Below are 144,179 nucleotides of genomic sequence, written 5' to 3'. Positions count from 1 at the left end.
GAACAAAAGGGAGCAGGGGAAACAGATTGGAAAAAGTGGGGAACCATGGGGAACACTGCAGAACAGTGGGGAACCAAAGGTAGCAGGGGAAACGGATTGAAAAAAGTGGGCAACAGAGTGGAAAAATGCAGACCAGTAGGTAAACAAAGGGAGCAGGGGAAATGGATTGTAAGAAGTGGGGAACCGTGTGGAAAAATGCAGAACAGAGGGGAACCAAAGGGAGCAGGGGGAATGGATTGGGGAAGTGGGGAACCGTGGGGAAAAATGCAGGACAGAGGGGAAGAAAGGGAGCAGGGGGCACGGATCTGAAAAAGTGGGGAACCGTGATGAAAAATGCAGGACAGAGGGGAACGAAAGGGAGCAGGGGGAACAGATTGGAAAAAGTGGGGAAACATGGGGAACACTGCAGGACAGAGGGGAACCAAATGGAGAAGAGGGAACAGATTGGTAAAAGTGGGGAAAAGTTGGGAACACTGCAGAACAGAGGGAAACCAAAGGAGCAGGCAGAACAGATTGGAAAAAGTGGGGTACCGTGGGAAATACTGCAGAACAGTGGGGAACCAAAAGGAGCAGGGGGAACAGATTGAAAAAAGTGGGGAACGGAGTGGAAAAATGCAGAACAGTGGGTTAACAAAGGGAGCAGGGTAAACGGATTGGAATATGTGGGGAACCGTGGGGAACACTGCAGTACAGAGGGGAACCAAAGGGAGCAGGGGGAACGGATTGAAAAAAGTGGGGAACCGTGGAGAACACTGCAGGACAGAGGGGAACCAAGGGAGCAGCAGGAACGGATTGTAAAAAGTGAGGCCCATGGGGAACACTGCAGGACAGAGGGGAACGAAAGGGAGCAGGGGGAACAGATTGGAAAAAATGTGGAGAACCATGGGGAAACTGCAGAACAGAGGTGAACCAAAGGGAGCATGGGAACAGATTAGAAAAAATGTGGAGAACCGTGGGGAACAATGCAGAACAGATCGGAACAAAATGGAGCAGGGGGAACAGCTCGGAAATGTGGGGAACCGTGGGGAACAATGCAGAACAGAGGGGAACCAAAGGGAGCCGGGGGAACGGGTTGGAAAAAGTGGGGAACCGTGGGGATCACTGCAGAACAGAGGGGAACCAAAGGGAGCAGGGGTAACGGATTGGAAAAAGAGGGGAACAATGGAGAACACTGCAGGACAGAGGGGAACCAAAGGGAGCAGGGGGAACAGATTGGAAAAAATGTGGAGAACCGTGGGGAAACTGCAGAACAGAGGGGAACCAAAGGCAGCAGGGGAAACAGATTGGAAAATGTGGGGAACCATGGGGAATACTGCAGAACAGTGGGGAACCAAAGGGAGCAGGGGAAATGGATTGGAATAATTGGGGAAGCGTGGGGAACACTCCAGAACAGAGTGGATCCAAAGGGAGCAGGGGGAACAGATTGGAAAAAGTGGGGAACCGTGGGAAACACTGCAGAACAGAGCTGAACCAAAGGAATAGGAGGAACGGATTGGAAAAAGTGGGGAACCATGGGGAACACTGCAGGAAAGAGGGGAACCAAAGGGAGCAGGGGGTAAAAGTTGGAAAAAGTGGGGGACCTTGGGGAACACTGCAGAACAGAGGGGAACCAAAGGGTGTAGGGGGAACAGCTCGGAAATGTGGGAAACCGTGGGGAACAATGCAGAACAGAGTGGAACAAAAGGGAGCAGGGGGAACGGATTGGAAAAAGTGGGGAACTGTGGGGAACACTGCAGAACAGTGGGGAACCAAAGGTAGCAGGGGGAACGGATTGAAAAAAGTGGGCAACAGAGTGGAAAAATGCAGACCAGTAGGTAAACAAAGGGAGCAGGGGAAACGGATTGTAAGAACTGGGGAACCGTGTGGAAAAATGCAGAACAGAGGGGAACCAAAGGGAGCAGGGGGAATGGATTGGTTAAGTGGGGAACCGTGGGGAAAAATGCAGGACAGAGGGGAAGAAAGGGAGCAGGGGGCACGGATCTGAAAAAGTGGGGAACCGTGATGAAAAATGCAGGACAGAGGGGAACGAAAGGGAGCAGGGGGAACAGATTGGAAAAAGTGGGGAAACATGGGGAACACTGCAGGACAGAGGGGAACCAAATGGAGAAGAGGGAACAGATTGGTAAAAGTGGGGAAAAGTTGGGAACACTGCAGAACAGAGGGAAACCAAAGGAGCAGGCAGAACAGATTGGAAAAAGTGGGGTACCGTGGGAAATACTGCAGAACAGTGGGGATCCAAAAGGAGCAGGGGGAACAGATTGAAAAAAGTGGGGAACGGAGTGGAAAAATGCAGAACAGTGGGTTAACAAAGGGAGCAGGGTAAACGGATTGGAATATGTGGGGAACTGTGGGGAACACTGCAGTACAGAGGGGAACCAAAGGGAGCAGGGGGAACGGATTGAAAAAAGTGGGGAACCGTGGAGAACACTGCAGGACAGAGGGGAACCAAGGGAGCAGCAGGAACAGATTGTAAAAAGTGAGGCCCATGGGGAACACTGCAGGACAGAGGGGAACGAAAGGGAGCAGGGGGAACAGATTGGAAAAAATGTGGAGAACCATGGGGAAACTGCAGAACAGAGGTGAACCAAAGGGAGCATGGGAACAGATTAGAAAAAATGTGGAGAACCGTGGGGAACAATGCAGAACAGATCGGAACCAAAGGGAGCAGGGGGAACAGCTCGGAAATGTGGGGAACCGTGGGGAACAATGCAGAACAGAGGGGAACCAAAGGGAGCCAGGGGAACGGGTTGGAAAAAGTGGGGAACCGTGGGGATCACTGCAGAACAGAGGGGAACCAAAGGGAGCAGGGGTAACGGATTGGAAAAAGAGGGGAACAATGGAGAACACTGCAGGACAGAGGGGAACCAAAGGGAGCAGGGGGAACAGATTGGAAAAAATGTGGAGAACCGTGGGGAAACTGCAGAACAGAGGGGAAGCAAAGGCAGCAGGGGAAACAGATTGGAAAATGTGGGGAACCATGGGGAATACTGCAGAACAGTGGGGATCCAAAGGGAGCAGGGGGAACGGATTGAAAAAAGTGGGGAACGGAGTGGAAAAATGCAGAACAGTGGGTAAACAAAGGGAGCAGGGGAAACGGATTGGAGAAGTGGGGAACCGTGTGGAAAAATGCAGAAGAGTGGGGAACCAAAGGGAGCAGGGGGAAAATATTGGAAAAAGTGGGGAACCATGGGGAACACTGCAGGACAGAGGGGAACCAAAGGGAGCATGGTGTACAGGTTGGAAAAAGTGGGGAATCGTGGGGAGCACTGCACAATAGAGTGGAACCAAAGGGAGCAGGGGATATGGATTGGAAAAAGTGGGAAGCGTGGGGAACACTGCAGAACAGAGGGGAGCCAAAGGAGCAGGGGGAACAGATTAGAAAAAAGTGGAGAATTGGGCAAAACTGCAGAACAGTGGGGAACATTGGGGAAGAATGAGTAACAGTGGGGAACAGAGAGTAACAGTGGAGACCAGTGGGGAACATTTGGCGAACATTGGAGAATGTGGGGAACAGTGGTAAAAAGTGTGTGACATGTGGGGAACAATGGGGAACAGTGGGGAACATGTAAAAAAGTTGGGGAACTGTACTATGGAGGGCAGAAGTGGGGAAAATTGAGGAATGGAAGGAAGGGATGGGGAACAGTGGAGATCTCTGCGGAATAGTGGGCAACAGAAGGGAATAGTGGGGAGCAGTGGGGAACAGATAGCGAACTGTGAAGAATGGGAGAACAGTGCAGAAAAGTGGGGAACAGATTGGGAAATGAGGGGAACAGTGGGGGACCATGGTGAACAGTGGTGAAAAGTGGGGAACTGGTGGGAAACAGCAGGCGGAACAGTGGAGAACAGGTGTGGAATAGGTGAAGAACAGTGGGAAACAGTTTAGAACAGATAGGGAACTGATGGGGAACTCTGGGGACTTGTGGGAACTGTTGGGAGGGCAGGAAGGTACATATATACAGATTTGAAATATGCATTTGGAGTGGTACACACATTTAGGAAAATTTGGAAAGAACGAGAGATGATAACAACAAGAGGAAAAGAACTGGCTCATGAGCAACTAACTGAAAAGACTTTGGAAACATTAATCAAACCAGAAAGAATTGCCACAGTACATGTACCAGGTCATCAGAAGGGGACCTCACCAAAAGCACGAGGAAATCGGATGGCTGATGAACTGACCCAACAAGCGGCACGATCAGGAAAAGTACATCCACCTGATGGCTCTGATACCTCTCAGAGAAGGGCTGAAGAAGGTCTTATCTTTTCCCTCCCTGAAGAAAAAAAAAATGGAAAAGATGGGAGCAAAGAAGACGGAAAATGGTGGCTCCCCAATGGAAGACAATTGTTAAATAAAGAAATCACCCAGCAGATACTAGGAGAACTACACTCAGGCTCCCACTGGGGAGTGCAAGCACTGTGTGATGCATTCTTACAAACATGCCTGCAGAGGAGTCTATATCCTAGCAAGACAGGCAGTGAACCGCTGTGTGATCTGTTTAAAGGTTAATAAGAAAGTTATGAAAGCTATGCCTGGAGGAGGACCACCTTTAGCAATCTGGCCATTTCAGCGGATACAAGTGGATTTCACCAAACTCCCTAAGGTCCAGCGATGGAAATTTCTACTAGCAGTAGTGGACCATTTCACGAGATGGGTTGAAGCGTTCCCCACCGTCAATGCCACTGAACAAGCATATAATTCTGGAAAAAATTGTACCCCGATATGGAATAGCCGAATCCATCAATTCAGATCGGGGAAAGCACTTCGCTTCTAAAATTTACAGCCTGGTCTGTGAAACCTTAGGGATAAAATGGAAGCTGCATACTCCAAGGCATCCAGAGTGGAACAAATGAATGCCACTTTAAAAATGCAAATTACATAACTAAAAGAAGAGACTAAATTACCCTGGACCAAGTGCTTACCAATAACTCTTCTCAGAATTCGGACAGCCCCATGACAAAACATTAAAATATCCCCTTACGAGATGTTATTTGGACTCCCATATTTGGGGCAGATAGAAGGAATACCTACAGTCAAAAATAATGATGTGTTTTTAAAGAATTATTTACTGGCAGTCTCTCGTTCTCTTGCAGATTTAAAAGCTAAGGTTCTGCTGGTGCAGAGCCCACCTCTGGATTTCCCTATCCACTCTGTGAATGCTGGTGACTGGGTCCTGATCAATTCATGGAAAGAAGAAAAGCTTCAGCCCCGGTGGAACAGACCATATCTAGTACTATTGACCACAGAAAAATCAGACTGAACAAAGGAAAAGGGGTGGACACATGCTGAAAGTTAAATTAATGGGCCCCAACAGTATCAGATAGATGTTTTCGCTGTAAGAAGGAAACGGGAACAACAGTAGATTTCAATTTGGGCATGTGAGAAAGTGGAAAAGTTTTGGGAAGATCTAAATCAGGTATTAAATAAAATCACAAAAAATAACATATCAAAAAATCCAGAGATCTTTCTTCTAAGTAATATAAGAAGTAAAGAACGTGGCCTCGATTTGGATGAAGCGCAAAAATGATTTATTATGATAGCCTTAGCTGTAGCAAGAAAATATACAATGTCAACCTGGAAATCAGAAGATCGCCTGAGAATACCGCAATGGTACATGGAAATGAATAAATGTATTCCATTGGAAAAATAACATATAATTTAAGAAATAACATCACAGTATTCGAACAAATTTGGGAACCGTACATGGAAAACAACAGAGAGGTCCTACCGCGGACCACCACCCCTTAAAATGACAGAATGAGAAGTAGACGAAATGAACTGACCCAGTGTGTAAAAGTAGATTACACAATTTTCTTGTCTATTTCATTGTGTGATGACATTGTTTAATGGGTTTATTGCATTGTATATGTTGAATGTTTAGTGGGTGGGGAGGGGGGTGGGAAGGAGGGAGGGAAGGGAGGGGGGAAAAGGGGAAAAAAATGACACTATATATTCTAGAGGGAAACGTTTGTGGGTATTTTGGTGAATATGACTCAAAGTGTGAAGAAAAAAAACTTTAAAAAAGTTCCACAGAAGGAAGGAAAGAGGAGTAAAAAGGAACAGAAAAGAAAACTACAATAATGAAACTTTTCCGCTTACTATTTCAATTTGACTTATACATATCATAACTTTGCGTGATGAACCTAAAAATTATTTTATCTCTCTATGTACTAACTATGCTAAGAACCAAAATCAAACAGATTGTTGGGTTTCTGCGAAAATACCACACCATGGCAAGTCAGGAGTCCCCTTAGTAGCAATCCCTCTCTCCCTACACAAATTATTTGATATATAGACCTTGCCCAGCAACAGTGATCCAACCACTGAAGATAAATACAAAGGGTGGTCGATACGACCAAAACCAACAAAGTCACCAACTCCTCAGTCTGGAGAGTTGCTTCCTTTTGAGAAACCAACTAGGAGTTTACAATTTCATGAAGAATTGGACCGTCACATGACTGTGAATCCCGCACCCGGTAAAGGGCACATATTGGGTGTGTGGACGTTAAATTTATTCATGGTTACCCGGAGAAAAGGAATGTTGGAATCAGACAAAAGGATTTATATTGACCTGTACACCTAAAGGTTGGAGTGGATGTTGTTACCTGGCTTACTTAATTCCCCATGTCCGTTAACTTAACCAGCTACCTGTGCTAGGCTTGTCCCATGGGAAAAGCAAAAGGGTGACTGAAGGAGATCGTCTCATGTGGAGGTTTTTCCCAACATATGGAGCTGCACAAAGTGCGGTTGAGATTCAAGAATAGCAGCCACCCTAGATGAACTAGTAAATAATATGAACCTGGTACTTGGGGAAGTCCAATCCCAAGTCCGGGCAATAAATACAGAAATGGCCACCATGCAACTCACAGTCCTCCAAAAATGCATGGCCCTTGGTAGAGAGAGGGGGGACTTGTGCTTTAATTGGTTCTGAATGTTACACATACATCCCGGATGAATCAGCTAATATCTCGGATTTGGAGGTCCATATTAAAAAGTGTAGAGAGGAGACTAGAGATAAATATGAAAAAGGAGGTGATTGGACATGGGGAGATTTGAAATTCGGAGGTTGGCGGCCATAGTTAATGAACTTTGCTATATCTGGTTGAATGATTCTAGTGGGCTTATTGATTGGATCAGCCATCCTACGATGTTTTATCACGAGATCCATTTGCTCAGTTATTGGAGCGAAGCAGGTGGTATTAAAAAATCCCATGGCAGATGAACAACGACAAATTCAACTCGTACAATTTGAGGAAACAAAAGGTGAACAATAATGTAGTTTAATCAGAAATACATGATAATGAGAAAAAAGGAGGAATTGTGAAAAACAGTTGAATATGATTAAACTCGCACCATTCTGTGAAAAATGATGGAATGCAAAGTATGTAGATAAGAGCTTGAGAGTAGACAGTACTAGCCAGTGGGCCCCTTCTTATCTCAAGCCCCAAGGATGCAAGGAACTGGTTCAGGTTGGTACAGTGACCTAAGGTAGTCTATAGCTCGTACTGCGATTGCCTAATAGAGACATGAACAGGCAATGTATGAAGAGGGAAGAACTGAGCGATACCTGGATTGATGGAAGGGAGAAGGAGAATGTTATAATGTATTGGGATTCTGATTGGAAGAAGGTAAATGAAGGTGGGGTGATGTTGAGCGCGGGACTGTACAAAAGAGTGATGATTCTGAACTTCCGGTATGTCCCCAGACCAGGGACACCCGACTCTACAGACTCGAAATAAATATGAACCTGTTCTTCAAAACTTTGTCTCCAGAGTAAGAATTGTGAACACTTTATATTTCATGGTGGGGAATGGATGGTGAACAGTGGAATACTGTGGGAAACAGTGTGGAAAAGTGGGGCACAGTTGGAAAACAGATGAGCTTCTGCTGGTCAACAATGAGGAACCATGGGGTACGTTGGGAACAGTGCAGAACATTGTTCCCCACTGTTCTCCTTTCCTCATTGATCCCCCCCCCCGCTCCCCACTATTCCCTTCCGATCCCCATTGTTCTACAGTGTTACCCACGGTTCCACACTGGTCTCCAGCTGTCCCCCCGGTTCCATTCTGTTCCCTACTTTTCCCCACTGTTCTGCATTATTCCCACTGTTCCCCACTTTTGCCCTCTGTTCCCCATTTAACCCACTGTTCCCCATCAACTGTTCTGCACTGTTGCCCATTTTTCCCAATGTTCTCCACTGTTCCCCATCTGTTCCCCATATATACCTCTGTTCCCCAGTGGTTCACACCTGTTCCTGACTATTCCCCACAGTTCCCCACTTTTCCCCTCTGTTCTCCACTCTGCCCCTCTGTTCCCCAGCTGTTTCTCAACAGGGGGAAGAATGAGGAGCAGTGGGGAACAGAGGGGCATAGTGGGGCACAGTGGAGAACAGGTGTCGAACAGTGGAGAACAAGCGAGTAACAGTGGACAAATGTTGGTAACAGATGGGGAACAGATGGGAACAGAAGGGAAAAGTCGGGATTAGTGGAGAATAGTTGGGGAATAGTGGGATAAATGTGGAATGGGGACAGCTGGAGAACAGTGGGGAGCAGGGTGGAACAGATGCAGAATAGTGGGGAAAAATAGGGAACAGTGTGGAGCAGGGGGTTCAAATGGAGAACAGGGGAACTGTGGGGAACAGTGGGAAGCAGATTAGGAAATGATGGGGAACACTATGGACCCATGGAGAACAATGGGGAACAATGTCAACACTATGGAACAGTGGGGAACAGTGAAGAACTATGGGGAAGAGGGGAAGAATGAGGAACAGAGAGGCACAGTGGGGAGCAGTGTAGAACTGTGGGGGGGAAGATTGGGGAAAATGGGCAACAGGGCAGAAACAGAAACATAGAAGATCGGAGCAGGAGTAGGTCATTAGGCCCTTCGAGCCATCTCCGCCATTCAATGAGATCATGACTGATTTTAAAGTTCAGTACCCCGTCACCGCCTTCTCTCCATAACCCCGAATTCCCTTATACTGAAGAAAAATATCCAATTCCCTCTTAAATATATTCAATGAACCTGCCTCTACTGCCCTCTGTGGCAATGAATTCCACAGATTCACCACCCTCTGGGTAAAGAAATTCCTCCTCATCTCGGTTCTAAATGGTTTGCCTATTATCCTCGAACCATGGCCCTGGGTTCTGGACTCCCCCACCATTGGAAATATCCCTTCCCATCCATTCTGTCCAGTCCTGCCAGAATTTTATATGTCTCTATGAGATCCCCTCTCAATCTTCTAAACTCCAGAGAGTACAATCGCAAATTGTGCAATCTTTCCTCAGAAGTTATTCCTGTCATTCCAGGTATCAGCCTGGTGAATTGCCTTTGCACTCCCTCCATTGCAAAAACATCCTTCCTCAGATAAGGCGACCAAACCTGCACACAATACTCAAGGAGTGGTCTCACCAGGGCTCTGTACAACTGCAGTAAGGTATCCTTATTCCTATACTCAAATCCTCTTGATATGAAGGCCAACATACCATTTGCCTTTTTAACCGCCTGCATGCTCGCCTTCAGTGACTGGTGCACAAGAACCCCTAGGTCTCTCTGCACTTCCCCATCTCCCAATCTATTGCCATTCAAAAGTAATCTGCCCTCTGGTTTGTATTACCAAAGTGGATAACCTCACATTTATCCACATTGTAGTACATTTGCCATGTATCTACCCAGTCCCCCAATTTATCCAAATCACACTGGAGCTTCCTGACCCCCTCTTCTGTGCACACAACCACTCCTAGCTTAGTGTCGCCTGCAAATTTGGAGATATTACATCCAATCCCCTCATCTAAATCATTAATGTAAATTGTGAACAGCTGGGGTCCCAGTACAGATCCCTGTGGCACCCCACTGGTCACCGCCTGCCACTCAGAAAATGTGCCGTTTATCCCAACCTTCTGTCTTCTATCTGCCAGCCAGTTCTCAATCCACATCAATACTTTGCCCCCAATCCCATGAGCCTTGATTTTGCATGCCAGTCATTTATGTGGAACTTATCGAGGCCTTTTGGAAATCCAGGTACACCACATCCACTGGCTCTCCTCCATCTATTTTACCTGTCACCATCTCAAAGAATTCCAATAGATTTGTCAAGCACGATTTACCTTTTGTAAATCCATGTTGACTCTGTCCGATTCCTTCTCTGCTAGTCATATGCTTCGCTATTACATCCTTAATAATGGATTCCATCATTTTGCCCACTACTGATGTAAGGCTCACTGGCCTATAATTCCCCACTTTTTCTCTACCCCACTTTATAAATAGTGGGGTAACATTAGCTACCCTCCAATCCATGATCTTGAGTCTATCGAGTTCTGGAAAATAATTTTAAAGCATCTACTATCTGAATGTCCACTTCTTTAAGTACCCAAGAATGTAGATTATCAGGCCCTTGGGATTTATTGGCCTTCAATCCCTTCAATTTTCCCAAGACCATGTCCTTAGAAATACTGATTTATTTCAGCTCCTCCCTTGTATGTTTCCCAACATCCTTCAGAGGTTATTTGTATCCTCTCTTGTTAAAACAGATCTAAAGTAAGAATTTAATTGGTCTGCCATTTCCTTATTCTCCATTATATATTCCCCTGATTCTGACTGAAAGGGACCTACTCTGGATTTCACCAATCTTTTCCTCTTGACATATCTATAAAAGCTTTTGCAGTTGGTTTTTATGTTTGCCGCAAGCTTACTTTCATAATTTTTTTTTCCCTCTTGATTAATCCCTTTCTCCTCCTTTGCTGCATCTTGAACTGTTCCCAGTCTTCGCATTTGGTACTTTTTTTGACCAATTGATATGCTCTCCCTTTGGACCTAATGCTGTCTCTAATTCCCCTTGTTATCAACGGTTGAGTCACCTTTCTTGGTTTACTTTTATGTATAAACGATTTCTGCAATTCTTCCTTTAGATCTTTGAATGCTTTCCATTGTCTATCCACCGTCAACACCTCCCCCCCCCACCCCATAAACCACCCAATCAATCTTACTCAACTCCCGTCTCATACCATCATAATTCACTTTATTTAAATTCAGGACCCTGGTCTCGGTTATTATTTCTTCACTCTCCATGTTGAGTGAGAATTCAATCATAGTGTGATCGCTCCTACCCAAAGGGCATCGTACAACAAGATTGCAGATTAGCCCCTTTTCATTGCATAATACCCAGTCTAAAATGGCCTGCTCCCGAGTTGGTTCCTCGACATATTGGTCTAGATAACCATCCCGTAAACATTCAAGGAAATCTTCCTCCTCAGTATTTTTACTAATTTGACTAGTCCAATCGATATGTAAATTAAAGTCTCCCATAATGACAGCTGTTCCCTTATTGCACGTTTCTCTAATTTCCCTTATTATGCCTTCCCTCACCTCTACATTACTATTTGGAGGCCTATAGACCATCTCCACCAACGTTTTCCACCCCTTGCTATTCCTCAGTTCTACCCATATAGATTCCGTATCTTCCGAGTTAATATCCTTCATGTCAATTGAGTCGGTTCCTTCTCTCATCATCAAAGCTACCCCATCCCCTTTCCTTTCTTGTCTACCCCTCCTAAATATTGTATACCCCGGGATGTTAAGTTCCCAGGCTTTCCCACCTTGCAGCCATGCTTTGTAATCCCAATCAAATCGTATTTATTTGTCTCAATTTCCACAGCTAATTCATCTTCCTTGTTCCTAATGCTTCTTGCATTAACATATAAAGCCTTCAGATTTGCTTTTTTCACCCTCCTTGCTCTTTCTGATTTTTACTTTCACTGCCTAACCCAACTTTTCCTATTTTATCTTTCCTGTCCTTTGCTTATCATACAGGTTCCCATCCCAGTGCCAAATTAGTTTAAACCGCATCCGATGGCTGCACCAAACCTAGCTGCCAATATAGTGACACCTTTTGGGTTTAGGTGTAACCCATCCTTTTTGTAAAAGTAATGTCTTCCCCAAAAGAAACCCCAATGGTCCAAGAAGCCAAAACCCTGTTTTTTACACCAACCCCTCAGCCACACATTAATTTGTCTTAACCTTCCATTTTTGTCCTCACTTGCACTTGGCAGAACAGATGCAGAACAGTGGGGAAATGTAGGGAAGAGTGTGGAACAGGGGGGGACAGCTGGGGAACAGATTGGACCCATGGGGAACAGTGGGTAATTCTGGGGAGCAGTGGGGAACAGATGGTGAACAGTGGAGAACTGTGAGAAACAATGTGGAAAAATGGGGCATAGATTGGAAACAGAGGAGCATCTGATGGGCAACAATGGGGAACCATGGGGTACAGTTGGTAACAGTTGGGATCTGTGGGGAACAGTGGGGAAGAGATGTGGAACAGTAAGGAAAAGTGGGAGAAATGGAGAACAATAGGGAACAGAGGGTAACAGTGGGGAACAGTTCAGGAACAGCTGGAGAAAAGTGGGGAACAGTGAAGAACTGTGGGGAACAGAGGGGAACACAGGGTAACAGGGGAGAGCAATGGGGAACAAAAGGCGAACATTGGAGAAAGTGTGGAACATTGGTCAAAAGTGTGTGACAGGTGGGGAACAGTGAGGAACAGAGGGGAACTGTTGGGGAACAATGGTGTATTGAGGGCAACAGTGGGAAAAAATTATGAATGGATGGAAGAGATGGGGAAAAGTGGGGATCACTGAGGAACAGTGGAGAACAGAGGTGAATAGTGGGGAGCAGTGGTGAACAGATAGCGAACTGTAGAGAATGGGGGAACAGTAGGGAACAGATTGGGAAATGAGTGGAACAGTGGGCAGCCATGGGGAAAAGTGGGGAACTGGTGGGAAACAGTGGGGAACCGTGGGAGACAGCTTTAACGTGATGTATGGCGCACTGAGACAGAAACTGTGACACCGGATTCAGATCAATGAGAAGGTTTATCAGTGATGAATGATAAACTGTGTCAGATACTGTGAAAACCAGGTTCACAGTGGGGAAAAGATTTATCAGTGATACAAAATAAACTCTGGCATATACTGTTATGCCGGGTTCACAGTGGGTAGAAGGTTTAATGGTGATGTATGGTAGATTGAGACGGATACTGTGAAACTGGGTTTACATTAGTGAGATAGTTTAACGTTGAGGTTCAATGAACTGTGACAGGTACTGTAACACCAGTTTCACAGTGTGGAAGAGGTTTAAAGGTGAAACGCAATACATTGTTGCAGATACCGTGACACAGAGTTAACAGTGGGGAGAAATTCTAATGGTGATTTTCGGGAGACTTAGGGAGATATTATTTCACCAGGTTCACAGTATGAAGAAGGTTTAACAGTGATGTAAGTTTGACTGAGGTAGATACTGTGACACCATTTTCATAGCGGGGAGAAGGCTTAATGCTGATATTTGGTAGACTGAGGCTTGTACTGTGACACCGGGTACACAGTGGGGAAAAGATTTCATGGTGTTTTATGGGAGTCTGAGGTAGATACTGTTACACCAGATTCATAGTGGGGAGGTTCATCAGTGACGCATGATAAACTGTCAGATACTGCTGTGACACCAGGTTCACAGTGGGAAGGAGGTTTAACGGTTTTATACGATACACTGTTGCAGATACAGTGATACTGGTTTTACAGTAGTGAGAAGGTTTAACAAGTTTAACGATAAACTGTACCAGGTTCTGTGACACCAGGTGCACAGTGGGGATAAGGTTTAACATTGATTTAATGTAGACTGAGACCGATACTGTTGTACCGGGTTCACAGTGGGTAGAAGGTTTAACAGTGATGTACAGTGATGGAGCCGAATACTGTGAAACTGGGTTCACATTAGTGAGATGGTTTAACGTTGAGGTTCGACGAACTGTGGTAGGTACTGTGACACCACGTTCACAGTGTGGACGAGGTTTAAACGTGAAACGCGATACATTGTTGCAGATACCGTGACACAGATTTAACAGTGGGGAGACATTTTAATTGTGATGTTCGGTAGACTGAGGCATATACTGAGACTCTGGGTACACAGTGAGTAGAAGGTTCAACGGTGATTTAGGGGAGTCTGAAACAGATACCGTGACACCGGGTTTACAATGGGAAAAAGAATATAGGGTGATGAAAAATAAGCTGTGGCAGATAAACTGACACCAGGTTCACAGTGGTGAGTGGTTTAATGGTGATGACAGAAGACAGAGGCAGATACTGTGACACCGGATTCACAATGAGGAGAAGGTTTTTCAGTGATGTATAATCAAGTGTGGAAGAGACTGTGACCCCAGGGTCACGGTTGGAAGAAGATTTAACTATGGTAGACTGAGGCAGATACTGTGACACTGGGTACACAGGGGGTTGAGGATAAACAATGATGTACGGTAAACTGTGGCAGATAAAGTGACACTGGTTTCACTGTTGGGAGAATGTTTAATGGTGGGATACAATAGACAGAGGCAGATACTCTGACACCAGCTTCACAGTGGGGAGATTGTTCAACGGAGATGTACGATAGACTGAGATAGATACTAAGACAATGGATTCACATTAGGAAAAAGGTTTAACAATAATGTACGATAACCTGTGTCAGATACTGTGACAGCAGGTTCACACTGGGGAGAATGTTTAACGTGGTATACGGTAGACTTTGGCAGATTTTGTGACACCGAGGTCACAGTAGTGAAAAGGTATTTTATCGGTGATGTACGCTAGACTAGGGCAGTACTGTGACACTAGGTTTACAGGGGGAAAAGCTTAAACGATGATGAATGGTTGACTGAGTCTGATACTATGACACAACGTTCACAGCACGAAAAGGTTTAACAATAATGTACAAGAAACTGTGTCAGATACTGTGACACCAGGTTCACAGTCTGAAGAAAGCTTACTGGTGATGAATGCTAATTTGAGATAGATACCGTGACACTAGGTCCACAGTGAGGAGAAGCTTTAATGATGATAAATGGTAGACTGAGTTTGATACTGTGACACAAGATTCACAGGATGAAAAGGTTAAACAGTAATGTATGATAAAGTGTCAGATACTGTGACACCAGGTTCACAGTGTGAAGAAGGTTTAGTGGTAATGTATGGTCATTTGAGATAGATACTGTGACACTAGGTCCACATTGGGGATAAGGTTTAACGGTGATGTATGGCGAACTGAGGCAGATACTGTGACACCGTGTTCATAGTGGCGAGAATGTTTAATGGGTGTACGATAAACTGTGGCAGATGCTGTAACACCAGGCTCACAGTGGGTAGAAGGTTTACTGGTGATGTAAGTTAGACTTTGGCAGATACTGTGACACCAAGTTCACAGTAGTGGAAAGCTTTAACAGTGATGTACTATAAACTGTGGAAGGTACATTGACACCAGTTTCACAGTGGGTAGATTGTTTAACGGTGGTGTACGGTAGAGTGAGATCGATACTAAGACAATGGGTTCACATCAGTGAAAACGTTTAACAATAATGTGCAAAAAACTGTATTAGATACTGTGACACCTGGTTCACAATGGGAAGAATGTTTAAAGGTGATGTATTGAGGCAGATACTGTGACACCAGTTTCACAGGGGAGAAGGTTTAACAAGGATGTATGGTACAATGAGACATATTCTGTGACACTGAGTTCACAGTGGTGAGAAAGTATAACAGTAATGTAAACTATAAAACAGTAATAAACGTTGTCAGATACTGTGACACCAGCTTCACAGTGGGGAGATTTAACGGTGATGTATGGTGCACTGAGACAGAAACTGTGACACCGGGTTCAGAGCAATGAGGAGGTTTAACAGTGATGTACGATTAACTGTGTCAGATACTGTGACACCAGATTCACAGTGGGAAGAAGGTTTAGTGGTGATGTGCATTAGAGTGAGGCAGATACTGTGACACCAGGCTCTTTGTATTGTTCATTTCTCTTATTTACAACATCTAATTTATATGCTCCATTTTTTTGTGGCAACTTCAAAACATTCCATAAACTTCTATTCTAATCAGATTTTGTTCATTTAAATAGGTCTCTTAAGTACGCCGCACAAAATTAAATTCTTTACTTGGATTTGGTTCAATGGCACTTCAGTCTGCTTCATTATTTTGTTAGACCCTCGTTTTGTGCTTTCTGCTTTGCCCAGCAGATTCACCAAATGGGCATCCAACACTGTCTTCTCAGCTTGATCCAACATCTCCTCTGTAAACTTCAGCAAACCAAGGAGACCAAAGTTAAAATTTTCATATTTGCATTTTCAAAAACAAAAATGGTGCTGTGACTTGTAGTTTCACATCTTAATCCCACTTGCTAAACTTGCAAGCAACTGCACTGCATCCTACAGCTGGAAAATTGCAATAGAACTGGTTGGTTAAAGCAAAGATTCCTCCCAGTAACCCCATTAAAGACCTCCAAGTTAACAACAGGTTGCAACCCGACAGTTAAATACAAAGATCTGTATCAGGAAGATTAACGGGCTTTTAAAAAAAATAATTTCCACTATTGAAAGAAAACTCATCAGGGAACACCAGGCTCTTGTTGAACAATTCCTGTTGTTTTTCTCAAAATGGTTTGAATCTTGATTTCAAGCAGAGTCATTTGGTGAGATTGTTGGTCCAGAACAAACCCTGCCCACACACACCCTTAAATACCTGCAAAGTCCTGGCTCAGCACTTCTCCACGCTAAAGCTATCAAAGCTTTCTGAAGAGATAACGGACTTCAGATGCTGGTACATTGAGTCAAAAACACCCTAATACTTCCCTGAAAAACACACCTCTCTCTGAAAACCAACATAAACCTTCCTGAACGGTAAACATTTACCTTTCGAGCACCATAGCCTGGTGAACTTTATATATGTTAAATTCTGGGCACAGTGTAAGAATGGCCTGCAACCAGTGAATTTGGAGGAATGAGACTGTGAACCAAAGAACTTTTCTGAACTTACACACACATTACACACATGTGCACTTAGAATTAGAAGGGGGTTAAGTTAGATAAAGTAAGTTCAAGTAGTAAAATAGTGATAAGTTAAAGTGTAATTCCATGTTCATGTTTAAAGATAATTAAAATCAACTTTTGTTTAAGTAACCATTTTTCTGGTGAATATCTATTGCTGCTGGGTTTTGAGATCCTCCGGTCTCGTAACACTGCACCAAGCTTCTGAACAACCCTAATTTTTTAGGTTATGATAATAGTCCATTAAACGGTCCTGGCATCTTTTGAAAGTTATTAATTTACTCTTCAATATTTTTTTTGTAAATATCATTTAACTGTTGTGTATGTGTCATTGGAGAATTCCTTTCCATTCAATCAGTATTAGAGTTTTGGATGCCGTATTTGAGAAAAGATGTGCTGGTGTTGGAGAAGGTTCAGAGATGATTTACTTGAATATCAGGAATGAAAGGGTTAGTGTATGAGGAACAATTGTTGACTCTTCGACTGTACTAGTTGGAGTACAGAAGGATAAGGGGGACCTAAGAGGCATTTCAAATGCTGGAAGATATGCCAAAGATGCTTCCCATGGTAGGTGATTCTACGACAAGAGAGCATAATTTCAGGATAAAAAGGTGATAAAACAGATGTGCAAAAATTGATTTTGTCAATGGGTTGTGAATCTGTGAAACTGAGGTCATTGGGTGTATTTAAGGCAGAGATTGACAGGTATTTGATTAATCAAGGAATCAAGTGTTATGGGGAGAAAGTTGGGCAGTGGGGCTGAGTGGAAGAATGGTGGAACAGACTCGATGGGCCTACTTCTGCTCCTATATCTTGTGATCTAAATCCTGTGGAAGACCTAGACAACCCTCCTCTTGTATTCTATTCGTAGAAAACAGTCTGCATAGTGGTTTTATGTCATGTGAACACATTTCCGATTGAATCCCATGTTACAAGTGACCCAATGCAAATTCTGCATTGACAGGACTACAGCTTCCTCATTGTAAAAATTGTTATCGAGCAGCTCAAATGAGATTTCCTGCTTCCTTTTTTGAAAGGGAAACATTGCCATCAAATAAAATAGGAGAGAGAAAAGCAGAAGATGTGATGTACAAGTGGGATTTGATATTAATGGTTGGTTATAAAGATACACTATTTTGAAACATTTGATTAATATCTGGAATAAAATAAATGATTAAATTGGTGTAAGTGAATGTTCATCACCTAGAATGGCTTTGATTCAAAATCATCGTATTTTTTTCAAAAGATCATCAATTTCTGGATAGCTGGTTTCGTAAGGGGATTATAAATGTGGAAGATTGTTATGAAAGGGGTCAATTAATGTCATCAGAGCAACTGAGAAATAAATATCATATAACTCATAGCAAACTTTTTTGCTATTTCTAACTAAGAACATATTTGAAGGATATGTTCGGACCAACCATGTTGTACTGAAATAAAAATTCCTCCTAGAGGAAATGTTAAAAAATTTACTTCGATGATGGCCTCTTCATTACAAGTAGGAACTTTTAAATGAGGAGTTCTTAAGTCGAGACAAAGGTGGGAAATGGATCTGAATATTGTAATTGATTGGCAAATATGGGTAGATCCATATAAGGATCTCAATGTAAGACATAAATTAGTTCAGTTTAATTCTTTTTACATCAGTAATGTAGCAGATGTCAGCAAGGATTTTATCTGAAGCTGCACTTGGAGTCAGGTGACTCAGGCAGTTGGATATGAAAAACTCTACAGGAAGATAATTTGGCCACAGAGATCACGTGATCCAAGGGAGTTGTATTAATTCACTTCAACTCAGCATTTTGGATCTATTGACCAGAGTTCCACACCGCAGCAGTGATGAAGGAATTCACAACTAGTTTTTTTTTCTTCTACAGTTACTTCTTACACCAGAGAAATTGAATAGAATAAACTCAGAATTATCAGATCAATGTTTTAGGGGTGGTGAAGATGTAGCAACTTCCTTGCATTCAACCTAGCTTTGTCCTTATGCAAGATCTTTTTGGGGAGAATTACAATTTTTTTGGAACAAGTTACAGGAGTTGTTTTTCTGCAAAATCCAACCTTACCCTTATTAGGAAATATTGAAGGAACAAGGATCAAATTTAAACTATTAAAGTATCAATTGAAATTTGTTAAATTAATGTTAGCGGTGATGAGGAAATGTATTTCACTTACTCGGAAATCAGATATATTTTTAGGGATGCCAAGATGACATGCAAAATTTCAAAGTTTTATTCCTTTGAAAAAAATGACATTAGTTTGAGAAATATATACTCTATATTTTTTGCAAATTTGGCACCTGAATATTCAAATATTAGGCTTCAATTTATAATAATACCCTTTCCATCCTTCTAGACATATGAGATTCTCCTCAAAGTTGTAAATTTTTTTATTTAGATGTGTTGGTTTTCGTCGCCACCGCGAACTCTGGGGAAGCGGAAAACTAACACAGGGCATCAGAAAACAGGAAGACCACACACCATCAACATCTGAGAAGCAGAGGATTGAATCCACAGGTCAGTGACTATGGAAGCAGGCCAGTGAGGGGTTCTGCTGCTGAACGACCCACATAGGTGATAGGCTATTGAAATTTGAGGAGAGGAACCCAAGCAGGCTGTGGGCATCTGGAGAAAGCAGTCAAGGAACTCACACCAGGCTGTGGATTGCTAGAGACTGGTTCAAAACTGGCTAAAAGAGTATCAGGTATCAGACTTGTGATATGAGTGGGTGGTAATTGGTTCCTAATTGTGTCAGAGGTTCAAAACAGGAGGTCACATTGCCAATGACTTGGATTGGTCTGTGAGCATTGAAAGAGAATCCACAGACCCTCAGTGACTTGGCCCAGAGTTCGGGATGGTGGGTGGAGAGCATGACTGTCTTTTTCTTCTTTCTCTGACAGGCTCCTTCAGCAGCAGAATCCCTCACTGGTCTGCTTCCATGGTCACTGACCTGTGGATTGAATCCTCTGCTTCTCAGATGTTGATGGTGTGTGGTCTTCCTGTTTTCTGGTGCCCTGTGTTAGTTCTCCCCTTCCCCAGAGTTCGCGGTGGCGAGGAAATCCAACACATCTAAATAAAAACATTTTCAACTTTGAGGAGAATCTCGTATGTCTAGAAGGATGGAAAGGGCATTATTATAAATTGAAGCCTAATATTTGAATATTCAGGTGCCAAATTTGCATTTCAGGCAATTTCTGCCAATGGCAAATCTATCTGCCTCACAGCAGGAAAAAAATAATTTTGTCTGATATGACATTTTTTAATTACCTGACAGTAAATTGTCTCCTGAAATAGAGAGAGACGTTCAAGTTTCAAACTATTACAAACTCAACTCGCCAGAGCTACCTGGATTATATCTCTCCCCACTTTTTCTTTGCAAGGACACCATTGATTTTATCACAACTCCTATGCTCCATCTGACCTGTGACAGATTATATATTTAAATATTGTATATTGACATGTTTTTGAAAGAGATGGATTGTAGGAGTTGTGTAGGTCACAAACACAAACACTTCACAAAACAGCTCATACTTAAAATGCAAGTTTTAATGGTTCTTGAGATACTGAGAACAATGGCGTGTTTGCTTTATGAAAAGCTGAAGAATTTGTGTAGTCAGGAAAGACTGATGGTCAAACCGAGAGACCATCTGTTGATTATCTGTGTTCTTAAAATTGAAATTGAAACTGAGTCAATAGAGTGCTGAGAGATGGCAGCGGTTCGAATAAGCAAGTTCTTGATTCAAGTTCCTGCACAGACAGGCTGGAGTCCGTTGGCTCACGATTCATCCTTTTGAAGAGACATAGTGGACTTCAAAGGCAGAAATGGTGGCACGTGTCATGTGATGAGACATTTTGGAGAAACATTACAAACGAAAGGCAGAAGTTGTCCATCCTGTAGGGAAGAGAGGGTTGGAGATACAGTTGTCAGAGAAGGTACAGTTACATAGTCTTCTCCTTTGACCAGGAGTAACAAGTGGATTTTAAGGAGGAAGACCACTTCTAACTGTCTCTTTGAGATCAAGAGGGCAGCTTCGTTGTGTCCATGGAAATGGCCACTTTTGATGAATAAAGTAAAAGTAATCTTGTATTTGCAACATTACCATTTTCAAATGGTGACTGAGTTCAGCCCTTGACTGGGTTTATGAAATAATTGAAGAAGAAAATAGCCACTCCACTGTCTCTTTGAAAAGAGAACAGATTCATCATGTGGAACAGATTCGGAAACCTCCCTGCAAGAGAGGAAAATAAATTCTCGCAGAGTAAGCTTCAGAGCAATGTTTCTTCAACCAAGAAATTCAGACGAGTTTGAAAGAGGACTGATGACGATGTTTCCAAATACTTCAGTTGCTTTTGAGCCACAATTTAAGAAATCGACGGGTGTCAAACGACTCAAATCCAGATACAAACCTTCACAAAGCTCAAGTCAACCAGGAGATACAAACTCCTGACTGCAATGTTGCTGTGCACATTTGCTACATTATTGAAGTCTCACATTGCTTACAACAGATATTCAAAGTTAAGCAATAACCGAATTAACAGAACATTACAGGACGGTACAAGCCCTTTGGCCCAAAATGTTGTGCTGATCTAGATATTTCTAACAAAAAAAATAATACCCTGTAGCGGCTACTGCGGTAGATGTTACTAAATAAAGGCAAACACACACAAAGGTAGTCAACTCAAGACTGGTTTATTGAAGACATACACAGATCTTTTATTCCTGCCTGTTAATGAGCTCGTTAGTGAATACCTTCTGGTCCACAGGACCAACAGGTTAAAGTTACGAGCCATTAGTGCCCCGCACCTTTAGGCAGGGGCTTCAACTGATCCACTTGCTGTACTTTGGCACCCAGCTCTGTTAGCCCGCGATGTGTCAATTAAGTCTATGAATTGACAGTGGCGGTTCACAATACCGCGCTGTGCACTCGCTATATCACACCCCCCAAAATCGTCACTATAACTTAAGATGCCAGATACGCTTGATTTAGGCAGACGTCCATGTCGCCTGGGTTGATGGCACTGAACTGGTGAAGTAGGGTCCGTATGGCGGGTTTAAGTCTGTCCACGCTCAATAGCTGCGGATGCCCTCCGATGTCCAATGTATATACCACTCCATATCTCTTAATCAAACAAAATGGTCCTTCATGTGGTTTTAGTAACAGTGCCCCTGGAACCTGTCTTCATACAAATACAAATTCAGTGTTTAGTAGTGATTGGGGCACTTGTTGCCGAGGTTTGCCATACCAGTTGGTGGAGGATGGTTTGCTGTTAGCAATACCCTTACGGAGTTGCTGAAGGAATTCCATGTCTGAATTGCTTCTGAAGTGAATATCTCCTTGAACTGTAAGGGCCAGACAAAACAACAATTCTGCAGATGATGTAGACAGATTTTCTTTTGGAGCTGTTCATACTCCTAATAGAACCCAAGGTAGTTCATTGACCCAGTTGGGGCCAGTGCTTCAGGCCTTCAGTGAAGATTTAAGTTGATGATGGAAACGTTCCACCAGGCCATTGGACTGCGGATGGTACGCAGTAGTGTGGTGCAACTGTGTACCGAAAAAATGAGCCAAGGAAGCCCATAATGCCAAAGTGAACTGTGCTCCACGGTTATGTATGTCGGCACTCCAAATCTAGCAATCCAATTTAAGATGAATGCTCTCGCATATGCCTCAGTATTACTGACTGGTAATGGAATGGCCTCTGGCCAGCGTGTGAAGTGGTCAACTACCATGAGAATATACCTCATGACCTGTGATACTGGTAATGGTCCAACCAGATCCACGTGCACATACACTAATCTTCTGCGTGTTGTCGGGAATGACTGCAGGGGTGCCTTGGTTTGGTGCGGAATTTTCAGATTGGCAGGATATACACGATCGGGCCCATTGAGTGACGTCTTTTTTCAGCCCATGTCACATGTACTTATTTGACATTACTTTGAGTGAAGTCCAGATGGATGAGTGTGATAGATTGTGAATGTCATGTTGTGGTGCCACCTGTTGAATGTCGAGTCCAGTGATAGCTATACTGTATGCCTGTATATCCGAATCCGCAGATTGTGCTGCAGCCAGTTCAGTAATGTTGACTCCACCTTGAATATGGCACACATTTGATCTAGAGAGCACATCTGCGACCAGATTGTCCCTTCCCGAAATATGACGTATGTCCGTAGTAAACTACGAAATGTAGGACAAATGTAGTTGTTGTCTTGCCAACCAAAGATCTGTGACTTTGCTAAAGGCGAAAATGAGCGGTTTATGGTCTGTGAATATGGTGAAATGTTGACCTTACAAGATATAACGAAAGTGCCTTATAGACAGATAAAGTGCTAATAGCTCTCGATCAAAGGCGCTGTATTTCATTTCCGCTGCTCTTAGATGACGACTCAAGATGGCAAGGGGCTGATAATGGCCATTGACGTATGTTCCAGAACTGCACACAGCTGTTCTTGAGGCATAAAAGCAGTTTCAGGATTTGGATGCGCAAGCATTGCTGCTTTGGCTAATACCTCTTTGGCGGATATAAATGCAGCCTCTGCTTCTGAGGTCTAGGTAATGTTTTTGTTTGGAGCAGAGATGATGCCAAACAGGGGTTGCAGGATGTCAGCAATCCCGGGAATAAATCTGTGATAAAAAAATTATCATTCCCAAAAACTTCTCCAGCCCTTTGACAGTGATAGGTCTGGAGATTTTATGGATGTCGTCTACCTTGCCTGATAACGGAGATATGCCATCTGCTTTAATTTGATGCCCTAAGAATTCTATGGTTCACCTGCCAAATTGACACTTCTCAAGGTTAATTGTCAGTCCAAAGTCTTGGAGCCATTGGAAAAGGCAGTGCAAATGGAGGTGGTGACCTTGCTCATTTTGACTGCTACAAGGAAGTTGTCCAAATAAATAAACGCAAAGTCTAAATCTCTGCCTACAGCGTCCATAAGCAACTGAAAAGTTTGCGCAGCATTCATACCAAATGGCATTCTGAGGAATTCATAAAGACCAAACGGCATAATAATTGCTGTCTTGGTAATATCATTCTCATGAATCGGTATCTGATGATATACCTTAACCAAATCAATCTTTGAAAGTATGCGGCAATGATTGCAGATGAGCGGCGAAATGCTGTATGTGTGGAATTGGTTATCTGTCAGGTGTTGTGACATCATTAAGCCTACAGTAGTCGCTGCAGTGTCTCCATCCGCCTGTCTCCTTGGCTACCATATGCAAAGGTGAGGCCCAAGGGCTCATTGAGCATCGGATGATACCCAATTCTTCCATTGCTTTAAATTCTGTCGCAATTTATCAGTCACCAGACACCGAGCCCTGGCATGGGCCAGTGGACCTGATGTGTCTGTGTAATGAAACCCACTATGGACTTTTCTTGAAGCATTGGAGTTCAGATGAGAATATGGGGAAATTCAGTGAGTAGAGCAATACATGCGTCGTTGTGTAACGTATGTACTCCGAGCTGTGAAACTCTCCCCTTGATGCACGCCAGTGGATATGTCCGAAAGATGGTGACGTAAACGAATTTTCTATGCTTTATGTCTACCAATAAGTTGTGGGAACATAAAAAATCCCCACCCAAAATACGTTGAGCGACAGAAGCGAGGACACAATTCCAATGGAACGTGGTTCCACCTATTCCGACTCATCTAGTGCCAAAACTTGGAATGGCAGTTTCATTCGCCGCTCTCAGGGTCAAGTGCTGTTTTTTGAGTCCTTTCAAAATACGTCGGCAAACTAAGTTCAGCACCTGTGTCTACAAGAAATTTGTGCTTACCCGCATCATCCTGAAGATACAATAGGCCTGTATATATGCCAGCTTACGGCTCTCTCGTTTCCTGACTTCTTTTTGGAGTAGGTACATGGCTGGATGCACTTATGGGCATAGTTTCCCCAGCGGCGATGTTCCTCTTTCTTGGTTTGGACTGCAGATACTGGAGTTTGGTAGGATGCGGGAGATGTTTCTGCAACAGAAACAGGATGTATTGGGGCAGACTCTTGTGTAGGAGTACGATAGAGCCTGTCAGCCTCTTGAGCCACGTCATGAAGATGGCGAAAATCCATGTTACCAATGTGTATCGCCACGTGAGCGGGACGTTTTGACAGAAATAAGGCTTCAAAAAGCAGACAATGGGAAGGACCATCTGACAATGCCAAATTCTCATTCATAAGGTCTGATGGATTCTTGTCAGTTTGGCCTCCCATGTTCAAATCCACATTCATCAAGTAAGTTCCAATGTGTCAAGAAGAAACTGTCGGAACCTGGTGCCCTGGTTTTCTGCTGGAGGATGAGCAATAAACTTGCTTACTCACAATGCAGTGGCTACGCCCAATGTAATCACGACATGCCAAAATTTTGTGTCTCCCGCCGTTTTAAACCAAAAATGAAACTGGGTTTCAGCTTGAAGAAACCAAATATGTGGCTGATGTGTCCAGAAAGGAGGCAAATGAAGCCCAACTGCATTAACTGTCAATGCAGCGGCAGTTGTTGCTGTGTTGAAATGTCCTCCTTTTCCATAATGATTCAAATTCGTTAAATCTTAACTTCAGGATCACCAATCTGTAGCGGCAAACACACACAAAGGAATAAGAGGAATGGAACTCTGTGGTAGCTTAAAGAAAGAAGTTACCATCTGGAAAACCCTGACGGGGCAAGTTTCATCAGCGAGACATTGAGGTGACTAATGGTGGTCCCTCAGTTGTGGAAATCCTGGATCAACAAATCACTCTCTGCAAACCCTACAAGAACCTTCCTGAGCGGTAAACATTTACCTTTCAAGCACCAAAACCTGGTGAAATGTATACATGTTCCATTCTGTGCACAGCCGAAGAATTGCCTGTATCCAGAGAACTTGGAAGAAGGAGAAGTGAGATTGAACTGTGAACCAAAGAACTTTTCATGAAATTTAAAAACATTACAAATATGTGCGCTTAGAATTTGAAGGGGGTTAATTTGGGTTAGTTAAGTATAGAGTTAAGTTAAAGTTTCATTCTATTTCCATGTTTAAAGTTGATTAAAAATAACTTCTGTTTTAAAAACCACCTGTCTTGGTGAATGTCTATTGCTGCTGGGTTTTGGGGTCCTTTGGGCTCGAAACAATATTTGCTTAGATAATCACATTGGGCCTGTTCAAAGCAGGAAATGGCTTCTACCAGCAGGAGTTTCTATTTGAGAAAAAATATTGATAGGTGGCTGGCCACATATGTTTCCTAAAAATTAATACCTTCTCTCTCCCTAAACCACATTCAGCCCTGTGACATCTTTCTCCATTGCATTACTGGGACCACCAAGGACCTGACCCATTTCCCATTTCTCCTTGCAATGCCAATATGGCAGCTGCCAATAAGAACAGACAAATCACATTTTAATTCAGCAAGCAAGATGAAAATCATCTGGACATCCTGCTTAAAAAGAAGGGGAAACAAACCTTTCTAAGTTTGTCACTTCATCTTTATTTCAATTCCCATGGGGCATTAGCAAAAAAGTATCCCATCCATTTCGTCACCAAATTATGAGTAGAATCATGATTGCTGTTCATGAAAACCCATAACCTTCAATGTTACACAGATAATCTAGGAAGAATTCTGTAACAAATGTAAATGAAATACTGAAAGAATTCCCCCGTTATAAACACTGAGATTGTAGCACGCCAAGCAACGGGGTGAGCAAAAAAAAGCGAAATCGCAGCAACACACAGACAGTCCAAGATGGCACGGACTCCACTTCATTGCCAAGAAGAAACCCGCGCCAAGCGCCATGTGCGGACTGAGGAGCCCTTCACTCCGCGCAGCGGCCAGCCGGCTGGAGAGTGACATCACGATGCAATGACGTCATTGCTGGATGTCAAGGGGTACGTCACCAGAAGTGGGCGGGCCAGGGAGCACACATGGGGAATTTAAACCAGTAAAGTCAGTCTTTGTTTTACACTATCTTGTGTGGACGTCTCTTTATTTGGTAGCGCTGCCGCCGCGAATGCTACTACGCGATAACTTCTTACTTGCTGCAACCAAACAGGTCTGCAAGATACACCAACCCAAATAGAAAACACAACCAGAAATCCCAGAGATCATACATTCAAAAGGATTGGTGAAATCTTTACTCTGTATTGTTAACACCAAAGTCCCTTGGTCTCAGCCCCTCAATGTGACTAAGGCATTCGAACAAGTAACTGAGAAACATTACATTTTAAACACGTCAGGATCAGAAGGGTTGGAGCATTATTGTTCAAGTGACACAACTTTTAAAAAATCATCTAACTTTATGAAGAATGTGATTCTACAACAGGAAAAACGGATGGAATCAGACACATTCTATGAGCATTTGGAAGCAAAGAAAATGGATTGGTTTTCCGTCCCTTGCGAAGCGACCCAATGACCCGACATGCCCTCCCCGACTTGCGACCGTAATGGAGCCCAAATGATCAGACAGATCCCACAATGGTCGCAAGTCGGAGTTTTGCCCCCATGTGAGGAGCCCTGAAGTCTAAGCGCCTATTTTTAAAATCAAATGATTTGACAAACGAGAACAGAGACACAGGGCACGTAAGACCCAAAATGTGCGAATTAACTTTGTGACTCAGTGTCCATCGGCTGGGGGCAGCCATCTTAATTTCCGTGCGCATGCGCGACTACTCAGATGGCGCTTGCGCAAAAGGTTCGCTTAGTGCCGTCAGTTCGCACATGCGCGAACCGAACGCCAAGTCGCGAACCCACCGCGCATGCTCCAATCAAGCACGTGCAAACCTCCTTCTTGCCCCTCCCCCTCCCGCTGCCAGTTACCCCGCGACCTCCGGCCTCGCCCTGTTGGCGCCACCAGGCCTCGCACCGACGCCTCGGCTCCACCAAATACCCCGCTGGTACCGGCCGATCCCAGATGTGGCCCGGCGGGCTGCGGGTCGCCCGCTTTCCTGGACCGCGCGGCTGAGGAATGTCCCGGCGCTGCCGCCAACTTCTTCCCGTTCGACGCGACGGACCCCGAGCAGACGACGCCGTCACCAAAGTCCCGCCTCCTCACAGCAAGAGCCAATCAGCCCGCGAACCCGCCCATCAATCTAACCCGACTTCAGCTTCCAATCCAATAGCAGCCTCACCGAATCAGCCCATTGGCTCGCGCAACTGAAGCAACCAATCAGCGAGCGAGGGAACACACAGCCGCACCGAATCAGCATCGCAAGACAGAAAAGAGAGGCAGTCGAAGGAGCAGAAGACCCTTCGGCCCATCCACTTTCTAATACCCCAACTATCAAATCATTGGGAAACACAGGATCACTTTGTGCTGGCTCCTGGATTCCTCTGATCTCAAGAAATACATTGTACCCCAACTACAAGGGAGACCATTTATTATCAAGCACTCCTACATATTTATAACCGCTTCCAATTTAATGGAGGACACAAGTGGTTGTGTCAGCCAGCTGGACCGCCTCGGGGAACCTCATGGAGCAGGCAATCATGGTGAGAAGATAACGCCCCGTGGGAGGCCAGTAATGACCCTACAATGTCAATGTAGACGTGGCTGAACCTACGTGGTGCTGAGTTGAATGTCTGGGGGTGATGCCTTCACGTATGTATGAGTTGAATGTCTGGGGGTGATGCCTTCACGTATGTCTGCATTTTGGTCATTTGGCCGAGTGTTCAGGTCTTGGCCCAGTGACAACCTGTTTCCGGAGGCTCTGCAAGACGAACCTACTGACAGCCATTTTGACAGGACTGATAGCTGGGTGCGTTAGGTTTTGCACCTCATCAAAAAACTGTCATCTCCATGCTGCCGGCATGATGAGGCGGGGTTTGGCATTGAAATGTTGCAGAGGAGCGTCTATTTATCAGGTTCGATGGCAACATCCTCCAGCCTGAGCCTTGAAACTGAGGTCCTGCATGCAAGGATCTCAGGGTCTTCCTGCCGTCACCTTCCTAGGGTGAAATAGTCTATTCCCTGGGACAGGGCCTGGACAGACTTGATTGCGAGGTGAGGTAGTGCGTCACCCACGATGTGTTGAATGTCTGTCGTGAACTCAGACTCATATGAGAGGAGTAGCTGCTGCCTGGCCGACCACGGGTCCAACACTTTATGGAAGGCAAAAGTTAATGTCTTCTGGTCCATGAAGACTCTGAATTGTCTACCTTCCAAAAAATACCTCAAGTGCCTGACTGCCAGGAACAGCACCAATTGCTCTCAACCAAAGGTGCTGTAGTTGAGTTTGGGTGGCCAGAGGTGTCTGTTAAAGAAGGCCAGGGGCTGCCATTGCCCTTCGATGAATTGTTCCAGTGTGCCTCGTACTGTTGTGCTGGAAGCATCTACTGTGAGAATTTGGGTGTTTCTGGCCTGGCGTGTACCTGAAGGGTGGTGTTGGCCAGTGCGTCCTTGGCCTTCTGGAACCCCTCCAAATCCTCATTGTCCCAGGTAATGTCTTTACCTTTCTCCACAAGATGCGGGCCACTACCGGTATGAATCGGTGATAAAAATTAATCGAACCGGTGAATTCCTACAGCCCCCTTCACTGTGGAGGGAGGTTTGTGGAAGCACTGAACAGCCTCTACCTTTTTAAGGAGGGGTTTAGTTATGTGCCTGTTGATTTGACGCCGAACGTTTCCAGCCTGAACTGGCACTAAGCAAGGTTTATAGTTAGTCCAAATTCCTGCAGACGGGTGCACAGTCTCCTTAGATGGTCTATGTTTAGCTTCATTGCCACCACTTTGACATCTTGTGGTTACTGCCACCCTCTGCTGTTGGAGAATATCCTCCTTGGTCTCAGCCCCTCAATGTGACTAAGAACCCCTTAAAAGCCCCTAATGTTTTGGCCTTCATCACCACTCCTGGCAAGGCATTCCTGGCACCCACAACTCTGGGTAGATACCCCTGATATCTCCCCTAAACCTTCCTCCCTTTGCTTTGGGCAGATGTCATAGTGTTTGCTACTCCCATCTGGATTTCAGGCAGACCAAAGGGCATCTTTCACCGAGTTTCTGGTCTTCCACAGCTCTGGATTTCTGTCTCTGGATGCTCTGCTCAGGGAACCACCCCTATGTATCCCATTGAGTCCTAGAGTCACTGTGTCAGCAATTCTCTGCTGACCACTGCCTGATGGCCTTGTGGTCAAAATTGTTTGTCGATGAAACCATTCCCAGGAAGGTGATGTGGCAAAGTCCTGGTGACTGGGACATTGTGTGGTACCAGGGCCAGACAAATCTTTCGCAACACCTGAACCAGGTAGAACCTCAGCACATAGCAGCTTTTGGTGCCCTTGCTCTTTGGTTCCACGCACAGCCACACACAATCATGGCCATGCCGGTTACACTCTTGCCCCCATTGATTGATGACGAACATGGTCCTTCTCCAGACTCTACCCATTTTGGACCCCCACATGAAGAGGAAGACTGTTTTGGGAATTGCCAGGGTGAAGGTGTGGGGATGGGCCACACCTGCCCCACGTGCAGCAGTACCGAGAGTTCCTTGCACCTTGCACCTTGCACCTGGTTATCAGGTTTTCGCCGATTGATAAGTGTTGGGCATCTCTGTGGTTCTCGCTGTCTCCTGGATCTGGGGGTCTCTGTACCGCTCCTGGTCTCCTGGAGCTGGGGGTCTCCAAAGTGCTCACCATCTCCTTGAGTTGGTGTATTTTTCTCCACCAGCCCCACATGACAACCAAGACCCCTGGATGGAGGGCAGAGGCACAGAGAGATCAGAGAGAACACGGTTAGTTTCAACAGGTTGGGGTCCATCCAGGTGCCTGATAACGGGAGGAAACAAAGGGGGAAGGAGGATGCAGGTCATTCGATAGCAGAACATTGCGAGAGAGTGGATTCCTTGGACTCTTGAGGAGAGAAGGTGCTGGTCGATCCATCGGTTTAGGTGGGGAAGGGTATAGACATGGCAGCTGACTGGAATTGTCAGCGGGGTACTGAGACCTGGTGGAGGAGGGGAAGAAGGATGCAGTTGTGTTCTGACAAGAGAGTGCTGAGGGAGAGGCAACATGGGTGGAACCTCAAGACAAGGGTCCCCTGATTGTTTGCAGGAATGGGATCTGTAAAGAGACTCATAGATATCCAGCACAGAGCATCTTTGACCCCCTGCCATCAGGAAGGAGATGTGGAGGAATAAAAGCAGAGCAGCCAGGCAGGGTAATAGCTTCTTCTCACAGGCCGTGAGATTGACAAGGCAACATGAGCTGGATGGGATCAAAGAATGAAAAAGGGGAGAGGAATATGGACTGATTACAACAGCCTGGCCAGCAGGAGAGAGGGGCCGAAGGGCTTGTTTGTATGTTGTCTATCTGGACCAGCCTTTTGCGTTCAAGCTTTAAAAAGCCAACCCATTTTTTAATTTAATAACAATGGTACAGAATGAATCAAGAGACAAGACGTCTGTCCAGCAAGAGCGTCGAAGTCACTTCCTGAAATGGAGGCTCTGGAACCACAGGGAGGTTCTGGCTGCAATGAGGCCTGGCTTCTTCTGCAAGGAGGAGAGGAGAGGCAGGGGAAATGCAGAGGAACGGGTGGTGAGGGGAGGGGGTAAGGATGCCTTCCTCCGTTCACCTCCCATTTCCTCTACCCCGTAGCCCTCCTCATTCCCCTGCCCATTCCCCTCCCCAACCCCTCAATGCCTGGACTGGTCCCAACTGCTGAAGCGAGGCAACGACCGCACATTTGTAGTAGGTTGTCGGGGCGCCGGTAGCAGGTTCTCCACCTCCCCCGACTGAGATGTTGGTTGGAGTCTAGAAGTTCTTCTTGCTGAGAGCTATTGTCACCCCTCAGAAAGTCCCAAACCTCAGCAGTGGGAACATGGCTTATATTACCCAAAAGTTGTTTACTCATAGCTTATCTCTTTGAATAACTGATTTCATTATCTTCAAGGTCTCCTGACAGTCTGCAACTAGCAAAATACAACTGCATCTCTGGGCCTCATGGTGGAATTTAGATCATGTCTTCTGATTCACATGTATACATTCTTGCATAATCTGGTCGAATTCTTCCATTACAGTTCCATAGAATGAACTTGTGATGTGATTTATAACCACTCTCTAACCTTGTCATGTGAGTGAGTCCCACATTCTGAACTTGTTATATCAGTGAGTTCGACATTGAAAATGTTATGAGAGTGAGTTCCACAGTGTAATCTTGTTTTCTTAGTGAATCCCACATTGTTAACATTATGTTAGTGAGTCCCACAGTGTAAACTTGTTATGTGAGTTATTTTCGCAGTGTGACCTGGTGATGTGAGTGTGTCCCACAGTTTGACATTGTTGTGTCAGTGAGTTCAATATTGAAAATGTAATGTTCGTGAGTTCCAGAGTGTAACCTGGTTATTACACTAAACTTGCTCTGTGAATCAGTTTAAAGTGTTACATTGTTATGGAAGTGAATTTCTCAGTGTCATCCTTGTTTAGTTAATGAGTCTCAGAGTGTAACATTGGGATGTGAGTGAGTTTCACAGTATGACCTTGTTATGTGAGGGATTCCTACAGGATAAACTTGTTATGTGAATGAATTCCACAATATAACCATGTTATGTGTTAGTCAAAAAATGTAAACTTGTTATGTCAATGAGTCCCACAGTGTAATCTTGTTATGTGAATAATTTTCACTGTGTGACCTGTTGATGTGAGTATTTCAAAGTGTGACGTTGTTATGGAAGTGAATTCCACAGTGTCAACCTGTCAAGTTAGTGAGTCTCAGAATGTAAAATTGCTATGTTATTGAGTTTGACAGTGTGGCCTTGGTATGTGAGTGAGTCCCACAGTTTGGCCTTGTTATGTCAACGGATTCGACGTTGAAAATGTAATGTGAGTGGTTTTCACAGTGTGACCTTGTGATATGAATGATTTTTGCAGTGTCGACTTGTTATGTAAGTGAGTTCCACATTCCAGCCATGTTATGTTAATGAGTCCCACAGTGTTTGTTAAGTAAATGTGTACCACAGTGTGAGATTGTTATGTTGGTGACTTCTACAGTGTGACCTTGTTATGTTGGTGACTTCTACAGTGTGACCTTATTAGTTCCACAGTGTGACATTGCTGTGCTAGTGAGTTCCACATTGTAAACTTATTATGTGATAAATTCCCATATTTTAACATTGAAGGAGTTTCCACAATGTAACTTTGTTATTTGAATGAGTTCCACAGAATGAACAGGTGATGTGATTTTTTACCCGCCGTCTAACCTTGTTATGTGAGTGAGTCCCACATTCTGAACTGATTGGATTTCGACATTGAAAATGTTTTGTTCGTGAGTCCCACAGTGTAAAATTGTTATGTGAGTGAATTTCAAAGTGTGACCTGGTGATGTCAGTGCATTTCAAAGTGTGACATTGTTATGTAAGTGAATTCCACAGTGTCAACCTATCAAATTAGTGAGTCTCAGAGTGTAAAATTGGTATGTTATTGAGTTCGACAGTGTGACCTTGTTATGTAAGGTATTCCCACAGTGTAAACTTGTTATGTGAGTGATTTCCTCAGTTGGACCTTGTTCTGTTAAGCGAGTTTGATGTTGAAAATTTTATGTGTGATTTTCACAGTGTGACCTGGTGATATGAATGATTTTCACAGTGTTGACTTGTTATGTGAGTGAGTTCCACAGTTTGACCTTGTTATGTCCATGAGTTTGACATCAAAAATGTAATGTGAGTTGTTTTCACAGTGTGACCTGGTGAGATGAATGATTTTCACAATGTGGACTTGTTATGTGAGTGAGTTCCACATTCCAGTCAGTGAGTCCCACAGTGTAACCTTGTGAAGTAAATGTGTAGCTTAGTGTGAGATGGTTCTGTTCGTGACTTCCACAGTGTGACCTTTTTATGTGAGTCGGTTCTGTAGTGAGATATTGCTGTGCGAGTGAGGTAAATTTATTATGTGAGATATTCCTTCAGTTTAACTTCATTTTTATTTTTTTTTTCACACTATGAACCAACCAAAATACACACAAACATTTCCCTCTTGAATATACACAGTGTAATTTTTCCCCTTTTCCCCCCTCCCTTCCCTCCTTCCTTCCCACCCCCCTCCAAACCCATTAAACATTCAACATATACAATAAACCCATTGAACAATGTCATCACCAATGAAAATAAACAAGAAAATTTTGTCATCTTCTTCTATTTCCATCATTTTAGGGGGTGGAGGTCCGCAGTAGGTCCTCTCTGTTGTGTTCCATGTACCATGAGATATGTTCCATGCACCATGAGTCGCAGGTCAGCCTGCGGCAGGGAGGGGGAATGGGCAACGGTCCTGGCGAGGTCAGGCCCCCCCCTGAGTTTCTGCCGGACCCCCTTTGACCTGCTGAGTTTCTCCCGGACCTCCCTTGACCTGCTGAGTTTCTCCCGGATCCCCCTTTGACCTACTGAGTTTCTCCCGGACCTCCCTTGACCTGCTGAGCTTCTCCCGGACCTCCCTTGACCTGCTGAGTTTCTCCCAGACCCCCCTTGACCTACTGAGTTACACCCGGACACCCTTGACCTGCTGAGTTTCTCCCGGACCCCCTTTCCTTTCCGTGCCGGTGTCCCAGGACCTTTCCAGGGCAGTCTCTGTACTCAGCACTGTGCTGGGATCCCGGTCAGTGGTAGAGGAGCAGGTGAGCGCGGCTAATCCCGATCCAGCCCACGCCACTCCTGAGATTGGCGGGGGGTTCCACCCTACCTGCCCGACCAGCCTCGCTCTCCACGTGTACTCCTGGCACCCGCCGCTGGTCTGGTGGGAAGGCGCACGGCGGCCGGCGCCCCCATCGCTCGGCGGGGAGCCCCACTCTTCCCTCCGGCGTCCCGACTCCATCTGCAGCTCCAAGAAACGCTGTGCCACTGGGTTTCCGGAAGCTGGGAAGCGGCCTTGGCTTCCCCTGACACCTGCCAGGCCGCGCTGCGGTGGGGGGATGGGCGGGGGGACATGACAGCGTGTTTATAAAACCACCCACCATTACTTTTCAAGAACCAGGATTTTTCTCTCTCTCTCTCACCCTGGGACACAGCGGTTACTGTGCATTCGCTATACTGGCGCGGCGGCCAGCTGGCCACCTCTAATACATTTTTGATATGATCTTGCAGGCCAAATATAATTATATCTTGGCCCGCGGGCCAGAGTTTGACATGTGTGCTTTAGTGGATAGAAGTAGTCATTGTACTTCAGGATGTCCAGTCAGGTACAGATTCTCCTTAAATAGCATTTGGCCCAGATGTCTATTCAGTACAAGAATACTTTCGATCTCAGGCAGATTTTGAACAATAACACCATTCATTCTGCAACAACTGCCACTTAATTTTGCCAGTTGTTCAATGGCAAGCGACATGGGGAAAACACCACTGTCAACTCTTCTACCTTAAAGGAGTAATTTTATTCAAATGGGCAGTAGATCAAGAGCTGGAAACAGTGAAATCAGACACAGGTGAGTGACTGCTTAAAATGAGAAACATTTGTGTTCATGCTATAGAGTTAAAGGCTGCCCAGGAGGAATATAATGTGTTTTCTTGAAGTTTGTGTGCCCTCCCCCTGGGGAAGGATGGGGACAACAGACAGGGTTAGAGAATTGATATGGTAGACCACAGGAAGCTCATGTTTAGATCCACAGAGCACAGGTATTTAGCAAAATGTATTTGGTCTTGGTGATATCAAGATCAACTGAGTCTACCAAATGTAGGAGGTCAGGTTGGATGGGGTGCATGTGAAACTCTGCCTCAACTGGAAGGTCTGATTTTGGCCTTGGATGTAAGTGAGTGGAGATGAATGGAAGTTTGGCAATTTCTGCGGTTCCAATGGGGAGTGTGTCAGGTAGTGGTGAGTGGAGAGGGAAGTGCCATTGAGGGAGTCACAGAAAGACGTGCCCATGTGAAAAGAGGATATTAGTGGAGTGGGTTAGATGTAGCAGTTTAGAGGATGGTGCTGAAGTTGGAAGTGTCCAAGGATAATGTGTCAGATGTGGCAGATGATGGGTGGTAACTGAGAAACCTGAGAGATTCTGTCCTTGTTCTGCTGGAGGGGAGGTGGAGTAAGGGCAGAAAGAGAATTGGAGATATGGGTGCAGACTTTATCAATTACAGTATGGGGGAATCTGCATTTGTTGAAGACATTTTGGCTGTTCTGGAGTAGAAAACCTCCTTGGGACTTTTACAGGCCCAGAGGACCCCAAAACTAAGCAGCAATAGAAAATCACCAAGACAAAGGATACTTAAACAAACATCATTTTTAATTTTCTTTAAACAAAAACAGGATCAAACATCACTATTAATGTAACAGCCTAACAGCTTCTAATTCTAAGCGCAGGTGTATTTAAAGTGTGTAAAGATCTTTGACACTCCTACAAGTTCACTGGTGTCTATCACCAAGCTCTGGTGCTTAAAAGTAAATGGTTGCCCCTCAGGAAGTCTCTTGTTGGTTTCAGAGAGGGTTCTTGCTCATTGGACACACAAAAACTGATTCCCTCTGATCAGCCACTTTGGTATCTTGCCAAAGAAACTTGCCCCATCAGGGTTTTCCAAATGATAACTACTTCTGCAGATCACCATTGAGTTCCTTTTATTTCCCTTATATCAGGTGAAACATAATTTCTAGCCAGCCATTTCCTCTTGAATGGACAACAAGGTTTTTCAACAGGCTGAACTGAGAACTCACAACCCGTTTTCAAAATGGGGTTTCAACAAGATGCCAGCTTGCCATCTCTCTGTCTCTCTGTCTCTCTCTCTCTCTCTCTCTCTCTCTCTCAAGCCTATTTGGTCTCTCCCCTTTGATTGCAAGACCACATGGCCTTCTTAGAACAGCAAACTGGAACCAGCCAGATTACTGCACCGCACCCAAACTTCTGAGTCCATTCATCTGTTGCTTTAAAAACAATAATTTCAAAAAACATCTGCTTTTGAAATTATTTTGCAAAACAGTCTCCTTGTTTTGCCTTTGCCAAGGGTCTTGGCGTCTGCATGACTCACTCTCAGCAATGCTCTTGCATTTTAATTAAAAGCTGTGTTGTGAAGTGTTTGTGTTTGTTTGTGACCGACACGACTCCTACAATCCATCTCTTTCAAAAACATATCAAAATACAATGTAAAATATATAGTCTGTCACAGGACAGATCGAGCAGAGGAGTTGTGATAAAATCAGTGGCGTCCTTGCAAAAATAAAGTGGGAAGAGATATAATCCAGGTAGGTCTGGTGAGTGGAGTTTGTAATAGTTTGAAACTTGAACCTCTCTCTCTATTTCAGGAGACAATTTACTGTCATGTAATGAAAAAGTGTCATTTCACACAAAATTGCTTTTTTCCTGCTGTGAGGCAGACAGATTCGCCATTGTAAGAAATTGCTTGAAATGCCTCTTGCACTCAGAGAAAGAAGCAAAAGAGAGTCGTGCTCTCCCCCCACCCACCCCCACCACCCTGAACCCTGGGCCAAGTCACTGAGGGTCTGTGGATTCTCTTTCAATGCTCACAGAACAATCCAAGTTATTGGCAATGCGAGCTCCAGTTTTGAACTTCTGACACAATTAGGAACTCTTTCGCACCCACTCGTATCCCAGGGCTGAAACCTGACACTCTTTTAGCCAGTTCAACCAATCTCTTGCAATCAACGGCCTGGTGTGAGTTCCTTGACTGCTTTCCCCAGAACCCCACAGCCTGCGTGTGTTACTCTCCTCAAGTCACGAACAGCTTGCCACCTATGTGGGTCCTTCAGCTGCAGAACGTCTCGCTGGTCTGCTTCCATGGTCACCGACCTGTGGATTGAATCCTCTGCTTCTCAGATGTTGGTGGGGTGTGGTCTTGTTTTCTGGTGCCCTGTGCCAGTCCTCCGCTTTCCCAGAGTTTGCGGTGGCGAGGAAATCTAACACATCTAAATAAAAATTTTACAACTTAGAGGAGAATCTCACATGACTAGAGGGATGGAAAAGACCTTATTACAAATTGAAGCCTAATATTTGAATATTCAGGTGACAAATTTGCAAAAGCATAGAGTATACATTTCTGAAGCTATATGTAATTTTTTTCTAAAGGAACAGAACTTTGAATTTTTGAATGTCATCTTGGCATCCCTAAAAATATATCTGATCTCCAAGTAAGTGCAATACGTCTCCTCATCACTACTAATATTAATTTAACAAATTTCAATTGATATATGAATAGTTTTAATTTGGGCCTTGTTCCTTCAATATTTCCTAATGAATAGAAAGTTGGATTTTTGCGGAAAAACAACTCCTGTAATTTGTTCTGTAATCTGTAATTCTCCTCAAAAAGATCTTGCATTAGGACAAAGCTAAGTTGAATGCAAGAAAGTTGCTACACCTTTACCACACCTAAAACATTGGTCTGATAATTCTGATTTTATTCTATTCATTTTCTCTTGTGTAAGAAGTAGCTGTAGAAGAAAAACTAGTTGTGAATTCCTTCCTCACTGCTGCAGTGTGGAACTCTGGTCAATAGTTCCAGACTTCTGAGTTGAAGTGAATGAATAAACTCCCCTGGATCACATGATCTCTATTGCCAAATCAGCTTCCTGTAGAGCTTTTCAAATCCAACTGCCTGAGTCACCTGACTCCAGGTGCTGCTTTCAGATAAAATCCTTGCTGACATCTGATATATGACTGATGTATAAAGAATTATACTGAACTAATTTATATCTTACATTGAGATCCTTATATGGATCTGCCCATATTAGCCTATCATATACAATATTCAGATCCATTTCCCACCTTTGTCTTGACTCATGAACTCCTCATTTAAAAGTTCCTAATTGTAATAAACAGGACATCATAGAAGTAATTTTTTTAACAATTCCTCAAGAAGGAATTTCTATTTCAGTACAACATGGTTGGTCCTAACTTATCCTTCAAATATGCTCTTTGTTGGAAATAGAAAAAAAGATTGCTATGAGTTATACAATATTTATTTCTCAGTTGCTCAAATGACATTAATTGACCCCTTTCATAACAATCTTCCACATTTCTAATCCCCTTACGAAACCATCTATCCAGAAATTGATGATCCTTTGAAAAAGATACGATGATTTTGAATCAAAGCTATTCTGAGTGATGTACATCCACTTACACCAATTTCATCATTTATTTTATTCCATATATTAATTAAATGTTTCAACAATGGTGTATCTTTATCACCAACCATTAATTTCGATTCCCACTTGTATATAAATTCTTCTGCTTTTCACTCTCCTATTTTATTTGATTCTATTTTAACCCTTTCAAAAAAGAACCAAGAAATATCATTTGAGCTGCTCGATACTAATTTTTAAAATGAGGTAGCTGTAGTCCTGTCAATGTAGAATTTGCATTGAGAGAAACGCAGCGGTCTTTAGCGATCTTATTGAATTGGCTAAAATGGCATAACATGAGAGCAAACATTCCGGAGGAGTGTGGGCCACTTGTAACATGGGATTCAATTGGAAATGGGTTCACATAACATAAAACCATGATGCAGAAGAGGTTGTCTTGGTCTTCCGCAGGTTATAGATCACAAGATATAGGAGCAGAAGTAGGCCCATTTAGTCTGTTCCACCATTCTTCCACTCAGCCCCACTGCCCAGCTTTCTCCCCTTAACCCTTGATTACTTGATTAATCAAATACCTGTCAATTTCTGCCTTAAATAAACCCAATGACCTCAGTTCCACAGATTCACAACTCACTGACAAAATTTGTTTTAAATCAACACCCTTTTATCCTGAAATTATGCTCTCTTTTTCTAGAATCCCCTACCATGGGAAACATCGTTGCCATATGTACTCTGCCCAGGCCATCCAGCATTTGAAATGCCTCTGAGGTCCCCCTTATCCTTCTGTACTCCAACCAGTACAGTCAAAGAGTCGACAAATGTTCCTCATACACTAACCCTTTCATTCCTGATATCATTCCAGTAAATCATCTCTGAACCGTCCCCAACAGGAGCACATCTTTTCTCAAATACGGCACTCAAAACTCTAAATCTGATTGAATGGAAAGGTAATTTTCCAACGACACATAAACAACAGTTAAATAATATTATGTCTGTTGAAATTTACAAAAAATTATTAAAGAGTCAAATAATAACTTTGCTTGAAGCAAGCAGTTCTATTGCAATTTTCCAGCTGTAGGATGAGGTGCAGTTGCTTGCAAGTTTAGCAAGTGGGGTTATGATGTGAAACTGCAAGTCACAGCGCCATTTTTGTTTTTGAAAATGCAAATATGAAAATTTTAACTTTGGTCTCCTTGGTTTGCTTAAGTTTACAGAGGAGACGTTGGGTCAAGCTGAGAAGAGAGAGTTGGATGCCCATTTGGTGAAGCTGAACAGGCAAAAAAGAAAACACAAAACGAGGGACTGAAAAAATAATGAAGCAAACTGAAGAGCTGTTGCAACCAAACCCAAGTAAAGAATTTAATTTTGTGAGGCGTACTTTAGAGACCAAATGATTTGGGCTTTTAATGGTGACCTATTTAAATGAACAAAATCTGATTGGAATTGAAGTTTATGGAATGTTTAGAAGTTGCCACAAAAAGAAATGAGCATATAAATTAGATATTGTAATTAAGATAAATGAACAATACAATGAGCATGGTGTCACAGTATCTTCCTCACTCTACCATACATTACCGTTAAAAGTACTCCCCAATATGAACCGATGTCAAAGTATATACCAGAATTTATCGTACATCACTGTTAAACCTTCTCCCCATTGTGAATCTGGTGTCACAGTATCTGCCTCAGTCTTCCGTACATCACCATTAAACCTCTCCCCAATGTGAACCTGATGTCACTTTATCTCCCACAGTTTATTTTACATCACCATTAAAACTTCTTCTTACTGTGAACCATGTGTCACAGTATCTCCCACAGCTTATCGTACATCACTGATAAACCTTCTCCCCATTGTGAACCCGGTGTCACAATATCTTCCTCAGTCTTCCATACATCAGCATTAAACCTCTACCCACTGTGAATCTAGTGTCACTTTATCTGCCAAAGTTCATTTTTTTAATCACCATTAAACCATATTCCCACAGTAAACCTGGTTTCACAGTGTCTGCCGCAGTTTATTGTATATCATTTTTAAACCATCTCATTACTGAAAATGCGGAGTAACAGAATCTGACTCAGTCTACCGTACATCAATGTTAAACCTTATACCCACTGTGCACCTAGTGTCACAGTATCTGACACAGTTTATAGTATATCACTGTTAAACCTTCTCACTACTGTAAACTCGGTGTCTAATGTACATGACCAATAAATTTTCTCCCCACTGTGAACCTGGTGTCACAGTTTCTGACACAGTTTATCGGACATTACTGTTCAACGTTCTCACTGCTGTGAACCCAGTGTCACAATAAGTGTCTCACTCTCCCGTACATCATCTTTGCACCTTCTCCAACTGTGAACATGGTGTCACTGTATCTGCCTCAGTCTTCCGTACATGACCATTAAATTTTCTCCCAACTGTGAACCTGGTGTCACTGTATCTGCCTCAGCCCTACCTTACATCACTGTTAAACCTTCTACCTACTGTACACCTGGTGTCACATTATCTACCTCAACATACCATACATCACCGGTAAACCTTCTCCCCACTGTACACCTGGTGTCACATTATCTACCTCAACATACCATACATCACCGTTAAACCTTCTCCCCACTGTACTCCTGGTGTCACATTATCTACCTCAACATACCATACATCACCGTTAAACCTTCTCCCCACTGTACTCCTGGTGTCACATTATCTACCTCAACATACCATACATCACCGTTAAACCTTCTCCCCACTGTACACCTGGTGTCACATTATCTACCTCAACATACCATACATCACCATTAAACATTCTCCCCACTGTACTCCTGGTGTCACATTATCTACCTCAACATACCATACATCACCGTTAAACCTTATTCCCATGTGAACCTGGTGTTACAGTATCTGACACATTTCATAGTATATCACTGTTAAACCTTCCCACGAATGTGAATCCTATTATAAAATAATGCTCCCCTTCTAAATCTCACAGTATTCTAATCCCCACCTATTTAAAAGATTCCAAAAAAAAGAGAAAAATCAATCCCCAAACGAGCTACTCAAAAGTAGTAGCTCCTTAAAAATCTGGGTGTGGTAAAGTCCACAAGTGGCAGGTGACTAAAGGACTCAGTGTCAGCCACTCCCCCTGTCAGACTTTCACAAAGTATTGAAACAAAAACATTCAACCCAGTGATTCCAGTCCCAATGATTGTTCCGGATCTTCAATATCGAGAAGACTTTGCGTCAATTCAACTTTTTTCCCATTCTTTCCATATTTTCCAATAGATCATTTTTAAACCTTCTCACTACTGTAAACCCGGAGTCACAGAATCTGCCTTATTCTACCGTACATCTCTGTTAAACCTTCTCAGTACTGTGAACACGGTGTCACACTATCTACCAATGTCTACCGTATATCACTGTTAAATATTCTCCCCATTGTGAACCTGGTGTCACAGAATCTGATACAGTTTATTGTACATTACTGTTAAACCCGCCGGATAAGCTCCAGATAGCGAAAGAGTAGTTCTCGCATCTGCAGGAACTGGGGATCATTCGACGCTCCGACAGTCCTTGGGCTTCACTGTTCCACCTGGTCACGAAAGCCTCCTGTGGCTGGCATCTCTGCAGAGATTATCAATGGCTTAATGACATGACAGTACCTGACCGTTACCCCATCCCTCACATTCAGGACTTTACAGCCAATCTGCATGACGCGAGGGTATTCATCAAGGTCGACCTGGTGCGCGTGTATCATCAAATCCCATTGCACCCAAGGACATCCCCAAAACGACCATCATCACCCCCTTCAGCTTGTTCAAATTCTATGCATCCCATTTGGGATCAAGAAAACCGCCCAGAGCTTCCAGCACCTCATGGATATGGTGCGCAGGGATTTTAATTTTGTGTTCATTTATCTGGATGACATTCTTGACGCCAGCAGAGACTGGGCACAACACAAGTCTCACCTGCACACCCTCTTCTCCCAACTGCCAAATTCGGCCTAATGATCAACCCAGCCAAATGCTAGTTCGGAAAAGAGTCCATGCAGTTCCCGGGCCATACCATCACGACCGAAAGAGCTACACCAGCTGCTATGGTCACTGTAATCAGAGAGTTTCCACGCCCAAACAACCTCAAGGAGCTACAAGAGTTTGCAGGTATGGTCAACTTCTATAACCGATTCATTCCAGCCGCTGCACACATCATGCAGCCACTCTTCGCTCTTATCGCGGCCAAGAACAAGATACGCCTGGACTCCAGAGGCCACGAAAGTTGCCCTCGTGAAGGCTACCCTACTCGTGTCCCCACACACCGACCTTCCTATGTTGCTCTCCGTCGATGCCTCTGCCACCTCCGTTGGTGCCACCCTGCAGCATCAGGTTAATGGACAGTGAAAACCACTGGAATTCTTTAGCCAACTTCATCGTCCGCCAGAACACGTATAGTGCTTTCAACCATGAGTTGCTGGGCATGTACCTTGCTGTGCCTCATTTGCACTATTTCTTGGAGAGGAGGCCTTTCACCATTTATACCCACCCCAAACCCCTCACTCAGGCTCTCGCTATGGCTAGAGATCCCTGGTCGGCCTGCCAACAGCATCACCTGTCCTTTGTGTTGGAGTTCACCATCAACATTTGGCACAAGGCGGAGAAAGACAATGTGGTCGCTGACACGCTGCCTAGACTATGACCAGCTTGCCCCGGATCAGTAGTCCGATGATGAGATGCAAGCCTTCAGGACGGCCATCACGGGCCAGCAGTTCCAGGTCCTCCCGATTCTTCTCGGTGATTATACCATCCTGTGCGATGTCTTCATGAGCACCCCATGACCAGTGGTTCCCCAGCAGTGGTGCAGGCATGTCTTCCACCATATCCACGACCTTTCCCACCGTTCCATCAGGTCCAAGGTTCATATGGTGGCAGAATGCTTCATTTGGCACGGGCTTCGAAAGCAGATTGCAGACTGGGCCAGAACCTGCATCCATTGCCAGCTTTCCAAGGTACACTGGAACACCAGAGTTCCCGTGCAGGATTTTGAACACGTCCGAGAATGGTTCAGCCACATACATGTGGACATTGTCAGCCCTTTACCCGTTTCCCGAAGTAACCGTTAACTTTTCACGGTGGTAGACTGCACCACTCATTGGCCTGAGGTTATCGAGAAGCCTCCACAGACTCCTGCTCCCGAGCACTTTTGACCGATTGTATTGCCTGGTTCGGCATGCTGACCCACCTCACCAGCAAACGTGGCACGCAGTTCACCTCTTCACTCTGGGCACAGCTCACCAACAGACTGGGACTGGTCGAGCGATTGCATTGCCACCTGAAGTCGGCACTTATGGCCCACCTCACCGGCCCCAACTGGGTGCATGACCTGCCTTGGGTACTCCTGGGCATCTACTCGACACCCAAAAAGGTCTGCAGGCGTTATCGGCTGAGCTGGTCTATGGTGCACCACTAGCCCTGCCTGGTGAGTTTATCAATGCACCTCACAACTTGCAACAGGCACCGCATGGTTTACTTCCCATCTCCGGGCCCAGTTGGAGTCATTCACACCCCCACCACCGCCCAGACATGGCACACGCGCCTCTTACCAGCCCAGTGAGCTGTATTCCGCAGAGTATGTTTTTATCAGATGAGACCCTTCACAGCACCCCTTCAAAGACTGTATGAAGGGCTGTACAGAGTCATCCAGCATTCAGGATCCACCTTCACACCAGACATTAATGTAAGAGGGAACTGTTTACTGTGGACAGATTAAAGCCAGCACACCTCAACCCCAATGAGCCAGTGGTCGCGGCTCAACCCAAGAAGCGAGGCTGCCCGACAAAAAAGGCCATTGGCACCGGTTCTGGGGGGGCTGTGTGGCAGCATGCCATTAGGCATGTGATCCAGCCCCTCATGTCATGCATGCGGTGGGGCAGCCGTCCAAAATGGCACCGTCGCGGGTTTCTCCCCTAACTCGGCACCAGGCTCAGAAGCCCGTGAACTGCGGCCCACGTGACCCCCCGGTACCCTTCTCAGCCAAGTCTGGGCTGGGAGCATAAGACCAGCCATGCAAACCTGAATAAAGGAATTTTTGCTCACTGAACTCAACCTGTCTGGTTGTAGCTGCCGCTACAGTAGTATCTTAGTTTCTTTTCCTTTCTTTTCTTTTTTATATATTATCAACATATATTTGTAAGCTCTGTAACATTGTGATTTGATTTTAATTGTTATAACTTTCATATATATGTTGATGTAAATAAAATATTCAATGAAAGAAAATTCTTCAAGAATTTTGCAGAAGAAAATTTGGATGGGATGAAACTATCCCAGAATCCATCGCACAAGATTGGAGAAATTGGATTGAGTGTCTTCAAATACTTGGACGTTTGAAGTCAACAGACTTTGGATTGGCCACGTTTGCTGTTACACCATTTTCCTGATGTAGTGAAGGTGATTTTGATCCTGTCAGTTACTGAGTCCTGTGAAAACCAAGTGTGAGTACATGGTGGATTTGTAATGGGAAAAGCCAGAGTTACTCCATTAAAGTCAGTCACCAGACCTTGAATGGAATTGACTGCTGCTACTACGGTGAGCAAAATGGACACTATGTTAAGAAGAGAATTACAGATGGAGTTAGCAGATTCTGAGTTTTGGCCTGATAGTACATCAGTGCTTAAATATATTAATAATGAAATCATGAGGGTTCATATCTTTGTGACTTACAGAGAGAATGAAAACCTGGACAACAACAAATGTCAGATTTACCACAGGCCAGAGTTTCACCTGATTAATTCCCTTTTACATACGTGGAAGTTGATTATTTTGGTCCTTTTATATCACAAGATCTTCCCATGATCTTCCAGTTTAGAGTGTAGTGTTACCAATGAAATTGCTGGGTCTGTCAAACATATCAGGACATCATCTGCAAATAGATTAATCTCATCTTCTTCCTGGTTTATTTACCCACGATCCTTTAATGTCTGGATCTCAGTGAATATCTTCCACCAACGGTTCTCGAATCAAAACGAAGGGAGCTGGAGATAATGGGCATCCCTGCCCACTACACCTGGTTCATGGGAATGCTGAGGACATTTGTCCATTAGGTACAACCCTAACTTTGGGCTTATAATATAATACCCTGATCTAATTTATAAAATTGGACTATTGTCTGATTATTTTAAACCCTTTTCTGTTTATTTAATGAATACATAAAAGCCCTTCAGGTCTGTAATATTTCAATATTATCTATCTATTATAAAAGCCCTCTCTGCTCAGCAAGTTTCTGCCATTAAATACTGGGCCAAAATAACAAATTAAATTTTGCTTTGGATCCTGTTTTTATCGGTTCATTTGATCCAAGATAGACCTTTGCTCCAACTATGAACTTTACGGCCTGTGTGAAGAGGGGATAACAGAGCCAGTTCCTTGTTACTAGTTGTAATTCCCCAACTTCTGCTGGGAATGTAATAAATGGAAAGAGTATAGCATTTGGATCAGGCTTGCTTTAGATAATTTTGGAAAAATCAGTGAATCGCCCTTCATGGGCCATGACGGAATTACAGTTTTCCAAAAAAGTTCTACAATATTACCATTTTCCAAATTTGACACATAATCCATGATTGAAAAACTGATTGACAATTTTGGCCAATTTAGGAACTGTTTTGGGCTAAATGGTTTTTAATTGGGCAACCCTATGATAGATAACCATCTTTTACCACCATCCTTGTCGGATGTAGATTTCAAGGATGTTATAGAATAGGTATTCAAAGTTTCAATTACCCCTTTATTTCAGTTAATTTTGCCACGTTCAAACAATTATCAACTAAATTTTGAACTTAGTAATCACTCTTTTTTGACATTGAAAAATTAGACATTTTCTTCAATCTAAGATTTTGGATTTTCCGTGAATTTCTAAGACTAATATTCTTCATCTATTTTTTTAAATTTACGGCTTTATGTTCATGGTGGATTAATAGCATGTATTTATAATAATGTATTGGGTTTAAAATCCAAGATTAAGAGCAGTTGTGAATGAGATTTAAATATAAAATTTCCAGAAGTAGCTGGGTATTCTATTCTCAATTGTATTAATGACTCTTCACTTTATGCTAGGCATTGATTTTTACAATTTAAGGTGGTACAGGAATACATATGTCCAAACTGAAACTATCTCGCTTGTATGCAGATGTTGATTCACTATGTGAGAAATTTAACATTTTCCAAGTCTCTTTAATTCCTCTGTTTTGGGAATGCCCAAACTTAGAGAATTTCAGGAAAGGCATTTTTCAAACTTTATCATTGGTTCTTAAGATCAATTTTGAACTTGTCCGTTAAATTGCTCTGTTTGGTTTTTCTCGTGATCCAGATAAACCATCGTCGGCAGCTCAGAAAAAATTTTGAGCTTTTGCTACGTTAATAGCCAGATGAGCAATGTTATTGAAATGGAAAGATGATTCTTCCCCGACTCATACACTGTGATTACATGATGTAATGTCCTTTTAAGTTTAGAGACAATCATATCTTATATTAAAGATAGAAAGTTCCAATTGATGAAATAATGGGGCACATTCCTAGAATTTTTCTACAATTGGAGGAACTAAATGTGTGGTTTGGCCATTCATCGCCTGTTCTCCGGGGGCTACCAGTGGTTCTACACTATTCTTCTTTTCTTCATTACATAAGGTAACTTTGATTAGAGGGAGAGGTTGGATTAGACCTAATTTTTAGGTTTTTTTCATTTTAGCAGTTAATTTTTTTTCTTTTTTCCTTCTATTTAATTTATTTCAGTTAATGGGTTTGACGGTGTTCTATAGATTATTTCTGATCAATTGTTTTTGAGGTTAATGAAACAGTTTGCCATTGTGTTCAAGATGGTTAAAGGAGAGAAAGAGTAAACACTCTTTATTCTGAATAAGATGGCATCTAAAGGATGACATGGTTGGTGTGGAAATTAGCACAACACCTTTACAGCACCAATGGTTGGGACCGGACCTGGGTTCGGGTCCTGCACTGTCTATAAAGAGTTTGAAAGTCTTCCCTGTATCTGCGTGGGTTTTCCTCAGGGGCTCTGGTTTCCTCCATCCATTCAAAATGTGCAGGGGGTATAGGTCAATGGGGTGTAAATTGGGCAGCATGGCTTCAGGGCATGAGATTTTCTGCTACCGTGCTGTATGTCTAAGTTAAAAATTAACCGAATATGCAATATAAACGTAACTCATTTTATGGCATCGCGCGCTCATGTGCCTTCTCATAACATTTACTGGGTGATCTCTAAAATTTCTTGATTGATCAAGAACAGTCTCTACTCCTTTCTGAAACCTCTCATGCCTGGGTTCATCCCGATATCCATGTGTGTGTCCTCTCACCAAATTGTTTAAGAATCAGTGACCATAACTAAATCTTTCAGGTTCACATCCTTCCTCCCAGTTTTGTAGTGGAGTCTAATTCTTTGAATGATATTGCCATTACATGTACAATATAGATGTTGTATTTAAAATATAAAACAATCCACATCAATCATCAAGCTGCCATTTACACCTACCTGAGGGATGTGAGAGGACATCAGTACCCAGAGGAAACCCATGGAGTCAAAATTGTAAGGTTTGGAGTAGAGTGGATGAAAAACCAGAAGGCAATTGATGTGTTATGTTGTCTTCTGTTCAATGGATGAGCCTGGCTCGACATTTATCTCGATGCAGTTTTTTTGGAAGTTTATTTAAGAATTTTACAGAACCAAGAAAAAATACAAAGTTTAATCTAAAACTACCCTCTACTACCTCCCACCTCCCTCCTCCCCCTTCTAATCTATCCCAGCCCCTATAACCCTCACCCCTACGAAGCTTATATTAAAAAACTCAATAGCATCGTCTCATAACAGACTGTTACGGTGTGACATCCATTTACATCTTGCAACACGTATAAGGCTTTTACTTAACATCTCAACCCATACATTCCAAATACCAACTTCACATCTTTATAAAAAAAGAATAATTATTTTGCAAATTATACGTTATTTTCTCTAAGTAAATACATGATTGAATTTCATTGTGTCATCTATAAATACTCAATTCGACATCATTTTTCCAAGTTGCAGCTATACATTTTCTAGCCACTGCTAATTCTAAACGAATATATGCAATTTGAGGTTTCTCCAAGCGTAAATTTGCCATAATTGTATTCATGTATCCCAGTAATCATACCCATGGATCCACATATAAATCTATTTGAAAAGAACTCGCAAAAAATTAATCACTTTTTACCAAAAGGGCTTCAACTTTAAACATTCCCACTCTGAGTATAAAAAAAGTACCTGTCTGATCACCAAATCAAAAACACAAATCTGACCCACTAAATCCATATTTTGTCAGTTTTTCAGGAGTTCAATATAACTGATGCAGAAAGTTATAACTAACTAAACTATATCGTACATTAATTAATTTCATAACACTAACCAAACACATGTAAGACCACTCATCCACAGAAATAGGAACACATAAATCCTTCTCCCATTTATCCTTTATTTAAATATATCTACCTTTTTCATCTTTTCTTGTAATAACATATCATTTCGGAAACAAATCCCTTCTTTCCCCTTATCAACAATTAATCTCTCAAATTTCATTTGACCAGGTTATACTAAAATTTCTACCAAAGCATTCTAATAATAAATCTTGTACTTGATAGTAAGCAAATAAAGTATTTTGTGATATTCCAAATTTCTCTCTGTCTATTAAACCAAAGAAGTGAATCTACTTCAAAACAGTCCTCCAATAATATCACTTCTTTTGATTCCCAATCTTTCAAATAAGAATTATTCATAGAAAATGAAATTGTCTGATTCTGATATAATGGTGTCTTAGCTGAAATCTTACCTTTCGATCCTATAAACTGATTCCATTTATACCATTCTCCTATCAAATGTTTCAATACTGTCAGTTGATACTACTGCAAAAGCAGAGGATTCCATTTATATATAAAATAATGTATTGTTCTTTCTTGTATTTGATCCATCTCCACATTCACCCACATCGGAGGTTGGTCAATATCAAACAATCTATTCATAAACTTTAATTGTGCTACTTGATAATAATTTTGAAAATGTGGAATTGATGACCTCCCAAAACATACCTCCATGTCAACTTTTGCATAGAGACTCTAGACAACTTACCTTTCCATAGAAAGAAACAATCTGCTTTATTTAATTCCTGAAAGAACTTTCCCGGTATAACACTCAGAATAGATTGAAACAAATACTGAATGCGTGGATATATACTCATTTTAATACAATTTACCCGTGTTAACAGTGACTCCTTCCATCTATTTAAATCATAGTTAATCTTATTTAATAATGGTACATAATTTAAGCTGTATAAATTTTGATACTCTTTATCCATTATTATGCCCAAATAATTTTATTTGACCATTTAAACTTCATAAGTTGTTTACAATCTGAATAATCTCCATCTGATATTAGTAATATCTCACTTTACTTTATAGCCTGACATTACCCCGTATCTTTTCAACAAATTTTGTAATGGTTCGAAAGAATTCTTAGGTTGAGACAAATATATCAACACATCATCTGCAAAGAGATTAATTTTATACTCTTGCCCACCAATTGTAATTCCCTTAATATTCATTTCTTGCCTAATTGCTTGGTTCTATAACTAATGCAAATAAGGCTAGTGACAGCGGACGACCCTGTCTAGTGGATCTAAACAAATTGAATGCCTGCAAAATCTGTCCATTTGTCACCACCCGAGCAGGAGTATTAGTATATAATGCCTTAACCCAACTGGTAAAGAGTGGTCCAAATTTATATTTTTCTAACACCTTAAATAAAAATTCCACTCCACACTGTGGAAAGCCGTTTCCACGTCTAGCGCTAATATCATTGTCTGGTTGAGTTGTCTTGAAGCATTAATTATTGTAATTAATTTAGTAATATTATCAGCTGAATACCTGTCCTTGATAAATCCTGCTTGATCCACATGTACTAATTGCGGTAAAAGGTTAGCCAATCTGTTTGCTAAAACCTTTGCTACAATTTTGTAATCTACATTCAATATTATTATTTATTAATATTAGTCTGTATGACACAACTTTTAATGGATCTCTGTCTTTCTTTGGGATGAGTGTTATTAATGCCCTTGAAAACGATTCTGGAAATAAACCTGTATCAGTGGCGAGCTTCAGTACATCAGAATATTCCAGAAATAACAAATCATAAAAATTTCTCTAAAATTCCAATGTAAATCCATCTTCTCCAGGTGATTTTCCACTTGGCATAGATTGTAACGCCTCCTTAAGTTCCAAATCAGTAAATGAACCATCCAAAGTCTTAATATCCTCTTCCTCTAATAAAGGTAAATTTAAATTCGACAAAAAACAATCAATCTGCTCCATATCCGAATTCCCTTCAGATAAAGTCCCGATGAAATGTACAAAATTCATCATTAATATCCTGTGGTTTATGTTATCTCTGAATTTCTCCTAACTGCATTCTAGGCACTTGTTCAGTTTCCAATTGCTAAGTTAAAACCGTATGTGCTCTGTCCCTCAACTCATAGTAGAGCTGTTTCCATCATTGAATTATTTTTTCACAATTGTATTATAACAAAGCTTCAATTTGGACAACTGTATTTTATTATCCTCAGTTGAATTTTTCTGAAATGTCTTCTCTAATGTTGCAATTTCTTTCTCTAAGTCCTGAATTTCTGCTATATATTGTTTCTTCACTTTTGCTGTGTAAGTAATAGTTTGACCTCGTAAATATCTTTTTTAAAGTATCCCATAACATAAAATTACTTTGAACTGATCCCTTATTCGTTTCTAAAAAAACCTAATCTGATCTCTTACAAGCGTAATAATTTCAGGTTTTTTTTAACAACGTTTCATTAAATCACCAACAATAACAGGTTTCCACCATCTCTGCGATACTACGTGAAATTAACAATAATGAGTGATCTGACAGAATCCTACTCTTATACTCAGCCTGTCTGATTCGACCCTGCAAATGGGCTGATACCAAAAAAAACTATTCTTGAAACCGAATCATGACGTGAGAATAAAAGGAAAAATCCTTTTCGGTCGGATTCCTCTGTTCCCATATTTCCACTAAATTTAAATCCCCCATCAACTCAGTTATTCTTTTCGCCATTTTGTTTTTTTTTCACAATTTTTCGAGATTTAATCAACAACAGATCCAAACAACAATTAAAATCTCCTCCAACCATAATATTCTCATTGATTGATTCAAATATAAAAATGCATCAGGAACAAAGTGAACATCATCTTCATTCAGTCCGTACAAATTCATCCAAGTCCAAGCCTCTGAAAATAGTTTCCAATTAACCTTCAAAACCCTCTCTACATGAGCAGAAAAAGATTCTAAAAAGGCACCTTTTTATGTATCTCCCGATAGTTTTTACCTGGCCCACCAGGAGTCACTGTTTTCACTTTTGTACATGGTTTTTCATTGTTTGAGAAGATTTTATAATTTGCAATGTTTTCCCGGGAATTTTAACAGCTCTTGGCTAATATTGTGAACTCCGAGTTGCGCACATATTGAAATATGAAAATAAAGTATCTATTTTGAGGAACAGAAGGAAAGGACACTGCTGGTGACACATCTCAGAGAGCAAAGGTGCAGGAAGGGGGAACATTGCAGAGTGCGTCGAAAGAACCAAACACTTGTTGATCCAAACCAAGACTTTTATTAACTAAAAGACTGGAGCATATCATAAGTGGGTCGACCAGTCCAGAATGACCTGGTCTGGCTAGGAGAAATCCTTTAAGACCTGCCAGTAGGTGTGGCTACACTCTCAGCCAATCACAGTCATCCTACAGTACACTCTGGACAGATACACATTGGTGTTAGAATCTGTACTATCAGGGGGAACGACCAGAAGGCAATTGCTGTGTTATGTGGCTTTCTGCAGGTGTGCAGAAATGCTGGGAAACAATTCTGGGGGCCATCTCTTTTTCTTCACCCGTTACAGAGCAGCAGGTAGCTGGGAGAAAACAGCAAGGCTGCAGAGAGACAGATAGATTAGGAGAATGGAAAAAGAAGAGGCCAGTGAATTCCAAAGTAGGAAAATGTCTGGTCATGAACTTTGGGAGAAGGAATAAAAGGGCAGATTATTATTGGATAGGGTGAACATTCAAAATTCTGGGGGAGATGGACCTTGGCATCGCCGTGCAGGATGCCCAATAGGTTAACTTCCATGTTGGTGGTCAATCAGCTGATTGGAATGTTGGTATTCATATCGCAAATAATAGGATATAAGAGCAGGGATGTGATGTTGAGGCTTAAGAAGGCACTGGCGAGGCAGCACCTGCAGTAGCGGAGAGAGTTTTGGGCTCCTTATTGAAGAAAGGATGTGCTGGCATTGCAGAAGATTCACAAGAATGATTCCTGGAATGAAAGGATTAATATATGAGGAAGGTTTGATGGATCTTGGACTATACTCCTTGGTGTTCAGAAGAATGATGAGTGGTAGGGGTCCTAAGAAGCACTTCGAATGTTGAGAAACCTGGATACAGTAGATGTGGTAAAATTATCTCCCATGTTAGAGGAGTCAAGGACAAGAGAGCACAACTTCAGGGTTGAAGGATTCCCACTAAAAACAGAGGTGCAGAGGGATTTCTTGACACACAGACTGCAGAACCTCTTGAATTTTTTAACTGGTGGCTGCAGTGACCAAATCATTGGGTGCATTTAATGCACTTCAACTCTGTCTGCTGCAACAGGGTGGATCTCCCAGTGGCCACCCATTTCAATGCTTACATGGCTGACCGTGGACTCAAGCACATTTAGATTCTGATGAAAACAATTCATTAAAACAGTAAAAGTTCAACCACAGCAACTGCTGGAATATAAGTTATACAAAACTGCTGGAAAAAGCAGGTCAGGAAGCAGAGAAACCAAGAACTGGAGAAGTAAGAAAACAAGTGTATTTGAATTGACAGGCTGGAGAAAACACAGAATAGGTGTTGGGAAATTTGCAAAGAAAGTCCTGGCCAAATAATGTAAGAAGCAGCCAAGTGGAACCACAAGATGCCCCTGTTATGCAATTTACCCAGGTGGCACATTTTTGTGGCCTTGTCTTGAGATGTGCATCTATATGTTGTGGTTAAAAACCCACCGTTAAGCTGGAGGAGCTCAGCCCGGATTTTCAGTGTCCATAGGAGATCAAGATATGTTCCCAACATTTCAGTCCTGAGCCCTTCTTCAAGGAATGAGCCAGATACAGGAACTCTTAGAAAAGGCACTTTCAGGTGGCCAAATGCCCCACTTGTAAAGCCGCATATAATGGCAATATGGGCTGCCGGAAGGCCACCTGAATGCGCAGGATGCGCCTGCCAAATGAACTTGGTAACCCTCCTCCGAGAGGTATAATCGGCACAACACAGAAATGCTGTGGTGCCGGGTGGAGGTGTTTGTTGTGTTTACCATTTTTGTTTTTGTTCTGCGGTGTTCAAGTGTGGAGTGTATTTGCAATGTGATTTGTCCGTTCCATGGTTTACATCTAGTTTAAACATAATGTGAAATGTTTACATTGCTATATCGAACTCAGATATTTATGAAGCAATAAGATTTCTCAAAAAATGTTTTTTATTACATTTTTGACAAGCACACAAGTCTCATTTATATGCAACCATTACTTCATGAGAACACATAACATGCCAGGCAGTAGGCTCATGTTGTCGCATTGGGTGGGGAGGGTGGAGGGGGGAACAAGTTGTGGAAATTAGGAGCTAGGTGGCAGGGTCATACCCTTACAGGATGGACAAAATGGCAGAATGGATGGCCTGGTGCCCATGGGCCTGCTGATTGTGACAATCTGTGCTAATGGGTGCAGGACCATCTGCTTCAACCAACGTCCACTCTGACAGAAAGTCTTCCTTGTTAATCTCACATATATTGTGCAGGACACAGCGAGCAAACACAACACCTGGGACTAAGGTGGTAGAGATATCCAGACGCTTGGACAGGCACCACCGGCAGCCATTTAGACGGCAATATGCATGTTCCACCACTATCCTTGCAGAATTAAGGGCCTTGTTAAATCTTTGCTGATCCAGATCCAGTCCTTGGTGCTGTGTGAACCCCTTCATCAGCCAATTTCGTAGTGGATATGCCAGATGACCCACAAGATGCGCTGGAACCTCCACTCCATTAACATCCTTGGACACCTGCAGGCACAACAATGGAGAATGTTGTTAATTCATACACATGACCGTTGACACAATAAGCATACATAAGATTGACACATGGAGCTTTGTAGGGTGAACACTCACGTCAGGTGGGAAGTGGTATCCGCCCTGGTCCTCTTCCTTTCTATACAGAGGAGAGTTGGTAAGCACTCGGGCATCATGGGTACTGCCCGGCCAACAAACACATCTGAGAAGCTGTAACGTGAATGGAAAGCACAGTGAAGTGATAGACATTGAGATGTGATGTGATAAAGACCAATAAAGGCTTAGCTCACCAGAATCTGTGGTCGACCACCGCTTGCAGAACCATTGAATGCCAGCCTTTGCGATTGTAGTAGGCTGCAGCATGCAAGCTGGGGGCAATAATGGGAATATGTGATCCATCAATGGCACCGGCACACATTGGGTATCCCCTTTGCACCAAGCTGTCATTGGTCTCCTGGAGACGTGTTCCAATGGGCAGGGACATGAGACGTTTACCGAGGAACTTCGTCAAGGCGGCCGTCACCACCTGCACCACCATGCACACGGTGCTGATGCCTATTCCAAAGATGGGACTGATGGATCGATACTCACAAGGGGTGGCATACCAGCGCAGAGCCACAGCTAATCGAAATCCCGGCTCCATGGTTGCTGCGCCTGGTCTATGCGGCTTCAGGTGAGGTTCTTAGAGTTCCAGCACGAAGTGAAAGGTGCCATGCGACATACGAAAGTGTTTCCTCCATTCAGCAACATCAAATTTGGTGTGGTCATTTCTCCAGAACTCAGTGCCCTGGGATCAGTTCAACCTCCAGAGAGACCCATGTGTCACTGACATGCATCATTCACCTTCGTCTGTGAACAATGGTGGGCGAAACCTCTGAGCAGAAACAATTTCAAGCTGGCACTGGAAGGTGTTGTTAAGGTTACTGAACGCTTACTGTAGCTTTTGACAATTCACATCTGATAGGTAATAGACTCAATCAGCTGTGTTTGGGCGGGAAACCAATATATGAATGGGCTGCCTTTTGGAGCTTGGGACCCTGTTGGGAAGAATTGATCATTGAACCCTGTCTGGAAGATTTGCTGGCCTAAAGACTTGTATTTTCTCACCCACTCTGGAAGCCTGTGAGTGAGTAAAACCTGTACTGGTTGTATTTTCATCGGAATTTATAGCTATCCTATAAATACAAACTTCTCCATGTCCGCCACAAGAGTGGGGATCTCCCAGTGGCCACCTGCTTCAATTCCCCATCCCATTCTCTTGCTGACAGCCTGTTCATGGTCTTGTCGTGACTGCAAAAGGTGGTGCTACTGAAATGAAGCACCTCCACACAGCATGAAGTGAACCAGTAACTGCCTTTATATGAACCTCTCGTGCTGCTTTTAGGGGACGACCTCATTCCTCTCTGGGGTGCGCTGGTCTAGGGGAGTGATGTCAGTGCGTTGCGGAGTTGCTGCAACCAGGATGTGGCGACATCTCCCAGGCAACATGTGTCACCAAATGCATGCTTCTCATGAGAAGGGAAGGGGGGCCTATGCCATCTTGTACCAACTGACTGGGACAGCGATTCGGCCCGCCTGACCACATGGTCGCTCGGCCTGCTATGAAAAACCTCATCCCTATCACATCCAATTAACACCTTTTGTTGGGCTGGATTTGTCCCCTAACCAGAATTCTGAGCCTTTCTGAGATTTCCTGCTTCTGGGTTATTCTGTTTATTCCTTGAAGAAGGGCTCAGGCCTGAATGCTGGAAAGAATAGCTGAGTTCCTTCAGCATGTCAGTGTGTTTGTAATTATAAGCACAGCGTCTGCAGACTTCTGTGTTTCACTCATCTTTATTTGTAATACAAAGAACTGATGTTGGCAGTGGTGGTGGGGAGAGAGTGGGGGGTGGGGAACCATCTGATGGCATCCTCATTAGTACCTGGACCTACCACTTTGTGTCAGCCTATCCCAACAACTGGGAGCTACAACCCTGCGACATCCCATAGAATTAGAGGACTAACAGTAGATCTGTGTGGAAAGAAGAACCTTAGCTGCTTCTTGCCCTTTCGTGTAAGACTTTATTCGTAATAAATGATCGACCACAAAAAACCCTGTTCCAAGTCTCTTTCAGCCCTTAGTATCATGTCCATACATTCCCATCATTGAACATTTTACATGCGCTCTCTGTTTGCACTCGGATGGTGAGTGGGAGCAGTTCCTTTGGTGGTCCAACCTTCTCCCGACCCCTGCAGAGAAGCTGTTCTTCATCCTGCTGATGCTGGTTCTGATCCTCCTTTCTCTTCCTTGATGGGAGCAGCTGAGAGATGCTGTGGGCAGGGTCAAAGGGCTTCTCCAGGATTTGGCATGGCCTCTTCAGACAAGGATCCTGCTAGATCACACTGATGGGGAAGAGGGAGACTCCAGTGATCCTCTCTGTTGCTCTGAGGGTCCTGTGGATTGACTCCAATCCATTTCTCTGCAAGGACCCTCTCATCCAGTTTAGTTTGTACTTGCGTGGTGTTTCAAGGTCCCTCGGCCTGACGGAGATTGCCGATTCTATCGCATCTGCTGATTCCAAACGACCTTAGTTCCTCCGTCCTGTCGGGTCAGTCCGATTTAATGTTTCTCATCTTTTGTTTGATTTTTTAAGATTGTGTAGTGGATGTGTGTGGGGTATAAGTGCATGGGTGCTTGTGGGTGGGTATATGTGTGAGCGTGTGTAAGAAGGGGTGTGAGGGACAGTGTGTGTGTGTGTGTGTGTGTGTGTGTGTGTGTGTGTGTGTGTGTGTGAGGGAGTGGGAGTGTCTGTTGGCATTTGGGTGTGTGTGGTAGTGTGTGTGTGCGTGCATGTATGTGGGGGTTTTATTTACAGTGAAAAAGTATATACAGAATATTTACAATATATACAGAATATATACAGAAGAGTGAACAAATATATACAAATATATCAACGATCAAATATATACAGAACATATGTACAAAGCACAACATCGACGTCAAATGAAAAGAACTCGACAAAATTATCTCACTTATCGAACACGTCCCTGATATAAAAGCACATCTACCAATTTGCCCCGAAATAGTTGGGGTTGTGTGTGGGATTTGGGATGTGTGTGTGGAGTTGTGTGGAATTGGGTGTGTGTTTGTGGACTGCATGTTCGGGTATTGGGGTGTTGGATGGAACGTGTGAGTGGATGTGTGTGGTGTGTGTGGGTGAGATTGTGCGGTGGATGTGTGTGGGTTATATGTGCATGGTTGCTTGTGGGTGGGAATGTGTGTGGGCGTGTGTAAGAAGGGGTGTGGGGGAGGGTGTGTGTGTGAGGGTGCGTGTGCAGATATGTGGGGCTTTTGTTTACAGTGAAAAAGTATATACAGAATATATACAATATATACAGAATATATACAGAACAGTGAACAAATATATACAAATATATCAACGATCAAATATATACAGAACATTTGCACAAAGCACAACATCGACGTCAAATGGAAGGAACTCGACAAAATTAACTCACTTATGGAACACGTCCCTGATAGAAAAGCACATCTTCCAATTTGCCCCAAAATCATTGGGATGTGTGTCTGGAGTTTTGTGGGATTGGGGTGTGTGTTTGGGGTCTGCATGTGGGGTTATGGAGGGAATGGGTGAGGGGTTGTGTGTGGGGTGTGTGGGTAGGATTGTGTGGTGGATATGTGTGGAGTGTATGTGCTTGGGTCCTTTTGGGTAGGTATGTGTGTGGGCGTGTGTAAGAAGGGGTGTGAGGGAGGTTGTGTGTATGTATGTGTGCGTGTGGGAGGGTGTGGGAGTGGGTATGTGTGCGTGTGTGCATTTCCTTCTTTCCATTTTCCATAAGTGAACAAATATATGCAGACATTTGTACAAAGCACAACATCGACGTCAAATGGAAGGAACTCGACAAAATTATCTCACTGATAGAACATGTCGCTGATATAAAAGAACATCTTCCAATTTGCCCCGAAATAATTGGGGGGACCTATCCTGAACGATTTTCAGAACCTTTCATTCTAAATCCCGACTTCCAGACCCATATTATATTCGTCTAGGAACAAAGTCTACTTTAAATACAAGAATCTGGTTCGGAGACGGGATTAAGGGGAGAGGGAGAAAAGAGATTCTATTGGAGTGTGGATGTGTGTGTGTGTGGGGTCACTGTGGGAGTTGTCTGAGTGTGTGGATTGAGTGTGTGGGAAGTGGATGTGAGAGGTTTGTGTGGGGTGAGTGTTTGGTAAGTGTGGGGATGTGGGGTGTGTGTGTAAGTGGGAGTGTGTGTGGGAAGTGTGTGTAAGTATGTGGGTGTGTGGGGTGTGTGTGGGAATTGTGTGTGGTCTGTGTGTTGTGTGGAGTCAGTGTGGAAGGTGTCTGAGTGTGTGGGAAGTGTGTTTGTGGGTGTGTGTGAGAGGTGTGTGTGGGGTGTGTGTAAGTGGGAGTGTGTGGGTTGTATGTGAGGATTAGTGTAGGGGGCTGTGTGGGGGTGTCTGAGTGTGTGGATGGGGGGTGAGAGTGTGTGGGATGGGTGGATGGGGGTGTGGAGGGGAGTGTGTTGTGGGGTATGTGTGTGGGAGTGTGTATGAGGGGTATGTGTGTGTGGGTTATGTGTGGTGTGTGTTTGTGAGGGATGTGTGTTTGTGGGGGGTGGATGTGTAGGGAGTGCGGTGTGTGGGGGTGGGTGTGTGTAAGGTGTGTTAATGTGGTGTGTGTGTGTGAGGGATGGGTGTGTGTGGGAAGTGTGTGTAGATGTGTGTTTGTGAGAATATGTGTAGGGGGCAGTGTGGGGGTGTCTGAGTGTGTGGATGTGTGGGTGGGGGGTGAGAGTGTGTGGGATGGGTGGAGAGATGGTGTGGAGGGGTGTGTGTTGTGGGGCATGTGTGAGGGTGTGTGTATGAGGGGTGTGGGTGTGGGTTATGTGTGGTGTGTGTTTGTGAGGGATGTGTGTTTGTGGAGGGTGGATGTGTAGGGAGTGGGGTATGTGGGGGGTGGGTGTGTGTATAGTGTGTTAGTGTGGGGTGTGTGTGTGTGAGTGATGGGTGCGAGAGGGGTGTGTGTGGGAAATGTGTGTAGATGAGTGTTTGTGAAGATAAGTGTAGGGGCTGTGTGGGGGTGTCTGAGTGTGTGGGTGGGGGGTGAGAGTGTGTGTGAGATGGGTGGGTGGGTGTTGTGGAGGGGTGTGTGTTGTGGGGTATGTGTGTGGCAGTGTGTGTGGGTTATGTGTGGTGTGTGTTTGTGAGGGATGTGTGTTTGTGGGGAGTGGGTGTGTGGGGAGTGGGGTGTGTGGGGGTGGGTGTGTGTATGGTGTGTTAATGTGGGAAGTGTGTGTAGATGTGTGTTTGTGAGAATATGTGTAGGGGGCAGTGTGGGGGTGTCTGAGTGTGTGGATGTGTGGGTGGGGGGTGAGAGCGTGTGGGATGGGTGGAGAGATGGTGTGGAGGGGTGTGTGTTGTGGGGCATGTGTGAGGGTGTGTGTATGAGGGGTGTGGGTTATGTGTGGTGTTTGTGAGGGGTGTGTGTGTGGTTGTGAGGGGTGTGAGTTTGTGGGGGATGGGTGTATGGGGAGTGTGTGAGGGGTGTGGGTTTGGGGTGTGTGTGGGGGTGTGTATGTGTGAGTGGGTGTGTGTGGCAGGGTGAGTGTGTGTGTCAGTGTCTGTGTGGGGCACCAACGTATATAGGACATGGCAAGCATTGCATGCGCCCCCACCCTGCTTGTCAGCGCTACTTCCATCCCCATACTTGTCAATGATGACGTCATCTTGCACCCCTTGACACATCAGCGATGGCACCAACCTCCCTCCCTCAATCAGCGATGGCACCAACCTCCCTCCCTCCATCAGCGATGGCACCACCCCCCTCCTTCCATCAGCGATGGCACCAACCTCCCTCCCTCCATCACCGATGGCACCAACCTCCCTCCCTCCATCAGCGATGGCACCACCCCCCCTCCTTCCATCAGCGATGGCACCAACCTCCCTCCCTCCATCAGCGATGGCACCACCCCCCTCCCTCCATCAGCGATGGCACCAACCTCCCTCCCTCCATCAGCGATGGCACCAACCCCCCTCCCTCCATCAGCGATGGCACCAATCCACCTCCCTCCATCAGCGAAGGCACCACCCCCTCCCTCCATCAGCGACAGCACCAACCCCCCTCCCTCCATCAGCGAAGGCACCACACCCCCTCCCTCCATCAGCGACGGCACCAACCCCCCTCCCTCCATCAGCGACGGCACCACCCCCTCCCTCCATCAGTGATGGCACCAATGCCCTCACCCACACCTCCCCATGGGTCAGCGACTGCACCAATGCCCTCACTTCCACCATGGGCGCTATTTTGGGGTTTGTGTGTGTGGGGAATTTGGGTAAGTCTCTGATGTTTGGGGATGTGAGTATGGTGTGTATGTGTGGTGGGTTAGTGTGTGTTGTGGGTTAGAGTGTGGGGTGGATTTGAGTGTGGGGGTTGTTTGTGTTTGTGTGGTGTTTTTGTGTGAGTTTGTGTGTGTTAGGGGTTTTGTGCTTGTGTGGTGTTTATGAGTGGGGTTTGTGTGTGTGTGGGATTTGAATATAGAGAGTGTGTGTGTGGGTATGGGATGTGTGGCTTGTGTGGGGTTTGCATATGGAGGGTTGGTGTGTGTGTGTGTGTGTGTGTGTGTGTGTGATATACGTGGAGGGAATGTGTGTGTGTCTGTGTGTGAGCGCATGAGTGTGGGGGAAATATGTGTGGGGTGGTGTGGGTGGGTGGATTTGCGGGTTTGTGTGTGAGGGGGTTGTATGAGGGAGTGTGTGTGTGGGCGTATTTATGGCTTGTGTGTGTGTGTAGGGGTATGTGGTTCGGGATGTGTGTGTAGGGCCATGTGAGTGGGAGTGCATGTGTGAGGGACTTGTGTGGGAAGGTGTTTGTGCAGGGTCGCATTAGTGCGTGTGCATGGTGGGATTTGTCTGGCAATGTTTGTGTCAAGGGTGTGAAGGGTGTGTGTGCGGAGAAATAAGTGTGGCAGTGCATGCGAGGGAGAGAGTGTGTAGGGGGCATGATTGGGAATGGGTTTGTGCGTGGGTTGTGTGTGCAGGGGTGTGAATGCGGTGGTGAATATGGAGGGGCGTCCATGTGCTGGGTGTGTATGTGGGGTATGTGTTTGGGGGATGGGTGGAGGTCTATGAATGGGTGTGTGTGTGGTTTGTGTTGGGTGTGTGTGGGACGGGTATGTTATTGTTTTTGTGGGGAAGTCTGTAGGGTTATGATTGTGTGGGGTGTGTATGTGGGGAGTGAGTGGGGGATGTCCATTGGGGCCATGTTTTTTGGGGCAGATGTGTAGGGTTGTATTGTGTGAGTGTGCGTGTATGTGTGTGTGTAGGTGGGTGTTGATTTTGTGTTGGTTGTGTGTGGGAGGTGGTCAAGTGTGAAGGTGTGTGTGTTTGGGTGTGTGTGTGAGAGGTATATGGGGTGTGGGTGGGTGTGTGTGGGGGGGACTGTGTGTGTGAAAGGATGTGTGTACGGGTATGTGTGTGGGAGGTTTATCTGTGTAGGGGTTGTATTGTGTGAGTGTGCGTGTATGTGTGTGTGTAGCTGGGTGTTGATTTTGTGTTGGTTGTGTGTGGGAGGTGGTCAAGTGTGAAGGTGTGTGTGTGTTTGGGGGTGTGTGTGAGAGGTATATGGGGTGTGGGTGGGTGTGTGTGGGGGGGACTGAGTGTGAGAGGATGTGTGTACGGGTATGTGTGTGGGAGGTTTATCTGTCCAGGGGTTGTATCGGGTGAGTGTGAGTGTGCGTTTATGTGTGGGATGTGTGGCTGGGAGTTGATTTTGTGAGTTGTGTGTGGGAGGTGGTCATGTGTGAAAGTGTGTGTGAGGGGTGTATGTGGGAGGTGTTTCTGGGTTGTGCGTCGGGGTATATGTGTAGGTGTGGTGTGTGGGAAGGGGATTGTGGGTGCATTGGGTGTTTGTGGAGTGAGGGTGTGGAAGGTGTGTATGAGTGTCGAAGGGTGTTTGTGTATATCTGTCAGAGGTTGTGTGTGGGGGAGTATGTGTATGGGGGATATGTGTGTGTGTGTGCGCAGAGTGTATGTTTGGGAGTTTGTGAGCGTGAGGGTGTGTTCCTGGGATGTGTATGTGTGTGTGGGGTGTGCATGTGGGAGGTGTGTGATTGTGGGGGGTGTGAGTCGGGGCTTGTATGTGTGGAATGTGTGTCTGGGGATGTGTGTTGGGGGTTGTGGGTAGGGTGTGTGTGTGGGAGGTGTGTGATTGTTGGGGTATGTGTCTGGGGTATGTGTCTCGAGTGTGTTGCAGTTTTTTCAGGGGGGGGTCTAGTGTTTTTTATTGTTGGTTGAGGGTTTTTGTTTAAGTTAATTGTGAAAGATTGGGTGCCATTGTGTAAGTTGTAATAAGTAATTTAAGTTTTACAATTGTTAATGTTAAGGGTTTAAATCACCCAATAAAAAGGCAATGTGTGATAGATTATATTAAGAAGCTAAAAGTAGGGATCGTGGCAAGATAGCGTAGAGTCTAGACATGTAATCTCGACCTCTCTGGCCAGATTTTTAAATACCTGTTTTTTAACCCTTTGTTTTCAAGTTTAAACTTTTTAAATTTTAGTTTAAAGTATCAAGCAATTATTATGGCCACTAATGGTAAAAAGATTAAACCTCAAGTTCATAAGAATATACATTTTCGAAGTGCTGAGGATCTGGGGACTAGACGACCTGAAACAGCCCCTGGCTCAATTTCTTCATTGCCTAGACCCCAAAGATTTCCTGTGCGGGCTGAAAAAAAATCTATTGCTACCAAATGAAGGATGGCGCTGGAATTACCCATTCCCCGGAAGAAGGTGCGTGTTCCCAAGAAGTAGAAAGCCTTTTGATTTCAATGGAGGGAGCACACAGGAAAATGTCTCCATTGTTGGAAATGCATCAGGTCGACGTCGATTCAATCCAGTTAAAGAAGTTTTGTGACATAAAGGTTATAAGTCTACTTTTCGTTACCCTGCAGTGTTGAAGGTGTTTTACGGAGTCTATCAATTTTGGTTTTTTGAAACTGATTGTGAAGCAATAATTTTTGCTGACTCATGGCCAGATATAAGAGGACAAAGACATAGTCCAGCATTATCTCCTAAAGAAAACTTTGGTAGCTCTGGAAAAGGAAGAAATGGCAAAAATGGGAAAAAAACAGGAATGGAAAGAGTCCAACTTCTGAAATGGGATTTTCAAGATTGGAGTCTTTTGGGTTAAAAGAATTTTCTTATTCTATTTTTTCTTTTGTTCTTATAATATTTTGATGTTACTGACTGTTTGGCTGGGCAAGGAGAGATTTGGACTTTCTTTACTAGTCATCAGCCACTGGTGGGTGACCCACACCCAATTTTTGTTTAGGGGATTACTACCTTTTGGTAGTTTTTTTTTGGGGGGGGGGGTTTCTTTTTTTTTTCTTTTTCTTTATTTTTAATTTTTTTTTATTTTTAATTTTTTTTTAGTTTTTAATTTGTGATTTTTTTATTGGAGGGCCTATATACATTAATTTGAGTTTTTATATAAAGATATTATTGGTATTTAGTAATAATAGTAGATATATCAAAGTTGAGGTTTGCTACTTTTAATGTTCGAGGATTAAATAGTTAGGTTAAACGTAAGAGGGTCTTGGCATATATTAAGAAAATGAAAATTGATATTGCTTTTTTACAAGAAACACATTTGAATGTGAAGGAAAGCGTGAAATTAAAAAGGAACTGGGTTGGGCATGTATATTCTTCTTCATTTAATTCTAAGGCTAAAGATGTAGCTATTTTGATACGTAAAAATGTATCTTTTGAATTACAATCAAAGGAGAAAAAGGCAGAAAAAATAAAAATTTAAAGAAGCTAAAAGTAGATATTGTATTTTTGCAAAGGACTCATTTGACAGAAAAAGAACATTTGAAGTTGAAGAGAGATTGGTCAGGACATGTAATTTTTTCTTCATTAAACTCTAAAACTAGAGGCGTGGTGATATTAGTTAATTAAAAAAAACTTTTTGCTGTGGATTTTTTTTTGATAATGTTGGAAGAGTACTGATTGTTAATTGGAAGATTTTTTTCTGAAAGTTGGACTTTAATGTATGTTTATGCACCAAATGAAGATGATCAGACATTTTTTTCAGGGACATTTTTAAATTCGAATCAGGCATATGGGAATGTGTTAGTCGGAGTAGATTTTAACTGTTGTTTGGATCCCTTGTTGGACAAATCTCCAAAAATTGTTGAAAGAACTAAAATGGCAAAAAGACTGTTTAAGATGATGGAGGATTTAAATTTAGTGGAAATTTGGAGGAAATTAAATCCAACTGAGAAAGATTATTCACTTTATTCAGCTCGGCATAATTCTTTCTCTAGAATAAATGTATTTTTGATTTCTGTGCATTTACAAGTAGATTTAATTTTGCAGAATATAAAAGTAGGTTATTCTCATATCCTTCATTAAATGTTTAGGGACTGAATTAACTGAGACAGCTTATCGATGGAGGTTTAATGAAAAGTTATTGAAGAGACCAGATTTCATTTAGTAGATGAGAGATCAAATTATTTTTTATTTACAAATGAAAGAAAATTCAGTTCAAAGTAAATTTATTTTGTGGGATGCTTTAAAAGCATATTTGAGGGGACAAATTATTAGCTATACAACTAAGAGAGAAAAAAACTATTTATTTGTAAGTTTAAATTTGGAAAAGGAAATCGAAGGCTTGGAGAAAAAAATTTAAAAAAATTATACAGAGGATGAAAGGATAAATTTATCTAAAGTGAAATTACGTTATAATTTACAAACGTATAAATATGAGCAAATGATGTTGGAGTCTAAACAATGTTATTATCAATTGGGAGAAAGAGTGCATATGGTTTGGCATGGCAACATAAAACTGAGCAAGTATCAAGGACAATTAATGCTATTAGGAAGAATGGAGAAATTACATAAATGAATACTGATGAATTTTTAAAATTTAATGAAAATTTATATATGTCAGAGGGTTATCAAAAAATGGATCAAATTGATTTATTTTTATCTAGTTTAAATTTGCCAGTGTTGAATGAATTTGAGGTAAAGAATTTAGATATTTTATTTACTGAATTAGAATTGAGAGAAGCTTTGCAATCGATGCCTGATGGGAAATCTCCTGGAGAGGATGGATTTAAGGTGGTGTTTTATAAAAAATTTAATGATTTATTATTTCCATTATATAAAGATGTTTTGAAACAAGCAACTAAAATGGATGTATTTCCAGAATCTTTCTCAAAAGCATTGATTACAGTTATACCTAAAAAAAGAAAGGAACTCTTTAAAAGTGTCACCTTACAGACCGATATCATTATTAAATGTTGATTATAGATTGGTGTCAAAAGTTTCAGATAATAGGTTAGTGAATTATTTGCCAATTTTTTTTACGTAACAATCTGGTAGGGTTTGTCAAAGACAATGTAGTTAAATTGTCATCAGATAATATAGTTAAATTGATTTCATTAATTAATGCTAAAAACAACAAGATAATCAACCAACGGATATATCTTTGGATGCTGAGAAGGCATTTGATCGAGTTGAGTGGAAGTTTTTGTTTAAAGTATTGGAAAAATTTAATTTTGTTCCATTTTTTAGGGGTTGTGTTAGGGCTTTATATGCAGAACTTACGACAAGGGTAATAACGAATGGTGAGATTTCAAAATCTTTTAATTTATCTTGTTCTACAAGACAGGGTTTTCCTCTTTCACCTGCTTTACTTGCTTTGGTGACAGAACCTTTACCTCAGGCTGTTTGACATGATTTTGGTGTTAGAGGACTTAAAGTGAGAGAAAATGAAAATAAAATTAGCTTATTTACACATGATGTTTTTGTATATTTAACTAATCCAAAAACTTCACTAAAATTATCACAGGACTTGTTGAATAAGTATGGTAAATTATCGGGATATGAGATTAATTGGGAAAAGAGTGAGGTTTTACCAATAGCAGAAGAAGATTTTATGGATTGTAGACAAATTACTAAATTTAGATGGTCAAATAAAATTAAATATTTAGGAATAGTTGTAAATAAAAATGATCATGAATTATTTATTTTGCATTATGTACCTTTATGAAATAAGGTTAAAATTGATTTAGATAAGTGGAAAGATTTACCACTGACCTTAATAGGAAGAGTGAATTGCATAAAGATGAACATTTATGCTCGAGTACAATACTTTTTTCAATCTATTCCTTGCATAGTTGGGTTATTCTTATGGAAAGGTAAATTATCGAGGGTTTCTTTCCAAAAATGGACTTGGCATTATAAATTGGGTGGTTTGCAATTACATTGTTTTTATAATTATTATGAGGTGGCACCGATGAAGTTTATTAATTGGTTATTTGATAATCAACAATCTCCTAGGTGGGCAAAGATAAAGATGGCTCAGATTTTGGAAAATAATATTAATCATTTCATTTATAAATGGAATCCTTTATTGTTACAAGAATTTAAATTATCCGTTTTTCGACATATAATGAATATTTGGTAAAATCGCAATTTAATTCTTGATTCTATCGGAATAGTTTCGATAAGATCACCATTATATCAGAATAAATTAATTCCCTTTTCATGATAGAATCCTTACTTAAAAGATTGGGAAATTAAAGGATTAGTGAATGTAATAGATTGTTTTGAAGCAGGGAGGTTTTGTTCATTTAAAAGGTTGCAGGAAAGATATGGTATTGCATCAAATTCTTTGTTTATTACCAACTTTGAGATTATTTAAAGAAGAATTATGGGAAGGAAATAAATTTACCAGGTCAAAAGAAATTTGAATTATTAATTGCAGATAAAGGTGAAAAATGCTTTATTTCTGATATGTATAGGTTGTTGCAGGAGAAAATGGAAAAAGACAAATGGGAAAGAATTAAATATTATTTTGACATGGGAGGAATGGTCAAAACTGTGTGTTGACGGTGTTACCAAGTTAATTAATGTGAGGTATACTATGGTCAATTAGAATTTTTTGCATCAATTATATTCAACCCCTGAGAAATTGAAGAGATATGGATTCAGTTTAACAGATTTCTGTTTTAGATGTAGAGAGCAGAAAGTTACTTTTGTACATTCAGTTTGGTCGTGAAAGAAAATTAAGCATTTTTGGGAGGAAATTATAAAATTTTTGAGGGATTTGTTTCAAAGGGATATTTAATGGATCCAAAAATATGTTTGTTGGGTTATGTTAATGTTCCATTTGTTGATTCAAAATGCCTAAACCATATTTGGCTTTGTTAAGATTTGGGTTAGCAGTAGTGAGAAAATATATAGCTGTCACATGGAAGAATATAAACTTGCAAAGATGGCATAACGGATTGCACTCTTGTCTATATTTAGAAAAATTAACATATAATGTAAGTAATTATTCTTTTTTATTTATATGTGGTGTTTATATTTGAAACACATGGCTATAGAAATTAAATCAATGTTGTAATGTTGGCAGACCAATCAGGGAATATTTGATACATTTCTCTAAGGTTTTGGGGGAGGAGAGGTTGTTTTTTTTTTCTTTATTTTGGTTATTTTTTTCTTTTTTTGGTTTTTATTGTATTAGTAAGGGGGAGGGGATGTAGTTTACAGTTATTTTATGTGTATTTGATTTTCTTTATGTAATTTGAGAATATTAAATAAAATCTTTCAAAGAATCGAGTGTGTATGTGTGTGTGTGTGTGTGGGGCGTGTGCGTCAGGGTTTGTGTGTGTGGGGGTGTGGTAGGAACTGCCGCTGATCCCCGAGTCCTCCCCACTGCCGCCGCTGATCCCCGACCCCTCCCCACTGCTGCCTGACACATCGATTCCTCCAGACGCTCGAGATTCCAGCCGGCTTCTCTGAGCAGGGTGTCACGGTTGATGTAGTGGTTAGGGCAATGCCTTTACATGGCCAGTGGTCAGGACTGGACCTCAGTTTGAATTCTGCGCTGTCTGTCAGAAAGTTCTCCTCCTCGTTGCTATCAAGTGGCTTCTGTGTTCAATCTTGCCTTTGAAAGTTCTTCTGCATTCAGGACAGGTTGTTCCAGATGGCAGATCAGGCTTGGGTTGGTACGGCCTCTCCTCTCATCTTCTTCTATTTCTGCACATCTGCTGGCTTCAAAGGTTGCTGTTCCCTCTCAGATGATGGTTTGCCAGACCTTTCTGTCCATGGTTCATCCACCCTTTGACAGGTCTTGTTTTTCATCCTGCAGGGTGTCTAGCCACCCTCCTCACCAGGCAAGCCTGATGGGGGAGCCGGTTTAGTCGCCGACCACTCGACCATGCGACAGGTAGTACTGGGTTACATGGTACCAGTAGCACTCAGGCGAGTGACCTGACACAGATCCTTGTTTACTCTTCACTTCATGCAAAAAGGCTCCCAAGTACTCATGTTGACCATGACTGTGGCCAATATGCCTTTGTTGAAGAGCCTCAGGATCCGTACTTCCATTTCAGTTCATCTAATACTAGAAGGGGTGTCCTATAGTTGTTTTCTTGATGCAGAGTTAAAGGCTTTGGTGTGGGTGATGAATGATGTGTACAAAGGTTGGATCTGTTCACTACATTTTTTTGGAGTTGTCGAATTTTTAGGTGTTGGCAGAAATCTCCTTGAACTTTGTTGAGATCCTCCAGGACTGGATGTAGAAATACCTGAACATGTTGATTGTGTTTCCAAGTGTGGCTGCCTTATTGACAGTTGGTCCTGCTACCAGCTCGACTTCCAGCACAAGTTGTTGTCCTCCCTTCTGCGCTTCACGAATCTACAAGCAATGGAAACAAAAGTCATTCAAGGGAAGAGATGAACAGAGTTGAGGAAGATCACGCGAAGACGACCAATGGTCTTCAGCTCAAAATCATCTTCACTTTTTCGTAAAGATTCAGAGACAATAGAAACCCATTAATCCCCTATCCCTCTATCCCTCCCCCTTCGTCGACAACTCTTCCTCCCTCTCCCTCCCTCTCCTTCCCCTCTAACTCTCACTCTCTACGAATATCCCTCCCCATCCTCAAAAACTCTCCTTTCCTCTCCCTCTCCTTTTCCCCTCACCCTCTCCCTCTATCACTCCCCTTTCCTCAACAACTCTCCCTCCCTCTACTTTCCTCTCCCTCTCCCCCTCACCCTTTCCCAAAATCCCTCCCCTCAAAAAATTTCCCTCCCTTTCCTCCTCTTTCCCCTCTCCCTCTCCTTCCCCTCTCCCTCTCCTCCTGCCCTCACTCTCTCCCTATATCCCTCCCATTCCTCAAAAACTCTCCTCTCCTTTCCTCTCCCTCTCCTCCTCTTCCCCTCACCCTCTCCCAAAATCCCTATCCCTTCCTCAACAACTCTCCCTCCCTCTCCCTTTCCCCCTCCTTCCCCTCCCTCTCCTTCCCCTCCTCACCCTCACCCCATTACTACCCCTTCCTCGAAAACTCTCCCTCACTCTCCTTTCCTCTCCCTCTCCTTTTCCTCTCCTCCTCTTCCCCTCACCCTCAGCCTATATCGCTCCCCCTTTCTCACCAACTCTCCCTCTCTCCTTTCCTCTCCCTCTCCATCTCTTATCGCTCTCCTTCTCCTCTTACCCTCACACTCTTCCCTATATCCTTCCCCATTCCTCGACAACTCTCCCTCCCTCTCCCATTCCTTCCACTTTCCATCTTCTTCTCCTCCCCCACTCTCTCCCTATATCCCTCCCCCTTCCTCGATAACTCTCCCTCCCTCCCTCTCCTTCCCTTCCCCTCACAATCTCCCTATAACCCTCTGCCTTCCTTGACAACTATCCCTCATCCTCTTTCCCTTCTCCTTCTCCTTCCCCTCACCCTCTCCCTATATTCCTTACCCTTCCTCGACAACTCTCCCTCCCACTTCTTTCCTCTTCCTCTCTTTCCCCTATCCATCGACTTCTCCTCTTCCACTTCCCCTATCCCTTCCCTTCTTTGACAACTCTCCCTGCCTCTCCCTCTCCTCTTCCACTCTAACCCACCCCCTTCTTCGACAAGTCTACCTCCCACTCCATTCTTCTCTCTCTCCTTCCCCTCTCTTATGCCCCTCACCCTCTCCCTATATTCCTCCCCCTTCCTTTACAACTCTTCCTCCCTATCCTTTTCTCTCCCTCTCCTTCTCCACTTCCTCTCCTTCTCCTCAAACTCTCCCTGTATCCTTCCCCCCTTCCTTGACATTTCTTCCTCTCTCCTTCCCCTTTCCCTCTCCTCCTCTTCCACTCACCCTCTCTCCCTCTATCCCACCGCCTTCCTTGACAACTCTCCTTCCCCACTCTCTCTCTTTTTCCTCTTCCCTTCACCCTCTCACTATATCCCTCCCCCTTCCTCGACAACACTCCCTCCCTCTCTTTTCCTCTCCCTCTCCTTCCCCTCTCCCTCCTCTTCCCCTCTCCCTCCCCTGAGTGAGGTGCTGGATTTGGGAGGGGGGGAGGTCAAATGCAAGGGAAAGTCTACAATATATCCTTTCTAGCATTGATGGAGAGAAGGATTTTGAGCTGAACGCTCTCTGCACCCTGAAAGAGACAACATGGTGGAGAGGATTGTAAAAAAACATCCAGCCTGCTGGACTTCATGATTTGGGGAACTGAGTGTAAAAGTTGGTGAGTCAAGTTACAGCTGTATAAAATTTTGGTTCGCCGCATTTGGAATATTACGTAGTGTTCTGGTCCCTGAATTCACGGGAGGATGTCGAAGATCTTGTAGACCTCTATCACGTCTCCTCTAATCCTTCTACACTCCAGCTCTGCGAACCTTGCCTCATGAGAATTGTTTCCCAATCCAGGCAGCATCCTGGTAAATCTCCTCTGTCCCCTCTCCTTCCTATAATGAGGTGACCAGAACTGAACATAATATTCTAAGTGAGTCATACCAAAGATTTATAGATTTGCAACATGACAACTCTACTCCTGAATTCAAACCACCTATGAAGGAATCTCAGCACACCATAATCCTTCTTCACTCTCCTATCAAACTGTGCGGCAACCTTGAGAAATGTGTAGATTTGCAACCCAAGGTTCCTCTGTTCATCCACACTCTTAAGTAACTGACCATTAACTCTGGACTCAGCCTTCTGGTTTGTCCTTCCAAAATGCATCAACTCTCAGTTATCTGGATTGAAATCCATCCACCACTTTTCTGCCTAACTCTGCATCCCACCTTCATCATTTTGTAACCTTTAACAGCCTTCATCTCCATCCACAACTCCTCCAAACCAACCTCCGTGACATCCGCAAACTTACTGACCTATCCATCCGCCTCTTCATCCAGGTGACATGAAAATCACAAAGAGCACGGGTCGCAGAACAGATCCCTGCGGCACCAACCTCCAGGCAGAATACTTTCATTCCACTACGACACTCTGCTTTCTTCCGACATGACAGCTTTTATTTCATGCAGGTAATTTTTCGCTCATCCCATGACTCAGGACTTTCCGAAGGAGTCTCCTGTGACCGACCTTCTCAGACGCCTTGCTAAAATCCTCGTAGACCTCATCTATCACCGTACCCTCATTAATTTCTTTTGTAACCTCCTCCAAAGACTGAGTTAGATTTGTGAGGCCCAAGCTTGCCTTCACAAAGACATGCTGACTATCCTTGAGTAGAGTGTATTTCTCCAGATCTTCATAGATCCCATCCTTAAGAATCCCTTCCATTAGTTTACTCACCAATAATGTAAGACTAACCCTAATTCCCAAGATTCTCCCTATTACCTTTTTTAAACAAGGGGACTCTATTTACCATTCTCCAATCCACCCGAGTCGCGCTGCCGTCTATCTCCCTCCTTGCCCACGTGAGTGGTGCTGCTGTCTCACCCCCCCCCCACACATATGGGTCACGCTGCTGCCTCTCCAACCCACCCCCCCACCCCTTCACCAAGGGTCGATATCGACCACTTTGGAGACCCCTAATATGTTATTTAAAGTAACTTAATGTCACTTTATTCGATTCAGCAAAGAGTGGGGCAGGGAGGCAAGGTTAGGGGGGCTTTACTAAAGCTCAGCCTGGAGTGGTAGTTAATCCGCCACAGTTGACATGGCGTTGCAGTCGTGCTCCAATCTTCAAATATGCCTGGATGCAGCAGGCATGGATAATTGCCGATGATTTGCCACAACCCATTTTTTATACACTTGTGGATGCATGAAACTATGCACCAGCTTTGATCTTTTTCAAACTTCGAACATGCGAGGCAGAAGCTTTGATAGTAAGAACCCATTTACTTGTTTCAGATGGTGAAGAGAAGCAACATCCACGTCATTCTGTGCATTTCTAAATGGCACATTGGGGAAGTAGTGAAATCAAATTGCATGAGTGGATGCAATTGCTTTGGATGAGACCTTAAACCACATCCTATATGGTTTTTAAAGAACATACAAGATTCTATCGTACAATAAATTCTGTTCTTTACCCGGCCTCGGGCCTAGTCGGTTCGAGCAGTGAGTCGGAGGAGGCGGAGACCAGAGTTTGGGCAGTGTTCGGAGGTGGAGCGAGTTGAGAGTGACAGGTTTAATTGGTCAAGGCCGATAAAAGGAGGGAAATGCAAAGGAGAGGCCAGCGAGGAGTGGCCCAGTGAGTAGTGGCCTGGTGAAAGAGTGGGGTTTCGAGGCTTTGGCTCGAGAGGGTTCAGCGAGTAGAGGCTGAGGTCGAGTGTATCTAGATTAAGGTAAGACTATATTTTTTTTGTTATTTTCTCTTTCTAAGGTGAGGGGGAAGAGAGAAGGGTTGAGTGTGAGAGCAGTTTGCTCTTTTCAGTGTCAGATGTGAAAGGTCCTGGAGTCTTCGACCTCCTGGACATCCACGATTGCACTAGGTGTACTGAGCTGCAGCATCTCAGGGACCGTGTTAGGGAATTGGAGCTGCAGCTCAATGACCTCGACCTGGTCAGTGAGAGTGAGGCCATCATAGATAGGAGCTATAGCCAGGTGGTCTCAACAGGGCCACAGGAGGAGGATCAGTGGGTTCCAGTTAGGAGAGGGGAAAGGGAAGAGACAGATACAGGAGGGGGCACCTGTGACTGAAGCACTCAACAAATGGTACACCTCCTTGAGGAGCATTCAGGCTGGGGAAGGAATCAGTGGCTGTATCTCTGGCACAAGGTCAACCTCTGTTGCCCAAAAGGGTAGGGAAAGGAAGAGGAGGGTAATAGTTATAGGGGATTCGATGGTCAGGATGACAAATTGTCGATTCTGTGGATACGATTAAGGAAACAGATTGGTGCCAGGGTCTGGGATGTAACTTCCTGTGTCATTTCAGAACAAGTTGGATAGCTGCCTGGATGTGAGGGGATTGGAGGGTTATGGACAGGGAGTGGGTAAGTGGGGCTAGAGTAGCCCACTTAAATCGGTGTGGACTCGAGGGGCCGAGATGTCCTGTATCTGGACTGTAATTGTCTCAGCCAAGATTTATCTTGCAATCAACATCATCTGGTCATTCCTGCATTGCTATTAGGGACCAGTTATGTGTGCAAAATAGCAATGTTTCTCAACTAGGTCAACGATCCTGCTTCATCAATCCAGAAATAAAACATTTCCAAAATCGCAGTGGTGAGAAGTGCCAGGTAAAAGTAAACCTTCAAGATCTTCCACTTGGACATTTGTCCGTTCCAACGTCCTCTTCTGCTCTGATGTTTCCTGACGCAAACGCTGGAATCTCTGTTCGATGGTAGCTAAAATGAACACAAGGTTCTGTTACACATACATTTAAAAATGTCTTCAAAGATTTACCATGTTTCCGGTGTTTTCTTCCCAACAAACACATTTTTTTGGTTTGGAGAGAGAACTGTGGGTTTAGTAATATTTAAAGCAATGCAGAACAGAAGATGACGAGAGAAAAGGTGAGCAAGGAATGAAAAAAGTTTGGAGGGAATCAACGTGAAATAGCAGACAAGTGAAATGAAGAACAGTGAAAAGGAAGGGACATTTGCAAAAGAAAATGGAGAGAGAAAGAGAGGGACAGTTGTGCAACTCTGTTGAAAACATGTTGACTTCAAGGCCTTTTACTCATCGAGAGGAGCAGGTGAAGTGGGGGGGAGCTGGGGCCGGGGAGGAGCAGGAACAACAAAGAATACCCTGCTGAATAGAGAAGACTCTGAGAGCAGCTGCAACCGTTCTCACCAGAACTGTATCCCGCCCTTCAGGTGCTCAGATGCATGGATCTTCAGTGCCCTCCCAGCACAGCATGAGAAATCCCCTCTCATTGGGGGGTCTTTGAGACATCACAGCCCTAAACACTTCCTTGGCTGCATGTTTGCCAGATGTTCACACTTGGTAAATGGCCGCTGCTTAACCTTCTACCATTTCTACATACCCTCTATTTCTATTAATAACTGATCAACAAGACAAACGGAAAATATAGAATTTCTGAGGTTTAGGAAAGGAAACAAAAATGTATAAAAATAAATGAGCTGATAGAGCATCTGGAAAAAAGAAAAGCAACATTAACATTTCGATGGAGCTCGTGACTTCACCGCCTTGCTGGCATATTTTAACATATGTTTCCTATTTCCAGTCTTGTTTCTATGATTGGAAGTTGTCTGGTTTCCAATCATTCAATCTTCTCTTTAATTGATGAGCCACGGACAAGTATGCATGACTGGAGCCTGGCTGCTTTATTAAATAATCGCAGAGCATCACTTTCAACGAATTCACTGCAAGAATTCCCATTTGCCGCCATTTTCATTTCCAACGCTCCAAATATGGTTCTCAATTCAGTACCTTTAATGCAACAATTTTATAAGACCCAACACTTCTAAGATGCACCACTCGAGCAGAAATTTCATTCAATAAACACACATTTTGCAATACTATTGCGATTCTGGCCTACGAGTCTGAATCACTGACCACAATTCAGTGGAGAAAGTTCGATTGAACTTTCTTAAATACTGCATTTTATTCAAACATTGAAGTGTGCACAGTTCTTTAGTAAATGGTCATTTTCAGAGCTGTTTATGAAATGATAGCCTATTTATGACGTGCTAGGTAAAGATGATTCAACATTTGAAATCCAATCAATTGCAAGAAATATTTTAGAATGGTTCAAAGAGGTTGGTGGGTCCCCACTGGTAATTTGCACAATTTGAAAATGTCTAATTTACCAGCTGGAAGCATCACTTGTATTTGTTGGAATTAGAGAACCACCTTTTGATCTAAACATCAAATGTTGAAATGGTACCTGTGGTCTTTCGAAGCTGGACTATATTTGGAACAACGTCATTGCTCAAATTCAGCAGGCACTTTGCTGCCTCCTGTAACTTTTCGACACCATCTTCATGTTCAGAAATTTCTCCCTGAAGAACCTGTGATTTCAAAATGACACAATGACTCATTCACAATAAAATTAATATTTATTTCTGTATATCTTAGATTTGCCGATGCCTTGGTTAATTTCGATATTGTCTTTGGGTCAAGGAGATAAACAGCCTGTGAAGGCGATTCTATAAATTATCATAAATACCAACAACTCTCTGGCCTGCTTTGGGGTGAGGAGGCGAACATTTTCAAGGACCCAATAACCACAGGATATTGGAATTTTCTCAAACAACCAGATCAAACTTTCTATTGATCATTACTCATTACTCATTAATGCTTCGAGGTATTTAATACGCCTGATGTTTGAGCATTTTCTGATGCTGTTGAGCTCATCATCTTTATCTTGTCTACATCTCTTGACCGGCCCTGAAGTCCCCTTGCAAACCATCAAGGTCACAAGAAAATATTTAAAAATGTTCTGATGCTTAGATTTACATCAGCATTGATAAAATAATGCTGAAGAACTCATTTGGATTTTCACCACTAATGGACATAGATTTGGCTGCAGAGGGTTATTCTGCATTAGCGTTTTTCTGCCTGTCTACTTTTACTCCAGATGACCCCTCTCCCCAATCCATCATCCTTCAAAGGTAAATATGTGTTCTCCCTCAGCAATCTGACCCGTTTGCAACTCCTATTCTCTCGAGCACTTAATGGCCCACAGCTTTTCTCCATGACCATCAATCCCAGGCCATTATTGCAATAAATGGTCCGATTTTTCTCTGACTGCAAGACCAGAAATGCCCTCCACCTCAATAAAGCAAAACTTTCTGATTTGTCTTTCTGATGCAAATTCCAATTCCTCAAACATCAACTCCAGTCAACATGATGCCATTAGTTTCGTTAATGATAGAAAAGGATAGGTCTGGGACTCGGGTTGAGATTTTAAATTGGAGAAAGGCCAATTTGAGGAAATTAGAAAGGAATGAGAAGGTGTTGACCTGGAAAAGTATGTGCGGGGTGAGTGGAAGACCTACAAAGGTGAAATTTGGAGAGTACAGACTTTGCATGTTCCTGTCAAGATTAGCAGGCTTAGGAATCTGGTTTGGAAGAAGAGAGGTGTGCAGCAGGTATAGACATCACAGAGCAAATGAGGTGCTTGAAGAGTATAGAAAATGCAAGAAAAAACCTCAAGAAAGAAACCAGGAAGGCTATGTGGATGATAATGGGGTAAATTGGATGAGTAAGCTTGCAGGTGTTGTGGACACTAAAGAAGGTTTTCAAAGCTTGAAGAGGGATCAGGACCAGCTGGAAACATGGGCTGACAAATGGAATTTAATGCAGATGAGTGTGAGGTGTTGCATTTTGGAAGGACAAGCCAAGAAAGGACATACATGGTAACCAGTCGGGCAGTGAGGAGTATGATAGAACAGACGGATCTGGGAATACAGACACCTCATTCTCTGAAAATGGTGTCACATGTGGATAGGGTTGCAAAGAGAACTTTTGGCACATTGACCTTGATCAATCAAAGGATAAAGTATAATTTTCATTGGTGAGACACAATTTGGATTATTGTGTGCAGTTTGGATCACCTAACTGCAGGAAGGATGGCAATTGTGCAGAGATTGACTTGGATGTGGCCTGGACGTCAGGAGCAGAGTTGTAGGAAAAGGTTAAACAGGTTATGATTTTATTCCCTGGAGTGTAGAATGAGGGAAGAATTGAGAGAGAGATTTAAAATGATGTGGAGGACAGAGTAAATATAGGTAGGCTTGTTCCACTGAGAGCAAGTGAAATACAAACCAGAGGACATGGGATAAGGGTGAAGGGGATAAATTTAGGGGGAACATGAGGGAGAACGTCTTCACACAGAGTGAAGAGGTGGGAGAGTGGAACAAGCTGTCCGTTGAAGTGGTGACTGTGGGCTCAATTTTTAATTTGAAAAGAATTTGGACTGGTACATGGATGGGAGAGGTATGGAGGGCTATGGACTAGGTGCGTCAGAGGGCCTCGGCAGAAAAAGGGTTCGGAACAGACAAGAAGGGCCAAAGGGGCCTGTTTCTGTTCTGTAATATTGTAAGGTTCTATGGTTCGAATACTTCTTTGGAATAAATCAATCTCTGCCACTTTGCAAACAAATCTTACCTCCAAATGTGCTCCAAATCACCACTTTCCTCCCACCCCCCTTCACCTGTTCCTGAAACCCCCATCTATGGAGTTATCGTCTCTGCACCTGATGATCCCATTAATGATTTGCTGAGATTTTTTGCTCTGCTGTTATAATCTTGGAGGTCGTCCAAAATTCTGCCACCATTTTCTTAGGCCCCCATTAAACATGGATAAGGTCTGAGGAAACCCATACTGAAAATAGACACACAATGAGAGCAGAACTGTTTGGCTTCTTTGTTACAGTTTCCAATCTCGCCCCCACCATCTGGAAGCAAATTGGCTGTTGGATCTTCATCAGGCTCCCATTAAAACCTGATCAAGTTGGAATGAATGGAGCTCAACTTCCTATTTCAGGTGCCAAACTTACAACCTCCCATGTGGCCTTAACCACTGTTATTGGATGTGCACATTATCATTATTTCAAAGCATTCATCATTCTACTCGTAAATTAGAATAAGCAACATTACACAGTGATTTATGAAATAACAACTTTAATTTACCATGATATTTTCAAGTTCTTGCTGCAAGATTTCTGGATTAGGGATGGCCTCCAGCTGAACCATTCGTCTTTCTCTTTCTACTCTCTCTAGCCACAAACGCAGCTCATCTGCCTTCTCTTGCCATTGTTCAAATACCTTGGTGCTAAGACGGATTCCAAGTCCAATGCACTATAGAGTGAAAGAAATGAATGAGTATGTGGATTTTTAAAATGTACGATTTTGTGATGCGATCAAATATCGAGTGTCCAATCGATCCAAAATGGGTCAAGCGATACATTACTGGTCCATTACTTATGCCAACTATCATTTTTTTGTTCCCTGCATCAAGTTTTTTGAGGGTCACAGACAAAAAGGCAATGTTCACTCCTCACCAAAGGTGAAATGCCTGTTACCCTGCCGTACTGTTCCATTTTCTTGTTATGTCAATAAATCTTTTAATTAATATTTTGAGTTTGCTTTCAAAATAAACTGATGGTCAGGAATATATCAGAAGCATTGAAAACCTTCACAAATTTAGTGTGTCAGTGAAGATTAGACAGAAATTCTTTTGGGGCTGGGCTTGTTCCAGCCGAACACTGCATTTCTGTTATGCCATTCAAGCCTAACCCTTGGGTTTAGGACATACTGAGCCAGCGAGGTGACCTTTGTGGATTGGACACATTACACCGTGTTCAGTGACAAATGCACGTGGGAGGCCAGTCTGGAAAATCTTCACCAATTATGATCTGTTCGACATTTGATTTTATTAAAAGGAAATGAGTTCATGACTTATTTTCTGCAGTGGTCTCTGTCCAACTCGAGTGAGTTTGGCCACCAAGAGAGCTCCACAATACTGGAAAGATTTGATCATTGTTCCTGTTCTTCATGGGTATTATTAATCACAGCCGCAAACCTTTTCCAGAGCCACTCTTATAAGACTAAAACTTACACAAGTTGCTCAGTCTATCAAAATGCTCTCATGTTACTGATCTAAAGTAAAATTGGAGTTTAAATGCTATTAGTCAAAAAAAAGGAGATATGTCATACTTCTGATCGAAGTGCGTTGAAGCGAGCATCGGCGCTTTCAACCGTCTCCTCCACACGTTGGCTTATGGCATCAGGATCAATTGGGATCTTGTAGCTTTCAATTGCATTCCTGATTTCAAAGAGAAAGGCAGCATCGAAGAGACTTTTCCAAGATCGTCTGAGGTATCTTAGATCCCCTTTGAGAAACTGAAAATCATTGAAGAGGAATTTCTGCTTCTTAAGTTTGAATGTCAATGACGTGGAGTCAAATTCCTCAGCTTTTATTTTTTGTAGTTCCTTTTCTGAATGAATCATTAATGTTTCAAATTCATCATGATCTGTTTAAAGGAATATAATGGTGAAATAATCAAAATGATCAAATAATACCAGATTATATAGACTTTGACACATTGACAGGATCCTGTAATAATTACAAGTTGGGGTTATTCCAAACCACATGTAGCTTTCAGTTGTCTTACTTAGAATTCTTTTTAACTCTCAGTAAATAGTATTTTATAGTAATCTGGAAAATAAATGAATACTTTCCCTCACCTTTTCGGAACTTCTGCAGTTCTAGATGCAGATCCTCAATCACGTTTAATTGAGAATCTGCACTTGATAAAGCGGATTCGTACTCCTCCATCAAGACATTCAAGTTCTCCTGCAGTGCAACTTCCTCGTCTCGCAAAGGGTCCTGGACATTTTGTTCCAGGAAAGTCTGAGCTGCCTCTATGGCCAAAACCAACTCTTGCTCTTTCTGGGACAACTTTTGGCGATGTTCCTAGAAAAGAAACAATCCTAGGTTCATTTTTATTGCTCCAAGTTGTCTTGGGGGAGGTAAGGTTTCTATTTATTGCATTTGCAATTGAAATAAAATATTCAAGTTTCCCAATTTATTAAAATCAGGGTACCAAAACACCCTTAAATACACACAGGAAACATACTTCAAGTCCAGAAATCTAAATGGTTTTATGCTTTCGGAGGTTTAATCAACTACCTTGATCTACAATTCTTTGCTTGTGTCAAAGGATGAATCCTGCTGAGATGGAGTAGAATATATTCCATATTTAATTTGACTGACAAGAAAATAAATCCTCTCCTTCAGTATTTGTACACAGTCCCTTCCCTGTCAAACAGACTTACTTTTATTTAAACTTAAGCACATTAAACTTTTGTCATTTGAATGATCTCATCCTTAACTTTCAATTCAGGGATTTAATATTCTTTCATGATGTAAAAGAGAACACGTGAAATCTAACGAGAGGTGACTGTGATCTAGTCAGGAGAATGTGAACTAGTTTGTAACTGTGTAAGAATGCACCCTTCTCACTGAAGTAACTGTGGGGTGGATGTCTATGTATATGAGTGTGTCAACATTTTTAAGAGATGGTGGATCTTCTTGTCTTTTTTCTTCACTGGTATCACTGTTTCCTTCACGCCAGACTTGCACATCTTCGCCCAGTGGTTTGCTATGCCGTAGGCTCCACATTCAGAACCGTATGCGGGGCAATCATTTTGGTCACGGAGGGGTGTTGTCCGCTGCCCTTCCTACAGGTCCTGGGGGTGGCACTTTTCTGATTGTATTTTTTATAGCATCAACCCTTCCTTCTCTTTGCTGTGGGTGGGTCTGCATTGATAGGGATTTCATTTGCGTCCTCGTGGCTTTGAAGACTCTGGCTGTGTCAGAGTCTTTGGCCAATTTCAAGCTATCCTTCCCTAGAAGAGACTTTTGCACTTCAGGATGGGCATATTAGTGGATCAGCTAATCTTTCCTCTATATCCTTCCATCTGCATTTTGCAGCATTAATTTTTGGTGTAGTAAGGAAGTTAGTAACAGTCTCATCAGTCTCTTACACAAAACCTTGAAATTCATTGCATTCAAGTCTAGGATTAGAGCTGAGTTCAAGGTGAGAAACAACCTTTGCAAATATCTGCTCTGGATCATTTTTCTCCACCCCGTAAGCTCTCAGCTATTAAATAAGTCACGGCCTGGCTCCCCTGTCCAGACATGTATAGAACTAACCTTCTCCTCGCTGTTGCATTTTTAAAATAGCTTTTCACTGCTAAATTGTACATCTGCTGAAACGTTTTAAACGATTCAACCATGTCTTCAGCCTCCCGTCCATCACTGGGTGAACTGCTGTTGCACCAGCCATTCATTTCCAGGTGTACTTTTTCTCTTCTTCCCCTTCAGATTTCAGTCACTTCCAATCCATTTTATAGTTTTATTCTTGTTCTCTCAGACCGACCACTGCCAACATGTTCTGTCTCCGTGTTACCTGGGAGGATTCTTAAATAACTTAAAGATGCAAGATTCAAATAACAGAAGGGAGTTTACTTACTGATGCCTTCCACCATCTCAGGAAACTGTTCACACTCATACTCATGTATAGGTGCCCCCCAGTAGTGCACGACGGTTACCACAGTGAGAAGGGTGTATTCCTAGGAAGTTACAAAAGAGTTCACATGATCCTGACGAGATAACACACCCTTCTCACTGTCGTAAATGTCGTGCACCAATGTGGGGTGCATGTCTATTTGAGTATGAACATTTCCTGGCATGGTGGAAGGCATCAATAAGTAAAATCTCTTCTGCTATTTGAATCTTGCATCTCTAAGAAGATGCAAGATTCAAATAGCAGAAGAGATTTTACTTCTGCTATTTAAGAAGCCTCCCACACAGAGACATAACGGTGACTTTATTGTATTTATCTTTACCATTTTGTTCAACATCCTTTGGACTTGACAAGACTTTATTCAAGTCGCCTTATTCCAAAACAAACCAGGCTGTCAAGCACACACAGGGCAATAATTTGCATACATGTTAAGCAATGCTTTACGAAAAGAAGATAACATCAATTGGTAAATGTTTAAAGATCTTTGCTCTTTTTTAACGATGAAAATCTGACTTGAGCACTGCATATTAAGGAATGACAAACATGAAAATCTATCCCCATTTGAGTGAAAACATTCTGGGTAATTATCATTTTCACATTAGTGCTTCAAGATGCAGGTGTCCCTGCCAGGGCCCAAACTGAACGAACGGCAATATCTTTCCCAGTTAGAAGGGAGAGGAGTGTGGAGGGGAATCAGCAGGTAGTAATGTTCCTACGGACCTAATGCACGTCCCTCTCCATGTCAGAAGGCTCCTCTTTGGACATATTCTTGGAGTCGAGTAGATGTCGTTCACTCCGTTGATAGAATACAGGACTACCTCAGTGGAGAGAATGAATGGAGGGCTAATCAAGCCAACTGCTTTGCTCTGCTGTTGAGGTCCTTGGGCCCTTTGGGAATTGTGCTCATCCAGTCAAGTGCGGAGCAAAGGTTCGCCACCTACTGCTTGACAGGTAGCCTCTGATCTGTTTTAGTTATCACAGTACTCAAAGTGGCTGGTCCATGTTAGGACCACAGTGAGAAGGAGACCTGGAGTCATGTGACAAAACCCAATTGAAGTACCATTATGCAGGTTATTGGTGAACAATGCCACTTTATGTCACAGTGTGTGCGCCACACTTTCCATCGGGCAGCTGATTAAATAAAGTATGGCTTTGTCCTGCTTTTGGTAGATGGACCAGATACCTGAAGAATTTGCCACTTTGTCAGAAGGATGTCAGTGGATCAACTGTGACAAGAGGTACAAAAAAATCTAGACTGAACTTCTCCAGTACTTCGAATGTGATGGAGTCTGGTCCTATTTGTCTGCTGCACTTGGTGTTCCTAAGTAAATCAAATAGGGTGAAAGTGATTTCTGTGATGGTGTCGGAAGAACCAGATGGAACATGCTAGAAAGTGTCTTAACCCCAACATTGTTATTCAGAAGCTGAGGCCTACCACCACTGAGAATGAGGAGACCCTTGGTCCCTCTTTTCCTGTTTACTGTTCATGACCCAGCCGGAAGGACGACAGAGCTCAAATTTCATCAGCGGTTAATTCTGTCTTTGGAATGTTATTTTTTTTTCTGCATTGCCTGCCCACTGTCCAGTGTTGTAAGATTATCAGTCTGGCACCTCATGTGCATCTGCATTCCCTATTAAACCATGGTGATGACTTGTCTTGGTTGTAATGGGAGAACTAACGATGGTAAGTAACACTTTCCTGCTGCAAATGTTAAAGGCCCATCGTACCTTTTGGCCACTGTGATTCCAGCTGTCAATTTATTCTGAATCTATCCCATTTAGCACAATGGTGCTACCACACATCAGAATTGAGGGAGCCCCTGGAGAAACATGGGATGAATCTTTCTGCTCCTGCTGTCACCAACAGTTGCCTCAACAACAGGAAAATTGTGGTAGTGAGGGGGTGTAGCCTTACTCACTCTCTTTTCCAAACCAATCCCTAGATCTGCACAAGGATCTGGCCTGGTTGAGTGGACGAACAGTGACGTTGCTACGCCAGAATTCATTCCGGTGGTGTATGCTTCCTCAACCCTTTTTGGTTGTGAATAGCTTGCATGGCCCATTCAATGGGTTATAAAGAGTTAATCACATGAGTGGGTGCTGGAGTTATCAAAATAGGGGAGGAGGTTCTTCCCTTTACAACATCAAGATCCACATTATCTGAGAATACAGCATTACTGAGGTGAAGAGTTTTTGTTAAGAAGCTGCCATGGTGAGATTGTTAGTGAAGGGCCTCTGTGACCATCGTCAATCACTGCCCCTTCACTAGTGAGTTAATCATATTCCCGTCATCTCTCATCACTTGCGTGACTGGGCCAGAGCAAAGAACAGAAAGTAGGACTGAGTTAGAAAGAGGATCTGCTAGATCTTTGAATAGGATTGGGAGAAGATCGTCAAAATTCAATTCAACATTATTTGGAAATTGTGTTAGTCATTATTTAAGTGAAATTTAGTCAGTCGCCTTTCATCAAATCTGTACTGATCAGAGGTTCTGATGAAAAGTCCAATCCAAAATATTTTTACAATTGTTCGAATATACACTTATCCAAAACACCTGGAAGTGTTCATACCTTCAGGCCTTGCTGGTGGTCATTCAGTCTTTCGCCCATCTCAGCAAATGACCCCATCGCATCGTCCTCTTCCTCCATCTGGAAACCATCACCTAATGCGTAGAATTCGTCTTCGGTGATATGAACTCCATAGTGACCCTCGACTGCCAACCATTTCAGAAGATCACCTACTGTCTTCTTATGTTTTTGTAGGTGACCTTCTGTTGTTTCCTACAAATTGCAAAATCCTGTTAGTTTGAAGACGTGTTGTACTTTCCTGGCAGCAATTCCATATTCCCTCATCTATTTGCAAACCCTTGGGATTGAGGAGGATGTGAAACCACTTGAGTGGAAGATGCCTGTTTATAAACAGGGGCCATTCCACACCATTTCATCGGAATATGCACATGGGCAACACGTGGTCTTGCCCAGTCTTCGATCAATACGAAAAGGATGGAAAATACTAAAGACCAGCCTTCTATACACACACACGGGCATCGACGGAATTCCGCTTCATCATTTCCCTGCTCATGTCTCCCTAACACTGCCTTCATTTCTCGGGCCCCTTCGTCTAATCCCTCCCCTTTCATTTCAAAGGCCTTCTCTGCGTCTAAAGCAACTGCTACTGTTGGCGCTTTACTCCCTTCTACTGCATGAATTAAGTTAATAAATTTACAAATATTGTCTGTTGTGCGTCTTTTTTTAATAAATCCAGTTTGGTCTAGATTTACCATTTTAGGTACATAATCTGCTAATCTGTTTGCTAATAGTTTAGCTATTATCTTATAATCTGTGTTAAGTAATGATATTGGTCTATATGATGCTGGTGGATCTTTCCCTTGCTTTGGTATTACTGTAATTATTGCTGTTTTACATGAATCTGGTAAGCTTTGTGGTTTGTCAATCTGGTTGATTACTTCCAGGAGGGGAGGAATTAATAAATCTTTAAATGTTTTATAGAATTCTATTGGGAATTCATCCTCTCCTGGTGTTTTATTATTTGGTAGTTTTTTTTTATTATCTCTTGTATTTCTACTATTTCAAATGGTTCTGTTAATTTATTTTATTCCTCTATTTGTGATTTTGGTAGTTCAATTTTAGTTAAAAATTCATCTATTTTGCCTTCTTTCCCTTCGTTTTTAGTTTGGTATAATTGTTCATAGAATTCTCTAAAGTTTTCATTGATCTCCGTTGGATTATATGTGATTTGTTTGTCTTTTTTCCTTGATGCCAATACCATTTTCTTAGCTTGTTCTGTCTTAAGCTGCTATGCTAGGATTTTGTGCGTTTTTTCCCTTAGTTCATAATATTTCTGTTTTGTCTTCATTATGTTCTTCTCCACCTTATATGTTTGTAGTGTTTCATATTTTATTTTTTGATCTGCCAATTCTCTTCTTTTAGTTGTATCTTCCTTCATTGCTAATTCTTTTTCTATATTTACTATTTTCCTTTCCAACTGCTCTGTTTCCTAATTATAGTCCTTCTTCATCTTGGTTACATAACTTATTATTTGCCCTCTAATGAACGCTTTCATTGCATCCCATAGTATAAACTTATCTTTCACTGATTCGTATTTATTTCAAAGTACATTTTAATTTGTCTTTCAATGAATTCTCTAAAATCCTGCCTTTTAAGTAGCATGGAGTTTAATTTCCATCTATACATTCTTGGAGGGATGTCCTCTAACTCTGTTGTCAATATCAAGGGTGAATGGTCCGATAATATTCTAGCTTTATATTCTGTTTTTCTTACTCTATCTTGCTTACGAGCTGATAACAGAAATAGGTCTATTCTTGAGTATGTTTTATGTCTACCCGAATAATATGAATATTCCTTTTCCTTTGGGTGTTGTTTCCTCCATATATCCAAAAGTTGCATTTCTTGCATCGATTTAATTATAAATTTGGTTACTTTGTTCTTTCTGTTAATTTTTTTCCCAGTTTTATCCATATTTGAATCCAAATTAAGGTTGAAATCCCCTCCTATTAATATGTTCCCTTGCGTATCTGCTATCTTCAAAAAAATATCTTGCATAAACTTTTGATCTTCTTCGTTAGGTGAATATACATTGAGTAGATACCAAAACTCCAAATATATCTGACATTTTATCATTACATATCTCCCTGCTGGATCTATTATTTCCTCTTCTATTTTAATTGGTACATTTTTACTGATTAATATAGCTACTCCTCTTGCTTTTGAATTATACGACGCTGCTGTTACATGTCCTACCCAATCTCTCTTTAATTTCTTGTGCTCCAATTCAGTTAAATGTGTTTCTTGCACAAATGTTATATCAATTTTTTCTTTTTTCAGTAAATTTAGCAGTTTCTTCCTTTTGATTTGGTTATGTATTCCATTAATATTTAAAGTCATATAGTTCAACATAGCCATTTCATACTTTGTTTATCTTCCCTTTCCGTTTCTCCATCATCACCTTTCCTTCTTAACCATTTCTGTTTTCTTGTTTTGAACACTTTATAAGACAACATTTCTAAAACATCAAAAATTTTCCTTATTCTCCTATTTAAAACTTCTTTAACCCCATTCTCCCCTCCCCCTCCTGAGTTGCCCTTTATCTCTTGTTGGGCAAACACATCTCCCCTCTCCATTTGGATTTGCGAATTCACTCGCAAATGTCAACTGATTTTGCAGTGACCGTAACTCATCCCCACCCAGCCCCCCCCGGAAAAGATTTCAATTTTCATATGTAACAAAGGTCACTCTTTTAATTCCCTCCTTATTCCCTCTATTCCCTTTCATTCCCTTATTAATTCTTATCTATACTCTATATATTTTCCTCTAAATACGTATACATTCATGTATACACACACATACATACACATCTACATATATATATATATATTTTTTTTTTTTAATATATATATATAATATATACATACATATACCCATATACACACATACATATAGTTCGTGGTCATTTTTACTCTCATTACATGTCTTCATCTCTCTGCTTGTTTTGTAGTTGTTCTGCAAATTTTCGTGCTTCCTCTGGATCCGAGAATAGTCTGTTTTGTTGCCCTGGAATAACTATTTTAAGTACCGCTGGGTACTTTAACATAAATTTATATCCTTTTTTCCATAAGATCGTTTTTGCTGTATTGAACTCCTTCCTCTTCTTCAGGAGATCAAAACTTATGTCTGGATAGAAAAAAAATTTTTGACCTTTGTATTCCAGTGGCTTTTTGTCTTCTCTTATTTTCTTCATTGCTTTCTCCAATATATTTTCTCTTGTATATCTTAAAAATTTTACTAAAATGGATCTTGGTTTTTGCTGCGGTTGTGGTTTCGGGGCTAATGTTCTATGTGCCCTCTCTATTTCAATTTCTTCCTGTAATTCTGGTCTTCCTAGGACCCTGGGGATCCAATCTTTTATAAATTCTCTCATATTCTTGCCTTCTTCACCTTCCTTAAGGCCCACAATCTTTATATTATTTCTTCTAATGTAGTTTTCCATTATATCTGTCTTCTGAGCTTACAGCTCATGTGCCTCTTTAACTTTTTTATTAGATTCTTCTAATTTCCCTTTTGTCCTTTACTTCCATTTCTACGATTATTTCTCGTTCTTCCACATTCTCCACTCTTTTTCCTATCTCTGATATGACCATTTCTATTTTATTCATTTTTTCTTCTGCATTCTTAATTCTTCTTTTTATCTCATTAAATTCTTGTAATTGCCATTCTTTCACTGATTCCATATATTCTTTGAAAAAAGATACATCCATTGTCTTGCCTTTCTCTTCTTCTTCTACTTCTTTCTGTTCTTCTTCTTCTTCTTCCTCTGGATTGACCATCTGTTGTTTCCTTGTTTTCTTTTTACCATCTTCTTTCTTGTTGTCGTTATTGTCTCTGTTCTGCACCAGCTGCTGTGCTGCAGGTGTCTCTCTCAGCTGTGGAGATGGACTCCGCAGCTGTTTCCCCCTCCCGTCAGTGTGTTTTTTTTCTTGCGCGGTTGCGCACTTTTACTCGGCTCTGTGAGCCATTTTTGTAGTCCCGAGCCCGGGACTTCCACTGACCTGAGGGAGCGGGCTTTTCTCTCCGCGGCGGGCCTCCTCGGACAGGTAAGGCCTTCACCTTCTTCTTCCGACGTTTTTTCTTCTTCTCTTCTTCCCGTTGTTTTCGACTTTTCTCTCTTCGCTGCCATTTTCTTCTCACCTTTATTTTTACTTTGTTTTAAATTTTAATCTTGTACCTTTGTGTTTTGTGCGTTTTTTAACTTTTCCGGAGAGGGCTGGAATTCCCTGACCGGCCACTACTCCATCACGTGACTCCCCCCATCTGGATCATCTTCAGCTGTCATCATTTTCTTAGTCACAGACCTAGTTACCGCACATGCAGGATATATCTCACCATCCTCTCTAACCACATCCTTACTAGGCCAATTTGTCAATCTTAAAACTGACCCAACTTTATTCTCTGACAAATCATTCCCCAGCAAAAACGAGACACCTTGCATGGGTAACTCCTACTACAACAGTTCCTTTGACTAATTCTGAATTTAGCACAACCTTGTGAAGCAATATTGACCCTACCTCATCTCCAACACCTTTAATCAAAGTTGTCTCCTCTGTGTCTGTCCTTTGATCCACAGTTAAAACGGTTTCTAACAACAATGACTGAGCAGCCTCAGTATCTCTAAGAATGTTAACTGGAACCTGTGGTTCTCCCTCCTTTATTGAGACAAAGCCCTCTGACACAAAAGGCTTGAAAACATCCATGACCTACTGATCAGGTTATGCACCTCTGCTCTCCTTAAATTCCACTGTTTCTGTATACGTGGTTCTGGTTAAACCTGTTTTTACCTTTTCTGTTTCAAGACTAGACAGTCACACGACCAGCTTTCTTACACAAATGGCATATAAATACAGAAGTTCTGTCCTTTCCTACCTTTCCTTCATCTTTTTACTGAACATTTTCTCCAGACTTTATTTCAGCCCTACTATCCTGCTCCATCCTAACCTTATGAACAGGTTTATTAATCTGGTCCACATGAGCTCTCTGAAAATGCCTATTATTCTGGAATGTCCTTTTGTGAGTCTTCCTCAACAAATTTTCCTTCACATGTAATATTTCACTATTATAATCCTCTACGTTTGTACTTTTCTCATCCAATGTTTAACTTCAACAATTTTCAATGCCTCAGAAATAGCCATCAGTTCCTATTTTCTCACCTTCTGCAGTTCTGCAGGTGATGATTGTAACAAAAATGTATCAACATCCATTGCTGCAGTTTTTCCAGACACAAGCTTTCTGTAAGCTTGTAAAAATAGCCTGCAAAAACATCCCAATCAACTAATAAATCATGAAATGCAATGTTCAAATCCTAAAGGATGAGCCCCCATAAAATGTTACGGAGTCCAGATGACCCCAAAAACCAGTAGCAATAGATATGCACGACCACACAGGGTTATTTAAACAAAAGTAGTTTAGAATTTTATTTGAACATGAAAACAGAATTGAACTTTAACTTATTACTTAACCTACCTAACCCACTTAATCCGCCCTCAAATACTAAGTGCAGGTGAGTGTAATGTGTATTGAAGATTAGAAAAGTTCTTTGGATCACAGTCCTGGTTGCAGGCAATTCTTGCAACAGTGCTCATACATTAGCATTAACAAAGTTCACCAAGCTTTGGTGTTTAACAGACAAATGGTTACCACTCAGAAGGGCTCTTGCTGGTTTTCAGAGAGAGAGATTCCATTTCCAGAGCATCTGCAACTGATTTCTTCTTAATTAGTCTTTCTGACAGAACTTGCCCCCTTCAGGGTTCTCCGGATGATCCTTTTTCTTTCAGGTCATCTTTCAGACCACCAGTCTTCTCCTTTCACCAGGCAGCCTTCCAAAGTTTGGCAGCTTGTCCCTCTGGAACAGATTTCTCTGACTCCTTCTCTCTCACTCCCTCCCTCTTTGAGAGCAAAGCTGTTCTAACTCTGCCTGCTAACGCCACATGCTCTCCTAGGCAAGCTGTATGTGGATACTTTGTTGCTCCTTGGCAAAAAGCAGGATGCAATAATCCTGCTAAAATTCTGGCTTTTCAAATGTGTGTGTGTGGAAGCTGCTCGAGTAATTCATTCCAAGCTACCTCTAAAACTCTTGTCACACTGCACATTCAGAGATCTGAGAAGAACCCTTGGCCGAGCCAACTTTGCTTGAAAGTAAACAACAATCACTAGCGATCTGTGGTCGTCTCAGCCTTCCTTAAGATAGGTTGCAGACACCACCTTATCAATTAGTGCATTGGATCAGGTAGTGCCGGAAATACACAGAGAAGCCGCTGTGTGGAGATTTCACAGAAATACAGTTTAGAAGCAGGAAAGGATCAGATGTTATTGAACAACAATGAAAGGAACTATTAGCATGCGGTCTACAAAGTAACCTTCTTTTTATATACTTTATTTAAAATCAAATTCAAAATCCACAATAAAATACATCATATTAACATACAAAAATTTCCCCATATATACCCCCCTCCCACCCCCTCTCTTAGCTCCCTCCCATCCTCTACAACCTCAAACTAAAGAAACAAACCATCATAGTCGGGTTTGATGTCACCAATCAACCATGACATATTTATACCCATACATTTCACAGAGGGACCCGCACATTAACAAAAATGGTAGACGGATGGCGTAAATTGTAAGTTATCTTTTCCAATGGAATACATGATTGCAATTCCATGTCCCATCTCTGAATACTTAATTCAATTAAATCTTTCCAGGTTATAGCTTTACATTTTCTCGCTACTGCCTATTCCAACTGAATAAATGCAATTTGAAATGTATCCAATTTCATTTCCAAACTCCATTTTACTTCATATGTCCCAATAAAAATTCCATAATTCCATTCAGAAAGGGTTTCACCTGATCACCTAACCATACTGAATGTAAAAAAGACCCTATCTATTCCCCACATTGAAAACACATATCCAAAGAGATAAATCTATACCTCTTCAACTTCTCAGGTGTTAAGTAAAGTTGATGAATAAAATTACAATGAACGAATCTTTATCTTACGTTTACTGGCTTAGTCACACTATCCTCACATAATGTCATCCAATCATCCTGAGAAATTAAAACCGACAGATCCTTCTTCCTTTTACTTCTCACTTAATAAATATCCGACTTAGGCATCTTATTTTGTAATAAAGCATACATTTGTGTAATCAATCCCCTTTCCCCTCCTTCAATAATTGAACATTCAAATCTCTTCCTTCGAGGTAATCTCAAACTGTGTCCAAAATTATCTAGTAACAAAGTTGGTAACTAAGCATGGACCTGATCCATATTTTTCATTCCATCATTGATATGAAACAAAATTTCCAGCTTCATAACAATCTTCGGCCAAGATAATACCTTTCTTTTCCCAAATATTCAGGAATACGTGATTTATTTTTATACAAAGCTTATTTTAATACAAAGGGTTTTAGCCGAAATTTTGCCCTCAGCACCAATAGCAACGTTGGTCCGATACCATATTTCCATGAAATGTTTTAACACCGGTAAAGGATAATTTTGGAAAAGTTGAGCATTCCATTTATAAATAAACTGTATCATTCTTTGTTCATGAAGCTGAGCCATTTGGATTTTAGCCCAACGTAAACATTGTTGTGATCCAACCATTCTATTAATAAACTTGAATTGTGCCGCTTCATAATAATCCTGAAAATGTGGTAATTATAAAACTCCAAGTCAATTTTTGTATAGATACTCTTGCCAATTTACCTTTTCATAATAAAGATCTTCCCAGCACATGGAAATCCTTAAAACCTTTTAGGAATCCCACGTAATTGATTGACAAAAATACTGAATACGGGGGAAAACATTCATTTTGAAACACTGTCGTGATGGACACAACCAAGAAAGACTCAGCCACCACATTGAAAGCCATTAATGACGTTTTTATTCAAATTCAGCACGCGCCCGCTTAAGGGCAGCCTAAGCTCAGTCACCTCGTGCATTGTGATATCAGAATCGCTGCCCCAGGCGTGCGCTGGGCAGGTGACTTGAGGCAGGGAGAAAACCTTGACAGCGCCATCTTCCCATGGCTGCTCCGCCATGTGGCATTATACACCATGGGAGACTGCGCCGCCACATCGCCCTATTAAAGTTATCAGTAAATCTTTCCACCTATTTAAATCTAATTTAATTTTATGCTATAATAGTCTATAATTCAACTCATATAAATGATTATAATTATCATCTACATTTATCCCAAAATACTTAATTTTATCCAACCGCTTAAATGTAACAATATCTGCAGTTTGCAAAATCCATTCTTGTCAAAGGCATCATTTCACTCTTATCCCAATTAACCTTATATCCTGATAATGCACCACACTGTTCCAACCTTGCATGTAACCTTCCTAACGACTGCGTAGGATTTGTTAAATATATCAAAGCATCATCGGCAAATAAATTCATTTTATACTCTTCCTCATTTGCCTTAATATCTTTAATATCACCATCTTGTCTAATCATTCGCGCTAACGGTTCAATAACCAAAGCAAATAAAGCCGGTGACAAAGGACACCCTGTCAAGTTGATCTAGATAATATAAAGGAAGAAGATACTTGTCCATTTGTCACCACTCTAGCCAATGGATTTTTATATAAGGCCTTCACCCAACCAATAAAGAGTGGCCCAAATTTAAATTTTTCCAATACCTTAAACAAAAATCCCCATTTTACTCTGTCTGCAAGGTAACCTTGATTAGAGAGAGGCATTAGATTAGATGTATTTTTTAGATTTAATTTTTCGAGTTGTTTTCTTTTTCTTTTTATTCTTTTGTTTTGTACAATTTATTTCAATAAATGGGTTCACCATATAGATTATTTCTTATTACATTACAACTCCGATTATCTGAAAGGGCTGTGACCAACCGGCTGCTGCCGAGAGGCCGCTCTCCTGGACGACGGCAGGACAAGGAATTCTTCCAACCACTTGCTGGGAGTGAGTAGTGTGCAGTTTGATGGGAGAGTTGGAGAGAAAAGTCAATAGGGGAAGGTAAAGAAGGAATAGAAAAAGAGAGGGGAGGGAGTTACCTGAAACGAGAACAATCGATGTTCTAATTTCACGTGCAACAATTTTTTTTTCAACCTGAGAGGTTAGTTTGTCTCTGAAAAATATTTCATATAAATGCAGATTCCTGATTTGTTTTGGATATCTTCATTTATTTGAATTTTTGTAAACTTTTGGATAAATGAGGGTTTCAGCAAATCTGATTTTGGATGATTGGAGTTGGAGTGTAATTGTTTTGGAGGTTAACAAGTCATCCTGAATGTAGTTTCATTAACTTTGTTTTCTTCGCGTGTCCTTACTCGTAATGGAATGAATTGTCACGTGGTTTTCAGATTTCTGTATGTATGCTTATATGTTAAACTCAATAAAAACATTTTACCAAGAACAAGCATGTGGTCTTGCAGGTAAAAGTCACAGTTAAAACTTAATGACTATTTTCAAATCCACTGCAAAGCATTATCTTCATCATGTGAACTATGGCAGTGAACAGAACAAAAGTATCTGGAAAAAGCAAGGCAAAACACCTTTCAGGATTGGCCCAATGAACATTGGTTCAAGGGTTGCTGAAGGCATTGCAACTGAACACATGGCACAGGGTCAATCCCCAGAGACATTCAGATTTTACACCTATACACTCAAGGCTGAGGTTTCTGACTTGAATTTGATGAAAGGCAAACCACAGATTCTTGGTGCATCTTTACGAAGAACACTCTTGTTTTGATTTCAGCCAGAAAACCAGGACTCCAGTCTTTCATCAGTCTTTCTTCCAGGGCAGAAACCAAAGGAAAGGGCACATTCTTCTGGGGGTCCTTGGTTAATATTTACTCTTAAATCACCATGGCAGAAACACAGAACATAGAACACTGCAGCATAGTACAGGCCCTTCAGCCCTTGATGTTGTGCCAACCCATATATTCCTTCCTAAAAAAAGCACTAAACTCTCCCTACTCCAAAACAATAAAGAGAATTTAATTCCTGCCTTTGACAGCCAATTGTTCCCAGAAGAAATATTGAAAATAATTATACTTCAAATGTAACAACAGAAAATGTTGGAAATAGTCAGCAGGTTGGTCACCTCCTGACTTGCTGGGAGTTTCCAGCCTTTTCTGTTCTTATTGAAATATCCAGTAATTCCAGTTTTATCATTTACACTTTAAACCTTGGGGATCCTTTGTGCTGTGAAAGGAAAGAGAATGTTTTTCATTTTAATTTACAAAAATAAGACTATCTGGACCCATTTATTAAGTAGGAATGTATAAATTCCAAGTAGGATTCACTTGTTGAAGACCTTGTTTAAGTTTCAGAATAAATGAAGCACCCAATCTGTAGATGCTTTGGAAAAAGATAAGACAAAGCGTAACTGATTTACCAACACTGAATTGGAGATAATTAGCTGCGAAACACCAAGCTCTCCTTATAGGATGAGTGTCTGATGTTTACGTGAGTAATGAACCTTGTGCACACAGTACAACTTATGTTCATTTCGACATTGCCTCATAGAAGGTTTCACACGTGACCGAGAGTACCTGCTGCGTGTTTTCTTCCCTGCGGTCGACATTGAAGTCTGACGATTCCTCCGCAGCAACTCGGGAATGAAACCACCTGCCTCTGATCTTCTTGCAGCAGTTGCACGTCATTCTTTTCCGAGGAGTGAGGGATCTCCTACTCTGCTCCTCTTCCCCAGCCACTCGTGCCACTCGTAGACAGCACAAGGCATTGCCCATTCTCCTGCAAGTCACACGCGAGGTGTTTCCAGTGACGTGTGATGTAGTAATTCAAATACGTCACCACCGTGAGCCTCACTTGGCCAAAAAGCCCTGGTATTCGGCAAAGACTGTGCCACGCGCTCGCACCACGTTCAACCCTCACAATGAACACGACTGCAGTCTCAGCAACTGGGTTTGCTGGCTGTGTGATGTCATCAATGGGTTTATTGTTACACAATAATACAGAAAGACAAGTGAAACCATGGCAATCTCCCAATATTTACTCTCTCGCTATGATGTCACAATGAGACCCCAACCCCCCCACATTCTCGGAATGAATGTACTCAAGGGGCAGTTTATATTTGAGGGTCTCCCGCCAACCATTGTTGTCGGGGCAGCCAGGTGGACTCCTCTTGTCATTGCCCCTCCCTCCCAGGTAGTCTGCACCCACCTGGATCGGGTGCCAGGGGGCTATAAGGAGATCGGGGAAGTGATTGATACCCTCCTCTATGAGGGGGTGTGATAAGACAGCCCAATCTGGCTGTCTGTAATAAAAATGGCACGTGGTGTATGATACTGTAAATTGGACAAATTCACTCCCCACCCCCCCACCCCCACCCCCCCCCCTACTCACTCTTGCTGCGGTCGTTTTCGATGTGGTTAAATTGGTGGAGGATATCACGGGCAGGGGCGACAAACCCTGGTATGCCGTGGTCAACATCGACAATGTGTTCTTCTCTAACCCATTAAGCCCCAACTCCCAGGACAATAGTGGAATCCTACACAGGTGTTCTGTGGGCACTGCCCTTCGGGCAGGTTGACCAGGACAGCAGCATTCAGGGGCTGAAATACCTCTCTTCCATTTATGGAACACCAGAGGATTGCACTGGCTTCTTGCTGGGAAGATCACATTCGGAGAGTACAGTTTTGGGTTGGACGTGAAGATGAATGGAAGATAGTAAATTCTGTGACAAAGAGCCGTTACGACACATTCACATCCTTCACCGTGCTGGAGAAAAGGTCAAGATACCGTAAACCAAAAGTTAACATCGCATAGTGATTCCCAAAGTGGGTGCTGCCTCCCCTCTATGGGCATTTAAGAGACCCTTAGACTGGCACCTAGATTAGCGAATAATAGAGGGTCACAAGGCAGGAAGACTTTAGTATTTTAGTTTGGAACGAATATATGGGTCTGCACAACATTAAGGGCATAAGGGCCTCTACTGTGCTGTAGTGTTCTATGTTCTAATGACATCATTCTTTTCACCTTCAAAGAATAGGCACCTGACCTGTCTTGCCCTTCTTTATAAATGTTCTGCATTTATATAAGTGGAGAATATACTGTGGTGATATGCTATTACTCCTCTAGGTCACCAGCACCACCACCTGACAACCTCATATATAAAGCCGACCAATCCTAGGCTCCTCCATTCTGACCTGGGCTTGCACAGAGGCAAGAACTTGCTTTATATACTTGTCTATTAAAACTAGCATTTAACTTGGACTCTGTCTAATGTGGTTGATGTTAGTCACAATTTAATAGACTAATATATATTTTTATATATATATATATATATATATATATATATACAGCTCCGCCTGTTAGTTAATTCAACGGAACCGGGATTGGCCGTGCAACCACCTGGGTTTCTGACTTACAATTAAGGATCGCGACAAGCACGGGCAGAAGGCGTACGACAAGTCGCCCTCCTGATCATGATCTACTACCAGGATCTCCTGGATGGGTTGCTAACTCTGAGACACCCCTAGCCAACCCCAATGTCCCACAGGGTGCACACGCTTGCCCAGGACCGAGTGTCCGCATGGCGAAGGGATCAGTTGGTAGGTGTCCACTCACAATCTGACCATGACATTAACCTTCCATTTGTTTTCAGGCAGCAGAGGAACTCAATCTAATGTATAATAGGGACAAGTGTGTCTTTAGCACTAGGTAACTGGCCATCCTGGGATATGTGGTACAGAACGGGGAAAATCAGCCCAGACCCTGTCCGCATGCACCTGCTCCCAGACCTCCCAGTCCCACACTAACAGAAAACCTTAAAGAGATATTTGGGACATTTTGCATATTATGCACAGTGGGTCCCCAACTATGAGGACAGGGCTTGCCCACTGATAAAAGCCTCCGGTTCCCAACCTGCCCAGCAGCTGTCAAAGCCTTCACAGATATTAAGGACCTGACTGCAAAAGCAATCCTGCCATCCATAGATGAGACGATCCCATTCCAAGAGGAGACCGATGTATCAGATGTAGCGCTAGCTCCTACACTGAACCAGGAGGGGCGACCGGTAGCCTTTTTCTCATGGACCCTACAGTGGTCAGAGGTGAGAGACTCAGCAGTGGAAAAGGAGGCTCAAGCCATTGTGGAAGCAGTAAGGCACTGGAGAGATTATCTGGCATGGAAACCTTGTCAGGACCAATGATCTATGGCTTTTACGTTCGCCAACCAGAACAGGAGAAGATAAAAAAACAATAAAATCTTGTGCTGGAGGATAGAATTGACTACATATAATTACGACATTCTTTACCATCCAGGGAGGCTCAATGAGCCCTCAGATACACTGTCCAGGGACAACTGTGAGGCCCTCAACCACATGTCCCAACTGCAGAGCTTGCACAATGAGCTGGGCCACCCGGGAGTCACTAGACTGTTTCACTTCAAAAGGACCCAAAATCTCCCATTCTCGGGAGAGGAAGTAAGGACAGTAAACAAGGGCTGTCCCATCTGTGCGGAATGCAAACTACAATTGTACTGGCCGGATAAAGCTACACTTATGAAAGCTACTAGATCTTTTGAGCACCTCAGCCTTGTCTTTAAAGGCCCGCACCCTTCCTACAACAGGAATGTCTATTTCCTTAATGCCATAGACGAATACTCCCACTGATCTTTTGGAATCCCATGTCCCCACGTATCGGCAGCCACAGTAGTAAAGTGCCTGCAATCCATTTTCAGCATGTGTGAGTACTCCAGCTATGTACACAAAGAGGGGTTCCGCTTTATGAATGCCGAAGTCGACCCAGTACCTACAGGACAGAGGTTTTGCCACCAACTGCACCGCAAGCTACAGTTCCAGGGGAAATGGGCAAGTAGAAAGGGAAAATGCCTCTCTCTGGAAAACCATCCTGTTGATCTGAAAGGCAAAAGACCTACTCGTGACAAGATGGCAAGATGTGTTACCAGAGGCTTTACATTCTATACGCTCGTTATTGTGTACCACCACTAACACAACACCACATGACCATATGTTTTCCTTTACGAGGAAAGCCGCGACAGGCACAGTGCTGCCTAGATGGTTGATGACACTGGGACCAGCACTCCTCTGGAAGCACTGCCCAGCCCCACAAAATGGACCCACGGGTGGACCCAGTGGAGTTGAGCCAGGCGAATCCCCACTATGCATTTGTCACATTCAGGGACGGACGGGAAGACTCGGTGGCCACCAGGGACTTCGCACCGGTTGCAATCGTGGACAATGTGGGAGACTCACAGTCCCCTATGGATCAGCATGAAGGCAACAGACACTAGGACAGCCAACCATCACATCACCCCAAAGGGCCCCGCCAAACAATACACTCCCAACAACCAGTACTCGTACAGAAAACCATACACCCCCTCCCACCCTGCAACCGACAGGAATCCCTACACCCCCTCAGCATACTCCCACCTTGCAACCGACAGGAAGCCCTACATCCCCTCAGCATACTCCCACCCTGCAACCGATGGGAAGCCCTACACCCCCTCAGCATACATCCACCCTGCAACTGACGGGAAGCCCTACACCCCCTCGGCATACTCCCACCCTGCAACTGACATGAAGCCCTACACCCCCTCAGTATACTCCCACCCTGCAACCGACGGGAAGCCCTACACCTCCTCAGCATACTTCCGCCCTGCAACCGACGGAAAGCCCTACACCCTGTCTTGGGTAAACTTATACCTCTCATTTTGTTCGTTTTAGATTGGTCACAGTGTTTGAGCTACCGAAAGAAAATAGACACACACACACCGAGAGCAGTTCAGTTTATACAAGGCTTTATTACTAAATTTAAATCTGAATTCACACTACAATATGCAAGCCCTTCCCAATTATACATCAACACCTGGACTGGTCCCAACTGCTGAAGCAAGGCAACGACTGCACATTTGTAGAAGGTTGTCGGGGCGCTGGTAGCAGCTTCTCCACCTCCCTTGACCGGGACGTTAGCTGGATTCTTGAAGTTCTTCTTCTTGCTGAGAGATGTTGCCACCTCTTGGAGAGTCTCAAACTTCAGCAGTGGGACCATGGCTTATATTACCCCAAAAGTTGTTTACTTCAGATCTTATCTCTTTGAATAAATGATTTAATTATCTTCAAGGTCTCCTGACAGTCTGCGACCAACAAAAGACAACTGCATCTCTGGGCCTCATGAGGGAAGTTGGATAATGTCTACTGATTCATATGCATCCCTGGGCCCCATAGTGTAAATTTAGATAATGTCTACTAATTCATATGCAACAAGCAGGTTCTCAGCCTTGCAGGAGCAAAGGCTGCAAAAGTAAGAAACATGGTTTAAATCTTCCATTACACACCCCCTCATCATGCTCCCACCCTGCAACCGATGGGAACACCCCCTCAGCATACTCCCACCCTGCAACTGACGGGAAGCCCTACACTCCTTCAGCATACTCCCACCCTGCAACCGATGGGAAGCCCTACACCCCCTCAGCATACTCCCACCCTGCAACTGACGGGAAGCCCTACACCCCCTCAGCATACTCCCACCCTGCAACCAATGGGAAGCCCTACACCCTCTGAGCATACTCCCACCCTGCAACTGACGGGAAGCCCTACACCCAATCATCATATTCCCACCCTGCAACCGATGGGAAGCCCTACACCCCCTCAGCATACTCTGGGGAGCAGGGCACCAGAAATGGAGAGAACATCCCTGTTAAGAAGGTGAAGCTTGGGATATGATTCCACCGGCCAGTGACCATAACAGTGGATCAGAAATGGGTTCAGCGGCTAAAGGAGCCACACAGGCTGCACATGAGTTATGTTCATGGGAACCGCTCAGGCTGCGGGCTGCTGGAGACTGGCTCATGGGAATCCCCGTAGGAAATGGGATACGAGAGGGTGCTGAGGGCAAAAAGGGCTTCTGAAGGGTCTCGGATGCTGAAGGCTTCCTGATCATGTCGGAGGTTTGGATCTGGAGCTTGTGTTACACAACACCAATCGTTGTGGACCCTGACATCATCAACAACACACTGCCGCAACTACCTGTCCTAGCGGAGCTAGATGCTGAATTTACCATCACCGATGTCATAAAAGCAGTCCATTGCATGAAAAATAACAAATCACCTGGAATCAATGGTATCTCTTCTGAGATCTTGAAGATTGGTGGCGAAGCACTTACCTCCGAGCTCACAATACTATTCAAAACATGTTGGCTCCACCGTTACATCCCCAAAGATCTGCGGGACGCAAATATTGTGACCCTTTCCAAGAACAAAGGTGACCACCAAGACTGCAGTAACTACCATGGCATCTCACTGCTCAGCCTTGTAGACAACATACTCTGTTGTGCAATCCCATTCAACCCCCCCCCCCACCCCCACGTCTGCCAACCATCGCCAACAGAATACTGCCTGAAAGCCAATGTGGCTTTCGGCCATCTCCATCAACTATCGATTTGGCCTTCGACTTCCAACAACTGCAAGAGAGATGCATTAAACAACGCAAACCTCTCTATATGTGCTTCATCGACCTGACCAAGGCCTTTGACTCACATCTATTCCATGTCTTAAAACATCTTGGCTGCCCTGACACACTACTGTCCATCATCGTCCAGTTTCACAACATCATAGAGGCCACTGCCCAATTCGATGGCTTGAGATCAGAAGAGTTCCCAATCCAATGCAGCATAAAACAGGGTTGCGTACTCGCTCCAGTTCTGTTTGGCATTTTCATCTCTGCTCTTCTGCGCCATGCCTTTCCAGAAGCTTCAGGCACAGCGCTGCACACAAGGAGCTCCAGAAAACTTTTTAATCTGTCACGGCTCCGGGCCAGGACATAAATCAGAAGAGTTATGATTTGAGAACTGCTCTATGCAGATGATGCTGCCTTCATGGTTCACTCCCAGCCAGAGCTGCAAGTATTGTGTGATGCATTGCATCTGCCTGCACTGAATTTGGTCGGAAAATGAGCCTGGGCAAGACGGGCATCTTTAGCCAACAAACCCACGACACTCCATCAGTTACGATCAATGGGTCAGTGCTCGCCAACATAGACAAATTCTGCTACTGAGGCTTCACTGTGACAACAACGAACTCACTTGATGCAGAACTGGACACAAGCCTGGGAAAAGCATCCACTGTCTCCATGCCCATGTGTGGGAAAACTGCCACCTCTCCACCAAGTTGAAAATCCGAGTCTACGAGGCCTGCGTGCTGAGTACGCTTCTCTACAGCCTTGAACCCTGGGTCACATACATAAAGCATGAACACTGCCTAACGCATTCCATTTCTGCTGCCTCAGATCCATCCTAGGCTACTCATGGCACGACAGAGTCACAAACGTCCAAGTCCTGGAGAAGACTGGAGGTACGGACCTCTACTCAATCATTCGCGCTCACTGCCTGCGGTGGGCTAGCCACATTGTCTGTATGCAGGATGGCCGATTGCCCAAAGATGTCCTCTACGGTGGGCTACCAGATGCTCCCCGCAATGTTGGCCGCCCACGTTTTCACTACAAAGACGTAATCAAGTGCAATCTCCAGTCATTCCATGTCAACCATACTGACTGGGGGGACCTCACCAATAAAATCGCACTGCATGGCGTCTGCGATTCGCAGTGGAACATCACAATGTGCCAACGACTACAAAAAGTTCCGTGAGGGCAGAAGAGCGACAAGACACTGTGTTCATGTTCACTTGCGAAGGGATGGGCCACGATGTTGTCAATGAATTAAACAGGAGACTGTGCAGCCGCAGAGGCTGAGGGAGCATAGGAGGAGAATTCACAGACCGTGGCTCTGAACAGAGGTTGTTTTGATTCCCTTTCTACTCCAATAGCTCAGTGCTTAGAGCACTGGCCTTGTCAACCATTCCTTGCTGGGGCCTCATTTCTGCAAGGGGAGCTGGACAAAGTGGTGACTCTCCGTCTGCCTAAAATAAAAGGAGTCTTGAACCTTGAACCTCAGTCAGAAGTGAGGAGCTGTTTGGAAAGGCTGGGTGCTGAAGCCTATCAGCTCCTCTCTGAGCGGTGAAATGGATCGGTTCCAATTTGCAATCGTAGCAGTAGGTCTATGGTGGATGCCATCTCACTGGCACTACACAAAGCCCTGGAACTCCTGGACAGCAAAGATGCATACTTCAGGATGCTTTTTATCGACAACAGTTTGCCATTTAACACCATCATTCCCTCAAAATTGATCATCAAACTCCAAGACCTTGGGACTCAACACCCCACTGTGTAATTGGATGCTGAATTTCCCTCTCCTCCTGTCCACAATCAGTGAGGATCAGTAAGAACATCTCCTCTACAATCTCCACCAGTACCAGAGGGCTGTGTTCTTAGTCCCTGCTTTCTCTCTATAAACTTATGACTGCGTGGCTCAGTACAACAAAGCCAATGCAACTGATGCTACCATGGTAGTGGATTGTATATAATGGGGCGATGAGACAGCATACAGAAGGGAGAATGAAAACTTGGCTGAATGGTGCATGAACAACCAACTCCCACTCAATGCCACCAAAACCAAGGAGCTGATTGTGGATGTCAGGAAGGGAAATCCAGAGTTGTATGGTTCAGTGATCATCAGGGGATTAGTGGTGAAGAGGGTGAGCAAATTTCAGATCTTGAAAGTCATTATCTTGGACCCAACACACAAATGGCATTGTGAAAAAAAGACGTCGACACCTGTACTTCCTCAGGGATTTGCGGAGCTTTGGTACGACATCGGAAACCCTGGCAAGTTTCTACGGAGGTGTGGTAGAAAGTGTGCTGATCGGCTCCATCCCAGTTGGGTATAGGCACATCAATACCCTTGACTGAAAAGCCCTCTGAAAGGAAGTGGACACAGCCCAAGACATCACAGGCAAAACCCTCCTCACCAACGAAAACATCTGGAACTCTGCCATCGGAAGGCAGCATCAATGTTCAAGAATCCACACCACGCAGCACACACTCAGGAAAGAGATATCGGTGCCACAAGACCCGCACCATAAGGTTCAGGAACAGCTGCTACCATCAGACTCCTCAACAACAAACTCAGTTCAGGGACTTATGTAAGGAGGGTACTTTTACACTTTATTGATGTTTTTCTCTCTGTATCGTACAGTCGGTTTGTTTAAATTTCTTTATTTGTTTACATCTCAGTGTTGAGTCAGCTTTATATGGCATTGCCAAGAAGGGTTAATTCTGCATGGCCCACAGCAAAAATAATTTCAGGGATGGATGTGACGTCATGTATGAACTCTGACAAAAAATCTGAAATCCGAAATTGGAAATGTCAGATGTTTTACACGTCTGGACATGGCAAAAGAAACCTTTTCAATGCACTGTTGCCAAAAGTGACTTTAGTTAGGGAATATTCTGGGATTTGGAGCTTTCATAATGTGACAAAGACAAGGCCATTTCCTAACCCCTGTTGATCTAACTAATGTGAATTAAACATCTGCGATCCTAGCTCCATGAAACAAGCCTTTGATAAGTTGGGTCAGTCTTATGGTGCCATGTTCTCCCAGAGTAAATCATCTCTGATACCAAACTTTTTTTCCCCTCCAAGAGCAGTTTAATGATTTTGGGAGATGTAATGGTGTCAAATAAACATTCCATCATCTGGAATCCAATGAAGTGGTTCAACCACATCGGAAACGACCACAGCAAGAGTGAGTTGAGGAGGGGAGTGAATTTGTCCAATTTGCAATAACATTCACCACGTGTCATTTTTCTTACAGACAGGCCAGAATGGGGTGTTTTTGGGGGGCACGGCGGGTCTTATCACAGTCCCTCATAGAGGAGGGTATCAATCACTTCCCCGATCTCCTTATAGCCCCCTGGCACCCGATCCAGGTGGGTGCAGACTACCTGGGAGGGAGGGGCAATGACAAGAGGAGTCCACCTGGCTGCCCCGACAACAATGGTTGGCGGGAGACCCTCAAATATAAACTGCCCCTTGAGTACATTCATTCCGAGAATGTGGGGGGGTTGGGGTCTCATTGTGACATCATAGCGAGAGAGTAAATATTGGGAGATTGCCATGGTTTCACTTGTCTTTCTGTATTATTGTGTAACAATAAACCCATTGATGACATCACACAGCCAGCAAACCCAGTTGCTGAGACTGCAGTCGTGTTCATTGTGAGGGTTGAACGTGGTGCGAGCGCGTGGCACAGTCTTTGCCGAATACCAGGGCTTTTTGGCCAAGTGAGGCTCACGGTGGTGACGTATTTGAATTACTACATCACACGTCACTGGAAACACCTCGCGTGTGACTTGCAGGAGAATGGGCAATGCCTTGTGCTGTCTACGAGTGGCACGAGTGGCTGGGGAAGAGGAGCAGAGTAGGAGATCCCTCACTCCTCGGAAAAGAATGACGTGCAACTGCTGCAGGAAGATCAGAGGCAGGTGGTTTCATTCCCGAGTTGCTGCGGAGGAATCGTCAGACTTCAATGTCGACCGCAGGGAAGAAAACACGCAGCAGGTACTCTCGGTCACGTGTGAAACCTTCTATGAGGCAATGTCGAAATGAACATAAGTTGTACTGTGTGCACAAGGTTCATTACTCACGTAAACATCAGACACTCATCCTATAAGGAGAGTTTGGTGTTTCGCAGCTAATTATCTCCAATTCAGTGTTGGTAAATCAGTTATGCTTTGTCTTATCTTTTTCCAAAGCATCTACAGATTGGGTGCTTCATTTATTCTGAAACTTAAACAAGGTCTTCAACAAGTGAATCCTACTTGGAATTTATACATTCCTACTTAATAAATGGGTCCAGATAGTCTTATTTTTGTAAATTAAAATGAAAAACATTCTCTTTCCTTTCACAGGACAAAGGATCCCCAAGGTTTAAAGTGTAAATGATAAAACTGGAATTACTGGATATTTCAATAAGAACAGAAAAGGCTGGAAACTCCCAGCAAGTCAGGAGGTGACCAACCTGCTGACTATTTCCAACATTTTCTGTTGTTACATTTGAAGTATAATTATTTTTAATATTTCTTCTGGGAACAATTGGCTGTCAAAGGCAGGAATTAAATACTCTTTATTGTTTTGGGGTAGGGAGAGTTTAGTGCTTTTTTTAGGAAGGAATATATGGGTTGGCACAACATCAAGGGCTGAAGGGCCTGTACTATGCTGCAGTGTTCTATGTTCTGTGTTTCTGCCGTGGTGATTTAAGAGTAAATATTAACCAAGGACCCCCAGAAGAATGTGCCCTTTCCTTTGGTTTCTGCCCTGGAATGAGATGAGATGAGAGACTGGAGTCCTGGTTTTGTGGCTGAAATCAAAACAAGAGTGTTCTTCGTAAAGATGCACCAAGAATCTGTGGTTTGCCTTTCATCAAATTCAAGTCAGAAACCTCAGCCTTGAGTGTATAGGTGTGAAATCTGAATGTCTCTGGGGATTGACCCTGTGCCATGTGTTCAGTTGCAATGCCTTGGGCCAATCCTGAAAGGTGTTTTGCCTTGCTTTTTCCAGATACTTTTGTTCTGTTCACTGCCATGGTTCACATGACGCAGTGGATTTGAAAATAGTCATTAAGTTTTAACTGTGATTTTTACCTTCAAGACCACATGCTTGTTCTTGGTAAAATGTTTTTATTGAGTTGGAAGGTTGGAACAGTGTGGTGCATTATCAGGATATAAGGTTAATTGGGATAAGAGTGAAATGATGCTTTTGACAAGAATGGATTATGCAAACTGCAGAGATATTGTTACATTTAAGTGGTTGGATAAAATTAAGTATTTCGGGATAAATGTAGATGATAATTATAATCATTTATATGAGTTGAATTATAGACCATTATTACATTAAATTAAATAAGATTTAAATAGGTGGAAAGATTTACCGATAACTTTAATAGGGCGCTGTGTTGGCACAGTCTCTCATGGTGTATAACGCCACATGGCGGAGCAGCCATGGGAAGATGGCGCTGTCAAGGTTTTCTCCCTGCCTCAATTCACCTGCCCAGCGCACGCCTGGGGCAGCGATTCTGATATCACAATGCACGAGGTGACTGAGCTTAGGCTGCCCTTAAGAGGGCGCGGGCTGAATTTGAATAAAAACATCATTAATGGCTTTCAATGTGGTGGCTGAGTCTTTCTTGGTTGTGTCCAGCACGACAGTGTTTTAAAATGAATTTTTTCCCCCGTATTCAGTATTTTTGTCAATCAATTACATGTGGGATTCCTAAAAGGTTTTAAGGATTTCCATGTGCTGGGAAGATCTTTATTATGAAAAGGTAAATAGGCAAGAGTATCTATACAAAAATTGACTTGGAGTTTTATAATTACCACATTTTCAGGATTATTATGAAGCGGCACAATTCAAGTTTATTAATAGAATGGTTGGATCACAACAATCTTTACGTTGGGCTAAAATCCAAATGGCTCAGCTTCATGAACAAAGAATGCAACAGTTTATTTATAAATGGAATGCTCAACTATTCCAAAATTATCCTTTACCGGTGTTAAAACATTTCATGGAAATATGGTATCGGACCAACGTTGCTATTGGTGCTGAGGGCAAAATTTCGGCTAAAACCCTTTGTATTAAAATAAGCTTTGTATTAAAATAAATCACGTATTCCTGAATATTTGGGAAAAGAAAGGTATTATCTTGGCCGAAGATTGTTATGAAGCTGGAAATTTTGTTTCATATCAGTGATAGAATGAAAAAATGGATCAGGTCCATGCTTAGTAACTTTGTTACTAGATAATTCTGGACACAGTTTGAGATTACCTAGAAGGATGAGATTTGAATGTTTAATTATTGAAGGAGGGGAAATGGGATTGATTACACAAATGTATGCTTTATTACAAAATAAGATGCCTAAGTCGGATATTTATAAAGTGAGAAGTAAAAGGAAGGAGGATCTGTCGGTTTTAATTTCTCAGGATGATTGGATGACATTATGTGAGGACAGTGTGACTAAGCCAGTAAACGTTATATAAAGATTCGTTCATTATAATTTTATTCATCAACTTTACTTAACACCTGAGAAGTTGAAGAGGTATAGATTTATCTCTTTGGATATGTGTTTTCAATGTGGAGAATAGATAGGGTCTTTTTTACATTCAGTATGGTTATGTGATCAGGTGAAACCCTTTCTGAATGGAATTATGGAACTTTTGCAGGGGTTGTTTAAATTTAAGCTTTCATTAGAGCCGTTAGTATTTTTATTGGGACATATGAAGTAAAATGGAGTTTGGAAATGAAATTGGATACATTTCAAATTGCATTTGTTCAGTTGGAATAGGCAGTAGCGAGAAAATGTAAAGCTATAACCTGGAAAGATGAAATTGAATTAAGTATTCAGAGATGGCACATGGACTTGCAATCATGTATTCCATTGGAAAAGATAACTTACAATTTACGCCATCCGTCTACCATTTTTGTTAATGTGCGGGTCCCTCTGTGAAGTGTATGGGTCTAAATATGTCATGGTTGATTGGTGACATCAAACCCGACTATGATGGTTTGTTTCTTTAGTTTGAGGTTGTAGAGGATGGGAGGGAGCTAAGAGAGGGGGTGGGAGGGGGGTATATATGGGGGAAATTTTTGTATGTTAATATGATGTATTTTATTGTGGATTTTGAATTTAATTTTAAATAAAGTATACAAAAAGAAGATTACTTTGTAGACCACATGCTAATAGTTCCTTTCATTGTTGTTCAATAACATCTGATCCTTTCCTGCTTCTAAACTGTATTTCTGTGAAATCTCCACACAGCGGCTTCTCTGTGCATTTCCGGCACTACCTGATCCAATGCACTAATTGATAAGGTGGTGTCTGCAACCTATCTTAAGGAAGGCTGAGACGACCACAGATCGCTAGTGATTGTTGTTTACTTTCAAGCAAAGTTGGCTCGGCCAAGGGTTCTTCTCAGATCTCTGAATGTGCAGTGTGACAAGAGTTTTAGAGGTAGCTTGGAATGAATTACTCGAGCAGCTTCCACACACACACATTTGAAAAGCCAGAATTTTAGCAGGATTATTGCATCCTGCTTTTTGCAAAGGAGCAACAAAGTATCCACATACAGCTTGCCTAGGAGAGCATGTGGCGTTAGCAGGCAGAGTTAGAACAGCTTTGCTCTCAGAGAGGGAGGGAGTGAGAGAGAAGGAGTCAGAGAAATCTGTTCCAGAGGGACAAGCTGCCAAACTTTGGAAGGCTGCCTGGTCAAAGGAGAAGACTGATGGTCTGAAAGATGACCTGAAAGAAAAAGGATCATCCGGAGAACCCTGAAGGGGGAAAGTTCTGTCAGAAAGACAAATTAAGAAGAAATCAGTTGCAGATGCTCTGGAAATGGAATCTCTCTCTCTGAAAACCAGCAAGAGCCCTTCTGAGTGGTAACCATTTGTCTGTTAAACACCAAAGCTTGGTGAACTTTGTTAATGCTAATGTATGAGCACTGTTGCAAGAATTGCCTGCAACCAGGACTGTGATCCAAAGAACTTTTCTAATCTTCAATACACATTACACTCACCTGCACTTAGTATTTGAGGGCGGATTAAGTGGGTTAGGTAGGTTAAGTAATAAGTTAAAGTTCAATTCTGTTTTCATGTTCAAATAAAATTCTAAACTACTTTTGTTTAAATAACCCTGTGTGGTCGTGCATATCTATTGCTACTGGTTTTTGGGGTCATCTGGACTCCGTAACATTTTATGGGGGCTCATCCTTTAGGATTTGAACATTGCAGTTTCATGATTTATTAGTTGATTGGGATGTTTTTGCAGGCTATTTTTACAAGCTAACAGAAAGCTTGTGTCTGGAAAAACTGCAGCAATGGATGTTGATACATTTTTGTTACAACCATCACCTGCAGAACTGCAGAAGGTGAGAAAATAGGAACTGATGGCTATTTCTGAGGCATTGAAAATTGTTGAAGTTAAACATTGGATGAGAAAAGTACAAACGTAGAGGATTATAATAGTGAAATATTACATGTGAAGGAAAATTTGTTGAGGAAGACTCACAAAAGGACATTCCAGAATAATAGGCATTTTCAGAGAGCTCATGTGGACCAGATTAATAAACCTGTTCATAAGGTTAGGATGGAGCAGGATAGTAGGGCTGAAATAAAGTCTGGAGAAAATGTTCAGTAAAAAGATGAAGGAAAGGTAGGAAAGGACAGAACTTCTGTATTTATATGCCATTTGTGTAAGAAAGCTGGTCGTGTGACTGTCTAGTCTTGAAACAGAAAAGGTAAAAACAGGTTTAACCAGAACCATGTATACAGAAACAGTGGAATTTAAGGAGAGCAGAGGTGCATAACCTGATCAGTAGGTCATGGATGTTTTCAAGCCTTTTGTGTCAGAGGGCTTTGTCTCAATAAAGGAGGGAGAACCACAGGTTTCAGTTAACATTCTTAGAGATACTGAGGCTGCTCAGTCATTGTTGTTAGAAACCGTTTTAACTGTGGATCAAAGGACAGACACAGAGGAGACAACTTTGATTAAAGGTGTTGGAGATGAGGTAGGGTCAATATTGCTTCACAAGGTTGTGCTAAATTCAGAATTAGTCAAAGGAACTGTTGTAGTAGGAGTTACCCATGCAAGGTGTCTCGTTTTTGCTGGGGAATGATTTGTCAGAGAATAAAGTTGGGTCAGTTTTAAGATTGACAAATTGGCCTAGTAAGGATGTGGTTAGAGAGGATGGTGAGATATATCCTGCATGTGCGGTAACTAGGTCTGTGACTAAGAAAATGATGACAGCTGAAGATGATCCAGTTGGGGGAGTCACGTGATGGAGTAGTGGCCGGTCAGGGAATTCCAGCCCTCTCCGGAAAAGTTAAAAAAAAACGCACAAAACACAAAGGTACAAGATTAAAATTTAAAACAAACTAAAAATAAAGGTGAGAAGAAAATGGCAGCGAAGAGAGAAATGTCGAAAACAACGGGAAGAAGAGAAGAAGAAAGAACGTCGGAAGAAGAAGGTGAAGGCCTTACCTGTCCGAGGAGGCCCGCCGCGGAGAGAGAAGCCCGCTCCCTCAGGTCAGTGGAAGTCCCGGGTTCGGGACTACAAAAATGGCTCGCAGATCCGAGTAAAAGTGCGCAACCGCGCAAGAAAAAAAACACACTGACGGGAGGGGGAAACAGCTGCGGAGTCGATCTCCACAGCTGAGAGAGACACCTGCAGCACAGCAGCTGATGCAGAACAGAGACAATAACGACAACAAGAAAGAAGAAGGTAAAAAGAAAAGAAGGAAACAACAGATGGTCAATCCAGAGGAAGAAGAAGAAGAAGAACAGAAAGAAGTGGAAGAAGAAGAGAAAGGCAAGACAATGGATGTATCTTTTTTCAAAGAATATATGGAATCAGTGAAAGAATGGCAATTACAAGAATTTAATGAGATAAAAAGAAGAATTAAGAATGCAGAAGAAAAAATGAATAAAATAGAAATGGTCATATCAGAGATAGGAAAAAGAGTGGAGAATGTGGAAGAACGAGAAATAATCGTAGAAATGGAAGTAGAGGACAAAAGAGAAATTAGAAGAATCTAATAAAAAAGTTAAAGAGGCACATGAGCTGTAAGCTCAGAAGACAGATATAATGGAAAACTACATTAGAAGAAATAATATAAACAGGGTCCTAGGAAGACCAGAATTACAGGAAGAAATGGAAATAGAGAGGGCACATAGAACATTAGCCCCGAAACCACAACCGCAGCAAAAACCAAGATCCATTTTAGTAAAATTTTTAAGATATACAACAAGAGAAAATATATTGGAGAAAGCAATGAAGAAAATAAGAGAAGACAAAAAGCCACTGGAATACAAAGGTCAAAAATTTTTTTTCTAACCAGACATAAGTTTTGATCTCCTGAAGAAGAGGAAGGAGTTCAATACAGCAAAAACGATCTTATGGAAAAAAGGATATAAATTTATGTTAAAGTACCCAGCGGTACTTAAAATAGTTATTCCAGGGAAACAAAACAGACTATTCTCGGATCCAGAGGAAGCACGAAAATTTGCAGAACAACTACAAAACAAGCAGAGAGATGAAGACATGTAATGAGAGTAAAAATGACCACGAACTATATGTATGTGTGTATATGGGTATATGTATGTATATATTATATATATATATATATAATATATATATTATATATATATATATATATATATATATATGTAGATGTGTATGTATGTGTGTGTATACATGAATGTATACGTATTTAGAGGAAAATATATAGGGTATAGATAAGAATTAATAAGGGAATGAAAGGGAATAGAGGGAATAAGGAGGGAATTAAAAGAGTGACCTTTGTTACATATGAAAATTGAAATCTTTTCCGGTGGGGGGCTGGGTGGGGATGAGTTATGGTCACTGCAAAATCAGTTGACATTTGCGAGTGAATTCGCAAATCCAAATGGAGAGGGGAGATGTGTTTTCCCAACAAGAGATAAAGGGCAACTCAGGAGGGGGAGGGGAGAATGGGGTTAAAGAAGTTTTAAATAGGAGAATAAGGAAAATTTTTGATGTTTTAGAAATGTTGTCTTATAAAGTGTTCAAAACAAGAAAACAGAAATGGTTAAGAAGGAAAGGTGATGATGGAGAAACGGAAAGGGAAGATAAACAAAGTATGAAATGGCTATGTTGAACTATATGACTTTAAATATTAACGGAATACATAACCAAATCAAAAGGAAGAAACTGCTAAATTTACTGAAAAAAGAAAAAATTGATATAATATTTGTGCAAGAAACACATTTAACTGAATTGGAGCACAAGAAATTAAAGAGAGATTGGGTAGGACATGTAACAGCAGCATCGTACAATTCAAAAGCAAGAGGAGTAGCTATATTAATCAGTAAAAATGTACCAATTAAAATAGAAGAGGAAATAATAGATCCAGCAGGGAGATATGTAATGATAAAATGTCAGATATATTTGGAGTTTTGGAATCTACTCAATGTATATTCCCCTAACGAAGAAGATCAAAAGTTTATGCAAGATATTTTTTTGAAGATAGCAAATACGCAAGGGAACATATTAATAGGAGGGGATTTCAACCTTAATTTGGATTCAAATATGGATAAAACTGGGAAAAAAATTAACAGAAAGAACAAAGTAACCAAATTTATAATTAAATCGATGCAAGAAATGCAACTTTTGGATATATGGAGGATACAACACCCAAAGGAAAAGGAATATTCATATTATTCGGGTAGACATAAAACATACTCAAGAATAGACCTATTTCTGTTATCAGCTCGTAAGCAAGATAGAGTAAGAAAAACAGAATATAAAGCTAGAATATTATCGGACCATTCACCCTTGATATTGACAACAGAGTTAGAGGACATCCCTCCAAGAATGTATAGATGGAAATTAAACTCCATGCTACTTAAAAGGCAGGATTTTAGAGAATTCATTGAAAGACAAATTAAAATGTACTTTGAAATAAATACGGAATCAGTGAAAGATAAGTTTATACTATGGGATGCAATGAAAGCGTTCATTAGAGGGCAAATAATAAGTTATGTAACCAAGATGAAGAAGGACTCTAATCAGGAAACAGAGCAGTTGGAAAGGGAAATAGTATATATAGAAAAAGAATTAGCAATGAAGGAAGATACAACTAAAAGAAGAGAATTGGCAGATCAAAAAATAAAATATGAAACACTACAAACATATAAGGTGGAGAAGAACATAATGAAGACAAAACAGAAATATTATGAACTAAGGGAAAAAACGCACAAAATCCTAGCATAGCAGCTTAAGACAGAACAAGCTAAGAAAATGGTATTGGCATCAAGGAAAAAAGACAAACAAATCACATATAATCCAACGGAGATCAATGAAAACTTTAGAGAATTCTATGAACAATTATACCAAACTAAAAACGAAGGGAAAGAAGGCAAAATAGATGAATTTTTAACTAAAATTGAACTACCAAAATCACAAATAGAGGAATAAAATAAATTAACAGAACCATTTGAAATAGTAGAAATACAAGAGATAATTAAAAAAAACTACCAAATAATAAAACACCAGGAGAGGATGAATTCCCAATAGAATTCTATAAAACATTTAAAGATTTATTAATTCCTCCCCTCCTGGAAGTAATCAACCAGATTGACAAAACACAAAGCTTACCAGATTCATGTAAAACAGCAATAATTACAGTAATACCAAAGGCAGGGAAAGATCCACTCGCACCAGCATCATATAGACCAATATCATTACTTAACACAGATTATAAGATAATAGCTAAACTATTAGCAAACAGATTAGCAGAATATGTACCTAAAATGGTAAATCTAGACCAAACTGGATTTATTAAAAAAAGACGCACAACAGACAATATTTGTAAATTTATTAACTTAATTCATGCAGTAGAAGGGAGTAAAGCGCCAACAGTAGCAGTTGCTTTAGACGCAGAGAAGGCCTTTGAAATGAAAGGGGAGGGATTAGACGAAGGGGCCCGAGAAATGAAGGCAGTGTTAGGGAGACATGAGCAGGGAAATGATGAAGCGGAATTCCATTGATGCCCGTGTGTGTGTATAGAAGGCTGGTCTTTAGTACCATCCTTTTCGTAATGATCGAAGACTGGGCAAGACCACGTGTTGCCCATGTGCATATTCCGATGAAATGGTGTGGAATGGCCCCTGTTTATAAACAGGCATCTTCCACTCAAGTGGTTTCACATCCTCCTCAATCCCAAGGGTTTGCAAATAGATGAGGGAATATGGAATTGCTGCCAGGAAAGTACAACACGTCTTCAAACTAACAGGATTTTGCAATTTGTAGGAAACAACAGAAGATCACCTACAAAAACATAAGAAGACAGTAGGTGATCTTCTGAAATGGTTGGCAGTCGAGGGTCACTATGGAGTTCATATCACCGAAGACGAATTCTACGCATTAGGTGATGGTTTCCAGATGGAGGAAGAGGACGATGCGATGGGGTCATTTGCTGAGATGGGCGAAAGACTGAATGACCACCAGCAAGGCCTGAAGGTATGAACACTTCCAGGTGTTTTGGATAAGTGTATATTCGAACAATTGTAAAAATATTTTGGATTGGACTTTTCATCAGAACCTCTGATCAGTACAGATTTGATGAAAGGCGACTGACTAAATTTCACTTAAATAATGACTAACACAATTTCCAAATAATGTTGAATTGAATTTTGACGATCTTCTCCCAATCCTATTCAAAGATCTAGCAGATCCTCTTTCTAACTCAGTCCTACTTTCTGTTCTTTGCTCTGGCCCAGTCACGCAAGTGATGAGAGATGACGGGAATATGATTAACTCACTAGTGAAGGGGCAGTGATTGACGATGGTCACAGAGGCCCTTCACTAACAATCTCACCATGGCAGCTTCTTAACAAAAACTCTTCACCTCAGTAATGCAGTTTTCTCATATAATGTGGATATTGATGTTGTAAAGGAAAGAACCTCCTCCCCTATTTTGATAACTCCAGCACCCACTCATGTGATTAACTCTTTATAACCCATTGAATGGGCCATGCAAGCTATTCACAACCAAAAAGGGTTGAGGAAGCATACACCACCGGAATGAATTCTGGCGTAGCAACGTCACTGTTCGTCCACTCAACCAGGCCAGATCCTTGTGCAGATCTAGGGATTGGTTTGGAAAAGAGAGTGAGTAAGGCTACAACCCCTCACTACCACAATTTTCCTGTTGTTGAAGCAACTGTTGGTGACAGCAGGAGCAGAAAGATCCATCCCATGTTTCTCCAGGGGCTCCCTCAATTCTGATGTGTGGTAGCACCATTGTGCTAAATGGGATAGATTCAGAATAAATTGACAGCTGGAATCACAGTGGCCAAAAGGTACGATGGGCCTTTAACATTTGCAGCAGGAAAGTGTTACTTACCATCGTTAGTTCTCCCATTACAACCAAGACAAGTCATCACCATGGTTTAATAGGGAATGCAGATGCACATGAGGTGCCAGACTGATAATCTTACAACATTGGACAGTGGGCAGGCAATGCAGAAAAAAAAATAACATTCCAAAGACAGAATTAACCGCTGATGAAATTTGAGCTCTGTCATCCTTCCGGCTGGATCATGAACAGTAAACAGGAAAAGAGGGACCAAGGGTCTCCTCATTCTCAGTGGAGGTAGTCCTCAGCTTCTGAATAACAAAGTTGGGGTTAAGACACTTTCTAGCATGTTCCATCAGGTTCTTCCGACACCATCACAGAAATCACTTTCACCCCATTTATTTTACTTTGGAACACCAAGTGCAAATAGGACCAGACTCCATCACATTCGAAGTACTGAAGAAGTTCAGTCTAGATTTTTTTGCACCTCTTGTCACAGTTGATGCACTGACATCCTTCTGACAAAGTGGCAAATTCTTCTGGTATCTGGTCCATCTACCAAAAGCAGGACAGAGCCATACTTTAATAATCAGCTGCCCGATGGAAAGTGTGGCCCACACACTGTGACATAAAGTGGCATTGTTCACCAATAACCTGCATAATGGTACTTCATTTGGGTGTTGTCACATGACTCCAGGTCTCCTTCTCACTGTGGTCCTAACATAGACCAGCCATTTTGAGTACTGTAATTACCAAAGCAGATCAGAGGCTACCTGTCAAGCAGTAGGTGGCGAACCTTTGCTCCGCACTTGACTGGATGAGCACAATTCCCAAAGGGCCCAAGGACCCTAACAGCAGAGCAAAGCAGTTGGCTTGATTGGCCCTCCATTCATTCTCTCCACTGAGGTGGTCCTGTATCCTATCAACGGAGTGAACGACATCTACTCGACTCCAAGAATATGTCCAAAGAGGTGCCACCTGACATGGACAGGGACGTGCGGTAGGTCTGTAGGAACATTACTACCTGCTGATTCCCCTCCACACTCCTATCCCTTCTCAGGGGCTAAATTCAGAACTCCCAACCTTAAAACTTTGTAGAAAGAACTTGACAAGTAGCATGACAGCTATTCAAGAAGGTGGTCCATGATGACATTGCCGGCAGTGAGGCAGAACTAATCAGTTTGGGCCCTGGCAGGGACACCTGCATCTTGAAGTACTAATGTGAAAATGATAATTACCCAGAATGTTTTCACTAAAATGGGGATAGATTTTCATGTTTGTCATTCCTTAATATGCAGTGCTCAAGTCAGATTTTCATCGTTAAAAAAGAGCAAAGATCTTTAAACATTTACCAATTGGTGTTATCTTCTTTTCGTAAAGCATTGCTTAACATGTATGCAAATTATTGCCCTGTGTGTGCTTGACAGCCTGGTTTGTTTTGGAATAAGGTGACTTGAATAAAGTCTTGTCAAGTCCAAAGGATGTTGAACAAAATGGTAAAGATAAATACAATAAAGTCACTGTTATGTCTCTGTGTGGGAGGCTTCTTAAATAGCAGAAGTAAAATCTCTTCTGCTATTTGAATCTTGCATCTTCTTAGAGATGCAAGATTCAAATAGCAGAAGAGATTTTACTTATTAATGCCTTCCACCATGCCAGGAAATGTTCATACTCACATAGACATGCACCCCACATTGGTGCACGACATTTACGACAGTGAGACGGGTGTGTTATCTCGTTAGGATCATGTGAACTCTTTTGTAACTTCCTAGGAATACACCCTTCTCACTGTGGTAACCGTCGTGCACTACTGGGGGGCACCTATACATGAGTATGAGTGTGAACAGTTTCCTGAGATGGTAGAAGGCATCAGTAAGTAAACTCCCTTCTGTTATTTGAATCTTGCATCTCTAAGTTATTTAAGAATCCTCCCAGGTAACACGGAGACAAAACATGTTGGCAGTGGTCAAGAATAAAACTATAAAATGGATTGGAAGTGACTGAAATCTGACGGGGAAGAAGAGAAAAAGTACACCTGAAAATGAATGGCTGGTGCAACAGCAGTTCACCCAGTGATGGACGGGAGGCTGAAGATACTGTTGAATCGTTGAAAACGTTTCAGCAGATGTACAATTTAGCAGTGAAAAGCTATTTTAAAAATGCAACAGCGAGGAGAAGGTTAGTGCTATACATGTCTGGATAGGGGAGCCAGGCCGTGACTTATTTAATAGCTGAGAGCTTACGGGGTGGAGAAAAATGATCCAGAGCAGATATTTGCAAAGGTTGTTTCTCACCTTGAACTCAGCTCTAATCCTAGACTTGAATGCAATGAATTTCAAGGTTTTGTGTAAGAGACTGATGAGACTGTTACTAACTTCCTTACTACACCAAAAACTAATGCTGCAAAATGCAGATGGAAGGATATAGAGGAAAGATTAGCTGATCCACTAATATGCCCATCCTGAATGCAAAAGTCTCTTATAGGGAAGGATAGCTTGAAACTGGCCAAAGATATAGAAACAGGCAGAGTCTTCGAATCCACGAGGACACAAATGAAATCCCTATCAATGCAGACCCACCCACAGCAAAGTGAAGGAAGGGTTGATGCTATAAAAAATACAATCAGAAAAGTGCCACCCCCAGGACCTGTAGGAAGGGCAGCAGACAACACCCCTCCGTGACCAAAATGATTGCCCCGCATATGGTTCTGAATGTGGAGCCTACGGCATAGCAAACCACTGGGCGAAGATGTGCAAGTCTGGGGTGAAGGAAACAGTGATACCAGTGAAGAAAAAAAGACAAGAAGATCCACCATCTCTTGAAACTCTTCACACACTCATATACATAGACATCCACCCCACAGTGGTGCACGACATTTACTACAGTGAGAAGGGTGTATTCTTACACAGTTACAAATTAGTTCACATTCTCCTGACTAGATCACAGTCAACTCTAGTTAGATTTCACGTGTTCTCTTTTAAATCATGAAAGAATATTAAATCCCTGAATGGAAAGATAAGGATGAGATCATTCAAATGACAAAAGTTTAATGTGCTTAAGTTTAAAGTAAGTCTGTTTGACGGGGAAGGGACTGTGTACAAATACTGAAGGAGAGGATTTATTTTCTTGTCAGTCAAATTAAATATGGAATATATTCTATTCCATCTCAGCAGGATTCATCCTTTGACACAAGCAAAGAATTGTAGATCACGGTAGTTGATTAAACCTCCGAAAGGATAAAACCGTTTAGGTTTCTTGACTTGAAATACGTTTCCTATGTGTATTTAAGGGTGTTTTGGTACCCTGATTTTTAATAAATTGGGAAACCTGAATATTTTATTTCAATTGCAAATGCAATAAATAGAAACCTTACCTCCCCCAAGACAACTTGGAGCAATAAAAATGAACCTAGGATTGTTTCTTTTCTAGGAACATCACCAAAAGTTGTCCCGGAAAGAGCAAGAGTTGGTTTTGGCCACAGAGGCAGCTCAGACTTTCCTGGAACAAAATGTCCAGGACCCTTTGCGAGACGAGGAAGTTGCACTGCAGGAGATCTTGAATGTCTTGATGGAGGAGTACGAATCCGCTTTATCAAGTGCAGATTCTCAATTAAACGTGATTGAGGATCTGCATCTAGAATTGCAGAAGTTCCGAAAAGGTGAGAGAAAGTATTCATTTATTTTCCAGATTACTATAAAATACTATTTACTGAGAGTTGAAAAGAATTCTAAGTAAGACAACAGAAAGCTACATGTGGTTTGGAATAACCCCAACTTGTAATTATTACAGGATCCTGTCAATGTATCAAAGTCTAGATAATCTGGTATTTTTTGACCATTTTGAATGCTTTAAAACATTTAACTATTTGACCATTATATTCCTTTAAACAGATCACGATGAATTTGAAACATTCATGAGTCATTTGGAGAAGGAACTAACAAAGATTAAAGCTGGGGAATTTGACTCCACGTCATTGACATTCAAACTTAAGAAGCAGCAATTCCTCTTCAAAGATCTTCAATTTCACAAAGGGGATCTAAGACACCTCAGACGATCTTGGAAAAGTGTCATCGATGCTGCCTTTCACTTTGAAATCAGGAATGCAATTGAAAGCTACAAGATCCAAATTGATCCTGATGCCATAAGCCAACATGTGGAGGAGACGGTTGAGAGCGCCGATGCTCGCTTCAACACACTTCGATCAGAAGTATGACATATCTTCATTTTTTTTTTAGATTAATAGCATTTAAACTCCAATTTTACTTAAGATCAGTAACTTGAGAGCATTTTGATAGACTGAGCAACTTGTGTAAGTTTTAGTCTTAGAAGAGTGGCTCTGGAAAAGGTTTGCGGCTGTTATTAATAATACCCATGAAGAACAGGAACAATGATTAAATCTTTCCAGTATTGTGGAGCTCTCTTGGTGGCCGAACTCACTCAAGTTGGACAGAGACCATTGCAGAAAATAAGTCGTGATCTCATTTCCTTTTAATAAAATCAAATGTCGAACAGATCATAACTGGCGAAGATTTTCCAGACTGGCCTCCCACGTGTATTTGTCACTGAACAAGGTGTAATGTGTCCAATCCACAAAGGTCACATCGCTGGTTCAATATTCCTAAACTCAACGGTGAGGCTTGAATGGCATAACAGAAATGCAGCGTGTTCGGCTGGAACAAGCCCAGCCCCAAAAGAATTTCTGTCTAATCTTCACTGACACACTAAATTTGTGAAGGTTTTCAATGCTTCTGATATATTCCTGACTATCAGTTTATTTTGAAAGCAAACTCAAAATATTAATTAAAAGATTTATTGACATAATAAGAAAATGGAACAGTACGGCAGGGTAACAGGCATTTCACCTTTGGTGAGAAGTGAACATTGCCTTTTTGTCTGTGACCCTCAAAAAACTTGATGCAGGGAACAAAAAAATTATAGTTGGCATAAGTGATGGACCAGTAATGTATCGCTTGACTCATTTTGGATCGATTGGACACTCGATATTTGATAGCATCACAAAATCGTACATTTTAAAAATCCACATACTCATTCATTTCTTTCACTCTATAGTGCATTGGACTTGGAACCCGTCTTGGCAAAAAGTTGTTTGAACAATGGCAAGAGAAGGCAGATGAGCTGCGTTTGTGGCTAGAGAGAATTGAAACAGAAAGACGAATGGTTCAGCTGGAGGCCATCTCTAATCCAGAAATCTTGCAGCAAGAACTTGAAAATGTCATGGTAAATTAAAGTTGTTATTTCATAAATCACTGTGTAATGTTGCTTAATCTAATTTACGAGTAGAATAATTAATGCTTTGAACTAATGTTAATGTGCACATCCAATAACAGTGGTGAAGGCCACATGGGAGGTTGTAAGTTTGGCACCTGAAATAGGAAGTTGAGCTCCATTCATTCCACCTTGATCAGGTTTTAATGGGAGCCTGATGAAGATCCAACAGCCAATTTGCTTCCAGATGGTGGGGGCAAGATTGGAAACTGTAACAAAGAAGCCAAACAGTTCTGCTCTCATTGTGTGTCTATTTTCAGTATGGGTTTCCTCAGACCTTATCCATGTTTAATGGGGGCCTGGTGACTAAGGATATGGTGGCAGAATTTTGGATGACCTCCAAGATTATAACAGCAGAGCAAAAAATCTCAGCAAATCATTAATGGAATCATCAGGTGCAGAGACGATAACTCCATAGATGGGGGTTTCAGGAACAGGGGAAGGGAGGTGGGAGGAAAGTGGTGATTTGGAGCACATTTGGAGGTAAGATTTGTTTGCAAAGTGGCAGAGATTGATTTATTCCAAAGAAGTATTCAAACCATAGAACCTTACAATATTACAGAACAGAAACAGGCCCCTTTGGCCCTTCTTGTCTGTTCCGAACCCTTTTTCTGCCGAGGCCCTCTGACACACCCAGTCCATAGCCCTCCATACCTCTCCCATCCATGTACCAGTCCAAATTCTTTTCAAATTAAAAATTGAGCCCACAGTCACCACTTCAACGGACAGCTTGTTCCACTCTCCCACCTCTTCACTCTGTGTGAAGACGTTCTCCCTCATGTTCCCCCTAAATTTATCCCCTTCACCCTTACCCCATGTCCTCTGGTTTGTATTTCACTTGCTCTCAGTGGAACAAGCCTACCTATATTTACTCTGTCCTCCACATCATTTTAAATCTCTCTCTCAATTCTTCCCTCATTCTACACTCCAGGGAATAAAATCATAACCTGTTTAACCTTTTCCTACAACTCTGCTCCTGACGTCCAGGCCACATCCAAGTCAATCTCTGCACAATTGCCATCCTTCCTGCAGTTAGGTGATCCAAACTGCACACAATAATCCAAATTGGGTCTCACCAATGAAAATTAGACTTTATCCTTTGATTGATCAAGGTCAATGTGCCAAAAGTTCTCTTTGCAACCCTATCCACATGTGACACCATTTTCAGAGAATGAGGTGTCTGTATTCCCAGATCCGTCTGTTCTATCATACTCCTCACTGCCCGACTGGTTACCATGTATGTCCTTTCTTGGCTTGTCCTTCCAAAATGCAACACCTCACACTCATCTGCATTAAATTCTATCTTCCATTTTTCAGCCCATGTTTCCAACAGGTCCAGATCCCTCTGCAAGCTTTGAAAACCTTCTTTGCTGTCCACAACACCTCCAATCCTAGTGTCACCTGCAAACTTGCTGATCCAATTTACCGCATTATCAACCAGATAGCCTTTCTATCTTCATTGAGGATAACTTCATTGAGGATTTTTCTTGCATTTTCTATACTCTTCAAGCACCTCATTTGCTCTGTGATGTCTATACCTGCTGCACACCTCTCTACTTCCAAATGATTCCTAAGCCTGTTAATCTTGACAGGAACATGCAAAGTCTGTACTTTCCAAATTTCACCTTTGTAGGTCTTCCACTGACCCCGCATATACTTTTCCAGGTCAACACCTTCTCAATCCTTTCTCATTTCCTCAAAATTGGCCTTTCTGCAATTTAGAACCTCAATCCGAGTCCCAGACCTATCCTTCTCCATCATTAACTAAACTAATGGCATCATGTTGACTGGAGTTGATGTTTGAGGAATTGGAATTTGAATCAGAAAGACAAATCACTAGTTCCAGTTTTGCTTTTCTGAAGTGGAGGGCTTTTCTGCTCATGCAGTCAGAGAAAAGTCGGACCATTTATTGCAGTAAATGGCCTGGGATTGATGGTCATGGAGAAAAGCTGTGGTCGAGAGGAGTCACGTGATGGAGTAGTAGCCCTCTCCAGAAAAGTCGGGAAAAACAAAGGAAAACACAAAGGAACAGAAATAAAAGTTACAGAAAAGTGAGTATAAAGGTGGAAAGAAGATGGCGACTAAAAAAGAAAAATTGAAAGCAACGGTAAGAAGAGAGGAAGAGAAGACAAAGGAGGAAAAAGGTGAAGGCCTTACCTGTCCGAAGAGGTCCGCTGCGGAGAGAGAAACTCGCTCCCTCAGGTCGGTAAATAATGGACTACAAAAATGGCTCGCTGAGCCGAGTAAAAGTGCGCAACCGCGCATGCGCGAGGAATCGCGCATGCGTGATGCGAATGAAAAAAACACACCGACGGGAGGGGGGACCAGCTGGGGTGTCGATCTCCACAGCCGGCAACGACAGCTGCAGAACACCTGCAGCAAGAAGAGACCACAGAAGACAATAGAAACAAGAAAGAAGAGAAGGAAAGGGCAAAAAAGAAACAACAGATGGCCAACCCAGAGGAAGAAGAAGAGGAAGAGGGAGAGTACAGTGAAATAGAAGAAGAAAAGAAAGGCAAGATAAAGAAGGTACTTTCTCTTATTAAAGGATACATGGAGTCATTTAAAGAATGGCAAACACAGGAATTTAATGATTTAAGAAAAAGAATAAACAACACAGAAGAGAAAATGAATAAAATAGAGATGACCTTAACAGAAATGGGAAAGAAAATGGACAAGATGGAAGAGCGGGCAGTAGCAGCAGAAATGGAGGTAGAAGACTTAAAAAAGAAATTGGAGGAATCTAATAAAAAAACTAAAGAGACACAAGAACTACTAGCTCAAAAAATAGATACAATGGAAAATTATAACAGAAGAAATAACATAAAGATAGTGGGCCTTAAGGAAGATGAAGAAGGCAAGAATATGAGGGAGTTTATAAAAGAGTGGATCCCTAAGACCCTAGGATGTCCAGAACTACAGCAAGAAATGGAAATAGAAAGGGCACATAGAGTATTGGCCTCTAAACCACAACCACAACAAAAACCAAGATCTATTGTAGTAAAATTCCTAAGATATACTACAAGAGAAAAGGTACTGGAGAAGACAATGGAAAAAGTAAGAGAGGGCAAAAAACCACTGGAGTATAAAGGGCAAAAAATCTTCATTTATCCAGATATAAGTTTTGAACTCCTAAAGAAGAGAAAAGAGTTCAATACAGCAAAGACGATTTTATGGAAGAAAGGGTATAAATTTATACTAAAGCATCCAGCGGTATTGAAAATATTTATTCCAGGACAACAAAACAGACTATTCTCGGATCCAGAAGAAGCACGAAAATTTGCAGAACAATTACAAAAATAGACTGAGGGAGGAAGACGGGTAATGAGAGTAAAAATGATCACGATTGATATGTATGTGGGTAAAGACAAAAATAGACTGAGGGATGAAGACGGGTAATGAGAGTAAAAATGATCACGATTGATATGTATGCGGGTAAAGAGGTATAAGAGTGAATAGAGACAATGTGCATACGTGAATGTATCTGTACTTAGAGGAAAATATAGATAGTATAGACAAGAATTAATAAGGGAAGGTAATGGAATAGAGAGAATAAGGAGGGAATTAAAAGAGTGACCTTGGTGACATATGAAAAGTGAAATCTTTTCTGGGGGGGGCGGGGTGGGGGGAAATAGCGGTCACTGCAAAATCAGTTGACGCTTGCGAGTGGATTCGCAAATCCAAATGGAGAGGGGAGATGTGGTTGTCCGACAAGGGATAAAGGACAACTCAGGAGGGGAAGGGGAGATTGGGGATAAATAAGATAGAAATAGGAGAATAAGGAAAATGTTGGATGTTGTAGGAATGTTGTCTTATAAAGAGTTGAAAATAAGAAAACAGAAATGGAAAAGGAGGAAAGGTAATGATGGAAAAACGGAAAGAGAAGATAAACAAAATATAAAAGGGCTACGCTGAACTATATGACTTTAAATATTAATGGAATACATAACCAAATTAAAAGGAAGAAACTACTAAATTTAAATGAATAAATGTATTCCATTAGAAAAAATAACATATAGGTTAAGAAATAATATTGAAATATTCGAACAAGTATAGGAGCCTTACATTAAATACAATAGTGAGAACCTACCGGGGACAAACATTACCTAAGTTGATGGAAGGAGAAGGAAAGAAAAGAATGGACTCAGTAGAATTTCTGGTGTATTTTTGTTGAATGACAACATTGTCTGACTGGCTTAATGCAACCTAGATTGTATACCTAAAATGGATGAGGGGGGGTGGTGGGGGGGTGGCTTGGGAGGAGGGGGGGGGAGAAAAAGTCACTGTATATGTGTGAAAAAGAAATAGTGTATATCATGGCTAATGTGATTTAGGGTGTGAAAAATAAAAAAAATTAAAAAATAAAAGAGAAAAGCTGTGGTCCATTAAGTGCTCGTGGGAATAGGAGTTGCAAATGGGTCAGATTGCTGAGGGAGAACACATATTTACTTTTGAAGGATGATGGATTGGGGAGAGGGGTCATCCGGAGTAAAAGTAGACGGACAGGCCGAAAAGCGATAATGCAGAATAACCCTCTGCAGCCAAATCTATGTCCATTAGTGGTGAAAAGCCAAATGAGTTCTTCAGCATTATTTTATCAATGCTGATGTAAATCTAAGCATCAGAACATTTTTAAATATTTTCTTGTGACCTTGATGGTTTGCAAAGGGACTTCAGGGCCGGTCAAGAGATGTAGACAAGATAAAGATGATGAGCTCAACAGAATCAGAAAATGCTCAAACATCAGGCGTATTAAATACCTCGAAGCATTAATGAGTAATGAGTAATGATCAATAGAAAGTTTGAGCTGGTTGTTTGAGAAAATTCCAATATCCTGTGGTTATTGGGTCCTTGAAAATGTTCGCCTCCTCACCCCAAAGCAGGCCAGAGAGTTGTTGGTATTTATGATAATTTATAGAATCGTCTTCACAGGCTGTTTATCTCATTGACCCCAAGACAATATCGAAATTAACCAAAGTATCGGCGAATCTAAGATATACAGAAAGAAATATTAATTTTATTGTGAATGAGTCATTGTGTCATTTTGAAATCACAGGTCCTTCAGGGAGAAATTTCTGAACATGAAGATGGTGTCGAAAAGTTACAGGAGGCAGCAAAGTGCCTGCTGTCCTTGAGCATTGACGTTGTTCCAAATGTACTCCAGCTTCGAAAGACCACAGGTACCATTTCAACATTTGCTGCTTAGATCAAAAAATGGTTCTCTAATTCCAACAAATACAAGTGATGCTTCCAGCTGGAAAATTAGACATTTTCAAAATGTGCAAATTACCAGTGGGGACCCACCAACCTCTTTGAACTATTCTAAAATATTTCTTGCAATTGATTGGATTTCAAATGTTGAATCATCTTTACCTAGCACGTCATAAATAGGCTATCATTTCATAAAAAGCTCTGAAAACTCTAAAATTAATGGAAAGACCATTTACTAAAGAACTGTGCACACTTCAATAAATGTTTGAATAAAATGCAGTATTTAAGAAAGTTCAATAGAACTTTCTCCAGTGAATTGTGGACAGTGATTCAGACTCGTAGGCCAGAATCACAATAGTATTGTAAAATGTGTGTTTATTGAATGAAATTTCTGCTCAAGTGGTGCATCTTAGAAGTGTTGGGTCTTATAAAATTGTTGCATTGAAGGTACTGAATTGAGAACCATACTTGGAGCGTTGGAAATGAAAATGACGGCAAATGGGAATTCTTACAGTGAATTCGTTGAAAGTGATGCTCTGCGATTATTTAATAAAGCAGTCAGGCTCCAGTCATGCATACTTGTCCGTGGCTCATCAATTGAAGAGGAGATTGAATGATTGGAAACCAGATATCTTCCAATCATAGAAACAAGACTGGAAATAGGAAACAAATGTTACAATATGCCAGCATGACGGTGAAGTCACGAGCTCCATCGAAATGTTAATGTTGCTTTTCTTTTTTTCCAGATGCTCTATCAGCTCATTTATTTTTCTACATTTTTGTTTTCTTTCCTAAATCTCAGAAATTCTATATTTTCTGAAGAGTGTGTTTGTCTTGTTGATCAGTTATTACTAGAAATAGAGGGTATGTAGAAATGGTAGAAGGTTAAGCAGCGGCCATTTACCAAGTGTGAACATCTGGCAAACATGCAGCCAAGGAAGTGTTTAGGGCTGTGATGTCTCAAAGACCCCCCAATGAGAGGGGATTTCTCATGCTGTGCTGGGAGGGCACTGAAGATCCATGCATCTGAGCACCCGAAGGGCGGGATACAGTTCTGGTGAGAACGGTTGCAGCTGCTCTCAGAGTCTTCTCTATTCAGCTTTGATTGTTGTTCCTGCTCCTCCACGGCCCCAGCTCCCCCCCACTTCACCTGCTCCTCTCGATGAGTAAAAGGCCTTGAATTCAACATGTTTTCAACAAAGAGTTGCACAACTGTCCCTCTCTTTCTCTCTCCATTTCCTTTTGCAAATGTCCCTTCCTTTTCACTGTTCCTCATTTCACTCGTCTGCTATTTCACGCTGATTCCCTCCAAACTTTTTTCATTCCTTGCTCACATTTTTGCCCCTACTTGTTGCTCGTCATCTTCTGTTCTGCATTGCTTTAAATATTACTAAACCCACAGTTCTCCTTTCTCCAAAACAAAAAATGTGATTGTTGGGATGAAAACACCGGAACCTTGTGGTAAATCTTTGAAGACACTTTTAAATGTATGTGTAACAGAACCTTGTGTTCATTTTAGCTACCATCGAACAGAGATTCCAGCTTTTGCGTGAGGAAACATCAGAGCAGAAGAGGACATTGGAACGGAGAAATGTCCAAGTGGAAGATCTCGAAGGTTTACTTTTACCTGGCACTTCTCACCACTGCGATTTTGGAAATGTTTTATTTCTGGATTGATGAAGCAGGGTCGTTGACCTAGTTGAGAAACATTGCTATTTTGCTCACATAACTGGTCCCTAATAGCAATGATGCTGGTCTCTAATGATGTTGATTGCAAGATAAATCTTGGCTGGGACAATTACAGTCCGGATACAGGACTTCTCGGCCCCTCGAGTCCACACCGATTTAAGTGAGCTCCTCTAGCCCCACTTACCCACTCCCTGTCCGTATCCCTCCAATCCCCTCACATCCATGCAGCTATCCAACTTGTTCTGAAATGACACAAGAAGTTACATCCCAGACCCTGGCACCAGGGAGACAAACTACCAATCTGTTTCCTTAATCGTATCCACAGAATCCCCAAATTGTCCTCCTGACCATCGAATCCCCTATAACTATTACCCTCCTCTTCCTTTCCCTACCCTTTTGGGCAACAGAGGCCGACCTTATGCCAGAGATACAGCCACTGATTCCTTCCCCAGCCTGAATGTTCCTCAAGGAGGAGTACCATTTGTTGAGTGCTTCAGTCACAGGGGCCCCCTCCTGTATCTGTCTCTTCCCTTTTCCCTCTCATAACTGTAATCCACTGATCCTCCTCCTGTGGCCCTGTTGAGACCACCTGGCTATAGCTCCTATCTATGACGGCCTCACTCTCACTGACCAGGTCGAGGTCATTGAGCTGCAGCTCCAATTCCCTAACACGGTCCCTGAGACACTGCAGCTCAGTACACCTAGTGCAATTGTGGATGTCCAGGAGGTCGAAGACTCCAGGACCTTTCACATCTGACACTGAAAAGAGCAAACTGCTCTCACACTCAACCCTTCTCTCTCCCCCTCACCTTAGAAAGAGAAAATAACAAAAAAATATAGTCTTACCTTAATCTAGATACTCGACCTCAGCCCCTACACGGTGAAGCCTCTCGAGCCAAAGCCTCGAAGCCCCACTCTTTCACCAGGCCACTCTCTCATTGGGCCACTCCTCTCTGGCTTCTCCTTTGCCTTTCCCTCCTTTTATTGGCCTTGACCAATTAAACCTGTCACTCTCAACTCGCTCCTCCTCCGAACACTGCCCAAACTCTGGTCTCCATCTCCTCCGACTCGCTGCTCGAACCGACTATCGTATCTATTGTACGATAGAATCTTGTATGTTCTTTAAAAACCATATAGGATGTGGTTTAAGGTCTCATCCAAACCAATTGCATCCACTCATGCAATTTGATTTCACTACTTCCCCAATGTGCCATTTAGAAATGCACAGAATGACGTGGATGTTGCTTCTCTTCACCATCTGAAACAAGTAAATGGGTTCTTACTATTAAAGCTCCTGCCTCGCATGTTCGAAGTTTGAAAAAGATCAAAGCTGGTGCATAGTTTCATGCATCCACAAGTGTATAAAAAATGGGTTGTGGCAAATCATCGGCAATTATCCATGCCTGCTGCATCCAGGCATATTTGAAGATTGGAGCACGACTGCAACGCCATGTCAACTGTGGCGGATTAACTACCACTCCAGGCAGAGCTTTAGTAAAGCCCCCCTAACCTTGCCTCCCTGCCCCACTCTTTGCTGAATCGAATAAAGTGACATTAAGTTACTTTAAATAACATATTAGGGGTCTCCAAAGTAGTCGATATCGACCCTTGGTGAAGGGGTGGGGGGGGTGGGTTGGAGAGGCAGCAGCGTGACCCAGATGTGTGGGGGGGGGTGAGACAGCAGCACCACTCACGTGGGCAAGGAGGGAGATAGACAGCAGCGCGACTCGGGTGGTTTGGAGAATGGTAAATGGAGTCCCCTTGTTTAAAAAAGGTAATAGGGAGAATCTTGGGAATTAGGGTTAGTCTTACATTATTGGTGAGTAAACTAATGGAAGGGATTCTTAAGGATGGGATCTATGAAGATCTGGAGAAATACACTCTACTCAAGGATAGTCAGCATGTCTTTGTGAAGGCAAGCTTGGGCCTCACAAATCTAACTCAGTCTTTGGAGGAGGTTACAAAAGAAATTAATGAGGGTAGGGTGATAGATGTGGTCTACGAGGATTTTAGCAAGGCATCTGACAAGGTCAGTCACAGGAGACTCCTTCAGAAAGTCATGAGTCATGAGATGAGCGAAAAATTACCTGCATGAAATAAAAGCTGTCATGTCGGAAGAAAGCAGAGAGTCGTAGTGGAAAGAAAGTATTCTGCCTGGAGGTTGGTGCTGCAGGGATCTGTTCTGCGACCCCTAGTCTTTGTGATTTTCATGTCACCTGGATGAAGAGGCGGATGGATAGGTCAGTAAGTTTGCGGATGTCACGGAGGTTGGTTTGGAGGAGTTGTGGATGGAGATGAAGGCTGTTGAAGGTTACAAAATGATGAAGGTGGGTTGCAGAGTTAGGCAGAAAAGTGGTAGATGGATTTCAATCCAGATAAGTGAGAGTTGATGCATTTTGGAAGGACAAACCAGAAGGCTGAGTCCAGAGTTAATGGTCGGTTACTTAAGAGTGTGGATGAACAGAGGAACCTTGGGTTGCAAATCTACACATTTCTCAAGGTTGCCACACAGTTTGATAGGAGAGTGAACAAGGATTATGGTGTGCTGTGATTCCTTCATAGGGGGTTTGAATTCAGGAGTAGAGTGGTCATGTTGCAAATCTATAAATCTTTGGTATGACTCACTTAGAATATTATGTTCAGTTCTGGTCACCTCATTATAGGAAGGAGAGGGGACAGAGGAGATTTACCAGGATGCTGCCTGGATTGGGAAACAATTCTCATGAGGCAAGGTTCGCAGAGCTGGAGTGTAGAAGGATTAGAGGAGACGTGATAGAGGTCTACAAGATCTTCGACATCCTTCCGTGAATTCAGGGACCAGAACACTACGTAATATTCCAAATGCGGCAAACCAAAATTTTATACAGCTGTAACTTGACTCACCAACTTTTACACTCAGTGCCCCAAATCAAGAAATCCAGCAGGCTGGATGTTTCTTTACCATCCTCTCCACCATGTTGTCTCTTTCAGGGAGCAGAGAGCGCTCAGCTCAAAATCCTTCTCTTCATCAATGCTAGAAAAGATATATTGTAGTCTTTCCCATGCATTTGACCTCCCCCCCTCCCAAATCCAGCACCTCACTCAGGGGAGGGAGAGGGGAAGAGGAGGGAGAGGGGAAGGAGATGGAGAGGAAAAGAGAGGGAGGGAGTGTTGTCGAGGAAGGGGGAGGGATATAGTGAGAGGGTGAAGGGAAGAGGAAAAAGAGAGAGTGGGGAAGGAGAGGGAGGGAGAGTTGTCAAGGAAGGCAGTGGGATAGAGGGAGGGAGGGTAAGTGGAAGAGGAGGAGAGGGAAAGGGGAAGAAGAGAGAGGAAGAAATGTCGAGGAAGGGGGGAAGGATACAGGGAGAGTTTGAGGAGAAGGAGAGGAAGTGGAGAAGGAGAGGGAGAGAAAAGGATAGGGAGGGAGAGTTGTAAAGGAAGGGGGAGGAATATAGGGAGAGGGTGAGGGGCATAAGAGAGGGGAAGGAGAGAGAGAAGAACGGAGTGGGAGGTAGAGTTGTCGAGGAAGGGGTGGGTTAGAGGGGAAGAGGAGAGGGAGAGGCAGGGAGAGTTGTCAAAGAAGGGAAGGGATTGGGGGAGTGGGTGTGGGGAAGAGGAGAAGTAGATGGATAGGGGAAGGAGAGGAAGAGGAAAGAAGAGGGAGGGAGAGTTGTCGAGGAAGGGTAAAGAATATAGGGAGATGGTGAGGGGAAGGAGAAGGGAAAGAGGATGAAGGATAGTTGTCAAGGAATGCAGAGGGTTATAGGGAGATTGTGAGTGGAAGGGAAGGAGAGGGAGGGAGGGAGAGTTATCGAGGAAGGGGAGGGATATAGGGAGAGAGTGGGGGAGGAGAAGAAGATGGAAAGTGGAAGGAATGGGAGAGGGAGGGAGAGTTGTCGAGGAAGGGGAGGGATAGTGTGAGGGTGAGAAGAAAGAGAGGGAGAGAGGAAGGAGATGGAGAGGGAGGGAGACTTGTCGAGGAATGGGGAAGGATATAGGGAAGAGTGTAAGGGTAAGAGGAGAAGGAGAGCGATAAGAGATGGAGAGGGAGAGGAAAGGAGAGAGGGAGAGTTGGTGAGGAAGGGGGAGCGATATAGGCTGAGGGTGAGGGGAAGAGGAGGAGAGGGAAAGGAGAGGGAGAGGAAAGGAGAGTGAGGGAGAGTTTTCGAGAAAGGGGGAGTAATGGGGTGAGGGTGAGGTGGAGAAGGAGAGGGAGAGGGGAAGGAGAGGGAGGGGAAGGAGTGGGAAAGGGAGAGGGAGGGAGAGTTGTTGAGGAAGGGATAAGGATTTTGGGAGAGGGTGAGGGGAAGAGGAGGAGAGGGAGAGGAAAGGAGAGGGAGGGAGAGTTGTCGAGGAAGGGTAAGGAATATAGGGAGAGGGTGAGGAGAAGGAGAAGGAGAAGGGAAAGAGAATGAGGGATAGTTGTCAAGGAAGGCAGAGGGTTATAGGGAGATTGTGAGGGGAAGGGAAGGAGAGGGAGGGAGGGAGAGTTATCGAGGAAGGGGGAGGGATATAGGGAGAGAGTGGGGAGGAGAAGAAGATGGAGAGTGGAAGGAATGGGAGGGAGGGAGAGTTGTCGAGGAAGGGGAGGGATAGTGGGAGGGTGAGAAGAAAGAGAGGGAGAGAGGAAGGAGATGGAGAGGGAGGGAGACTTGTCGAGGAATGGGGAAGGATATAGGGAAGAGTGTGAGGGTAAGAGGAGAGGGAGAGCGATAAGAGATGGAGAGGGAGAGGAAAGGAGAGAGGGAGAGTTGGTGAGGAAGGGGGAGCAATATAGGCTGAGGGTGAGGGGAAGAGGAGGAGAGGGAAAGGAGAGGGAGAGGAAAGGAGAGTGAGGAAGAGTTTTTGAGGAAGGGGGAGTAATGGGGTGAGGTTGAGGTGGAGAAGGAGAGGGAGAGGGGAAGGAGAGGGAGGGGAAGGAGGGGGAAAGGGAGAGGGAGGGAGAGTTGTTGAGGAAGGGATAAGGATTTTGGGAGAGGGTGAGGGGAAGAGGAGGAGAGGGAGAGGAAAGGAGAGGGAGGGAGAGGGTGAGGAGAAGGAGAAGGGAAAGAGAATGAGGGATAGTTGTCAAGGAAGGCAGAGGGTTATAGAGAGATTGTGAGGGGAAGGGAAGGAGAGGGAGGGAGGGAGAGTTATCGAGGAAGGGGGAGGGATATAGGGAGAGAGTGGGGGCAGGAGAAGGAGAGGGAGAGGGGAAGGAGAGGGAGAGGGGAAAGAGGAGGAAAGGGAGGGAAAATTTTCGAGGAGAGGGATTTTGGGAGAGGGTGAGGGGGAGAGGGAGAGGAAAGTAGAGGGAGAGAGAGTTGTCGAGGAAAGGGGAGTGATAGAGGGAGAGGGTGAGGGGAAAAGGAGAGGGAGAGGAAAGGAGAGTTTTTGAGGATGGGGAGGGATATTCGTAGAGAGTGAGAGGTAGAGGGGAAGGAGAGGGAGGGAGAGGGAGGAAGAGTTGTCGACGAAGGGGGAGGGATAGAGGGATAGGGGATTAAAGGGTTTCTATTGTCTCTGAATCTTTACGAAAAAGTGAAGATGATTTTGAGCTGAAGACCATTGGTCGTCTTCGCGTGATCTTCCTCAACTCTGTTCATCTCTTCCCTTGAATGACTTTTGTTTCCGTTGCTTGTAGATTCGTGAAGCGCAGAAGGGAGGACAACAACTTGTGCTGGAAGTCGAGCTGGTAGCAGGACCATAAGGCAGCCACACTTGGAAACACAATCAACATGTTCAGGTATTTCTACATCCAGTCCTGGAGGATCTCAACAAAGTTCAAGCAAGATTTCTGCCAACACCTAAAAATTCGACAACTCCAAAAAAATGTAGTGAACAGATCTGACCTTTGTACACGTCATTCATCACCCACACCAAAGCCTTTAACTCTGCATCAAGGAAACAACTATAGGACACCCCTTCTAGTATTAGATGAACTGAAATGGAAGTACGGATCCTGAGGCTCTTCAACAAAGGCATATTGGCCACAGTCATGGTCAACATGAGTACTTGGGAGCCTTTTTGCATGAAGTGAAGAGTAAACAAGGATCCGTGTCAGGTCACTCGCCTGAGTGCTACTGGTACCATGTAACCCAGTACTACCTGTCACATGGTCGAGTCGTCGGCGACTAAACCGGCTCCCCAACTAGGCTTGCCTGGTGAGGAGGGTGGCTAGACACCCTGCAGGATGAAAAACAAGACCTGTCAAAGGGTGGATGAACCATGGACAGAAAGGTCTGGCAAACCATCATCTGAGAGGGAACAGCAACCTTCAAAGCCAGCAGATGTGCAGAAATAGAAGAAGATGAGAGGAGAGGCCGTACCAACCCAAGCCTGATCTGCCATCTGGAACAACCTGTCCTGAATGCAGAAGAACTTTCAAAGGCAAGATTGAACACAGAAGCCACTTGATAGCAACGAGGAGGAGAACTTTCTGACAGACAGCGCAGAATTCAAACTGAGGTCCAGTCCTGACCACTGGCCATGTAAAGGCATTGCCCTAACCACTACATCAACCGTGACACCCTGTCGGCTCAGAGAAGCCGGCTGGAATCTCGAGCGTCTGGAGGAATCGATGTGTCAGGCAGCAGTGGGGAGGGGTCGGGGATCAGCGGCGGCAGTGGGGAGGACTCGGGGATCAGCGGCAGTTCCTACCACACCCCCACACACACAAACCCTGACGCACACGCCCCACACACACACACACATACACACTCGATTCTTTGAAAGATTTTATTTAATATTCTCAAATTACATAAAGAAAATCAAATACACATAAAATAACTGTAAACTACATCCCCTCCCCCTTACTAATACAATAAAAACCAAAAAAAGAAAAAAATAACCAAAATAAAGAAAAAAAAAACAACCTCTCCTCCCCCAAAACTTTAGAGAAATGTATCAAATATTCCCTGATTGGTCTGCCAACATTACAACATTGATTTAATTTCTATAGCCATGTGTTTCAAATATAAACACCACATATAAATAAAAAAGAGTAATTACTTACATTATATGTTAATTTTTCTAAATATAGACAAGAGTGAAATCCGTTATGCCATCTTTGCAAGTTTATATTCTTCCATGTGACAGCTATACATTTTCTCGCTACTGCTAACCGAAATCTTAACAAAGCCAAATATGGTTTAGGCATTTTGAATCAACAAATGGAACATTAACATAACCCAACAAACATATTTTTGGATCCATTAAATATCCCTTTGAAACAAATCCCTCAAAAATTTTATAATTTCCTCCCAAAAATGCTTAATTTTCTTTCACGACCAAACTGAATGTACAAAAGTAACTTTCTGCTCTCTACATCTAAAACAGAAATCTGTTAAACTGAACCCATATCTCTTCAATTTCTAAGGGGTTGAATATAATTGATGCAAAAAATTCTAATTGACCATAGTATACCTCACATTAATTAACTTGGTAACACCGTCAACACACAGTTTTGACCATTCCTCCCATGTCAAAATAATATTTAATTCTTTCCCATTTGTCTTTTTCCATTTTCTCCTGCAACAACCAATACATATCAGAAATAAAGCCTTTTTCACCTTTATCTGCAATTAATAATTCAAATTTCTTATGACCTGGTAAATTTATTTCCTTCCCACAATTCTTCTTTAAATAATCTCAAAGTTGGTAATAAACAAAGAATTTGATGCAATACCATATCTTTCCTCCAACCTTTTAAATGCACAAAACCTCCCTGCTTCAAAACAATCTATTTCATTCACTAATCCTTTAATTTCCCAATCTTTTAAGTAAGGATTCTATCATGAAAAGGGAATTAATTTATTCTGATATAATGGTGATCTTATCGAAACTATTCCGATAGAATCTAGAATTAAATTGCGATTTTACCAAATATTCATTGTATGTCGAAAAACGGATAATTTAAATTCTTATAACAATAAAGGATTCCATTTATAAATAAAATGATTAATATTATTTTCCAAAATCTGAGCCATCTTTATCTTTGCCCACCTAGAAGATTGTTCATTATCAAATAACCAATTAATAAACTTCATCGGTGCCACCTCATAATAATTATAAAAACAATGTAATTGCAAACCACCCAATTTATAATGCCAAGTCCATTTTTGGAAAGAAACCCTCGATAATTTACCTTTCCATAAGAATAACCCAACTATGCAAGGAATAGATTGAAAAAAGTATTGTACTCGAGCATAAATGTTCATCTTTATGCAATTCACTCTTCGTATTAAGGTCAGTGATAAATCTTTCCACTTATCTAAATCAATTTTAACCTTATTTCATAAAGGTACATAATGCAAAATAAATAATTCATGATCATTTTTATTTACAACTACTCCTAAATATTTAATTTTATTTGACCATCTAAATTTAGTAATTTGTCTACAATCCATAAAATCTTCTTCTGCTATTGGTAAAACCTCACTCTTTTCCCAATTAATCTCATATCCCAATAATTTACCATACTTATTCAACAAGTCCTGTGATAATTTTAGTGAAGTTTTTGGATTAGTTAAATATACAAAAACATCATGTGTAAATAAGCTAATTTTATTTTCATTTTCTCTCACTTTAAGTCCTCTAACACCAAAATCATGTCAAACAGCCTGAGCTAAAGGTTCTGTCACCAAAGCAAGTAAAGCAGGTGAAAGAGGAAAACCCTGTCTTGTAAAACAAGATAAATTAAAAGATTTTAAAATCTCACCATTCGTTATTACCCTTGTCATAAGTTCTGCATATAAAGCCCTAACCCAACCCCTAAAAAATGGAACAAAATTAAATTTTTCCAATACTTTAAACAAAAACTTCCACTCAACTCGATCAAATGCCTTCTCAGCATCCAAAGATATATCCGTTGGTTGATTATCTTGTTGTTTTTAGCATTAATTAATGAAATCAATTTAACTATATTATCTGATGACAATTTAACTATATTGTCTTTGACAAACCCTACCTGATTGTTACGTAAAAAAATTTGGCAAATAATTCACTAACCTATTATCTGAAACTTTTGACACCAATCTATAATCAACATTTAATAATGATATCGGTCTGTAAGGTGACACTTTTAAAGAGTTCCTTTCTTTTTTTAGGTATAACTGTAATCAATGCTTTTGAGAAAGATTCTGGAAATACATCCATTTTAGTTGCTTGTTTCAAAACATCTTTATATAATGGAAATAATAAATCATTAAATTTTTTATAAAACTCCACCTTAAATCCATCCTCTCCAGGAGATTTCCGATCAGGCATCGATTGCAAAGTTTCTCTCAATTCTAATTCAGTAAATAAAATATCTAAATTCTTTACCTCAAATTCATTCAACACTGGCAAATTTAAACTAGATAAAAATAAATCAATTTGATCCATTTTTTTATAACCCTCTGACATATATAAATTTTCATAAAATTTTAAAAATTCATCAGTATTCATTTATGTAATTTCTCCATTCTTCCTAATAGCATTAATTGTCCTTGATACTTGCTCAGTTTTATGTTGCCATGCCAAACCATATGCACTCTTACTCCCAATTGATAATAACATTGTTTAGACTGCAAAATCATTTTCTCATATTTATACGTTTGTAAATTATAATGTAATTTCACTTTAGATAAATTTATCTTTTCATCCTCTGTATATTTTTTTTTAAATTTTTTCTCCAAGCCTTCGATTTCCTTTTCCAAATTTAAACTTACGAATAAATAGTTTTTTTCTCTCTTAGTTGTATAGCTAATAATTTGTCCCCTCAAATATGCTTTTAAAGCATCCCACAAAATAAATTTACTTTGAACTGAATTTTCTTTCATTTGTAAATAAAAAATAATTTGATCTCTCATCTACTAAATAAAATCTGGTCTCTTCAATAACTTTTCATTAAACCTCCAACGATAAGCTGTCTCAGTTAATTCAGTCCCTAAACATTTAATGAAGGATATGAGAATAACCTACTTTTATCTTCTGCAAAATTAAATCTACCTTGTAAATGCACAGAAATCAAAAATACATTTATTCTAGAGAAAGAATTATGCCGAGCTGAATAAAGTGAATAATCTTTCTCAGTTGGGTTTAAATTCCTCCAAATTTCCACTAAATTTAAATCCTCCATCATCTTAAACAGTCTTTTTGCCATTTTAGTTCTTTCAACAATTTTTGGAGATTTGTCCAACAAGGGATCCAAACAACAGTTAAAATCTACTCCGACTAACACATTCCCATATGCCTGATTCGAATTTAAAAATGTCCCTGAAATAAATGTCTGATCATCTTCATTTGGTGCATAAACATACATTAAAGTCCAACTTTCAGAAAAAAATCTTCCAGTTAACAATCAGTACTCTTCCAACATTAGCAAAAAAAAAATCCACAGCAAAAAGTTTTTTTTAATTAACTAATATCACCACGCCTCTAGTTTTAGAGTTTAATGTAGACAAAATTACATGTCCTGACCAATCTCTCTTCAACTTCACATGTTCTTTTTCTGTCAAATGAGTCCTTTGCAAAAATACAATATCTACTTTTAGCTTCTTTAAATTTTTATTTTTTCTGCCTTTTTCTCCATTGATTGTAATTCAAAAGATACATTTTTACGTATCAAAATAGCTACATCTTTAGCCTTAGAATTAAATGAAGAATATACATGCCCAACCCAGTTCCTTTTTAATTTCACGCTTTCATTCACATTCAAATGTGTTTCTTGTAAAAAAGCAATATCAATTTTCATTTTCTTAATATACGCCAAGACCCACGTATATTAATCTAACTATTTAATCCTCGAACATTAAAAGTAGCAAACCTCAACTTTGACATATCTACTATTATTACTAAATACCAATAATATCTTTATATAAAAACTCAAATTAATGTATATAGGCCCTCCAATAAAAAAATCACAAATTAAAAACTAAAAAAAATTAAAAATAAAAAAAAATAAAAAAATAAAGAAAAAGGAAAAAAAAAGAAAATCCCCCCCCCCCAAAAAAACTACCAAAAGGTAGTAATCCTCTAAACAAAAATTGGGTGTGGGTCACCCACCAGTGGCTGATGACTAGTAAAGAAAGTCCAAATCTCTCCTTGCCCAGCCAAACAGTCAGTAACATCAAAATATTATAAGAACAAAAGAAAAAATAGAATAAGAAAATTCTTTTTACCCAAAAGACTCCAATCTCGAAAATCCCATTTCAGAAGTTGGACTCTTTCCATTCCTGTTTTTTTCCCATTTTTGCCATTTCTTCCTTTTCCAGAGCTACCAAATTTTTCTTTAGGAGATAATGCTGGACTATGTCTTTGTCCTCTTATATCTGGCCATGAGCCAGCAAAAATCATTGCTTCACAATCAGTTTCAAAAAACCAAAATTGACAGACTCCGTAAAACACCTTCAACACTGCAGGGTAACGAAAAGTAGACTTATAACCTTTATGCCACAAAACTTCTTTAACTGGATTGAATCGATGTCGACCTGATGCATTTCCAACAATGGAGACATTTTCCTGTGTGCTCCCTCCATTGAAATCAAAAGGCTTTCCACTTCTTGGGAACACGCACCTTCTTCCGGGGAATGGGTAATTCCAGCCATCCTTCATTTGGTAGCAATAGATTTTTTTTCAGCCCGCACAGGAAATCTTTGGGGTCTAGGCAATGAAGAAATTGAGCCAGGGGCTGTTTCAGGTCGTCTAGGCCCCAGATCCTCAGCACTTCGAAAATGTATATTCTTATGAACTTGAGGTTTAATCTTTTTACCATTAGTGGCCATAATAATTCCTTGATACTTTAAACTAAAATTTAAAAAGTTTAAACTTGAAAACAAAGGTTTAAAAACAGGTATTTAAAAATCTGGCCAGAGAGGTCGAGATTACATGTCTAGACTCTACGCTATCTTGCCACGATCCCTACTTTTAGCTTCTTAATATAATCTATCACACATTGCCTTTTTATTGGGTGATTTAAACCCTTAACATTAACAATTGTAAAACTTAAATTACTTATTACAACTTTCAGAATGGCACCCAATCTTTCACAATTAACTTAAACAAAAACCCTCAAACAACAACAAAAAACACTTAAATCCCCCCCCCCCGAAAAAACTGCAACACACTCGAGACACATAGCCCAGACACATACCCCAACAATCACACACCTCCCACACACACACCCTACACACAACCCCCAACACACATCCCCAGACACACACTCCACACATACAAGGCCCGACTAACACCCCCCACAATCACACACCTCCCACATGCACACCCTACACACACATACACATCCCAGGAACACACCCTCACGCTCATAAACTCCCACACATACACTCTGTGCACACACAAACACACACACATATCCCCCATACACATACTCCCCCACACACAACCTCTGACAGATATACACAAACACCCTCCGACACTCATACACACCTTCCACACCCTCACTCCACAAACACCCAATGCACCCACAGTCCCTCTCCCACACACCACACCTACACATATACCCCAATGCACAACCCAGAAACACCGCCCACATACACCCCTCACACACACCTTCACACATGAGCACCTCCCACACACAACTCACAAAATCAACTCCCAGCCACACATCCCACACATAAACGCACACTCACACTCACCCGATACAACCCCTAGACAGATAAACCTCCCACACACATACCCGTACACACATCCTCTCACACTCAGTCCCCCCCACACACACCCACCCACACCCCATATACCTCTCACACACACCCCCAAACATACACACCTTCACACTTGACCAACTCCCACACACAACCAACACAAAATCAACACCCAGCTACACACACACATACATGCACACTCACACAATACAACCCCTACACAGATAAACCTCCCACACACATACCAGTACACACATCCTCTCACACACACAGTCCCCCCCACACACACCCACCCACACCCCATATCCACATACATACTTCCCATCCCCCCATATGCACCACCACACATACCTTAGAACATACCCTAACATTCATACACTCCCACAAATACATGCACACACAGCCACTCCAAAATATTTACCACACACACACATCCCACCATGCACACAACCCCATACATCTGCCCCAAAAACATGGCCCCAATGCACATCCCTCACTCACCCCCACATACACATCCCACACAATCATAACCCAACAGACTTCCCCACAAATACAATAACATACCCGTCCCACACAAACCCAACACAAACCGCACACACACCCATTCATAGACCTCCACCCATCCCCCAAACACATACCCCACATACACACCCAGCACATGGACGCCCCTCCATATTCACCCCTGCACAGACCCCTGCACTCACATCCACACACTCGCACCCTCCACACTTGCAACCCCTACACTCACACCCCTGCACACACAACCCACACACAAACCCATTCCCAATCATGCCCCCTACACACTCCCTCCCTCGCATGCACTGCCACACATATTTCTCCGCACACACACCCTTCACACCCTTGACACAAACATTGCCAGACAAATCCCACCATGCACACGCACTAATGCGACCCTGCACAAACACCCTCCCACACAAGTCCCTCACACATGCACTCCCACTCACATGGCCCTACACACACATCCCGAACCACATACCCCTATACACACACACCCCATAAATACGCCCACACACACACTCCCTCATACAACCCCCACACACACAAACCCGCAAATCCACGCACCCACACCACCCCACACATATTTCCCCCACACTCATGCGCTCACACACACACATTCCCTCCACGTATATCACACACACACACACACACACCAACCCTCCATATGCAAACCCCACACAAGCCACACATCCCATACCCACACACACACCTTCTATATTCAAATCCCACACACACACAAACCCCACTCATAAACACCACACAAGCACAAAACCCCTAACACAGACAAACTCACACACAAAAACCCCACACAAACACAAACAACCCCCACACTCAAATCCACCCCACACACAAACCCACCACACACACTAACCCACCACACATACATACCATACTCACATCCCCAAACATCAGAGACTTACCCAAATTCCCCACACACACAAACGCCAAAATAGCGCCCATGGTGGAAGTGAGGGCATTGGTGCAGTCGCTGACCCATGGGGAGGTGTGGGTGAGGGCATTGGTGCCATCACTGATGGAGGGAGGGGGGTGGTGCCGTCGCTGATGGAGGGAGGGGGGTTGGTGCCGTCGCTGATGGAGGGAGGGGGGTTGGTGCCTTCACTGATGGAGGGAGGGGGGTTGGTGCCGTCGCTGATGGAGGGAGGGGGATTGGTGCCATCGCTGATGGAGGGAGAGAGGTTGGTGCCATCGCTGATGGAGGGAGGGGGGGTGGTGCCATCGCTGATGGAGGGAGGGAGGTTGGTGCCATCGCTGATGGAAGGAGGGGGTGGTGCCATCGCTGATGGAGGGAGGGAGGTTAGTGCCATCGCTGATGGAGGGAGGGGGCTGGTGCCATCGCTGATGGAGGGAGGGAGGTTGGTGCCATCGCTGATGTGTCAAGGGGTGCAAGATGACGTCATCATTGACAAGTATGGGGATGGAAGCAGCGCTGACAAGCGGGGTGGGGGCGCATGCAATGCTTGCCATGTCCTATATACGTTGGTGCCCCACACAGACACTGACACACACACTCACCCTGCCACACACACCCAATCACACATACACACCCCCACACACACCCCAAACCCACACCCCTCACACACACACTAACACACCCATGATGCACTCCCCACACACCCACCCCCCACAAGCACACACCCCTCACAACCACACACACACCCCTCACACACACCACACGTAACCCACACCCCTCATACACACACCCCTCCACACCATCTCTCCACCCATCCCACACACTCTCACCCCCCACCCACACATCCACACACTCAGACACCCCCACACTGCCCCCTACACATATTCTCACAAACACACATCTAAACACACTTCCCACACACACCCCTCCCCCACCCATCCCTCACACACACACCACATTAACACACCATACACACACCCACCCCCACACACCCCACTCCCTACACATCCACCCCCCACAAACACACATCCCTCACAAACACACACCACACACACCCACAAACACACTTCCCACACACTCAGACACCTTCCACACTGACTCCACACAACACACAGACCACACACAATTCCCACACACACTCCACATACCCACATACTTACACACACTTCCCACACACACTCCCACTTACACACACACCCCACATCCCCACACTTACCAAACACTCACCCCACACAAACCTCTCACATCCACTTCTCACACACTCAATCCACACACTCAGACAAATCCCACAGTGACCCCACACACACACATCCACACTCCAATAGAATCTCTTTTCTCCCTCTCCCCTTAATCCCGTCTCCGAACCAGATTCTTGTATTAAAAGTAGACTTTGTTCCTAGACGAATATAATATGGGTCTGGAAGTCGGGTTTTAGAATGAAAGGTTCTGAAAATCATTCAGGATAGGTCCCCCCAATTATTTTGGGGCAAATTGGAAGATGTTCTTTTATATCAGCGACATGTTCTATCAGTGAGATAATTTTGTCGAGTTCCTTCCATTTGACGTCGATGTTGTGCTTTGTAGAAATGTCTACATATATTTGTTCACTTATGGAAAATGGAAAGAAGGAAATGCATACACGCACACATACCCACTCCCACACCCTCCCACACGCACACATACATACACACAACCTCCCTCACACCCCTTCTTACACACGCCCACACACATACCTACCCAAAAGGACCCAAGCACATACACTCCACACATATCCACCACACAATCCTACCCACACACCCCACACACAACCCCTCACCCATTCCCTCCATAACCCCACATGCAGACCCCAAACACACACCCAAATCCCTCAAAACTCCAGACACACATCCCAATGATTTTGGGGCAAATTGGAAGATGTGCTTTTCTATCAGGGATGTGTTCCATAAGTAAGTTAATTTTGTCGAGTTCCTTCCATTTGACGTCGATGTTGTGCTTTGTGCAAATGTTCTGTATATATTTGAGCGTTGATATATTTGTATATATTTGTTCACTGTTCTGTATATATTCTGTATATATTGTATATATTCTGTATATACTTTTTCACTGTAAACAAAAGCCCCACATATCTGCACACACACCCTCACACACACACCCTCCCCCACACCCCTTCTTACACACGCCCACACACATTCCCACCCACAAGCAACCATGCACATATAACCCACACACATCCACCGCACAATCTCACCCACACACACCACACACATCCACTCACACGTTCCATCCAACACCCAATACCCGAACATGCAGTCCACAAACACACACCCAATTCCACACAACT

General features: G+C 42.5%; 3 protein-coding genes across 6 annotated transcripts; 1 reads left to right on the top strand and 2 right to left on the bottom strand.

The window, feature by feature from the left end:
- Nucleotides 1–54,408: 54,408 nt before the first annotated feature.
- On the bottom strand, nucleotides 54,409–60,825 carry LOC138759072 (uncharacterized). Its single transcript, XM_069928937.1, has 2 exons — nucleotides 55,113–60,825; nucleotides 54,409–55,007 (listed from the first exon to the last, which is right to left on the bottom strand). Exons 1-2 carry the CDS (start codon nucleotides 55,458–55,460, stop codon nucleotides 54,591–54,593), a joined length of 765 nt encoding a protein of 254 aa, XP_069785038.1. The 5' UTR covers nucleotides 55,461–60,825; the 3' UTR covers nucleotides 54,409–54,590.
- Nucleotides 60,826–68,500: 7,675 nt separating this feature from the next.
- On the bottom strand, nucleotides 68,501–95,763 carry LOC138759071 (microtubule-actin cross-linking factor 1-like). Of its 2 annotated transcripts, XM_069928935.1 has the most exons (8): nucleotides 95,393–95,763; nucleotides 84,849–85,058; nucleotides 80,435–80,663; nucleotides 79,904–80,220; nucleotides 78,878–79,045; nucleotides 76,129–76,252; nucleotides 74,528–74,623; nucleotides 68,501–69,744 (listed from the first exon to the last, which is right to left on the bottom strand). In XM_069928935.1, exons 1-8 carry the CDS (start codon nucleotides 95,588–95,590, stop codon nucleotides 69,737–69,739), a joined length of 1,350 nt encoding a protein of 449 aa, XP_069785036.1. In that variant the 5' UTR covers nucleotides 95,591–95,763; the 3' UTR covers nucleotides 68,501–69,736. The 2 variants fall into 2 exon arrangements, with proteins under 2 accessions (XP_069785036.1, XP_069785037.1); XM_069928936.1 differs by lacking the exon at nucleotides 74,528–74,623.
- A 9,144-nt stretch (nucleotides 95,764–104,907) lies between these two features.
- On the top strand, nucleotides 104,908–140,766 carry LOC138759070 (microtubule-actin cross-linking factor 1-like). Of its 3 annotated transcripts, none has more exons than XM_069928932.1 (8): nucleotides 104,908–105,277; nucleotides 114,556–114,765; nucleotides 119,033–119,261; nucleotides 119,494–119,810; nucleotides 120,674–120,841; nucleotides 125,946–126,069; nucleotides 127,620–127,715; nucleotides 133,392–140,766. In XM_069928932.1, the coding sequence occupies exons 1-8, from the start codon at nucleotides 105,080–105,082 to the stop codon at nucleotides 133,397–133,399; spliced, it is 1,350 nt and encodes a 449-aa protein (XP_069785033.1). In that variant the 5' UTR covers nucleotides 104,908–105,079; the 3' UTR covers nucleotides 133,400–140,766. The 3 variants fall into 3 exon arrangements, with proteins under 3 accessions (XP_069785033.1, XP_069785034.1, XP_069785035.1); XM_069928934.1 differs by lacking the exon at nucleotides 104,908–105,277 and adding an exon at nucleotides 109,091–109,147; XM_069928933.1 differs by lacking the exon at nucleotides 127,620–127,715.
- Nucleotides 140,767–144,179: the final 3,413 nt, after the last annotated feature.

This window comes from Narcine bancroftii, chromosome 3 (assembly GCF_036971445.1).
Source record: "Narcine bancroftii isolate sNarBan1 chromosome 3, sNarBan1.hap1, whole genome shotgun sequence".
Lineage (NCBI taxonomy): Eukaryota > Metazoa > Chordata > Chondrichthyes > Torpediniformes > Narcinidae > Narcine > Narcine bancroftii.
Note: the sequence above shows the minus strand (reverse complement) of the source record. Positions and strands in the feature narration are given on the sequence as shown.

Bases quoted from the DNA above. Each gene is read 5' to 3' on its own strand.
- LOC138759072 (XM_069928937.1), bottom strand. From the start codon at position 55,460: ATGACAGCTTGGTGCAAAGGGGATACCCAATGTGTGCCGGTGCCATTG. The intron at 55,008-55,112 runs GTGAGTGTTCAC...TTGTGCCTGCAG, and splicing joins GATACCACTTCCCACCTGAC to GTGTCCAAGGATGTTAATGG.
- LOC138759071 (XM_069928935.1), bottom strand. From the start codon at position 95,590: ATGGGCAATGCCTTGTGCTGTCTACGAGTGGCACGAGTGGCTGGGGAA. The intron at 85,059-95,392 runs GTACTCTCGGTC...TGCAATTTGTAG, and splicing joins GGGAAGAAAACACGCAGCAG to GAAACAACAGAAGGTCACCT. The intron at 74,624-76,128 runs GTACCATTTCAA...TGTTCATTTTAG, and splicing joins CCAGCTTCGAAAGACCACAG to CTACCATCGAACAGAGATTC.
- LOC138759070 (XM_069928932.1), top strand. From the start codon at position 105,080: ATGGGCAATGCCTTGTGCTGTCTACGAGTGGCACGAGTGGCTGGGGAA. The intron at 114,766-119,032 runs GTATGAACACTT...TTTCTTTTCTAG, and splicing joins ACCACCAGCAAGGCCTGAAG to GAACATCACCAAAAGTTGTC. The intron at 126,070-127,619 runs GTACCATTTCAA...TGTTCATTTTAG, and splicing joins CCAGCTTCGAAAGACCACAG to CTACCATCGAACAGAGATTC.